General features: G+C 40.3%; 2 protein-coding genes across 5 annotated transcripts in view; one reads left to right on the forward strand and one right to left on the reverse strand.

Annotated features, from left to right (window-relative positions):
* Positions 1–9,756: 9,756 nt before the first annotated feature.
* RCAN2 (regulator of calcineurin 2) lies at positions 9,757–98,228 on the forward strand. Of its 4 annotated transcripts, XM_061990093.1 has the most exons (6): positions 10,053–10,156; positions 12,976–13,072; positions 20,277–20,503; positions 83,571–83,744; positions 85,641–85,812; positions 91,312–98,228. In XM_061990093.1, exons 3-6 carry the CDS (start codon positions 20,279–20,281, stop codon positions 91,470–91,472), a joined length of 732 nt encoding a protein of 243 aa, XP_061846077.1. In that variant the 5' UTR covers positions 10,053–10,156; positions 12,976–13,072; positions 20,277–20,278; the 3' UTR covers positions 91,473–98,228. The 4 variants fall into 4 exon arrangements, with proteins under 4 accessions (XP_061846078.1, XP_061846077.1, XP_061846076.1 ...); XM_061990094.1 differs by lacking the exons at positions 10,053–10,156; positions 12,976–13,072 and adding an exon at positions 9,757–9,884; XM_061990092.1 differs by lacking the exon at positions 12,976–13,072.
* Positions 98,229–108,724: 10,496 nt separating this feature from the next.
* The window catches only part of ENPP4 (ectonucleotide pyrophosphatase/phosphodiesterase 4), a 7,756-nt gene continuing 6,182 nt past the window's right edge, over positions 108,725–110,298 (reverse strand). Inside the window, exon 4 of the mRNA XM_061989943.1 lies at positions 108,725–109,955. Within this exon, the coding sequence (XP_061845927.1) occupies positions 109,591–109,955 (365 nt within the window). The 3' untranslated portion in view covers positions 108,725–109,590. The remainder of the gene's footprint in view (positions 109,956–110,298) is intronic.

Consider the following 110,298-nt stretch of genomic DNA (forward strand, 5'->3'; position numbering starts at 1 on the left):
TCTGTTTGTTCACAGTTGTTAAGATGCTGATGAAACAGCTGTACCCCAGACTCTATAGATATTTCAGTTTTCATGTAAATCTTAGAATTGAAAGATTGTGGACAGGTTTCTCCAGCAAAAACGCAATGACCAACAACTGCAGAGGAACATTATCTAGAAGGCTGCCTAGCAGCTACCTGTGAGATAGGAACTACATCCATACTCTTAAGTTATTTCACTTGTGTACTGCTTTTGCTGCATTAGAAATTTGAGAGATCATCTCTCCCAAGCACAAAGCAGAGCACTGGAGTAACAAACATCGAAGGAGCTTCATGTACAGCTTTATGTACAACAGTGCAACTATTACTGTGAAATCTTTTCAGCTTTGTTAAAGGGAAGTCAGGAAGGGGTCTTAGCAAACAAGCAACCAACCTGAGCTCCAGTGGGATGCTATGCCTGAAGGAGATAACATGGATTTTGGATATGAACGTGAGAATTTCTGTGCTGAAGAGGAGATACTCCATCTCCCGTTGACAGTACTGCAACTGCCCTGGCTGTGATTCCAAAAGGCTGCTGAAAAATTTGAGAGAGATCTGACCTGACGCAGAAAGCTGATGAAAAAGCTGCAAAGCCTGCCAAGCCCTGGAGTCCATCTGGTTAGCTTAGGAAAGGGAATACTCAGAAGTGAGTTGAGCACAGGCTGAGGATACCAAAGTTCAGTAATGGACGGGCCTTTGGAGCTTGTTGCACCTTTCTGCAGTGGACCAGAGTGAAAATGAGCAGAATCCCACCTGAAATGAGGTTAAAAAAATGCAGATCAGGAAATGGAATTGTTTTGCCAGGGACTGAAATTACATTTCTATATTAATAAGTCTGAAAACAAAGTAGCACATTGTTTTCTGAAATAGAAGCTTCTGGATTGTGTGTGTGCATGCCTGGGGAGGAGAGAGGAGGGAAAGGCAACCTGGTTACTTTTCAGGAATCTGAAAAACATGAATGAGAAATGTCCGAAGACCTAAATTCTTTATGTAGGCATTCCATCACTGTAAAGCAACTTTTAGGTAGTCTACTAAGGCAGAAAACATCTTTTCTGAGGGCATAATACCCCACATGAGGCAGACATCAGAGGAGGTATTCACAGCTGGCCAGAGAAACCAAAAGCTAAAAGAAGATCATGTTTTTAATGAAGTGCACTTAAGGAATGGTGACTCTTGGCATTCACTTTTTCCTGGGTCCTTGCTCATGGACAATTACCAGCAATTTCTCTGAACATCTGACCCAAATAAGAGCCAGGTAAGGCTCTACAGATGTAGAGCTCTTCAGCCCTGCATTCCAGACTTCTCCAGCTGTGGGTCTTGCACTGGTGAAGTGGACTCCAAGCTGGAGATAGGGCTCTGCCAGTCTTTCTGAGGTCAGAGGTCTCAATCGTAGCTAGACTTGACTCTCTGGAATGAAACATAAAAGTTTCAGTGGGTTCATAGTGTTGGTCTTTGTTACTACTGACACAACTCCAGAGGCAATTCCAAGGCCTTGACCTTTTTTCTGGCCTTTACTCTGAAAACCATTGTTGCTCAGAAAAGCATTAAGTGTGTCTTTCTGTTTGCTTGATATTAGAAGAAAATCAAGAACTTCCCAGTATTGTGACATGGCTGCCTGAGTGCAATTCCCAGGTTACAATGAACAGATGAGCAGTGCAAGATACAGTTTGCCCTGTAACTGATAGTTTGTTACAGCTCAAGATACTGCTTTGCTTCTGTCCAAATCTTGGTATTATCATTTACTATTTTAAGGTTGTTTATAGAACTGGAATAATACACAGTTTAAAAAGGATGATTACAAGTGTGTTTTGAGGCATTGAATCTGAGGTTTAAAGTTCCTTTTTCTGAAAAAATAAACCAAAGAATGTTTTACTGTCTGAGAACCTGGCCACTGGTCTTTGCTTACCATGAACTGAAATCAAGCACCACTTTTTTAAAGGCCAGTCTCATCACAATGATCTGGTTGTTCCTTAAAATAATAAAAATACTTGAATCGGCAGGAGAGGATTCTATTCTGCTCTTTGGGTATTAATCAACATTTTCAGCCTTGCTATTTTTTTTTCTTACAGACTCTGGCTTTGCAGTCTGGTTCACAGCTTTTGTGGACACTCACAGTTTGCACATGGGTCTGTAGGAACAAATTGGGTAATGAGTTCTCTATGTATACACAAGCCAGGACAAATCCAAGTGACAGAACATGGCAAAAGCTGCAATCACTAAGGCATCTACCCTGAGCTACCACGCCTGCCAGCACTGACCTGCACATGACAAGATCCATTTATCCCTCCAGAGGCAGACAAGCCAGCATTGGCATCTTTGTACAGAGGTGGAGGGTGGAAGCTGGCTGTCTCACTTTCTGGACTCTAAGCATCTCACAGCCTGGCAGCGTACTGTTTCACCACATGTCTGGTTGTCTGAGGTAGACACTTCTAGCACAGGCTCTTTCTACAAACACATTTATGTAATGAATTCACAGACAAGGGGTCTTCTTCTGGAGGTGACACTGGAGCAGCCCAAGGGCAGAATCTAGACCAGAAGCTGTGTTTCTTCCCTTCTCTCCCTTTTAACATCCCCTTACTGTTCCCATCTTCGATAGGAACTTTGCTAGTGCCCCTCTTCCCCATTCCCAGCACAGCCATAAAGCCAGCTTACTCCTTCCTTCGGGATTTCCAGATATCCAGGCTGAAAAGTATCTCAAAAGCTTAAAGTTGGAGGGCAACACTGGCAGATCACTGCCTCAGTGGGACATAATGCCTGGATGGACTGGCTATCTCTTTTGGGGCTCTGTCACACAGCTGGGAAAGCAGGAGGAAGGGGTAGAGACTTCCCTTTGGCTGATGTGGAAGGACAGTCTTCAAAGGTTGCTTTGCCACAATGACTCGTATGGTGGAAGCTGTGACTGCTCAAGAGTTTCTGTGTCACCAAGAGCATTTCCAGTTTGCAGCGCTCACCTTGCACATGGGCTGGCAGGACATAGACAGTGGCACCATCTAGGGGCCAACTGTCAATCACTGGGGTATTTCTAGAAGATTAGCTCCAAAATATAAAAAGAAATAATATATATATGTTAGCATACACTAACATCAGGTGCCTAAACAAAACAGGTGTTAGCAGAAGGGTTGGAAAAGGCCATGTGTGCAAGTTTTTACTTCTGGGTACAGTTCAGGTACAAAAATACAGTCTCAGTTATTCCTTACCTGCTTGAGCTGCTTATTTTCTGTGTATGTTGCATCACGTACTGACTAATCATCATTCACACTCTTTTGCTCCCAATAACACTCCAATTATGCCTTCAACAGCCACCTAAAAGTATCAGAATAATGAATGAAGATTTCAGAAAGAAAAGCACAAAACACCTTAAGACTATGGATCACACACACTTTAAGAGAATGAAGCATATAAATAATTTTTAATGATCTTGCAGTATAAAACATACTTCTTCATCTGACATTTCTGTGTCAATCTCTAATATTATGGTGTCATGGTTTGGCCCAGCTAGCACAGCAGCATGACGACAGTCTCTCGCTCGTTGCCCCCCTTCACCCCCACCCTTGTCAGGATGGTGGAGGCCCCAGCGAAATGGGAGACAAAAGACAAGCAAGGTTGTTAGAAATGAAAATAAATCTCAGCTTCACCAGTCCTTTCCATAGGATGCAGGGGAGTCTCTGCTCCAGCACACCTCCTCCTCTCTTTCATCACTGACCTTGGAGTCCACATGGTTGTTTCTCTCACTGTTCCTACTCCTTGCACCACCACCAGCCAGAAGAAGAAGAGGCAGAAGGAAGAAACAGGAAGAAAGAAGGAGGAAGAAGCCTCCACTTCCAGCTTCTTCTTAAAAAATGATCGTGGAGGCATCTAATTGGCTCAGCCCCAGAAGTGGGTCTGGCTGAGAGCTGAGGAGAGTTGCGAGCAACTTCTTACAGGAGCCATCTTTACAGCCCCTTCCCCCTTACCAGAAAAGGCTGTCATGTCAAACTGTGACATATGGATAAAGATCAGTAAAAGTTAAAGAAATCTAGTACATCTAACCTGTCTACCACTTCTTCAGAACTAGGGCTCCTAAATTCTACTTTTCCACAATGAAGAAACAATAATTACCACACTATTAACTTTACAAGAGTAAATTGTGTTTTGCAGTTGATCACACTCTGTGGACTTCTAATTAGGACATGTAAAACCAGTATTTGCTGTACCTTTGTTTTCTTGGTTGTTTACATTCCGAAGCAGATTAAACATATTCAGAAGCTCAGTCTGTGTTTAGGTACCTAAATAGGTATCTTGATTTTTCAGACCACCAACAATGCTCAGAGTTGCACAGTGCTTCTGAAAATCAGGCCATTTATTTAGGTGTCTATATTTAGGTACATGAGTTTGAAGCATTTGGCTTGAGGTCACATAGCTATGGCTCCTGGCTTTTTTTTTTTTTAATTTCCATTTGGGTCACAATGGACAAGTCAGTTCTAATAATTTTTATCACAAATCTAAGAAATTGTAGGAGAAGTGGCAAGAATTATGTGCTAAATACCATCATGATGCTCAGCACTTCCTCAGAGACATGAATTTTGCTTTCCAGAGGACTTCAGTCTAAAAAAAATGTAGAAATCAGTGCATCAGAAAAGTTAGAAGGTACATTTAGAGACCAACTTATGTTCTGATTAAACTGTGCTCATTTCCTGGATCTTATTTGTCTGGCATCTTTGTCGTTCCCTCTATAAGCTCAAGATCACTTTGACAAACCAGATGTTTTAGCTTCCTGTATTTGGATTGGGTAAATCCTGGAAACAAAGTGCTTCTACTTGTTAACACATGGCAGCAAACCAGAATTTATTCTTGAGGAATTTGAGCTGACACTATCAGTCATGCTGCTGAATTGAGACTATACACCTCCAAAACTGCTTTTGCATTTACACAGCAGCTTGCAGGGGCCTTCACCTTAGTGAACTAGTCATGAACTAAACCATCCTCCACTCTGCACAGAGAAGATCATCACCAGGAAGAGGAAATCAATAAGAAAAGAAATTCTTCTAAAGAAACAAGAAAATCAGCTCCCTCAACATCTCTGCAGTTTGTCAGCCCTCCACAAAGTGAGGTGCTTGTAGCTGTGGTAGCAGGTAGGCACACCATCAGTGGTTCACATGGGCAGCCGTAGGTGAAAACAATCATCTTAATACCTCATATATCTCAAAAAAATGAAAACCTCCTCATCTTTCAGTATCCTCTTTCAAGTGGGGGAATTAAATCTGGCCATAGTATTTCAGATTTGAGAGAACTGTACTTGTGCTTTATGGATGGTATTTGTTACAGAACAAAAAGCTTTATTTTTTTTCTTTCTTGAAAGGGAGATTGTTTTAAAAGTCAATGAAACCCATTGCTCTCCTTGATTTATCATGCATTTAGGCTTAAAAAAACCCTCTATGTCTTGGTTAAAAATATTCCTTAACCAGAAATTGGGACATGGCATTTTTATTGTCTTCAAAACTGAGGGTTAACTGTAAGACAACAAAGCTGTATTTTGTGGGACTCTACATTAGATGTGGAAGTTTTGCAATGGCAAATCAAAAGGCCATTTTTCAGGCAAGTCTGACTCTTAGAAGTGGATGGAAAATGTGAAGACTCTTTGTTCCCGTTCTCATTGCCTTAAAAGACAGGAGTCTCCTGTCTGACCTCTGTCTGACCCTGAAGATGCTCAGAAATGAGGTGGATATACCAGAGAGAAGAGTTAGGGAGCAACAGGGCCAATCATAGGGGCTGTCCCACTGCAAGGCTGTGAGTTCAGGGGTTCCCAGAGCGGTCCCACAGGTTCTCCCCACCTGCTCGAGCCCCAAATGCTAAGCTTGGAGGGAAGCAGCATCCCTATGCACGGCTCAAGCATGTATTTCTCTGCATCTCCAGACCCTCAAAGGAAGAGATGGCCCTGCTCCATGACCAACCTGCTCATGCAGTATCACGTGCAAGGCCCTGAAATTTTACAGCAAGTGAAGGACACTCTTCTACAGCAATTTTTCTGTGGTGCAATAATTAATCTTGCACCTAGAACTGTGCAAAATGCTCTGCAGATAAATAAAAAGAGAGGTGGCCTTTGCTTTGCACATTTGTATTTAAACATCTGCAATCCACTGTGTCTGAGCTGCTTTACAGTTGCTATGCACACACCGGATGGAACTGAAGAGGTGTCAGGCAATGTTGTCTCACTGCACTGAGTGGCTTGGTGATAAAATAGTAGACAAAATTCAGCAGTCATAAGTGCAAAGCAATGTACATGGGGAAAAATAACCCTCTACATAGACAGACACTGATCTGAGCTATCACTTTTGCTGGAGGAGGTCTGGAGGTTGAAGTGGAAAGCTCTCTGAAAATGCTAGTGTGGGGCTAGGAAGCTGTCAAAAGAGGGAACTGAACTTTAAAAATTAGTAGCTGCCTCCTTAGATGACAAGGAGACCCTCATAGGACTATCACTCATGTGCTCAGAGTTCCTTTGAGTCCCTCGGCTATACAGCTCTTGTCTATTCCAGATCCAGTGAAACTCAATGGTTGTTTTAGTGAAATCAAAGTTTGAAAGAGAGTAGTGTTTTCTAGCGAAACTAGAGGGTAGAGTGATGGTGATAAAGTTTCATACTTGGAAACAGAGAAAACCACATGAGCTTGACAGAGGGATAGCTTACAGGAAATCCAATTAAAGTGTGGAAAACAGTGATGGTGAGAAGGTCAGAAAAAGACCTTCATTTGCTGCCTTGATAACAAAGGAACACTTAATAAAACACTCCAGAAGAAATCTTAACATTGTTTTTACACAGTGAAGAATTATCACGACACACAGCACATTGTGGAAAACAAAGCCACAAATGGGCTCAAAAAGAGTTAAGACAAACTCCCAGAGAAGAGGACCACTCGTAGCTACTAAGCATCGTAGCTTGGATACAAACCTCGGTTCCCAAAGTCCCTACCTCACTAGTTGCTGGAAAATTCTAAGGTAAATAGGAGAAGAATACATGGTCTATTTTTAAACTGTTTTATGAAGAACCCCATCTTGGCTGCTGGAGACAAGACACAGAGCTAGATGGATCCAACTGTGTTTTTGTGTTCAAAAAAAGCAACAGAAACAATCAAGGGTATGCTAATGCTGATAGAGTCAACATTAATTTTACTTTGCCCATTCTAAGCTCCAGACTCATCCATTTGCAAGAAATCATAATCCATATCTGGCCAAAGAACCTGGGATTATCCCAGTGAGCAGAAATGTAAAAGCAGCAACGTTCCCTCCTTGAGAACCTACAGATTTTGAGACATTACTTACTCATTTCACCTGAAAAGAGACAATTTTGTCACCAAAGCTCCTCCAAAGGCTGCAGGAGTGCAACAGTGTTTGTATTTTGATGATCAGAAATCAGCATAACCTAAGGGGGCAAAGTCTTTTGATTACAGCACTTTATTTGTGTTCCAATTCACTGTGGTTGCTTCAGTACATCCGAGAGGCAACTTTTGTTTACAGATGAAATCTGTCGAAAAGAAGCAGGTGCAGACCAAAGATAATGAATAGCTCAGGATTTGGATGAGATGGGCTAAGCCGGTGCTCCGAGATATCGGTAACAAAACTCCCACTCGGTTCTGTGGGAGCAGGACTACACAGCACTGCTTGCAAATCTTGCAAGTAGCAGCTGTTTTATCACCTCCTTTGGTATCCTTTCCAGAATTTCAGCTTCCTCCAGATTTTGGCACTCTGCAGCTAGCTGGGTTGTGGGAAGATGCCCACAGAATTTAAGAAGCACAAGGTGCCCACTCGGGCTGCATGGCCTGAATGGTAGTGGCGCCTTAGTGGGCAAACACTGTGACCCCAAGAGAGACTTCTCTCAGTTGCCCCTACTCTCTTATTTTTGCAGTACTGCTTCTCTGTGCTTAAATAATGTGTATTATTTTGTGACCTTTCCTAAAAGAAATCTTTAAACCTTACAACAGGGGATATTAGAAACCTTAAAATTCTTGCCAGTGTCATTATTATCTGATTTAAGGACATTTTTACTGCAAACAGGGGAATCTGGGTTTTTTTCCCCCTTCACCTTAGCAATACTGTCTGGATGCATATTAAAGCTGATTTACAGACTTAGGCATTCCTGATTTTTCCTGAACATTGCTTTCATAACTGTAGATTCCCGTTTTACTACAAAGAAAGCATATGCTTGGGCACCTTTGTCACATTGAAAATATTCATTCCCCACATGAAAATAAGAAAAATAATAATATTTGTGGCTAGCTACTGTGAACAAGACATGGTTATCAGGTATGGGGATAAGAAGACAAAAAGAAATTGGACAACATAAAACGTGGGACAGAAAAAGCACAGTGGGTGCTCTTCCTACACAGAATATTAAAATAAGACATCATGCAAAGGGAACACATGAAAGTGGAGACGAAGGAAGTTATCCTTCCAGGTTTAATTCTTAAAACAAAACAACAATAGTATTTGACTAAAAACTCGATGAGTTCATATTGTGACATCTCTGGTTCCATAGCTTGCTTTCACTTCTTCATGGCACCTAAACCAGTAAGATTGTGGTCAGGGACTCATGTTTCAGGCACAAGGATAAACCAACAAGAGATAATAATTACTACTGTCAATTACCTGTTATATACTGAAAAATAAAAGCAGAACCAAAGAAGAAAGCCTGAAAGGTGTCTAAACCAGATAGGCATCAAGGCATAAGTAAGTCCTTAATTCACAGGACCAGGAAGAAACTCTTCTGTTGCAAGCACAACATTTTAGAATGTATAGCTCTATAATGGTATTTGCAGAGATGAGGTGGGATACACTATTGATCTCATTCATTACTAGAGGTTTTTCCCTGCTGTTATTGGAAAGTCCTGCTACAAATGGCATACATCTTTTCATATATTTTTAACTAATGGAGAATTATTCCTTCCGTGGATTTTTTTTAATAAGGTATTTAACAATTATATGTGAGTCTTGTAGTCCTCCATTATATTCTATAGATTTTCAAAGCCATCTTCACGGAAACCTATTCACATTTCTGTATCAGTCTATTGATTAAATCCCTCTGTATTGCACTGCAAAGCAAATAGACCGCTGAAAATCAGCATTAGCCTCTAATGCGTAGCACTCTTGGATGTACAGCTGGAAGACAGAAAATAGCTCCTCCTTCAATAAGACATGCCTTGGGGTTATCTAAATGCTCTTTTTTTAAAATGACCACCATCAGCCCTTTTCCACTCTAACCTCAATGTTCCTTCAGAGTCCTCTAAATGCACCTTCTGGCCTTGTCTGTAACAGGGAGATATACCTTATTCATTTCTTAGTCTGAAGAAGAGATGAAAGACAACTGGATTCATTCCAGATGGAGCTCACTTCAAGAGCCAGTTTGCTTATCGGTGGTCAGAAGTGGGAATGGCAGCTGGGAGCTCCATCTCCCAGAGACATTTAGGTCTCCTACAAAATCACCACAGGGGACATTAGGAGGTTTGTCACTAAAACTATAGTGAGGTGTGCTGGCTGATACATCTCTCTGCATCCCACCCTCTCTCTCTCCATCTCACTCTCCTGCTACCCTATCCCATAATCGCATTCCACCTCTCCTCACTCTTACTTCATCCCATCTCGCGTCTCCTTACCCTATCCCACCTGACTTCTCCCCGCCTCACCTCTCCTCACCCCACCCACACCATCTCAGAGCAGGGCGGCCGACACCCGGAGGGAGAGAAGCTTTGACACGCACTAGTAACGAGGACACAAGCCACTGTGTTCCTACGGCTCGCTGAGTGCCAGGAGCGGCGTGAGACCCGTCCGCCGCTCGCCCGTCCCCACACGGAGCGGGTGCCGCCACTGCCACCGCCGCCCCGCCGTCGCCGTCCGCGCCGGTAACCCAGACCCGCCGCGCCGCGGTGGGAGACGAGGGGGGTGCCCAGGGAGGAGGAGGCGGGGCCACTGCGATCTTCGCATTCTTATTGGTGGCTTCCTCCCATCCGTTTGGATGGGGGCGTCTGTTGATTGGGTTGTGGCCTCCGCCCCCTCGTCCTCCACCTTCGCTTCGGCGGCGCGGGTGTTGAGAGGTGCGGGGTGTTGCGTCGCTGAGGAGCCGGCGGCAGCCACAGAGGAGGAGGGCGGGGAGGGCAGGACGAGCGAGCCGCAGGTAAGGGCAGAGCCGCCGCTGCTTAAGGGGTTCCCTCTGCGGTGAGGCTGCCTGGCTGCAGCCCTGCCCCGCCGACCTGGCGCCGTGCGCCCGCCGTGCTGGGGTTACGTAACTGCCCCGCCGGCTCTGGCCGCGGCCGTGCTCCCGCTCTGGGACTCTTGTCTTCGGGTCTCCTGTCGCTTGTGGCTGTTGGGGGAGCGGGGAGGGCTGCGAGGCGAGCCCGGGGCTTACCCGCGGGACGCCCGCCGTCTGCCCGGGGGTCGGCTCCCGGCGCGCAGCCCCGCGCGGGCGGCTGGAAGTGGCCGGTGGGCGGCGGTGGAGGCGGGCGGTGCGGGGGAAGGTCGCAGCGGCTCGTCCGTGGGGACAGGTGGCTCGTCCGCGCGGGTGCAGGGGAGCGTGGTGAGATGAGGGAGCGTTCGTCCCCCTTTCTGGAAGTGGGATTGCAACCGTGCGGAAAGCGCCGGGTATCCGCTCAGAGCAGGTGGGCTTTTGTGAGGATGCAGAGCTGCCCCAGCCACTTGTACAACTTAAGGACGGTGTGCAGGAATGTGATGAAGCCCGTATCCCTGAAGGAGAATCTTGTTGGGCTGCTTCAAAGTTAGCTGCAGCATCCCATGCCGATGTTACCTGATGTTTATATAACAGGTCGCTCCCCAAAGTTATTGATTTGTTTTTTCTTCCTTACTGTCCTAGAGTCTTTTATATCTCTTTAAAACACCATGATCCCTTTACTGCTTGAGTTTGAAGTTTAATCTCGTTTCCAAAAAGGAAAATATAAAATAGATTTAGACATCTGAAAAAAAAAATCACATGGATAGGGACTGTAGTTTAATCAGGGCTTATGCTTTACATGGGCTTCTGTGTTAGACTTTCGAGTTCTGAACTTACAGGTTGGTTTGCTCTTTTTTGTTTACCTAGTTAAAATGTTTGCTGTGTAGAAAAGGAAAACTGTTTTCATACAAAAATACATAATTACAGTAAAGGAACTGTTGCATTTATTCGTGCAATACAACTAAATCATAAGGTTGCACATCATTCCTGAACACTGTGAGAATATAAACCATTCAGAAAAACTACAAATGCATCATAGTAAACAAGGACAGAAGATTTCTATAGAATCTCAACGTTGTTAACTAGTAACTGGTACCTTTCTTTAACAGCAGGAACTGTCTTGTTCTCCTTAAACTTCTGAGAATGAATTGTCATTTATGTTATCGAGTTTGTCTGTCCTCTTCCAAGTACTGTGACATGTATTTAGTGGCTTGATTTGTCATAGTTTGTATTGGAAATGTTTGTCATTGCACTGGTGTCCTTACTGTTATTTTAAGTTATACATTACTTGTGTGTATCAGCAGAAAATCCTTTCCAAGGAAACTGAAATTTTGCACAAGGTGCTGTGGTAGCTTGGAGTGTCTTCAAGGAGTTAAACAACTTCAGCTGCATGTAGCTCTGATATACATAGTTTCGTCTCTTTTTTTTTCTTCCTACAGGGAAGGCAAATGTAGATTTTGATAAGATTTAGGGTATACTAATCAATTCTATGTTACAAGCTAGAGGGCTAGTAACCAAGTTTACCACTGACCCTTGTGAGGGGACAGATCTGGCTGAAGGCGAGTGATGTGATATGTGTGTCCTTTATAAGACTGTCTCATTTTAAATGGATGCCAAGGGAAGGCAATCAGAAAGCTTGTTCTGGTTTCTTTGGGTTTGGGGAGGGTTTTTTTTTTGTTCTTCGAATACTTTAATGTTACCATGGGAACTTTAGTGGTTGAGTAATCATAGCCCAACTTCTTGACCGTAAGAACAGTGCATAAAATCTTCATGATTGGCATTGGTTGCTCTAAGTCTCCTCTTCCTATTGTGTACTGGGGCTGGAGTCTTGCCTCAGTAGGATTGAGCACTGGCGTCTGCTGCCTTGTTTTCTCCACGGCTGGAGATACAGATTGTTTGGCAAGCCAGTGCCAAACACCTTTACAAAGCACCTTTACTGGTCACAGAATACCTCTTGGCATGGGAGGCACAGCCCAGCCTTCTCAGCAACATGCAGGTCTGTCATGGTTTTGCCCAGCCAGCAATGAAGCACCACAACAGTGTCTTGCTTGCTGCCCCCACTCCCACCCTCTTTAGGATGGCAGAGGCCGCAGTGAGATGGAAGGAAAAAAGATAACCAAGGATGTGGATTGGAACAAGGGCAGGGAGGGCTCGCTGCCAATTACAGGTTCCAGGCAAAACAGACTCCAGTACTTGACTTAGAGAGGAAAGTAGGAAAGGTTATTGTACTACCTACAAGAAACCGAACAGAATAAAAAGAAAAAAAGAGCAGGATGATGACAAAAATACAAATAGTACTTTAAGGTCTCCCTCCCCCATCCCTCCTTTCTTCCCGGGCCCGGCTCACTGCTCCCGATATCTCTACCTCCTTCCCCTCAATGGCTCAAGGGGGCAGGGAATGGGGGATGTGGTCAGTCTCTCACAGATGGGCTCTGCCGCTTCTGTCTTCTCAGAGAAGGGTGACTCCTGGCATTCTTCCCCTGCTCCGATATGGGGTCCCTCCCAAGGGACCCAGTCCTTAATGAACTTCTCTGGTGTGGGTTCTTCCCAGCAGCTGTGGCTTCTGTTGATACAGGGTCCCTCCCATGGACACAACCTCCTCTGGGCATAGTCACTGCCTCTGGTGTGGGGTCTTTAATGAAGTGCAAACAAATCTCAGCTTCACTAGTCCCCTCTGCAGGATGCAGGGAGGGTCTCTGCTCCAGAACACCTCCTTTCTTCCCTCACTGACTTTGAGGTCTACATGACCTCTTCTCTTTCTCTCCCAGCTCCTTGCACCATCACCAGCTGGAAAAGAAGAACAGAACAAGAAGGAACAGGAAGGACCCTCTTCTTCTGTCTTCTTCTTAAGAAGTGATTGTGGAGGTACTGAATTGTGTAGCCCCGGAAGTGGGTCTGACTCAGAGCTGGGGAGAGTTTTGAGCAATTTCTTACGGGAGTCATCTTTACAGCCCCTCTCCCATTACCAGAAATGCCTCCATGTCAAACCTTGACAAAGCTTCAAACTGCTTGGACTGACCAGACTTACTTTAGCTAAATAAGAGTGAGTGGGTCCTTTGTAACTATTTTGGGGAGCTTTTAATGTCCAAAGTCTCAGGTAAATTGAATGTGGCTAGAATGTCAATGGAAAGGATTAGAATATTTGGGATTTGCGCTGCTGAGCATTTAAAAAGAATTAAAATCCGCTTCTTCATACCTGCCACTTCTGTAAAACGAATAGTGGAGGCTAACAGTATTTCTGTGTGGTGCTAGCCACATTGGAACTAAAATGTTAGTGGACTTCACTGTGCTGGTAACTCTTCTTACTATAGTAGTCATCGCCCAGATGGACAATGCAGAGGTGTGGTCTGAGAGAAGGGATGACCATAATCTATATTGCTTTTGAGACTGCAACATTTTCTAATCCTCACACATGAAGTCCTGTTCTCCTCTTTTTAATTAAGTGAAATGTCTCCATTTAAGTCCATGGGAGCTTTCCACTGTGAAGAATTAGTACCATCTAAAAAATATTGATGTCATAGAATCACAGAATGGTAGGGGTTAGAAGGGACCTTTAGAGATCATCTAGTCTAACCCCCCTGCAGAAGCAGGTTCACCTAGATCAGGTCACACAGGAACGTGTCTCGGGGGGTTTTGAAAACCTCTGGAGAAGGAGACTGGACACCCTCCCTGGGCAGCCTGTGCCAGGGCTCCATCACTCTCACGGTGAAATAGTTTTTTCTCATGTTTAAATGAAACTTTGTGTCCCATTACCCCTTGTCCTGTCCAGGGTTTGTTTTGCAGAGTGGACTGAAATTTCAGTAGGTTGCTACTATCATGAACTTCCCTATTGTGCCTTCTGCGCAAGTATTCAGTATGGGTCCAGCGGACTTCAGCTGCAATTGCATCCTTAGGCTGATACTGCAGAAACTGGTGTCTCTGCTTTCATTAAGTCAGTGGCTATTTTAAATAAAAAATGATTGTTTCAGTAAAGACTTACTCACTGAGTTTCATTCCTCCCTCTACTTGCTGTTTGGGGTTGGTTGGTGTGTTTTTTAAGTAGGAGCTGAGGTGGGATTCTTACTTCTTTTCTAAACCTTCTAGAAAAACAACTGCAACTTTTCTTGCCTTTTTTTTTTTTACCAAATTTTCTCAATTCCTGTAGATTATGGTTTCCAGGTTTGCACTTAGGACTCAATAATACTTTTAGTTTATAGTGATTTTATTTTAAGCTCTATTTGTAACATTTTGTTTGCTTTATTCTATTTTTAGTCATGTTGTTTGTCATGGCAAGCAGTGTTTAATAAAAAAAAGTAAAGTTTCCTAGCAATTTCAAGAGATATGTGCCTGTTTCTTGATGTCCCTCGGGGACTCTCTTTAAAAACTCTAAGACAGGAAAATGGTCACCAAGGAAATGCCTTACTAGTTTCCATAAAAACAGTGGATAAATCTATATGTGCTTGATGATGTATAAGTCATTGGCCCACTCAAACACTTGATGTGCTCAAGTTATCTTTGTTCAGCAAAATCTCAGATGAAGTTCTTTGCTCTGTTGGGGTCTAACTTCATAACAGTAGATGTGTCTTTGCCCTTTCCATTTTGCACTAAAAAAAGCAATACCTTCTGATAACATTTTTGCAAATTGAAACCTCAGTAACCCATTTGTCAATTAGTATAATTTTCTGCTGGTTTCTGTTAATTTCAATTAAAAGTGTGCCATATTTAAAAATAGTGAGATATCAGAATGAATACTTAGCTCCCACTTGACATCTCTACAGAGCTTTCAGTTACAGGATTTACAGGACTGAATGTTGATGCCACCTGATGTGATGCAATGGGAAGGGTGTTTGCTTCATGTTTTGAACTGTCACAGATTATAAGCTTTTTCTACTGCTTGACCATAGGAGAAGAAATTTAGAAGTGTAGTGAGGAAAATAGTGCAAAAGAGCTGCCCAGAAATGGCGAGGAGTTTCTGCACAGGGTCTGGAAGGGTAGCGGCTGCTGTGGCTTTCCAAGGGTTGATAATACAGCACTCCTGTGGGGCTCCTCTCTCTGTGTAAGGTATGCTTGATTTGAAAGTTTAGGGTCAAAACCCTGCACCAAATTCAGAACGTAGGAACAGAAATCACATATGAGTGAACTTTATTTAAAGGGAATAGGAGGATGTGACAGGCAATTGACATCAGCTGGAGGTCACATGAGCTTGGGCTCAGGTTGGTTAGTCTTGGTGTTTCTACCTTCTACAGAGAACAGTCCTGCTTCAGAGTTTACTAGTATAGTCCCAATTGACATGTTGCGTAACAAATTTAGCATCAGTATTGGTGCTGGATGAGGCCTTAGTTTTACTGTATCTTTTTTATAGCATTGTCCTATGTTTTGAAATTCTAAATGTGAACTTCTTTTATCTTTCCTGCCTTGGAAAGGGAGAAGCAAATGCACAACCCAGTTTGAAATCATATTTTAAAATATGAGTAAGGCTTACTCTCATGTGGATGCCTTTATTTTTTGATAACATAAAAAGGACTGTAAGAGAAGGGAAGTTAACTTTTTGTCTGAAGCAATGGAAAGGCACTTCAATGTAAATGGCAATGAGATCCAGTCGATTGTATTATAGTTATATAGAAGATAACCTTTATTTGGGTTCATTTTATGTAGCAGTTCAGTTCATGGATTATACGTGACTCAGAATTATTTTAAGAGATTTGAAGTGTGAACTCATTTGTTTACTAGTGGAACCACTAGAAAAAACATTTTTTTGACAGGACTGCCTGAAGTGTCCAAGTAAATTCCAAAAAGCCACAGAACATTACCAACAAAAAAACACCTGAGCCTTAAGGTGTTTGACAGACACAATGAAGGATACGTAGTTACAATTTGGTTTATGTGCAACATTATTTATAAAGCAGAAAAAGGCAAGATTTCCAGATCGTGGCTGGCTGAAGATAACTTCTGGTATAGAGACCTGTTCTGAAGTTCATGCTGAGCTCTGAAGACTGAGATTACAATTTCATTAATACTTTAAGTAGATAGGATTGTGCTTCCCAGCAACCAAGCCTTAGCTGTTGCCTGTCCATTCACAGACTTGACCCTCTGTTTTCTGGCTGCTACAAGTACTGATGCAGCCATGAAGGAAATCAATTCAGTTACCTGTTGGAGTTAAACACAAACTTTTTATCTTCAGGCCTGGTCTTTTAATGGAATTGGTTTGTGCAGTTGTGCTATGAATCAGGTCAGAAGGTGCTTTCTCCACTACAGAAGGTGGTGTGGGGCCTGTCTGTGTAGGGAAGTGACTGGCATTGCAAATGAGAAGCCTGAGGTGCATGACAGATTGTCATGTCGTTTGGGAGAGGTGCTAGTTTGTCTGGAGTCTGAACTTAGAGCCCAGGGGTTTGAAGTGTGCTAACAAACTGCAAGGATGTTTGTCCTCTCTGACTACCAATGAGCTCAGGCTCAGAGACAATTAATTTTTCTTGGGCAACCTTTAGGTCTTCTGTTAATGAGATTTCTATTTTAGCTGTGGTGCTCTGTGTAATATTGTGGAGTGTATGTCCCTCTTATAGCCAAGCAAATTTTGTGAAACAAAATTTATTCCATATTCCATCTGTTATTCCATACAGATGTGCTTGACTTTTCAGGCCTCATCTTAAATTGGGCGGAGAATTTACTAATCAGGGTATTGTAAGTCATGTGTTAGCAGACGGAACACTGATCAGAGTTCTGGGTGCATCTTAAATGTAGTGCAGGCACGTACATGTGTACACTCCTACCAACAACTCTTGAACAAGGGATGGTTGAAAGGCATCTGAGACTGTGACATTATTAAGAGACTTGGCTAGTACCTAAGTCCCACTGAGCAAACCTGCCTCAAGAACTGACTGAAAACAGGGGCTTCTCGTTAAAGAGCTCTGGCAGAGCAAAACCACTGCCACATCATATAAGAGTATCTATTAATTTCTCATTTCAAATGGAGCTTTGAAGTCTGTGCATTGTAGGATCACCTGCTGTGCTGTATGTTCGTTTCCTTACTGCCAACTAAAATTATTAGAAACCCACATTTCATGATTCTAACTTAAAACTTTGCTGTTGCTTATCATATGGTGGTTCTGATAAATTCTTAACCTGAAAGCTTCCTTTTCTATCTAGTATCTTATAATACGATGTCCTCAGAGGGGAGGAAAAAACCCCAAAACAAACCGACCCCCCACAAAACCTCAAAGCAAACAACAGTTTAGTGAAGAAACCTGTAGACTTTCTGACTTTTTCAATATAATTGACATCTGTGCACACCCTAGTAGCTTTGTAATGTGCTGGGAAACAGGATGTATGAAGTTTATTAGCTGCCATGAAGTTATCTTAAACACTACTGTCATAGTTTTACAGTGAAAGTGAAGCTTATTTATTAGATTAAAAAGTACATCTTAAAAAGCAAGCTAATACAGAAATGTGTAAGGAAAACACGTACTGGATTGCCCCTTGTTCTCCTTAGACTTCAAGTTCCATTCAGACAGCAGATTCCTGTTTCTTGATTTTTTTTTTTTTTTTTATTCTAGGATATTCTTGTAGATCTTAAACTTCACTACTTCCAGTTTCATTTACTTTCTCCTCACTAGAATGTTTACTGAGTATCAATTAATAATCCGAATTCCTGCAGCTTTTAAATACCAACTTGTGCCATCTTTATCCTCTTGTTTCTATGTCAAGTTGGCTTTGAAACGTGCCTCTCTGCTGAGTGGACACTGCCAGCTTAATGCTGTTGGGGAACGAAAGGTTTTACCCAGTGTGACTATGAAATAACCTCTTCACTGAATGCAAGTAATTTGCTTGTTATGAGTGAAATACTCTTCGGCAAAAGTGTGCTCTGCCATGTAAGTTATATTTTTGAAATGCATGTAAAAGCAATGGTTCTTATCTTGACACAGGCTGGACAGCAAACGCATCATGGAAAACACATTAGAAGTCGCTTGTGTTGGGAGTAGGTGGTCTATTAATATTTTTTGCTAGAGTAGTGATACATTCAGAATGTAACTTTCTTCCCCATTAGTGGCTGCTGTGAGAATTTCTCACTGGGTCTGTTTATACTGGAACATACGCTAGGCTTAGGCTGAAGTGAATTGGTTCAAATACCAGAGGCAGTATTGCTGTGATACTGGGTTTCTGCTATGCAAGTATGTGTGTTGATGTTGTGACCATCTCCTCTGCCATTTGTTAAGGCTTTGTTTTTGTTTTTTTTTTTCCAATTAGAATTTAATTCTTCAACTGAAATTGGTTGGAGATAGTTCTGTTAATACCATACCGAGTTGGCAAAAACACTAGTGTGTATTTGGTAGTTTAAAAACCTGTCATCAAGTTGACACAGTAAAAAGTGGTTCTTGGCCTGAGGCTTTCATGCCATACCTGCTGTCTTACAGCACTGCATCCTCTTCTGTTATAAACCCTTCCTTCATAAAATACGTACATAGGATGATACAGGGCTAGGAAGCTATTATTGTTTTAGCTGTGTATCATTTTTTTTTTAGTACCTGGAAAAGGAGAACAGCCACGATCCTGTGACCTGCCAGCTCTCTGCAGATCACTCTATGCACTGAGTATTGCTGCTGTACAATATCTACCACTGGAGAAAGTCCTAAATTATCTTGTTCTGACCTTATGGTCTGGCCTAGCTGACCTGCAGGCCGCTTCCAGTCTTAGTTGTTCTGACTAATATTGGGCAATAAATCTGTCTTGATGTGTTTTGAGAGTGTAGTAAGCAGGGACTCAGTGCATGACTTCAGCTTGTTTTCATGAGTATTTTTATCATTAGCCCTGGGACTTCAGCAATAACAATTACTGACACTTTCATAATATGAAGTTACTGAAGAGTGTGCTCTGCCATCGGCCAAATATCTTTTCAGAGCAGCAGCAGGATTGGGGTTCTATGAAAGGCATGGCAAATTAGTTCCATAATTTAGCTTTGCTTTACTGAGATTAGGTGTAATAAGCCCATAAGGTTTAATTTTGGACATCAGTCCTAAACAGTGTGTTTTAACTAATATTTAAAACTATATATAGAGAATAGCAAATGCGCAATAGAGCAAGGACAAATCTGAAACAGATGAACACACTGTTTATGTAACTCTCTAACTCCTTATGTTATGAGGAGAAAAAAACAGCCAGTGATTGCATATTGTTATTAAAAGAAACAAAAATATAAGGGAATTAATTATTCTTCTGCATAACTTCTCGTCAGCTTACTGGAGCTCTGTAGAGGTTATAGGTTGGTGTCTAATATACTTGTGCTAAGGACTGATAAATACCTGCACTTATACTAATTAACACACCCATCATTAGTTGGGCCTTTACTTCCTCCCCTTGGCTGCTATGAGGTTTACTCCTGTATCAGCAGCAGGCATGCTGTTTGGTGTATGGGCTTGTTACTTCTGTGTCTTAAACTTATCTTTCTGCTCTGATGGGTAAAGGCTCCAAAGTCAGCAGAATTTTTCTAAAAGGTGAAGAGAATCATCTTGAGTCCTCTCTTGTCTTAGCTTTTTTTATTTGCTTCCTAATGTGATTAATGTGCATGGAAAAACAGGATATGTTCTGACTTGTAACTGTTGAAAAAATTGGCTTTCTTCTTTGTAATAAAGATGTTTTAGTTGTACTGCTTTTTGACGATTCTTTGTTCATGCTGCTTTGAAACAGAATCTTTTTTTTTTCTTTTTTTTTCCCTTTGAATTTTTGCCTGGTACATTTTTGCAAGTTATTTTCATTTTCTTCTTACCTAGTGCATTATACTTTCTCTCTAAGCAAGCTCAGAAGGGCCTGCCTACCTTCCCAGTAACAAACCATAACTCTCTTAAATTCAAATACAACAGAGTATTCTCTTTAAGGGCAAAGGGCACTCAAGTAATGCCTTGCTTCTGGTGGTACTTACGTGATTAGGTCTTTCTCATGCTAATAAATAAAACTAAACCCAAGTCCCTACTTAAACCTTGGTGGAAGTAGTCTTAGTGACCCCGTTTTGGAGGTTGGTTGTTGCCTTAAGAGTATGAAATACTTTCTACAAATATTTAAGAGTGTGATGTGACTGTGTCTTTCTTCTCCATGCTGCCAGGGATGAGGGGAGACTCTTACCTCTTTGGAATGCGAGGCCTGGGTCACTACGGCTGCATCCCGGAGGACAGAGGACAGTTCTTGCTCTACTCCATAAATGGAGAGAACGACCTAAAGAGGTGTTTTGCAGAGGAAGATTTTCATGAAATAATTGACTTCAACGATCTCCCGAATTCTCTCTTTGCTTGTAATGTTCACCAGTCTGTGTTTGAAGACGAGGACAGTAAGGTATGGTGTGACTTACCATATTTTCAGTCTAAGAGAAACGTACATCTTAGGTTTGCATTCATTGCAGTTTCAGTTAAACAGATAAATAGTTTAATCTGTCTTGTACAAAGAAACTGGATCACAAATATGACTTGCAAGGTGACAATACCACTCTGCCATGATGTGTTGCAAAAGCTTAAAAGCCTGTTTTTTTTTTTTGTCAGCCACAGTGAACAAAACTATTTTCCTTCTGTTCAGATTTGCAGAATACTGAAATGTGGGTCCATGTCTTCGTAGCGACCATAGTTGCAGTCATGATGGAATTGGCAACATTAAATCTGTTAAAGGATCTCCCACTTGCTCCTGCTGTGGTCAGAGGCTGCCTTTCTTATATTTTCTCAGTATCATTTAGGATGGAAAAAACCTTGAAGATGGAGTCCAGTCATTAATGCAGCACCACTATCTCCACCAGTAAACCATGTCAGTCAGTGTCTTAGCTATATGTCTTTGAAATACCTTCCCTGAGCAGTATTTTTTTTTCAGGGCTTGACCTCCCTTTCAGTGAAGAAATATTTCCTTGTATTCAGTCTAAACCTCTCTTCACACAACTTATGACCAATGGGAGAAGACTTCCAGGTAGTTGTAGAGTGCAATGAGGTGTCAAATGTTTCCAGTTATCTGAAATACTATTTTATCTGGAAAATCTAAAATGAATGATGGTGAGAACAAAGACAAGGGGAACCACGTGAAAATGTTTTTAACTCTGATTAGTCTAAACCAGAATGTTGATAACAGTGTACTCTTAAAAATTTACCAGAAATGTTCAGTTCCTATTTTTAAGCCTAGTATTCTTCCTGACGAAGACATCAAGAATATTAAACTGATAGCTTGGGGCTTTGTTGTCTGATGAAATTAGTCTGGGATAATTGTTGTAGGCACATCTGAGTCTACTTGAGTGTCTTGTTCAGAATTTTCAGTTCTGAAACAAGCTGGCAGTGGTAAAGTAGGTTTTGGCTGGAACAGGCTTCTGAGGTATCCAGATAAAACTGAGACCAAAGCTGGTGGGGATGGACTAGGATCTTTAGTAGGGGAAATTACCAAATGAAAGAAAAAAAACCCAGGGTGTCCTTAAGAATACATACTTCCTCTTGAAGGTACTGAAGGTGGTATCTGTTGAGGTTGCATAAATGCAATTGTTTGTGTTTAATTTTTAGACATCTTCGTCTTCCATAATGATGCCTTTCATATGTTTGAGTAATACAGACTAAAGCAAAACAAAAGTTCGTACCACAGCACTGAATAAAATGGTCATACTTGTATTTGAACAAATTACAGTCTTGGCAAACAGTGCACCATTTTGTTGTATTTAAGTCCTTTTGCTAATAAGCATCTTGCCTTTGTTGTGCTATTTCGTGGAATTTTATAGTCACCTTACAATGAAGTGGAAGGGATCGGAAAGTCCGGTTTTAAAAGAAGAAAACAGAAGCCTGCGTAGAATTTGAGAATCTCATCCTGCAGGGATAAAATCTCCACTTGCTCCTGAGCTTTCCCTTTTGAGACCTCTATTCTAGGATTTAGGTGGTGGCTTAGTTAGGAAATAGGATGGATGATTGTGTAAGTCTGTGGGGTTGAAGTACCCAAAGACTTGCGGGACTTAAGGATATGTTTTAAGAACAACAGCTGCGTTCTAGGGGATGGGTACTCTGTTCTGAGAGTGAGTACTCTGTTCCATGTGCCAGTCTGTACATCTGACAACGACATGGATTGAACAGCTCTGTTTGCAGGTAAGTAGTTACTCCAGTAAGTCTATATTTAACTAGATAGGATTACCTTTAGATTTCTCATCAAATCCAAGGACATGGAGAGCAGATTATGTTTTTTTTATTATTCCTGTCGAACACTTACACTGGCTCCTGGTTGATTCATGTGAATAATCCCTCCTATTCTTAACTGTTGCTGCAGGATAAGAGCACACATGGATTCAACATAAAATATTGCCAAATTGCTAAGCTAAAGTTAGTATCAAATATATCAGTGGTGGCACACTAAACTTCCTGAAGAATGTACTACACTAATGATTTTATCTACAATGGTGTCATTGTGCTGTATGTTCTACAGAAAGTTTTTACAGTGTATTTTTGAGTTTTCCTCCTGAGCTACACTTTTAGTATGAAAATGGATGTGTGATCTGGTTTAAACTTTACAAGTTAGCTAGAAAAGAAAGAGAGAAATCTGATGTTTATTGTAAATAGTTGCTTTGATTTGATTTGATGTGTGAACTTGTGACTTAAGTAATATTTAAATATGTAAACTTCTGAGTGGCTCTGGCATGCAGTGGTATTGACATAAAGAATTTGCACTGACAGCTTTAAAGGTACATTATCGGAGGTGGCTAAGGTTGAATCGTCAATGTTCAAACTTCTGACACAATTATCTATGCAAGATATTCGGAAAAGGTTCTAGAAAAAGCAAATGCCTTAAATATATATTTTTTTTTTTTTTTTAAATTTGAAGATACCTAAGTACTTTGTATCAGCCTACGGCATCCTTGTTTGTATCAGAAATAGTGTGACCAATAGGACCAAGGAAGTGGTTGTCCTGCCGTACTGGGCACTTCTGAGGCTGCACCTCCTGTGCTGTCTCCAGTCTTGGGCCCCTCACTGCAAGAAGGACATTGAGGTGCTGGAGCCTGCCCAGAGATGGGCAGTGGAGCTTGGGGAGGATCTGGAGCACAAATCTGAGGAGTGACTGAGGGAACTGGAGATGTTTTCCTGGAGGAGGCTGAAGGGAGGCATGATCACTCCTGAAAGGCGGTTGTAGTGAGGTGAGGGTTAGTCTCTTCTGCAAAGTAACAAGTAAGAGGACAAGAAGAAATGGCCTCAAGTTACACCAGTAATATGGTAATAGAGCATTTGGTAAATGCTTACAGTAATAGAACACTTGGTAAAAAGATATTTCCCTACACTGTAGTCCTGTGTTCTTGGAAAGAAGTCTCTACTTGGATCAGGAGAATGCCTGAGATAGCTGGATTGATAATTGTTGTTTAAAGATTTGTACAGGATCATAGAATCACAGCAGCTTGCATATACTAATGGCTTATTACAGCTGAAGCAAGGTGGCTTTGCTTATCTCTGCTCCTATCATAGACAGCCTGTTCCTTTGTACAGAAAATGAAATTGTACCTTCTTTGCAATGTGACTAGAAAATACTGAACTTTTTAGTTTTTCAGGAAGAAAAAAGATGTGAAATAGATTATCCAACAGACCTATTGGGATCATGTTCAGCTGTGCCCCCATCTCTATCCTGTGTTCTGATCATTTGTTTTGGCAAATAACCTGTTAATGGCAAGGAGGGATTTTTTTTTTTGAGTGTACAGCACTGACTTAGGTCGGGGGGGTTCTTATTGTAATGAAGCTAAAGATAAAATTAATCTTAAACCTTGGTATTTGCAACAGGTCTCCTGGAAAAAGTGATGGAACTACTTACATGAGCAAGATATAGAAAAATTGAGACTTATTTTTGGCTGAGAGTGTGACTGAATGGGAGCTGCTGCTCACTTTATCATTCCTGATAAAGCAATTGTGATGGCGAGCCAAAGAGGATGCCTCTGATTACTCCTGAGGGTAGATACATCAGTGTTTTAGCAGTTAGTTGCTGCACGGAGCCTTTGGACTTTCCAGATAGTAACCCTTTTGTTGTGCTTTTGTTGTACATATATCACTGTTTTGTAAAATCATCTGTAATGTGACTGTAATTTCCTTCAGGCTGAAACCAGTGAGGATTCTGTTGAAGTGAAGCATCTTTGCCTCTTAAGATGGTTTCTTCAGATACTGTAAAGCCTCAGGAGTTGCTTACACCAAACTGTCACTGTTAGAAAATGCTTACATGAAGGAAGGATGTGTTTCCTCAAGCTGTTTAGAGACTGTATGCTCTTTTTTTTCCACTGCTGGCTCAAATTGGAAGGAGTGCTGCTTGAACTTGATAGTTTCGTTTCAAATATAGAACAATTAATCAGTTTCTGAATGTTTTAGTTATAGTGGAGCTGCCTAGGAAATAATAGTCAAAGTTCATGAAGTACTTTTTCTTGCTAATGTATTTCAAACCAATAGGAGACACTCTTGCTCTTCTGCATGAGAAAATACAGTGATCAAACACGTGTCTGATTCTGGATTTCCTAGTACAAGGAAGTACTGGGAAAGTACTCTTCAGCCTCAAAAAAGAGAAGGATTCTTAGCAGTGTGGGGGGGAAAGAACCCAACCCCCCAGAACCCTCCCCAAACAAACAAAAACCAACCAAACAAAAAAACCCCCACATAAATGGAGGATGCAAGGAAGACAGAACCAGGCTCTCTTCAGTGGTGCCCATTGACAGGACCAGAGGCAGGGAGCACAAACTGAAGTGCAGGGGGTTTCCTTTAAACATGGGAAACACTTTTTTACTGCAAAGGTGACAGACACTGGCACAGTTTGCTTTGGGAGGTGGTGTAATTGCCCTCCATGGAGCTTTTTAGGAGCTGTCTGGATGTGGTCCTGGGCAGCTGGCTCCAGGTGGCCTTGCCTGAGCAGTGAGGGTTGGCCCAGATGACTGTCACAGTTCCTTTCCAGCCTCCACCAGTCTGTGGCTCTGGGAGCGTACGTTGAAGCGTGTCCTCATTCCTCTGATGAGGAGAGTTAGTGTGTGAGTGCAAGACTGGGGAATGAAGGTGGTTAAAAAGACACTTCCTGAACTGTGAGCTTAATGGAGGTAGGGTGGAGAAGGGAGGGGAAAGTTGAACTAACAAGCCAATGGAAAAGATAATCGTACTTTAATGGAAGGACTTTATTATGAAAACAGTTCCTGTTTGTTTTCATGAGGGATTCTTTCTCCTTACAACTTTATTTTCATACATTGGATGACTACTTGTTTTTACTAAGGAAGTCTACGTTAGTCTTCTTTTGACTTAATTTTTTTTTAAGGTGTATTGTTGAGTTTGGGCCTTGACAGAGATTTAATGCTACCTCACATGAATGCTGGAATATTTGTCCAAGGATGATGCTTTAAGAGAACTCTCTGACCTTACTCAGAAAGCCTTTTTTCCTTTGTACTTGAATTGAGCTTTCTCAAAAAAAGTACATCATGCTGCTATTTATTTTTAAGCTGCAGTAAAAGACACCAGATTGTTCAGTGGTCTACTGTGTTGTCTTTAACTTTTATATGTTAATTATGGAACTGAAACTTTCTAGTGATACTTTGACTCTGTCTGTTGACTTCTGCTTTTAAGCAAAGTGGAGCCAGTGTGTCTGCTGCCGTGTGTGAAATGTTTTTGGTTTCTGTTTTCCTACGGGCTAATTCAAGAAGATGCTCTAGGAGACAGGCTTTTTTTCTGCCGGGGATGGTCTGCATCTTTTGACTTCATTTTAGAAAATCTACGTGGTGAAGTCAGAACCTCTTTAGTCATATTACATCACTGAAGCCTCTAGGTGTTGAGTCATCATTATATTTAGAGGGTGGCACACTTCTTTTTAGTCTAATATTAGTATTCAAGCCTGGACTCAGTGGAAGGTCACCCTAGCAAAGATGAAGTCACCGCTCCAAGGCTGGAATGGAATGCAGGCTCCATTCTCCCTTCCTGGTACACTTGCTGTTGCTTTGTTTTACTTTCAGGTTTTCTACCTTTTAAGGTTGTTATCTGTTGATATGATAATGTTATCAGAAGCTGCCACTTGAAGCAGACAGTGCCTCGTGCTGAGGAATCTGGTTTGTTCTGCTTTATAAATGGGAGGAATGTTATTCTCTGTAATTCTGTAAAAAAAAATGAAGCGTTTCCTGATGTGCTGTATATATGTTTCTATTTTACTAGATGCAGAGAGCTTGCAAAGGCTGCAGAAGCTGTGTTCTTCAGTGCTTCTGCTCTCTGGGAATCCCATCTTGCACTCTTCCCAGGGTGGTGGTTTACAGACATCCAAGAACTGCATATTTGTATGATCGTGGAGGCACTAGATACATCTGTAGGAGGCTGTTCTTGCTCTGAGAACTGTACAGTCTAAAGCAACTTAATTTTTCATGTCATCTTTCTGTGTAAGTCATTTCAAATACTGTCCCTGTGAACTATATCTGTGCAATACACTATTTAATCAGAAAACACCTATCAACTTTCATCTTCTGCATCCTACATGCCATCTGACTGCTGGAGTGGTAATTCCAACTTTTTTATCCCTGTTGTGCAAGTCCCCACTGCAACCTTAACAGAGCTGTTGATACTTGTCCCTTATAAATCTCCCTCAGTTCACTTTCCATCGTTAAACTTGTCAGTCAGCTGTGTATTGGCACATGGAATGGATGCTGGTGTAACAGCTCCTCTGTATAGTTGTTGTTTCTCTGCTTTACTCACAGTTGTGAGCTGTGTTGAGTTCAGATAATGAAAACTGTCACTTCACAAAGTCAAATGTACTATATCATATGAACTATTTAAACGTGATTAGCTCTAAGATCCCCACAGCATGTGAGTGTCTGGAACTCATTAGGGCTGTAGAAGCACAGTCACAGTACAGTGCTGAGGTTTCACCTGGAGAAAAGGCAGTAGGGAAGTTAACCTTTGACATTTGGGACCTACTGAATGTTCCTTCTGGTTCAGGAAGAAGATGAATTGCTTTTTGGTGTGGTATGTGTGTTCATATTTTTAATGCATATATATATATATCTAAGGTTGCTTTTGTTGCTGTTAAGACAACTTGTTGAAGGAACTAAAGGCAGCTCACATATTTATGTATCCAGGATCTGACACTAGTTTTCACTGAGGTGATCTAATGGAACTGTAAGGAATTGTTAACCTAGTTTAGGTCTTCCTTTTGTCTTCGCTCTTAGGTGGTTGTGACTGTTAATGAAAGGCTTTGGCATTTGTACTGTTTTCCTGGAAAAATGCATAAGCTTTATGATTTGATAGCCTTTGAAGAAACATAAAGGATATACTGAAGTTGTGCAGCTGTACCAGTGTGGTCAGGATGAATCTGTGTTTATGTGCTCTTCATGCCCTGCAAGTAGAACGTATATTTGATAGCAATTGTTCTGTTGTCATACAGGAATTACCTAGCTCCAAATATTCATAAATTCAATCAATGTTTAATTCTTGTCCTGAAAGTGTGTTGTGTGGGGGGTTTTTTTAACAAAAAACTTCAACTGACTGAAAAAAATCACAGGCTTCATTATCTTGTAAGGTGGATGCTGTCTAATAATTTATACAGTACTTGGGGTTATTTTCCCATCTGTGCACAGGGTGCTTGGTAGCACAAATGCCCTTGTTTTGATGGGAGGACGTGCCTGGCAAAAGACCAACTGGGTTAAAGGTGGACCTGTATTCGTTGCAGCTGAAATTTGGTGGAGTGCTTCAAAGCATCTAACTATATTAGCTGTTTGTAAATTACAAAAATAAACTGATTAATGTTCTTTCCAGAACACACAGGACAGCAGTTGCTGTCTGCTTTTTAAATTTGGAAGCGTACTTTTTTTCCTTAAGAGCAACTATGGAAAAATTCTTCTAGTGTTGGCTTTCTGTAGTCATGCTCTACTCTGCAGTCTAGAAGGAACATGTTATCTCAAGAAAGCAGGGTGGGTAGGAAATCTTTCCTGGGAAAGGATTGTTTAGGATAAGTATTTTTTTTTTTGTACAGGAATATAGTTTTCTTATCAGTTCTGATAAAATAACACAGAATTTTTGAATAATGAGACATTTTGAATAATGAGACATATTAACAAAGGTGTTAGTAAATCCCTGCCAAGGTTTGAGGATCTTCTGTTGTGATATGAGAAAACATGGGCTCTGGGAGTCAGAGGGAATTACAAGGTCTTATCTGTAAGTTGGTAAAGCATCATTCTGTTAATTACTTGTCTCTAGGATAATGGACATGGTATAATAAACTGTGGGTAGATCTAATTTGTATATCTCTAAACACTGTACAAATTTAGATTAAGATTCCATTTCGCAGTTGTCTGTCTCCTGTAATAGGTTGGACTAAATTCCTGGACTCAAATGCCTTTTGATCTTTGAGGAAGTTGAGGTCTGGCCTGGAACACTGAGGACAGTGTGCCTTTCCTCTGAGCTTGCTACCAGTACAAGTTGGGATGTGGAGTTCAACCAAGGACTTCTGCTGGCAAAGAAGTTTTGGTGGCAGTCTCATTTTTCCTTTTGATTATCCTGCTTAAAAATATTTGAGAGTTTGGCTGTTTGTGGAATACTAAGGTTTGGTTATTTTTTTCCCAGGATGACGGCAGGAACTGTTGCTTTCTGTGATAAGCAAGAGAACCTATTTTTTTGGAACCAATTTTATGCTATTTCACATTTATCAAGTTTGAGAGTGTTGGGTTTATTGTAACTGGTGATACTTACTCTTGACCCTTGTTACTCCCGTTTTATTGGGTTTTGCTTTTTTTCTTGCCTGGCAGTCTTAAGATGTAGTATATTTTTGTAAAGCAATGTAAAGACAAGGAGATAGACATCAGGTCATGCTTGGAATAAACCACAGCAATGACTTCTACAAGAACTTACTTGAGCAGAGTTGAAACTTAATGTTGTCACAGTACATGTTAAAGAAGTCAGCCCTTCTGAGATCTGCTGACAGGAGCAGGAGCTACGCCTTTCAAGGGGAAAAGCTGCTTGTATGTAGTTTATAGAAAAGTCCTTGGTTTGTTTCACTAAGTATCATCAGCTAATACCTGCTACTAATCAAACACAGTTTTGCCCTTCCCCCTCCAGTAAACTGTCATTCTGACGTTAACAAAAATACTGTTTTTCTAGCTGAGAGTAATAAAGTGCAGTAAAGCCACTCTAATGTGGTTAGGGCAGCAGCTGTTATTTATTTTAATACCATCAGAGGTTCTAATCCATCCACAAGTTCTGATATCAAGTTTTCTGGCCCAAGGAAAAGGCTTCTAAATGAAGGTCAGCCTTTATTAGTGATACATAAAGACACTGTGTTTACAGAAGCTACATTCCGGCTTAATCACACTCAAACCAGTAAATGTAGAACTCTAATGACCAGTTAGTTATTTAAGGGAATTTCTCAAATGTTTCATATAGGATACATGTTAAGAACTCTGCACTAGGTTTCAATATAATTAACAAATGAAATGATACTTGATAGAGGTAGGAAAACTGTAATGCTTGAAAAAATGTAGTCTTACAAGCCAAAGGGTACTGGAAGGTGATTCAAGGTAATAGTGGAAAAGAGAGCGAGCAGCTTTAAGATTTTTGGCATTGATAAGTCAAATTCCACAGCAGACAACTTGAGCACAACTCTGAGTTGAATCAAGGTGAATGAATTATCAATTATTTCTTCTGTGCATTTGATAACATGTTCTGTTCTGTGCCAGATAGTCAGGTGGCTCTGTGGTTGAGGGAAGTCTTAGTGTTGGCTGCAAAAGCACAAGGATTTCTCTACAGCTGTGTTCTTGAATCCAATCCTCAAGCAACAGATCTGCTGATAAACTGCACCACCTTGTCAGCTGAGGAATTTGTTAAAATTCTTCACTTCCTATATATTACAAGTATGTGAATGGCTTTAAAAAATTTATCTGGTACTTATTGTCTTCCTTTAATATGACTGTTTTAACTGTAGGTTCTTTCACTCTAATTTAATTGCATTTTATGGATACTTACCCTGCTTTCAGTTACATGACTTGTACACTGGACTTTGAAACTTAATACAGAAGCAGGGGCATTGCAAATATGGTAGATGTAATATTTCTGTCTCGGAGGGATGAAGTAAACCTTTTCCATGTGATAGAGGCTAATGAGATGGAGGGGAAGATGACAGTAGGATGGGGAAAAAGAAATTGCAGTATCCCAGGCAAGAAAGTAATGAAGGCATTTACTGCACTGCAGCAGGGTGGATTCAGATCAGTACACCTTGTCCTCAGTTGGTTTTGTGGTTAGTCTAAAAAGCATTAAGATATTAGAGAATCACTGAATGGTAGGGGTTGGAAGGGACCTCTAAAGATCATGTAGTCCAATCCCCCTGCTCAAACAGGTCTGCCTAGATCAGGTCACTCAGGGACGCATCACTTTGTAAGGCTGCTGCATGCAATCATTTAGAAATGTTGCATTTAGTGGGACGGGAACTAATATTGAGGAGAAACTTGGTAACTTATCCCCATGTTTTAGTGTGTGGCTGGCTAACGTGGGACGAGCAAAACTGACAACTTCAGAACATGCTGAGGAAATAAGGTGCCAGCCCCTAAGAGGGAGTTGGCCCCTCTTTGAAAGTCTCAGTAACACTGAGGTGCACCATGGGGCTGATTTTTTAAAGGCCACGATAAAAGTCTCTCCTGAATAGTGATTATATATATTTTTATATATATATATATATAAAATATATTTTATTCATTACTGATTGTAAAGTTGATAGATTAAGACAGTTTGGAAACTGAAGTTCTTCTATCTCCCTACTGTTGTATGACCTACATATAGCAGATGCAGTGTCCTATGCATGCATTTAAAGTTTGAAATTTTTGTGGAGCTGTCTTTTACTGAAGCATAGCTCAGACTATCTATTTAAAACTGTACTTCACTATAATCTTTTTGTTTCTCTGAAGCATAATGATCACGATTGACATTGTGTAGTGAGAGGGAAGGCAGCCATTTAAAGTAGCTTATCCAAACTGTACGTGCATTGCATGCTTTTAGTTCAGGTCTAAGAAATAAATACTTATCTGATATTTGCAATAGTCTTAAGCCAGAAAGAGATGTAGTTATTCCTTATCAATGCAATAACTTTTAATACATTATAAACGAGGCAATTTAAGATGAGCTTTTTCTGAAACTCATATCTTCCATTCCCAGTACAGTCTTGTAATTATCCACTCCATTTGTTCTTTTTTTTCCCTGTTTGTTAGTAAGTCTTACACGGATCTGTACTTTGAGAACTATTCCAGTGTAAAAAAACAGGCCACCAACTACTTTTTCTGGTAGTATATATGAATGGAGTGTGGTGGTGTTGAAGTCTGAACACAAATATTGACAGACACTGTTTTCAGGAAATTCTTCATAAGCTGAAAATCATGTGAAGACAGAGAGTGTTTTAGGGGTTTGTGTGTTTTGGATTTTTTTAACTGCAAATATATAATCATAGAATCATAGAATGGTGGGGGTTGGAATTCTAAAGATTATCAAGTCCAATCCCTCCACTAAAGCAGCTCTGTCTAGATCAGGTCACTCAAGAATGTGTTCGGGTGAGTTTTGAAAACCTCCAGTGGAGACTCCACACCCTTTTTGGCCACGAGGGCACATTGCTGGCTCATGGTTAGTTTATTATCAACCAAGACTCCCAGGTCTCTCTCTGCAGAGCTGCTCTCCAGCAGGTCAATCCCCAGCCTGTCCTGGTGCATGAGGTTGTTCCTCCCCAGGTGCAAGACTCTGCTCTTGTCCTTATCGAACCTCATGAGTTTCTGGCCAACTCTCAAGCTGGTTGAGATCCCACTGAATGGCTGCACAGCCTTCTGGGGAATCAGCCAGTCCTCCCAGTCTGGTGTCATCAGGGAACTTGCTGAGGGTACACTCTGTCCCCTCATCCAGGTCGTTGATGAAGATGTTGAACAAGACTGGCCGCAGAACCGATCCCTGTGGAACTCCACTGGCCACAGTTCTGGCCATAGTTGCCCCATCCTCTGACATACACCTTTTAAACACTTGTGAGTGTTAATGAAGTCCTTCCTCAGTCTCCTCTTCTCTAGACTGAACAGCCCCAGTTCCTGCAGCCTTTCCTCATAAGGAAGATGCTTCAGTCCCCTGATCATCTTGGTGGCCCTGCGCTGGACTCTCCAGAAGTTCCCTGTCTGTCTTGAGCTGAGGAGCTCAGAAGTGGATACAGGACTGCAGATGAGGCCTCACCAGAGTATAGTAGAGGAGAACCTCCCTCAACCTACTGGACATCCAGTAGAGCAGAACCTCCCTCACAGTAGAGCAGAACATCCCTCAACCTGCTGGACATCCCAGAATGCCATTGGTCTACTTGGCCATGAGGGCACATTGCTGGATCATGGTTAGTTTATTGTCAACCAGGACTCCCAGGTCTCTCTCTGCAGTCCTCGAATTTGGTGTCATCAGGGAACTTGCTGAGGGTACACTCTGTCCCCTCATCCAGGTTGTTGATGAAGGTGTTGAACAAGACTGGCCCCAGAATTGATCCCTGTGGAACCTTGTGAATACCCACAAATATGCAGTATACAGTTTCTGAGTTGACTGACGTCCTTGAAATATTTGGTACACACCTTTCTTCCACTTCTGCATGAATAGTTAATAATGCCTTGCCTGCCTTCCCTTGCTTTTGAGGGAACTTAAGTCATCCGTTGTCCATGTTCTTGTAGCATATGGACTGCTACAGGTGTATAAACCCCAGACATATAAAACAACTTGTGTCAGTGTTCTGCGATATTGACTTTTAGGAAAACTTTAGTTTCTTGTTACTATCTTCTGTGTTTTGAGCTTTTATGGTACACCTGAATCACCATCTGTGTGTGGGTGTTTGTTTTTTCTTTTTTTCTTAAGGTCATATCTTAGATGCATGTAGAAGGGTAAAGGAGAATATTTGAAACTGGATTTCACACATGCATCACTTCGAAAACTGGGTAAAACCATCAATATAGTTGAATTTGAATTAAAAATTATGAAAGTGAGAAGCACTGTTCTGCTTTGTTGTGGTCTCTCATTGTACATAATAGTCATGCAGGAAGTCATCTTGATAGTGAAGACAACCTTAATTTATAGCTGCTCTGGACGATTTTTTCTGCATAAAGGAAAATCCTGGTTGGTACAGAACTCCACCACACACTCCATGTGATCAATCCACTGTGCAGTAACTAAAGGACATTAGAATGTGTGTTGTGTCAAGTGCCATGGCTGCCATCTGCTGTCTCTTTCAGGTACCGCATAGCTCTTCAGCTATGGGAAGGAGGAAGGATAACGTATGTTAAGGAATGGCGTTTTAAACACCTTGCCACTCGAATATTAAGTACAAAATAGGTTTGGGTTTTTTTTTTTAATCTTGGCTGGTTCTGTGCAATATGCACAGAAGTCTTCACACTAAATGTTTCACTTCATCCCTGCAAAATAGTTTTACAGAGTAATCATTATTACTGTCAGTGTTCTTTTGCAGTGGTTTTGCTTACATTGAACCTAGATCTTAATTTTCACAGTGTATTGTGGCTCATTGATGAACTTAACTTCTAGCCATGTACTTTTTAACCTTTTCAACTTTTTTTACATTTCTGAACTTAGTTATATTCTGTCTATAGCATCCTGTATGTAGCTAGGAAGTGAGACTAAAATAATTTCTTTATTGTGCTTGCTTGCAGACCTGGTAAAAGAGATTCTGTTGGCCTCAGCAAATATACCAGTGGTGCCACCAATTAAGGTAGCATAAGTAGTTTGCTATACCTGATTTAGTAACAAAGCTGAGAGAAGGGGCAAACTGGAGCAGTGCAGTTTATTTAGCTAGACCCTAGAGTAGTTGGTAGCCTATCCATTAAATTGGTTTCAAAGGGAAACTTGTGGGTTTGCCTTTCTAGTCATAGTTCTATTGAAAGCCTAAATTGATGTATTGGTTTGGTTCACTTGACAGAAAGTCAGGGAGTATCTACTCAGAAGCAATTCAATTCTAATAAGCATGAAAGTGTAATACCTAATGCTATGTCATGGGCTGTGTTGCTGCTGAAAATTAAGGTTCTGATGAGGGTTCCAGTACTATGATGTGAGATAATGTTTTCAACTATCTATGGCATGCTTTTGACTGAGGACAAACTGCACTTTCCCTAACAACTTCCAGGCATAGTCTAGGAGTCTGTGTGGTTCCAGTGATTGTCCCCAACAGCCATTTCAGAAGCTAAGAGTGAACAGTTTCCTTGAAATAATTGAATTATCACTTAATAGCATAGCTGTGACCAGCACATGGTGGCTTGTGTCAGGCCCCCAAGTGTACCAGCCATCTTCACTTACTGTCTCAACTTCAGTTTATTAGTATAGGAGCTCTGTTAAAGCTCATGATGGGGCCTACATTCCTGACCTGAACAGTTGCATATGTCTTACCTGTCCAAAGTCCTGTCCTTGGACACACATTGTAGTCTTGGACTTGTGTTATATAGCCTTTTTAGTTTTGACTCTGGTCCCATCTCTTTCTCTTCCTGATTCCCTGGGTAGACCTGGAGCTGTTTCCATTGCTTTCTGTGACCGGGATTGTCTGATTCTTGTCACCAGAACCCTGGTCAACCCACCTTGCTTAGATACTGAAGAACAGTCCTGCACTGTGGCCACAGTAGCTTTGCTCTTGCTAATCCCTCATGGTTGGCCTCAGGGCTTGGGACTGGACTTTAGTTACGTAGAAGTGGCTCTAGTGTCCTGATACCAGTTGAAGCCTGCTGGAGATTTCTGATGTGATAATATCTTGATATTGGGGATTGCGTAAGTGAACATATGGTTAGGACTAAGGCTGATTACTCACCAAAGTATTGCATGTGAAATAGAGATGATAATTCTAGAAGCATCTAGTGCAGGACAAAACGCATTTTAGAGAGTTATGCAAAATTAAAGGTTGGGTCCACCTTAGAGACCTTAAAGTAAATCAAAGGGAACTCCAGAGACACTCTGCTGAAAGCAGATTTATGCAAAGGCAGATCCTGATGGAAAGCAGTGCAACTTCAAGTGCCAGCAATGATATCCTAAAGATGTTTTACTAGTGTCTGAATCCACCTGTGTCTGGCATTAAAGTGTTGAACTTTACAGTGCAAGTAAATCAGGAAAGAGTGTAGAGAGAAGTTTATAAACACTCTTTCTTCCAGTTACCTGATCTTCCAAACCACAGTGGAAGATATCGTGTCTACAGAGGAGACTAATAGTTGAAAGCCAGTTGATACCATCAAAATTCCTTTATTTCCTACATAGCTTTATTTGCATCTAGCAAAATGTTTAAAATTCTGGATTTTTTTTTCCATGTAAGGACGAAACCAGAACATTTGTAAGCCTTTAACCCAAAATGAGGTCACTGAAACACTAATACAGAAGTGCTGTGAAGGTATGTGCTTGAGATACAAGAACAAAGATTAATTTTCCAGCTTTTGTTTTTATTCTTTCTAAGAACTTGAGTCTGTTTTTCCTTTAAAGTTCTATTTGAATATTGTAGGGTTGGATGATAATTAAACTAGCATTTTGTTCTACAAAGTTTTTGGTTCTTGATTACCTGAGGTTTTCTACTGAAATCCATTTTGACTGGACAAAAAAATCCTATGGAGTTCTCATCATTATTGCCTTCTAAATACTTGAGATAGATGCCTGCCCCCTTTGTCAGACAGATATGCAAAACCACCTGAAATGGGAGTTCATACAGTTCCTTTACATTTGCTTTTTAACTCCTTCCGTTTGCTTTCCTCCGGACCTGTCTTGCTTCTTGCCAATTGTAAAACTGCTGCCATGTGCATATTCTGTGTTGTCATTTCATGATATAGGTTCTAATTTTCAAATTACTTTAATTGGAACATATTTCTAAGGGAGAATCTGTTTTATAAAAGCTTGTTTGTGTTGTTGGTGTGCCTTACCACTGTACGTTTGTATCCATGAAACTTGAGTTATTCAAAATTTCAGACATTTTATACAGTCACTCTGACTTAAAACACTGCCAACTTGTACATTGCAGTTGAACTGAAGCTGAGTAGGAATTATCTCCAAGGTTTCAACAGAACTTGATGCAGCTGAAATTTAAGTGTTCTGCAATGCTGAAGACAGTCTTCCAAAAAGCAAGTATTGATATAAGCACTATAGGAAACCAATTGCTTCTCAATGCTTTACATTAATAAATTGCTTTTAATACTTTCTAATGCTGAGCTCAGAGCCCTAATGTGTTTTTAAATCTCCATTGTGTTATGTGTGTGTTTATATATGTCTTTCAGTCTCATATTTGTTTAAGACTTTATGGGTGTCCTACTGTGCTAACTAACTTCTGATGAAATAGCTTCACTGCTGTAGTGATGACAGTAACCTGAATCTAGAAATGTGAGAGATTTTAGACAAGCACTTAATATGGAGTTACACAGTTGAACTTTATGAACTTTTTTTTCAATGTTTAGAAAAATCTTGTTCTAACGAGATGAATTGCTGTATTTTGTGGCTGATTCCTTTTAAACACATGGGACAATCATAGAGTGGTGCCTGGGAAAAGAGGTCTAGAATGTGTTGGAAGGGTTTACAAGCTAACCCATAGGGAATTACGGTGGAAATCGGTGCACAAGAACTTGAATTACAGAAAAATAGAAGCCTATGGCACAAATGAGGCACTTGGAACAAATGCAAGTCCTGTTTATGAAGATTTAGTTTTGTCGTCTTTCTGTACTCTACCAATGTTGCTGATGGGCATGTTATTTATGATGAAGGTCAACCCTCTGCCCTGCCTTGAAACGGGAAGCTTAAATTTCTTTTGTTTTCTTCTCCTAAGAACCACGTCTGCACTGAAACTAATGTAACCACAGTAGTCTTCTCCTTCCGTTGGGTACTTTGACTGCACAGAACATACTGCTTGCCTAAGAAAAAGACAGTATCTTATTTTTGTGAGGGAAGCTCTCTGCTTCTCAACCTACATTTTGTATATGTCAAGTTTTATCTAACTTTTAGGATGTTTTCTTTTTCACAATTGGAATCTCTCACCCATCTAAATAGACTTTCCACAAAGTGACAGTAAGGACCTTTTAGAAAGCTTGGAAAGGACATATGAGGGCTTCTTCTTTACACTTCTGCTTCTTAATGATTCCTTAAATTCTCCACTTGTTATATGCCTGTAATTCAAATAATTTTGTATTTGGATGTGATGCCACATACTCTCTCAACTACTGTCACCATACTTTGGAAAAAAACCCCCTCCAAGACTACATAGGTAAAATAGCCTTCAAATATCTTTGATTCTTGCTTGGTTTTTAACCCTCATCTATTCCTGGTCAGTGTTTGCTTCCAGTATGTTTAGTTCTGGATTGTATAAGCTCTGTTCTTCTTGCCAGCTGACACAATGATATTTGTACCTCTCTCTATAAAGGAAATGATCCAAGACACATAATAAGTAGAAAATCCTTTGTGGATAATTTGGAATCCATGCTGTGGATAGTTGCTTTTGCAACTCTCTACTGGGAGCTGAATTTGATGCCCATATTCATATGGAATGCCATTTTTCCTGCAGTAGTCTGCTGCATGAAGCCTTTAAAAGTTTATACTCTGAGAATATTAAATAGAAGTTTTGCCAACAGAAAACCTTTCCTAGAATTTATTAACTAGAAAGTTACAAATGCTAAGCTAATGTCTTCTTTACTGATAATTTCATTGTTTTACTTCATTTACTTTCCTTAACTGTAACTTAGACTGTATCTTAAGCAAGTTAGAACTGTGGTGCTTGTTAGTGCAGCACCTAATTCAGTGTACTCGACCCCAGAGGAATAAACAGAAACAAAATGAATAATAAAGCCCTAGTGATGCCAGGAACATTTTATTGGTAGATATGACTCATGTCCCTCTGTAATACCTTAAGTGATCTAGGTGATATTTCATATTTATACAGCTTTGACTTTTCAATGAATCCCGAGCCAGACCACTTAATTACAAAAGTCTTGCTCTTAGGTAGTATTAAAAAATAGCTTTACTGGGTATAGAAGGAATTCTCTTAAATATATTAACATAAACTGAGTGCAGTGATTACTCTTTTCTGTTTTCTTAGTATGTAAAGGCAGATAATAAATCTTCCTGCTAGTTTGGCTTTTTCATTTTGCTTTTGTTATTACTTGTACATATGCATGTAATGTGTGTACATACTTCAGAAAAATAGTTATCTTCCATTTCAGAATTATTTTTTTGGGGGCTAGCAGAAAAGTTAGGTAACTTTAAGAAAGCCAGTAGAAAGTCTTAACAGACTTCAAAGAACTATGTTACAGGAGCAGTGTAGACAATAAAATTGGGTACAAGAAACTTGGTCAAGTATAGAACAGTGTACAGGAGATGTCATTGAATGTTTTCTTTGCAAAATTACTACTTCTGACTGGAATCCTGTATATGTCTTGGCAATGCTGGAGGAGCCTATAGGCCTACGAGGTTAAAAAATGTCTCTGTATACTCAAAAGCCACTGTCATGAACTACATGGTAATTCACAGCTTGGTGAATGTAGTGATGGATTACAGTATCTTTGTAAGGACATTTAACTGATAGTTCAGGAGTTGGCTTGACAGAATTGTCAGACAAAAGCAAGGGAGTGTTTTATAAGCTCTTGTCAATGCAAAGTATGTTGTATTATTACTGTATTACTGTATTCTTTGATTTCTCTGTGTGAGAGGTTTTTTGGAGTTGACAAACAAACATGCCTGTGTTTCCTCATGCAAGTAGTAATTAAGAATCAAATTCCTTCTAAAGTTTGAGGGTAGTAACAGTTATCCATTTACCTAAGCAGAATAGCAAGCATTTTATTTGGTGCATCCATTTAGTGGACCAATATATGCCTTGTTTCCCTAGGACTGTTCCCTGAATTATCATTGCTGTCCTGGGCAGTGAGCATATTGCCCAGCCTCTTGCCTAAAGTTAGGACTGTTGTCAGCACTAGATAAGGTCTGCACTGACTTTATCATGTCTTGAATACCAAGAAACTGTACAACTACTTTGGGTAGATGGCATCTGTGCTGCATTGCCCTTCAAGTGAAAGAATTTTTACCCAAGCAACACCTCCCAAGCTGGAACTTAGGTCTACCTGTTATTTTACTATACCCCTTAATTTACTCTCTTTTTTACTGTCATTTGCACTTTCATCAGGTTTACAATTTGTCATGTCCAGAGTACTTAGGAAGGTGCTGAGCGGTATCTACCCTGAATCTGACCCTTACGATATTCTGGTTGTTACTTGTTGCCAAATGGATGTTGAGCACTTAATTACTAGCATTTCTACCCATCTGTTCAGCAAGCTTTGAACCTATTTTAAGTCCATGCCTCCTGTACATCCTCAGCTTATGAATGAGATCGAGTAAGAATTTGGACAAGTCAGTCTTACTCAAAGCTCTTTGAAGTGCTTCTGAAACAGGTGGTATTTGCATTGTATTTGAATATTTATTAGTAGTATGTTATTTGTTGGAGGTGTTAGTTTTTTAATGGATGGAATTTGCCTACAGATAAACCTCGGTTTGCCTTCAGTGAGCTGGTGGACCCTGAAACCTGAACTGATGGACAGTCAAAGAGATGTTATTTCTACCTTGGAGGCAACTGAGCACTAGGAAGGGCAGACTTCCAGAATGCGAAGTAGGATGGGAGAGACCTGCAGTGCAACAGAGTCTTGCAAAGAGCTGGGAGTAGAAACAGACTGTGGACGTGTAGGAAAGACTTCTCAGGGAATCAGAGGGCAAGTAGCTTTATTGCTGGATGGAGGATGCAGTAGATGGGTAAATTTGCTTCCAACTGTGTTTCATTTCCATTTTCTCACCGTCAGACTTCTGTATTTTAAAATATTCAAATTCTAGTCTTCAGTCACAGCTAACTGCATGATAGGCTTATGCTAAGTCAGCAGAGCCAGCAGACTAAAGAAGGAGATTTATTTACTTGTGAAGCAACATCTGGAATAGTGTCCTCTTTTTGGGTCTCCTATAAAAAAAAAATGTAGACTACCTCAAGAGGGATGCTGAAGGAGCACGTAACACAGGGAGAGGCTGTCTGTTGGGTCTGGGTTTGCTCAGTCAGGGGAGGAGAAGGTTAAGACTCGGGAGGAATCTAGCTGTCCTCTGTGATAGCCTGATACTTAGAATAGAATCATTACAGTTGGAAAAGACCTTTAAGATCATAGAGTCCAACCACTAACCTCACACTGCCAAGCCCACCACTAAATGATTCTATGTCCCCCAGCACCTTATCATACCTAGCTTTTAAATATTTCTACCACCTTCCTAGGCAGCCTGTTCCAATGTTTAACAGCTATTTGTGACACTGGCCAGGATGCCACTGGCCTTCTTGGCCACACTGCTGACTCACATTCAGACACTATTGATTAACACTCCCAGGTCCTTTCCTGCTAGGCAATTTTCCACCCACATATCCCCAGCCTGTGGCATTGCATGGGGCTGTTGTGGCCCAAGTGCAGGACCCAGCACTAGGCCTTCTTGAACCTCATACAGCTGGGTTTGGTTCATCAATCCAACCTGTGCGCAGTGAAAGGACAGAAGGCAGCATATTAGTTGCGATATGGGAAATTCTAGCTGGATATCAGAAAAAGCAGTTTTCACAGGGGGTTAAACAGTGAGTCAGACTTTTGAAGGAAGCTGAGAAATCTCCATCCTTGAAGAATTGAAACTGGAATGAACAAGACTGAGCAATCTAATTTAACTTTGAAGCTCTTGCTGCCTTGAGTAGGAGGCTACACTTACATGATCCTTTCCAATCTAAATTATTCTATTGTTCTATGACATGCTGTGTAAGTGGTATTATTGGTATTTCCAAGAAAGTAGTTTTGATTTATGCATGTGAATATTCTACTTTTTGGCATTTTAAGATCATTCAGCAAAGTCAGTAATTTCTTTGTGCCATGAAATCCAGTTTGCAGCCACAGCCTGATCACTGGTATAAACCAAAGTGTGATAGGTGGGATTTGTCAGGAGGCTTACTTCAAAAAGCTGAGTCCTTACCTGAACTAAATGCAAATATAGACAAATCCTTAAAATACTGTTGTGTACATGAAACATTGAAGTTTAGTGTTTTTTCTCATCTGCTTGGAGATATTTAGAATAATGAAGAATGGCTGAGGCCATGTTAGCATGATTCTTAATCATGTAAATTCAAATGTTGTAAAAGAAGAATATATTTTTGGCACACAAGTGAATATCCTATTACTTTATCTTCTGATCTGTGCATGTCTATTGTGGAGCTACTGAACAGCTATCTGCATATAAGTTAGGCTATGCTTAGTTGAACTCAGACATGGAGAGACAGGAAAAAAAAGCAGAGGGTACAGAAAGGCAACTAGTAGGAAGGGGAAACAAAAGTTTAAAATGGGGTTTGTTTCATTCCTTAAATATGTGGGAAGTTGTGCTTGACCAGTCTGATGGTGGCTTGTGATGAAGTGACTAGCTCAATGGATAAGGGGAGAGAGGTAGATGTTTATTTAAGGCTTTTGATATTGTCTCCTGTGACATCGTCATACACAAATTAATGAAATATTTACTAGATGAGTAGACAATGAAGTAGAATGAAAAGTGGCTTAAAGTGCTGGGCTAAAAGGGTTATGACCAGCAGCACAAAGTCCAGCCAGGGATCCAGAACTGGTGGTACATCCCAGGGGTTTCCACAAGGGCCAGTACTGTGTAGCATCTTTGTTAATGGCTTGGATGATGGGAGCAAGTACACCCTCAGCAAGTTCTCAAGACAATACAGTCAGGAGGGATGACTGATTGACCAGGCAGCTGTGCTGCCATTAAGAGGAACATTGGCAGGCTGGAGAAATGGACTACCACGGCCTTCAAGTTCAGCAAAGGGAAATATGAAGTTCTCTCCCTGGTGAGAAACAGCCTGATGCTCCAGGTTATGGTGGGGATTGACTGTCTGGAAAGCAGCCTAATAGAAGTAGCCATCAAATCCTGGTGAACACCAAATTGAACACGAGCTAGCAGTGCATGTCAGTGGTGAAGAAGTTTGAAGACATTCTGGGGTGTACTCAGAAGAGCGGTGGCAGCAGGTTGAGGGAGGTGATCCCTTTCCTCTGCTCAGTGCTGGTGAGACCCATCAGAGTGCTGTGTTCTAGATCTAGAGTTCTAGGCACTCCAATACCAGAGACACAGACACACTGGAGAAAGTCCAGCATAGGGCTATGAAGGTGATTTAGAGACTTTGAACAACATATAAGGAGAGGCTGAGAGAGCTGGGGTAGTTCAGCCTGGAGAAGAGAAGGCTCAGGGGGCTTTATCAGGGTGGGTAAATAAAATACCTCATGAGAGACGTGTGAAGATGAAGAAAGAATTCTTAGTGGTTTTTCTGTGAAAAGCAGCAGTGGGCACAAATGGGGAAAAAAAATCATTTAAATATTAAAAACAATGTTTAATTTTTTTTTTAAACTAAGATGTTTTAAGCTAAGATGTTCAAGTGCTAGCACAGCTTGCTTTGAGCAATGATGGACTCTCCCAGTCTTTGAAAAAATGGTCAAAACCTGACCATGACACTGACCAACCTGCTTTAGTTTGACCCTGCACAGAGCAGGCGGTTGGATTAAATGATCTCCAGACTTGCCTCGCAGCTTCAACTATTCCCTGATTCTAACTTGCATTTCTTCTCTTAAATAAAAAGACTGTTCTTATAACTTAAGGCTGTTCTTATAAAGCATTCCTATAAAAGCTGCGTATGAAGTACAATTTTCTTGGTAGAATCAGCACGGTGTGCTAGTATTAGACTTCTGATTCTTCTTTGCCCACGTTTAAGTTAATTACTGTAGACCATTCAATTTTAAATGATCAATTGTTTGTACTGATTTAAGTCATTGAAATAATTTTATTGCACAAATTTGGGCACTTCTTGAAGTTTTACCCAAATTAAAATCAGACTCTGTGAAAGTAAATTAGCTTCTGTGTTCTTAGTTTAGGTTATTAATGACGTCCTGTAAGACTTGGATTTGATATTGTATTTCCAATTTACTGATGGGATATAACCTATTGTTGCTCCATGGCTCATTGTCCCTTTTGGTAGGAACACTCTTTAAGTTGCCTTTTGATCATTACCTTTTTTCACCTGACTTCAGTCACAAAAGTTGGAGTGGATTCAGCTTCCCAATTCTTATCTGGCTCCTTCAGTGCAGCTGGCCTGTTTTCATGGACACTTATGTGTTCTTTGCTGACAGTGTAAAAGCTTGAATGACTGAAACCAAACTCCTGTTCACTTTCCTTTTCTGACGTCTTTTTTGTTCTTTTGTGCTGAGTGTGCCACAGTATCTTTGCCCTGATTCCAGGTGACAGACGCATCCAATCCATCTAATTTTATCTACTCTCAGCAAACTTCAACTTTTAGAACTATTCTTTCCATCTGCTTCTATGGGCCATAGTAATCTTTTAGCTGAGCTGAGCATGTTCTTGCTTTTCCCGACTCCCATGCTATTTGATTTTTCAGTGTTGCTGTTCAGCTTCTTCCTTACTCATCATGGTGACCATGATTCTAATCTATCAGGTGACACAAAATGGTATGAAATAGGAATGTGCTCAGTTTCTTTTTCCCTCTCTCCAGCACCGACACACTCATGTATTCATGCCACTATTTTACAGTTCCATTTCAAGTTTATCACATTTTTTCTTTGCATTTCTTCCCTCCCATACTTCACCAAAAAATCTTTCAAATTATTCTTGTCCTTTTCTTTCCAACAACAATGCTAATCATGCTATCCTCTTAGCAGTCACACAGACATCTCAGAGCTTATTACTTCATGACAAATGTGTATTTGTTTGCCATGCCACCATCATCTTTTGCCTATCTCTTCTTAAACTGTACTGAGTATTGAGCTGAGGCATTGTCAAGTGATGTAATTTGTCTTTCTTTACCTAAAAATATTCTGCTGCTGAAACTTGAGATTTGGTTGGCTTTTTTCAAATGCTAGTTAGTTACCTCACCTATGCTGCTGATCTGCGAAGTCGTCTTCCAGTGCTGTGAAGACTTTATGCCATTGGCAGTTTTGTGAGAGCTTGTTTGTTGTGTGGGTTTTCATGAGTCATGTGTGGGCTGCTATTAATATGCCAGATAAAATTACTTCTAATAATCCACTTCAATGGGAGTGGTATTAATAGCCTCCCCCTGGTCTGGTACTTCCTCTGTTCGCACTGAAGGTAGTGCTGTCATCTTCTACATACACCAGTCCTGTCTCCTGTGCATTAACAAACAATTTGCTGTCCAGTACTGTATCAGATGATTTATTGTATGTGACCCCTATTTATTTGAAATAAACCATGCTAGACAAAATCTATAAAGGTTTTCTTCAAAAAGAGATAAACTTCAAACTTTTGTTGCCTTTCTAGTGTTGAAATCGCAATGACCCTTCTCAAAATTTCTTCCAAAAAAATCTCTTCAAGTTGTGTAGGATTGTACTTGCCTACAGCTGTTCTTACTTGTATTGAAGAAATCTGTGTTTATTATTCTTGTCCAGTTGTGTGGTTGTATGACAAAACCCCAAATTGATCATGTTTGAGGTTGCCCTAACACACTGCCTCTGACTTGAGGTGAAAGTTTTGGATGTTTTTTTATTAGAATTTGTAAATAATGCATTCAACAAGAATTGGCTTCCTGGATCGTGGCAGATTCTATACGGTCATAAGTGGAGAAGGCCTGAGGTGGCAGAAAGAAAGGAACTTGGGTGTAGTTCTGTCATCTGGAGTTTTGAAAACTGAAGTCATGGTTGGAGATCAGTTTCTGTTCCTGGAATTTAAAACTACATGGACTTCAGCTTGGTTTTATTTATATAAGCTCTTCTGTGGTCTGTTAGTTAACAAATTCAAGTAGAAAATAACAGCGCCTCTAGCTTCCTTTTCACCAAAGGAAATAATACTTCTATTCCACACAAAAGGAATTCTGTGCAACTAAATTCTATGTCAGGAGTACATATTAAAAGTATATTCATACATATAAATGAAAAATATTATTCTGTGTTAGTTGCAGCATGCAAAAATCCCGTGGATTCCAAAATCAGTGTTAAGAGGACACAGATTTTTTTTTTTATAAACAGAGGAAAAGATCTCTCCTCATTATTTTCCTGACTTTTTAAAAAAATCTTACTTTAAAATCTTATTTCTTCACTCAGCTTTTTTTAGTATTACTTCTAGAGCAATACTTCTTAACCTGTAATCCCTTTTACGATATTTAATAGCTTTTGAAGATTTAGCTTATAGTTTTGTAGCTAACACCACATGGAAGTGGATCTTAATATAGAAACTTTTCTGTCTGTCATCTACCTTCTCTCTTGTATCTTTACAGAAACAAGGGAGCCAATTGGGACTATCTCTATGGATTCCAGAATATGTATCTTTAGCAACTAATGTTTAGTCCCTGTTGGTTAATGTTGCTGCAAAAGTGGGATCAGTATGAGACTGTGTGACTGTACCTTGCCCCTGCTTCATGACCACTGCACTACCTGACTCCTAACTAGATGGTAGACTGATGAGTGCCTTTCAGTGACTGGCAAGATGCTCTTTTAAACCTCTGTGTGCAATTTGTGTACAACTATGGCCATCACTACATTGAATGTGATGGCTTGAAGACTTCAATGGCTTTCTCTTAGGACAACCGAATATGAGCCAGTCTGACCTGCAACAATCTGCAACTTGATGTAGGAATTGTTTTGCTGGGGAAATTTTGTTATTAAAGTCTGCTTACTGTATGTGGTCTGGTACATGTCCCTTTAGAAATTTGGCTACATTTTTTGATATATGAACAATATTTTGTAAATAGCAACCAGACATTAAAATAATATTCTAAGATGGTAAAAAAACATTGACAGAACAGGAAATAAAAAAGTCTTTCGGTTGTTCTGTCCAAAATATAAGAAATTATTTCTTGTTCAAGTTCCAATTCATTTATCTTCAAGGAATGTTTCTTGGCTTCTAACTGTCTTCAGTTGCTTCCTTGTGTCATAGAAACATAAACATACTCAAGATACAGGCTTAGTGATTTAGAATGGGAATAAGTCTGTATTAGCTGCAGGATGTATCTTTTCCATGAGAAGTGGTTGCTATCATTTGATACCCTCCAATATTAGAGTACTTTTTAGCAGTCCTTTAAGAGCTGATTTAGAGAGTTGTGACCTTCCTCTGTTAGCTCCATTCTGGAGCATGAATTTCGTCCTGTTCAAGTTGATGAAACCTGTGTATTTCCAAGTGATCCTTTGAAGCAGGTGATACAACCAAGATGCCTCATGCTATGTGTTGTAATATTTAAGTCTAACTGGATCTCTGTGGTGTGAGGAAATTGGAAAATAATTAGTGATTACGTCAAGTGAACTGAAGTAGAATTTGTCTTGTCCATCTTAAATTAGAAGATTGAGTATGAAAATTTGATGGTAAAAGCTCAAGACTAAAATTTATAGATACTATTTTAAAGTTGCATATTAAATTACAAATTAATACTTGCTTTTTTCCCCCAACAACGAGTAAACAACCACCTTTCTACAGTAAAGCTTACTTGCTTTATGCTGAACAGAAAAAAGTTTCCTTTATAGAGGAAAGCTGTGAAACAAATGGTAATCTCCAAAATATGATGTCAAATCGTGTTTTATGGTAAACATTGGCACAGAGCACCTTGCATCAAAGAGCACAGAGTGGACAAGAGTGGGTCTTTTTAGTGAGACTTTTTTTCCCCTAAACTGGGATCTTGTGCGTTATATGCAAACAGAGGCTATTGGATTAACTCTTGATGGTGTGAATGCTTTAGTGCTGCCATTCTCTCTCTTCATATCTTATTTGCATAGTTATAATTTAACTGGATAAAGAGAAAATTAAATGATCTATAGCTATGTGACAAACTTTAGTTCCCTGTATAAGAAAAAGCTGTAGATTCTGTATTAGAGCTGTATCCATTTTTTTCATGAATTGATTAATATAACTAGAACAGAATATTACCTTGAATTCTTGCTAAGAGATTGTAAAAATAATTAGCAGATTAAAGTTGAATCATCACCAAGTTTTCTCAAGTAACTTGAAGATCATATTTGTGAAGAAATATAAAAATATCTAAACATACATTGTTTCACGAGTTGTGATAAAGTTGCGAGCAGAATTCAGAGTAGAAAATGACTGGGACACAAGTAGTCACAGTTAGAAATGCAGAACTCAGTAGAAGGTAAATGTATATTGTCCTACTATGCCTGGAGGTATTTAAAAGCCATGTAGATCAGGTGCTGAGGAACATGGTTTAGTGGTGGGCTTGGCAGTGAGGTGAATGGTTGGACTTAATGATCTTTCAAGGTCTTTTCCAACCAAAATGATTCTGTATTTCTTTGATTCTAACATAATTTCAGCTACTCACTTGGATGTTTAAATCTATCTTGGACAGCATTACAGACTGCACTATCGAGAACAACTTCACCAGATTAACAGGCCTGCATCTCTATATCTTGGCATGCAGAAGTCAAAGGTAGTTGCTTTGAGATTGAAGTTACAACTTTGTGGAGTTTTCTGACATCTAGCATTTTTGGTTTGTGGAGTCATCACCTTTGCAGTTTGAATGTTTTAGCACAGTTTAAGAATAAAACAGATAACCTTCTTATGAGGAGTGAATGAGGGAATTGAAGTTGTTCAGCCTGGAGAAAAGGAGGCTGAGGGGAGACCCTTTTGTGCTCTGCAACTAGGAGGATGTGGCCAGGTGGATGTCAGTTTCTTCTCCCAAGCTACAAGTAACAGGACAAGAGGAAACAGCCTCAAGTTGCAGCAGGGGAGGTTTAGATTGGCCGTTAGGAACAACTTCTTCACCAAAAGGGTTGTCAAGCTTTGGAACAGACTGCCCAGGCTCAGAGATGTGTTGGAGTCACCATCCCTGGAGGTATTTCAGAGATATGTAGATGAGGTGCTGAGTGTAGCTGTGGATGTGGCAGTGCTGGGTTAATAGTTGGACTTGGTGGTCTTTTCCATCTGAATGATTCTGTGATAGTATAAACATGTCCATTAGACTCTATAAATTATCTTTGACTGTTAAAGTGTGTGTGGAAGTGGAAGAAACAAAAATTTAAAAATTGACATCTACATCAGTAAGATCAAGAATCCTTGTCTAAGGGTGTGGACATAGCTCCAGAGCAGTTGAGATTAGTCCCTGTAGGCAGGCTGGAGACTGCTGGTACCACTGGCCTACAAAACAATCACAGATGCAGACTGTTGTGTGCTAGTTGATCTCAAAACTAAGCTTAGAGTATTCCTGGCATATTTAGTTTACTGATACAACTGCAGGTACAGTTTAGGAATTAGTCTTAGGATGAAATGTATGTAACCACTATTAAACTAATCAGCACATTCCCAAAGTCTGGCAAGCTCACATGCTGGGATTGTGTACATGTGAAACAACCAGAAGACTGTAAGATGCAATAAAATAAATGAAAATCTGAGGATGAGAAAGTGTTTTAAAACAAGAAACTCCACAGAAAAAGTAGTGCCTTGTTTTTCAAGTTTAAAACTGATAAAATTTAAAGGTTCCTTTTTTAAACCTGATTTTCAAGATTAAAACTAAGTTAAAGTTAAATGAAAAAAGCCAAACAAAACAAAATCCAAAAGCTGAAATGGCACTAGTTTAGTTGGAGCCAATACTTGGGCTCTCCCCTTCCTGTCTTTGAAGAAAGCTCTTCAAGGTCTAAGTAACAGTGGCATTCTGGGATGCATCAAGAAGAGTGTGGCCAGCAGGTCAAGGGAGGTTCTGCTCACCCTGTACACTGCCCTGGTGAGGCCTCATCTGGAGTCCTATGTCCAGTTCTGGGGTCCCCAGCTCAAGAGAGACAGGGAACTTCTGGAGAGAGTCCAGCACAGGGCGACCAAGATGATCAGGGGATTGGAACATCTTTCATATGAGGAAAGGCTCTGGGACCTGGGACTGTTAAACCTGGAGAAGAGGAGACTGAGGGAGGACCTCATTAATACTAAGAAGTATTTTAAAGGTGTGTGTCAAGAGGAGGGGGCATTTTTTTTTTTTCTGTAGTGTCCAGTGATGGGACTTGCAGTGACAGGAAAAGAGCTGGAACACAGAAGTTCCACTTCAGAAAAACTTCTTTACTGTTCAGGTGAGGGAGCCCTTGCACCAGTTGTCCAGGGAGGGTGTGGAAATCTTTTATGAAAGTTTTCAAAACTCACCTGGATTAATTCCTGAGTGACTTGATCTAGGTGGTCCTGCTTTAGCAGGGGAGGTGCACTAGATGATCTCTAAAGGTCCCTTCCAACCCCTACCATTCTGTGATTCTTCTACTAGATTGTTTGTGCTAGATAACAGCATACATACGGAGCTGTAAACAACGAATCCAAATTCGTTGGAAGCTGATTATTTGAATGTTGGAAGGAAATTCGAAGGAAGCTGATTATTTAAATGTAGATAAATTGCTTTGAAAGAAGATCAACTTTCTATCGCTTGTATTTTCTAATGTATCTGTGACTTCATTACTGTTAATTTAATATTGACAATTCATTGTAAGGCCCTTTTATTAGAGAATAAACCAACATATATACTAACTAAATGGTTTAGAGCTTTAACTACACACCTTTATTGATGCAGTGTGACATGACTAAGTGGGAACTAGCTCTGTTTTAGTTCTTTTTAAAAAATTTTGTCAATATTAATTGAGAGATATATTATGCTTTATAAAAACTACTGAAATATTGAGTAAATTAAGCGCAAATATCTGCTCCGTTACCGGGCTGAGTCAGTGGAAGACTGTTCTCAAGTTCTAGCAGGGAAGTTATTTTTAGGAAAAAGGGGAAAACTAAATCTGATATTTCCTATTATCACAGTAAGATACAGGCTCTTGAACGAGCCAGTGGGGTCTGTCTTTTGTTTGTGAAATCATGAAATCAGTTTTGTGGAGAGGGACTTGGATAAATGCATTTTATAAATACACTGTAAGTTCACTAGTACTTTAGAATTATTGAGAAGTTGGGGTTTTTTTTATTTTCTGATTATAACTTTTCTATGTTCTAGAGGGGGAAAAAAAAAAAAACCCACAACTTCTGTAACGGATTTCACATTTCACTTTAGACTCACTGGAGGAGCTTTCTGTATAACTTTTGAGTCTCATACTATCATCTGATCATTATCTGTCCTTTGAATATAAACTAAAAAAAATAGCAGTGAAGTCTTCAAAACTGAAGATAGTGTTTTCTCTCTGTAATGAAGACAAGAATTGATATTTGTATAAGACAAATTTGAAGTATCAACACTTGTTTTTTTTTTCTGTCTGGATAGGAGACTATCTGCGTTAAAAAAATGTTGCAGCAAAAATAAATACCGACCCTATAATATCAGGCTAAAATAGCAGTTAAGTAAGAAATCTGTTATTCATTGCTTCATTATTTGATGTCTAACTGCATACTGTTTGACATTTTTGGTTTGTTTTTTTTTTCCTTTGTACTGGACTGCATTTTCCAGCTTGGCAGTAAGCACTGTCTTCTCTCAGCACAAACGTTAAATCTCTCACCTGCGTGTCCTGTGCAGAGCTGCAGTTGAGAGATAAGGTTGGTCTTTCTCACAGCAATGAGCATTGGTATTCCAGGCTCTTCTTTCAAGGACATTTTGCTGTGATGAAGCGTCTCAAATGACAAGGAAAACATACAGGCATGTTAAATACCCTTGCTAGTCTGAAACAAGGGTAAATGGAAATGACGTAAAAATACATTTTGAAACTGTTAACAGGATAACTGTAAATCATATTTTTAGACAGGAGTATTACAGACCCATTCCAGCCTGCATCATCCATTATTTAATGTCCAGTAATGATAAGTACCTGTCCTGCCCAGCTCACTCTTAAACGGGCTGAGAGCCCTTGTGTTTTATTTTGAATGTGTGTTCCTGCATGCTTTTTATCCAAGGTCACACAGGTAGCTCTGTGAAGAGCTGAATCCTATCTCTAGCATCTTGCTCTTGTGTCAGCCTCTGAGTGCCTCCATCTTCCCAACGTGAACTGAGAAGGTGCCCAAGACCTCTGAGTTTCTTGCAGCTCTTGGAGCATTGACCAAGGTGTGGCAGTCTCATAGAATTCATGTATGACCTGGTTTTAATTCTGTTTTCAAGTACTGCAAGAGAAAATACGTGTAAGCCCTTCACCTGTTTTGCAGTCTTTGGTCATTCTGTAATTTTATGAAATTAAAGATGACATAATCTATTGATAAGAAATTTGCCTGGGATATATTTAACGTGTGCTCATTAACACTGCCATACATCTGCGTGAGAGGTAACTATCACTATTCCTGTCTTTTCATTGAAGAAATTGAGGCATGGTGGTAACATCATGTGGAGGATTCAGTTAAAAATCAATGCTTAATTTTAATGTCAGTTTATACATATGTACATGTGCACTGTTTAAGTTTGTTGTGGTTGCTGGAAATCTGGTTAGCTATCAGTGGATGTTAGAGAGCAATTCAGCGCACCCTAAACTACACATCCAGTAACTGGTAAGCAAAATCCAACTCATGTCTGTTGAATGTATTGAACAAGAAGCATCTAGTTGACTAAATACAGGTGCTGAGTGCGAATTTGCATATCCTAAAGAATCTCTGGGACCCTTTGGTTGATGGTTCAGATGAGAGGTTTTCTAGAACTCCTTTATCATTGGATACCCTAAGGTATCTCACATTGCATTAGTAATCCTTGCTGAATCATTGAAATTAGGTCCCAAATCTGTCACCTATGATGGTAAGATATATAAATATATATATACACCAGGAGATAGAGATCTATGTTTAGTGCTCTTAATTTAAAACTGAAACCTCTGCAAATTATCCATGATACTATGTAGATAGACTGCAAATAAAATTAGCTTTCACTGCAAGGTTGTGACCCTCTTCTGTTATCAGGGATTCATGTGCATATTATGTATTCTGTGGGTGGGCATCTGTGCACCAGCTGAATCAAGGACATTCTGAATTCTGAACTGCAGCATCTCCTTTTATCATAGAATTGTTGAGGTTAGAAAAGACCTTTAACATTGAGTCAAACTATAAATCCAGCACTTCCACAGCCCCCACTAATTGTAACATCTACATCTTTTAAATACGTCTGGGAATAAGGACTTCCACTTCACTGGGCAACCTCTTCCACTGCTTGACAATCCTTTTGGTAAAGAAGTTGTTCTAAATATTCAATCTACATCTTCCCTGGTGCAACCTGAGGCTGTTTATTCTTGTCCTGTAACTTGGGGGAAAAGACCGACCCTCAGCTTACCAGAGCCTCGTTTTAGGGAGCTGTAGTGAGTGATCATGTCTCCTCTCAGCCACCTGTTCTCTAAGATGAACAGTTTCTTCAGCTGCTCCTCATCAGACTTCTTGTTCTCCAGACCCTTCACCAGCTTTGTTGCCTGTCTCTGGCCATGCTCCAGTACCTCAGTGTCCTTCTTGCAGTGAGTGCCCCAAAACTGAACACAGCACTTGACGTGTGGCCTCATCAGTGCTGAGTACATGGAGACAATCACTTCCTGGTGCTGCTAACCACACTACTTTTAATACAAGCCAGGATGCCATTGGTCTTTGTTGCCACTTGGGCACACTGCTGGCTCATGTTCAGCTGCTATTGACCAACACCCCCAGGTCCTATTACTTTGCACAGCTTTCCACCTGCTCTTCTCTAAGCTTTATGAGAGAGCGCGTTCTGTAATCTGGAGCTGTAGCAGTTCTTATTCTGTGTGAATCTGGCACAGAGACCCATTTGTAACCATTTCCAGTAGACAGAAGACACATGCATCGATTTCCACCCACTCACACCTCCCTGCATATACCTGGAAGCTAAGGACTGTGAATGATACTGCCACGTTAAAATTAATTGAACAATTCTGATTCAGGGTTACAACTTGTATGTAGCTAAATGAGCCAACTAAATGATGTTGACTAAATGACATAGACACTGAAATATTCTCATGTTATTGTAGGTGGGTCTTTGAGTTGTTTGATACTGCCTTTACTAAAGGAAGGAGAATTCCTTCATAGTGTTTATGATTTGTTTTATTTTCTGACTTTTGGACCCTCTGATTCTGAGAGCTTTAAGTGTGACTAATGGAAAGTTGTTACCTCTGGAACAGCAAAATGTCACTTAAAATACAGAAAACTTACCTTTCCAAAAATCAACGCCAGCTAAGGCAGGGCTCAGTTAGAGAGTTTTGAAACTCTAGAGTTTTGCATGTGTGAGGAACTTACTGATTTAGGGTTATTCTAAGTTTAATTAAATTTCTGATTTCTTTTTTCCTCTGGACAAAATTCTGTGTGTTTAAAAATCTTCACACCACAGGAGTTACTATTTCTTAAGAGATTAATTTGAGTTCTCTTTTTTTGGTCACAATTGTTGACAGTTTAGAATTTGTAGAGACTTTGGCTTAGGGGTCAAACTTATCTGGGAAAAGTCAGTGGGTTTGTGTCTGTTGGCTAGTTCATTGTTCCTTATTATAAATCCAGTTAAATTTTCTCTCTATACTTTATTTGATGTATAATTAATCTATTTATTATCTTTGGGCGGCTCAAATATGCTCTAGGTGCCTTATTTTATATTTTTGCTTACACATGCAGAATCACAGAATCTTCCTTAGCCTCTGAAAATTCATGAAGTTTAGAGAATAATCTAGAACTTAGGAAGGGAGTAAGTTGTTGTAGATAGGCTTCTCCTGGCTTACACACTCATTTCAGCTGTTGATTTCATTCTTGGAGAAGTTTGCTAATTGACATAAATGGAATCTTAGACTTTTTCATCAAGAGTTAAATAATTATGCATGTCCTTTTTCCTTCTATGGCTGAGTTGAACCCTACTCAGTCTTCAGTACTCCACTGTCATTTTATGTCTTTATGAAAGACTTCTTTGAATAAGCTAACTTTGCTTCTAAAGAATATATCTGGTGGCCCTTCTTATCTTCTGCTGCAGACATGGGAACTGGAAGAACTGTCTTTTTTATGTGCTTTTTCCAGGACTGTCTCTTACGTTCCTAATTTTTGATGGGCTTTTGAAAGTATTTTATAATTCTGTTAAAAAACAGGATGGTATTTGTAAAAGTATGTTTCTAACAGGTACATAAGGGAGTTTGGTTTAAATACTTTTGACTTGTGTAGTAGGCTGAATGAGATCGATAAAGATGCATTTAATTAAAAGCTTTTGAGTTGAACACAATGTGAATCTATTTACAGTGTTCCATTCAAGCATCAAAGGGTCATTGATGTAGGCTTTCTTTTTATTGTTCTGGATTTGTACAGCACCTTCACATGATTTGCACCTGCAAACAAAGCTGCTACAGAAAGAAGCCCTTTATTCCTAGTAGTAATGCTTCAAACTTCATCCAGTGAGCAAAAAAATTTCAGTTGCTGCTGAATTTAGCTGGTATTTTTGGTTACAAAGTGAACGATATTACTGTGAAGTGCAGGTACAGCACAGCAAAGTTATCCTAAGACTAACTCAGTAGTAGGTTGCTTGCTAAAGGAGGGTTGAGATTTGGCACAAGTTGTTTTAATGGCTTAACAGTTGAGCTTGAAAGGTCTTAAATCTGTGGTGCTATTTATACGTATCAAGCTGAGACAGAGCTATAACTGTGGTAACGCTGTAGAAAACCAAAAACTTCACTCATAGGAGTAAAGGTTGTAGACTAGGGCTGCGTTATCCCAGGCACTGTACAAATCCAGAATGCAAGATTATCCCTGGCTGCAACGTGACTTAGCTCCTTTCTGATTTTAGAAACTTTTTGAAGGGCATTGCTGATTCAAAGATAAGACCTGATTGCCAAGTTTTTTTCTGCAAAAAGCTCACTAAAATACCTTAGAGAGCTACAGTGGTTTTTGAGGGGAAAAAAGGTAGTTTGTGCTTAGAAATAGGCAAGAAGAGATGAGAAATCATTGAATCATAGAACCATTTTGTTTGTAAATACTTTTACGATCATCAAGTCTAACCACTAACACTGCCAATCCCACCATTACCTCATGTCCCTCAGCACCTCAGCTACATGGCTTTGCAGTAGTTCCAGGGATGGGGAGTCCATCCCTACACTTGGAAGTAATCATGATCTCAGTAATAAAAGTTATTGTGATCTCAATAAGCTTTCCTTACTCAAATGATTTTGTTTTGAAAGGAGGTAAACAGTAGAAGTGCAAGAAGAATCATGAAGTGGAACAGGTCAGTTTGTATACCACATAACCAGTTTTCACAAGAAGATGAAGGTAATGGGCTATTGATAGGTGACAGTCCTAAAAAAAAAAAAGAAAAAAAAAAGATTATGGAACATCCAAGGTAGCCCTGGATTGTGGGATCTTTTCTTCTGTTGCTTCTATGAAACCACACTCAGGCCAAGCACATCACTGTCACTTTGGTTACCTTTCTTAGACCTTAGCGGTCAACACCATCTGATTCTTGATCTCTTCTTTTCTCAAATGTTTGTTACGGTCTTGTTGTCCTGTAGGTCTGTTGCTGATAAAACTTTCATTAGGCTCAGATATACGTGACTCGTCTTTGCTTTCAGTATTTCCTTCCAGCTCTTTGATATAACCACTTAGTAACTTCGTTGTTTTCTGATGTTTTTTCCATTGCTGATACTTAAATATATGAATAAAAATTCCTCTAGATATGCATTAAAATGTTAACTGCACATTCTTTCTAAAGTGTTTTTTTTCTGTGGTTTATGAAAAAACCCAACAGTGTTCAAGTGGCTAACATACAAAACAATTGATAAACCATGTTTATTCATTTGCTGCTGTCTATGAGTGCATTCATTTCTGTTATCAGTATAGTCTTGGTCTGTAAACTTTTATTGCTGGGTTGTAGTTGGTGAGTACTGCTGAGGGGGCCACTATAAATGCAAGTTAAAAAGTGGACAAATCATTTGATAGAATTTGGAAAAGAATATTCTAATAAGAGATCCCAGCTTTTCTGTGTAAGTATCTGACGTTGCTGCCAGCTTGCAGTAGTTAAATATTTTAATTCTGCCTGTTAAGCTGATTTACCCATAAATGTCATCTCTCGGCCCGCAACAATTAAAAGTAATTTATGGATCACGAGAATGGAAAGTTAGAGGAAAAACAATGCTCAGAGTCTGGGATAAAGATAAACTTTAGAAGCCCTTAATTTATAGATATTTTATTTCTATCATGAAAGAATAAACAGACCACAGAGTCAGCAAGTGCAAAATGTTTTGTCTTTGTTTCTTTCAGTTGAGTACATTTGTGAAAGAGCCCTAAAGACAGGTGGTATAAAAGTTGCCTAGTGTACAGCCCTAATTTCGAGGGAAATCTTCATGTTCTGTTTTTTGAAAGGGTATTGTTTTCCAAATCACACTGAGACATGCCTCTGATCTTTCTGAAGGTGAATCATAGTGCAACTTGTATGTTTAAATACTGGGACCAAATTAGCGGTATGCTCATCACTCCCGATGACAGGACTAGATGTTTTTAATCTCATGTGCAGGGCTGCATAGTGTGCTTTATTAAAAAAAGACCACTTAGAACTAGTGACAGCAGAATGCTGAGGGGTTCATTGTTTTGTTTTGATTTGTTTTGTTTAATCTTCAGTGCTCTGCTGTAGATTTTAAAGCATAATAAAGTAATCAACATAACCTTGAGCTTAGTGGCTTTAAATGCTGGGTTGATTTAGACGTTAGAGTGGAGCTTTCAGTGTCAGGCGATCTTTTTTGCCAACATAAACACTCAGCTGAAACAACAGCTATGACTCAGTTGCCAGTGAACGCTGCTTGAATTGATTTAGTCCGAGTTCAGATTTAGCACATAATCATGTTCAATTTGATCCACTGTGCTGCCTAGAGATAAAAGGGTTGAAAAAATAGATTTAGCTTATGTCAGTCTTTGTGGTGATGTCATTGCTGTGAGAGATGGAATAGCGCTGTTACTATGCTGTGCCTGCTCAGTTGGTGGGTGTACGAGGGGAAGGCAAGGAGCAACTCAGTTAAGTGCAAAGAGCTGATGTCGGAAGCTTGCAGTTATTGTCAGCATTGAAACAGAATTTTGGACTGTTGACTTGCAGTACAGAATTGAAGACTGATTTTTTTTTTTCCCCCCTTTCATTTTTTTCCAATCATTTTTTTACTCTGAGGTTTCCTAACTCTGTGTACAAAAAGGGGGGATGCCAGCCTGTAGCATGGACTGTGATGTCTCCACTCTGGTTGCCTGTGGGGTTGATGTGGAAATTTTTGCCAACCAAGAGGTTAAGGTATGCTCCTACAATTCTTTTGTTACAAATGCTTCTTAGAAAAGCCTTTGGGAGCAATAAGCACTTGTATGTAGCAGTTCAGAATAAGGAGGCAGATGAGATTCTGCTGAGGTAGTAAAAGGCACGCAGTTAAAAAATCTGTTAATTAGGGGAGAGAAATATGCCTGCTTTTTACTCTGTTTTGATAAGCTGAAAGAATAGGCTGGTGTTTACTCTTTAATGATATAAGAAAAGGGTTATGTAACTGACATCTGTGCATTTGCAGGTTTCATATTCATAACAAATCATTCATTGTTAATATTGCTGAAATACTTTTTAGATCAGCCTTGCTGGAATTGTTATTTATCGGTGTTGAGAATCTTCAGATGTTTTTGTGCAGTTGAACAGTGGCTGTTTCTTCATACATACAGGTATAATTTTTCTACAAGGGGTTAAAAGTTTGTAGCAAGTATTTCAGTGCATCTGCAATATAAAAGAATCCAAAAAGTTGTGCATTTTACGTATCATGTGAATACCTCAAAAACAATGCTTAAATGTAAGGCTCAGTATGCTGGGCTCATAGTCTCTTAATTAGACAACTGCTGTAGAAAAATCATTATGCGTAATTGCTTACTGTTGAAATCAATTATCTTTTTCATTTATTCTCATATTACTAAAAAAAAAAATCACTGCAAATTAAGTTTGTAAGAGGAATTTCAAGGATGCTTTTCACAGATCATCTGAAAGAGCTCACAGGCGCAATACAATGGTATTCAGCAGTTTATTTAAAGGACAAAGATATGGACAACATCAGTTTCTGATCCGATTGTTCTTAGTATTGAAAGAAAGGAACAGGGGAATAAGGATTTACAAAGCAGAGGTCAAATTTTGGTCCCCTGCTCTGTTTAATTCTCAGTCAAACACTGAAACCAATGGAAATATCTCGAAATAAACCCATTTTCATTTGCCAGAGGATATTATGATTTTTATTTCCTTATTACTTTGTTACCAGGTGATATCATGTATACTTTGCACAGATGCTTTTGTGTTGCCAGTAAGAGATTCTTCTTAAGAAGCTTTTTCTTAGCAGTTTAATACTGGATTTAGAAATGAAACAGTGAATAATTCAGAGGAATGTTTCACATGAGCAGTCTCCTCTGCATTGGGACATGTTTCCTGTAGTGTTTCGAAGTAGTAAAATGTCCATCTGCTTTTTTTTTTTCCCCTCTCTTCTTTTTTACTGAAGAACATAGGGTGTGGGGTTTTTTATATTTAGGAATTTTTAAATTTAGGAATATTTGCCTTGATGTGAGCTTTGTACCTGGAGTAACTGTCATTTTTGAGTGTCTGGTCCATGTTCAACATAGGACTGTGCCAGAAATTAAAGTTTTAGTGATCTTCGTGCGTCCTTAGTTGTATGACAGTAGCAATGAAAAACTCGAAATTTTGGCTTCTATAAGATCAGCAGAAAGCTTTCTGCTGACTTTGGTGAGACTGTAGCCTGATGTAAGCTGCTGCATCTGAAAAGCATGGCCAGGAACATAGGATGAAAGAGAACAAAAAGGTTACAGAAGCATTACGGGAACTGTTATGCCTATCATGTTACTTGAACTTTCTGCACTTTGTTTGCTTCGGTGTCAACTGCCCTTTTCCCCCCTTTTTTTTCTTTACTGATGTCTGAATTAAAATGTTGAGTGCAAAGACTTTGGTTACAGTTACAATGGAGACTGCACTGCAGACTGCACTGCAGCTTGGAAACGGTAAGCCTACTTTGAAGTTGTTTGGCTTAGATGCTGGAAACAGTCTGTCCTCAGTAACCCACAAGCTCACTGCAGACTGATTTTCACACAGTTGTCAAGAAACTGTGCGGCGGGAGCCTCCATGCAGTGGTGCCGCAGCTGGGCTGCTGCCAGGGCTCCGGCCTCACTGCTGAGCACTGATCCCCAGCCCTTGCGTGCAGCACGCTGCAGCCTAGGCAGCCTCTTAGAGGAAAGTTTCAACACTGCTGATACATTAAAGGTAGAGAGATCTACTACTCTTTGCTCAGACCTAGGAGAATTGCAGGGGGAGGAGGAAGGGGAAAAAAAGTTGTTTTGTTTGCAAAAGCAGTTCACATGTCCCAACACAGGCAAGTGCAGAGTCCCGCACCTTTGAAAGAACAGCCCCCTGCACCAGGACAGGCTGAGGGTGACCTGCTGGAGAGCAGCTCTCTGGAGAGGGACCTGGAAATGCTGGTGGGCAGCAAAGTAAACATGTCCCAGCAATGTGACCTTGTGGCTAAGAAGACAAATGGCATCCTGGGGGGCATCAAAAAGAGTGTGGCCAGCAGGTCGAGGGAGGTTCTGCTCCTCCTCTCCTCTGCCCTGTTAAAGCCACATCTGGAGTCCTGTGTCCAGTTCCGGGCTCCCCAGTGCAAGAAAAACAGGGAACTGCTGGAGAGTCCAGCACAGTGCCACCAAGATCATTAGGGAACTGGAACATGTCTGAGGAGGAAAGACTGTGAGAACCTGGGCTGTTTAGCCTGGAAAAGAGAAGGCTGAGAGGGGATTCTATCAACACTTAAAAATACTTAAAGAACAGGTGTCAAGATAATGGGCCCAGTCTTTTTTATGGTAGTGCCCAGTGACAAAGCAAGGGGTAATGAGCATAAGCTGGAACACAGTAAGTTCCACTTGAGCATGAGGAGAAACTTGTGTGGTGCTGAGGTGAGGGAGCCCTAGCCCAGGCTGCCCAGGGAGGGTGTGGATTTGCCTTCTCGAGAGGTTTCCAAACCTGCCAGGACACGTTCCTGTGCCTCCTGATCAAGGGGAAACTTGCTTTAGCAGGGGGTTGGACTGGATGGTTGCTAGAGGTGCTGTCCAACCTGTACCATTCTGTGATTTTTGTATGTCATTTATGTCAAGGTGAGGGTCTTTTGTTGACAGTATTGTCACTGTCTTGATGTTCTCATCATCCTATGAAAGTCTCCCTTCATGTTATTAAAGTCAACCTGATGATGGGAACATCAAGATTTAAGGTTCAAAAAGAAGGAGTCTATTTCTGAGAAGAGATGAGTGTGGAAGTTGAAGTAAAAGAGAAAAGTAAGCACAGAAATGCTGCTTTCTCCCCGCTCTGCTGTTCTCCTGCATGCACTCTTCCACCCAGCTTGAGCCCTTCTGCACAAAAAAACTGGAAGGCACAAGTGGTATTGAAGCCTGAAGTCTAGGCCATTATCCTTTCAGTTTTTGTCTGCTATAGTACTCTTCACATAGGGCAAAGTTGTTTTTTGTAGGGAACCTTCTAGCTGAATGAAAGTAATGTTCCTTCTGTGGTAGAACAGATATATTAAAGATTTCACGATATGTGTGGTGCTTGATGAGATTTGTTAAAACAAGCTATTAGTCCTGTAGAAGTAAGTAGTTCTCCAATGTCAGCAAGGATTGTGGTTTAGATTTTAAGATATGCTTGCAGCATAGCTTACTTTATTGTGATTTAGGGTGAGAACTGAAGAGTGGCTTTGGAGAAGGATGTTGTCTGTGCTGACCCATCATTGTCCTACTTGCAGCACGTGGGTTGAATGCACCTGGGAGACTGAGAAGGGGGGTGGACAGGAGTTGCCCTGTTTGCCAGGCCTGCAGTGAAAGAACTTGGTATGTATTTGGGACGTAGAGCAGGAGCTCTCACAGCAGACAGCAATGGTGACTCCTAAAGTTATCAGTCCTCCAGAGCAATGGCCCTTCAGTGCTGGGATGTTACTATGGAGAGGCCAAGGCTGCTACGGGGCACAGGGCTTGGACTGGGGTGAGCTGCTTAGCTTGTTGCGGCTCTTCCACCTATAGAAGTGACCTTATTCTGTAGGCATTATACTCTTAGCATCTTGCAGATAGGCTTGGAAGTACTTGTGTTTTTTCCATTTGGCCTCTGGAACAGGAAAATGATTACTTACTGCTGAAGACAAAGCTTTTTTAGTTTCAACGTTTGGGGTGGCTCATCCTTTCAACAACCAGAGGCTTGTATGGGTGCCCTGAAACTGGCAGTGGGACAGCACTGACACTGTTGTTTGACCATTCATGAGCCTATCCAACAGGCCTTTTGATTTTGATCAGCTGCTGCCTTGAATTGTCTTTTATATTAAAAAAAAACTGGGTCAGGCTAATCAAGATGCTGCTAACTGTACAGTGCTTGTATGTTGGGAATTGGAAAACTTTGAGAAGATAAACATAGAAGTCACAAAGTGCAGTTCTACTTTGAAGTTCACCTGGATAATTAAAATTCTTCTTCCGGTGCCTCTAGATGGTAATTTTGTGTAATGATATTTGTTACATAAGCAATGGCTTAATGAATACATTGTTTATTTCTAACAGAGGAATTCCAGACATCACTGAAACACTGGAAGAGAATTTCATCTCATACTTCTTACTCTAAGCAGGATATTATCTTATTATTAATAATTCTTTATATTGTCTCTTCAGTTACATTCACACACACAATTCTTGTAGGCAGCAAGGTGTGATTGGGACCACAAGGTATTAATATAGCAGAGAAGAAATACCAATGATCTTAATTACCTTAATGCATGGGGGGGGAAAAATGGATGTGAACCAGTCAGCAAACTGTGGAAATAGCTTCACTGTTTTGACCATGTTACTTTGTGAGATTAATCCCCACTGGAGCAGGATCTCTGGCAATCTGAAAACTCCTCATTATTCAGTCCAAATGCTCCAGTGAACACACTGCTAATACTAGTTGATTGGGATGGATGGTTTGGAGATCAGGCATTGCCCTGCAGTTGCCTTTGAGAGGTTTGGCAATCTAACATCATGTCTAAACTTCTGGTGTCTAGAGAGTGAAAGCATACTGGATTCTTGTTTTTGCTCTCTGCTTCAGTCCTCTGTAAAAGCAGTTCATGCATAGATATGTTCTGAAGTTAAAAGTTTAGAGTCAAGCAAAGAAAGCTGTAGAAAAAAGAGGACTACTGCTGCTCCTTTGGATACTAACAGCTGCCTGGTGACAGGAATTATGACTTGTTTGGGAGAGTTTCAGGAATTCTTTTTTTCCAGTTCTTCTCCTTAGCTGTGTGAGCTTGATTTGTGGGAAGAGACTGTTGCATAGGTATAAGAGTCCACAGAACAGGGATATAAAGAGGAAACCAAACAACAGCATGACTGCCTAAAATATCCTGTTGACTTGAAATGAATCTAACTTCTTCTGCTAGTATTTTTTGTACCTGCTAGTGCTTTCTGTTTGAAAATAATGTTGCATCTGTGAAATCTTCAAGATCCAGTAGTTCTCCTTGAGAAATAGATACACATGTCTTTTGATCTGTGCTTACCTTCTGCCTTCATCTATTGCAAGTAAGAAAGAAGAAGATTGAAAACACTTAACTTTCTTGCTCATTTACTCTATCTGTATTAACACTTTAAACATAGGGCTGTTTGGTTTGGAGAGCAAAGTGCAACCTCTTCTACAGTGTTCAAAAAGCTGTGATATTAATATAACAGATAAGGTAGATTGAAGGATAAAAGATGTCACCTTTCTTTTAAGAGGTTTGTAATTTATCTGTTTTTTAATGTTTTAATGTTTTTTTAATATTGTAAATACAAATTGCAAAAGCAGTGGAAATATTCAGTACCTAAATAAGCACGTATATGTCCAGAGACACTTTCCACTTCTAATGTAACGGAAGCCCTGTTCTCTCTGTTCTTCAAAACTTCCCAGAAGCTGTAGTGCTGCTTCCAACACATTGACCCCGCTGCAAGGCTTCAGTGTCAGCGCTTAGAGACTCTTCCAGCAAACTTGGGGCTTTTGAACCCAGTGCTGCTGCGTGCTAAGGCGCTACCTGTAACCTGTGTCAGAAATAGCTGAGGCATTGCCTTTGTCCTAACATCCCTTCTGTGAGGGCAATTGAACACTTTAAGAAGTATGCAAAGAAGGAGTGAGACAACATAAGGCTTCTAAGGGCTATGATGTGTGCTTCAAGCTTATCTTCCATTATTTGTATTTGCTTTTTTCTCGATTCAGAGGGAATGCTGCTGCTTCACTGGAGGTCGTCAGCCCCTGCAGGTGCTTATGCATCTCTGAATATGGAATGCTTTCTGTGTCTCATTCTTCACCCTTTTAACAGTGAGCAGCAGAACAAGTCAGAGGCTTCTTTTTGTATTAATTTTGATCCTCTTTTCTGTTGGAAGTCACAAGAAGGTATTTCCTTTTCGTAGGGATAATCAGACAATGAGAAATTTCTGGTCAAGTGAAAATAAGTAACAGCTAGAATGTGTTGCTAGAAGGGGCAGCATTAATCCAAGGCAGTTAATAAGGTGAGGTGGACCTTGCAATTATACTGATAAGTAGCCAAGCCTGTGTAAGGAGCAATGGAGAGATGATTATTTTCTTCAAAAGATTTGAAGGATTAATCACTACAGCTACAGACTGAGGTACTTTTAATACAGATGCAAGTACAATACTGATTTCTTAGTAGAACTTTACTTTGGTTAGAATTCTCAGAACCACCTAGAGAGACAAAGTACTCAAATACTTTCTGCTTTTCTCAAGGAATTTTTTCAAGGTCACATTAATTTTAGGCCTAGAGTGATCTAGTCTTCTCTGAAGGTACTGTATGTGTGTAGTTTTGTCTCAGGTTTTACTGATACTGTTTGCTGCTTCTTAGAATTATCTAAGCTTTGATATTGAGCAGAGTTGCACGTTTTAAGACAGAGGTCTACATCAACCTTTTGTATATCTCTTTAATAAATTCTTTTGCATGTAGACTAATGGATATACTTCATGGTTGGACAATTCCTTTAATGTTTTCTAGGGGTGATTCTACCAAAGGCATTAAATCTAGTTTTGCTTGTTCATGTGTTAAACAGCATATTTGCTTTTGAAGATACTGTCTAATCATATGCTAGAATGCAAACATCCATGACAGTGTAATCTCAAGAGTGAATTCTTCCTTGAGGAAGAGACGCTGACAAGAAGTGTACCAAAGTTTATCAAACACTTGGCTAACACATATGCTACCCAGGTTCAGATGCTGTCCAACTGCTCAGTTGCTGCAGGATTTTGTGTTTTCTATACACATATTTATAGTGGTGCCAGGACTGTGTACATGGGCTTTTCCTGAAAGTTTTCTTTCTTAATAATGATTGTCAATAAGCACCTTCTCCTTCTAAATGCCAACAGAACTACAGTTTCCCCCATGGGAGACTTCTGAGACTATCCTGTTCAACCCTTCTATGGGTAACTATTTTATTGACTCCCATGTGTTTAGTCTTCACTCTTTTTTTGGCGCAGGTCATACAGCTAAGCCTCAATCGCTGCTAGCTTGAGGCATGAGTAGTGCTTAGCTGTCCTCTGCATTAATTGCAGTGTAGGATATTATACGTTTCTTTTTTTCTGGCCAAATAATAAACGTCTTCCCTTTTAATTCTCATTGACATTCTGTATAAAATGTACATGCAGCCAACAAGTTTGGCTCCAGCCTGTGTTTCCATCTAGAATTCAGACTGATTTCTGCTTTGTTCATGTTAATTCCTGAAAGCATGGGTCACTTTCTCACATCATCAGTGTTCTTTACATCAGTGATGCTTTTAACTGCCCTCATTTGGAATTTCAGTTAGTGCTAATCAAGGAGAAGCTTTTGGGTGTAGCAGCTCTGATGGAGTAAGCAGCCTTACTGCCCTTGCAGGATCTCTGCACAGGAAACGCTGCAATAGAACACCAGCTGGATGGGTTCACACAGAGCTGGCAGTATGTCTGTTCTGTACCACTAAAATTGGTAGAAAACTTAAAAGTGATGTAGAGTTCCAAGTACTTTCATTGGCAGATGGAGAACTAAGGAACCAGGAAATCAGTTTCTGGATTGGATTGGAATGTGTCAGATCTGGTGTAATTAATAATCCTAGTTTCTAAGAATTAGGTTCTGTAGCTGTTAAATCTCAAAGGCTGTTTGAGCTCTAGATGGTTTCCACAGAGCAAAGAGCTTTGCTTAGTTACTGACTATTTTTTGTTTGTTTTTTTTTTTTTAAATTAGGCCAAATTTGTGACCTTTCAGAACCTGCCTGAGATTCTGTCAGCATCTGAACAGAGAGATGGACTTTATCTTGCAGGATGGCTTCATAGTTAGCAGGAGAAATATACTACAGCATGGAAGAGGCTCCAGCTTTGCAGCACGAGATAGTCCTAACTGTTGAAATAATAGTCACTGAGCTGAAGAACACAATAACCCATTGTGCTCAGAGTAGTATCAGCAGGCAACTGTACACTGTAATTTCTTCACCTCAGTTTGTCACTTGCAGAAGTACCTGTCTGTTTCACATATCCACTGAGTAATCTTGGTACGTTGGCCGTAAAAGGTTGAGGCATTCAGGCAGATGAATCATACCACATGAGTTCTGCCGGGTTATACCTGTGTCATGGCCAGAGAAGCAGTAACCTTGATAAAATCTCATTTATTCTTTTATTTGTGTAGGTCAGATGTGCTGGTGTATATATAGGTAGATGAACAAATCATGGTAAAAGAACTGCAAATCCTCTCAAGAAATGAAATTGCATTTATGGAGGAGATAAGATTATTTCACTTGCTGTATAAGTCTTACTCCAAGTTTGCCAGCCTCAAGTTTCGTCAACCTTTGCTGTGTATTCTTTTACCTGATGACAAGGTTAATTCAGTTTTTCTTACCTTTCTGTGTTTCTCAGAGAAAACCAATAACTAAACCAAGAAGAATACACATTGTTGCGTTGTCTAAATACTTAGAACTATACTGGGATTTTTTTTAGTCACCAGTGCTCTGTAGCTGTTATTTTAGCTGGTTTTTCGGAGAGTTTTTGTTTTGGATTTGTTTGGGGTTTTTTTTGGGGGGGACGGATGAGGCAGTTGGTTTTGTTTGGGAAATTTTTATTTTATTTGCTAGTACTGATTAAAAAAACCCCAACCACTCCAAAACCAACTCAACAGCAGAAATAGTCTACCTCAAAGAGGAACATTTATTTAGGAGAAGCAAGTATCTTTAAGGAGCAGGTCATAGGAGGAAGTCCTCTGGTTTAATGTCAGGGTTATTAACAAAGACGACTGAAATGAGGAAGGGGGCATGGGTTTTCAGAGGACTGAAGTCGGTGCGATGATAGGACACTTGGTTTTTTTGGTTTTTTTTTTTTTTACCCAGTGCCTCTGTGGTACAAGAATGGAGAAAACTCCTGTGGAGGCTGGGGCAGGAAGGTAGGATGTAGCAGGCCTTCTGATTAAGTGGATGACAGCAACAGAGAAATCAGGATGGAGGGAGTATTGGTGAAAACAAGATTAATCAATGGAAGACCAAAGTGAGAACAGACATCTTTGACTTCTCATGGTGTGATGAAATGATTTAAGGATTTTGAGAGCAAAAGCTGACACAAGATTCTGGAAAAACATGGCAATGGTCAGAAAAAGGACTTTGTGACAAAACTTTCACCAGGCAGTTGTTAGCACCACTGAAACCTTAGATAGATTAGTCTTGACAGCTCTCTGTTTCCTGAAAGCATCTTCCAGTCTTCCATTCTAGATAAAAAAGTCCATTTGTGAACTCTTACTCTGGGCTGCTGCCGCTCTCCTTTCAACTCCCTCCTCAAAACCTTTTCTTGTTAAGTGTCTTATAAGGCATTAAAAGATTGAATGTGACTTGACTAAGATACATATGACTGCATGGGATGGAAAATATTTTGTAAACCCTACCAAAATAAACCCCCCTATTCTCTTTAATGTATCTTTTTTCCTAACTTCCCAGACTTCCTTTTTGCTTCATCCTTGTGGAATGCAAGAGGAATTTTCCAATGTGGTAGATGATACTAGAAATAAATCATAATTTCTAAAATATTGAAAGTATCCCAACAGTAAGTGATGCTGTAAGACATGACATATCAAATTATAATAATGTTTCTCTCAGCAAGTTGCTGTAGATAATTTGTATTTGACTTTCAATTTTGATCTTAACAATTAAGTAAGAAATTAACAATGACGGGTACTCTTGGAGAAAGCTGTTGAAATCAAAAAAGTCTGAGGTCAGGTGAACAAGGAAAATTATTGGTTTGTTGGGTTTTTTTATTAAAAAAATATCATTTCCAGCAACCTTATGGAGCTGGTAAGTATTGTCTCCTAAGGAGATAATGTGAGAGACCAAGAAGTGTATGAGAATTGACAGTTAAGGAGGCACTTTTGGATGCATAATGGAGATTTTCTGGCCTTATGCAAAGGGCAGATGGGACCTACTTTAAGAGACTCTTATAGCTTGGTCAGATACTCTTTTGGCACTACAGCATTTTAAAGATTTGTGTATAAAGTGAAAACCAAGTGTGCAAAATCACAAAACAAATTTCAATTAGCAGAGGATTTAAATGACAACAGAAAAAAATCTTGTGATGCATAGAAAAAAGGAAAGAAGAGAGTAAGAGGAAAACAATTTGCAAATCCATTAACAGCAAGGTTCACACATAGCAAACAATGTGGGGAGGGTTATGATACGACTGATTTCATGTATGTTATATAAAGTGCTTGACAGATAATCAGCTAAATTAATAGGAAAAAAAATAAAACAAACCCAACCCTGGAAGTGACCAGAGCAGGGGAAAACTGCTAGAAATACAGAGGTAGGGCAGTTCTTCAAGCGTAGAGGACCGGATTAAAGCTATCAAAGAATGTTTTAGGATGTGGTTGAAGTAATACTTCTACTATTTGAAGTTACCTTTGAGAATTCATAGGTTACAGAGATGCTGGTAAGCATGGGAGATGGGAGTAACATTTGTGTTTAAAAGAAAGAGGGGCAGAAAGGCCTGAATAATTCCAGATCTTTTTATCTAACTTGAATTTTTGAAATACGTTTGGAATAATTAGGCCTGGATTGTCTAGAGCAAATCATGTCAGAACAATGTCTTCCTTGTTTGTCAGAGCAAATGGATAAGGGGAACAAAGGAGACATGGAAGTTAGATATTTTGATTAAAGCTTTCATGCTGTTTAAGTCATCTTCAGAAGTAATCTACAGTCTAAATATAATTTCCATAAGGTGGGTGCACAGTTGTTTGAAAAATTTCTAAATGAGGAATGGTTCATCCTCAAATGATGAAGACATTTAAGTAGATTAACGCACAGGTTTCTTCCTGAAACTGGGTTGAGATTAATGACACTAGTCAACAGAGGAAAAAGTGTAAAAAAAACAAAAGTAGATGACACGGTGCTGATGGGGCAGGGTCAAAATTTTGACCAAACTTAAATTAAACAGCAGAATGAAATTCATTGCAAAGGAGTACATCTGAAAAGAAATGAAAAACACAGCTATATGAAGAAATTTTTGTGTCCAAACAGTTGTATGATGCAAATCTCCTGTTCTAGTGAATTGCAGTAATGGTCAGCAGTATCAAAACAAATGTACAATCATAGAATGGTTTGGGTTGGAAGGGACCTTCCAATATCATCTAGTTCCAGTCCTCCTATCCCCCTGTTGTGGGCAGGGACACCTTCCATTAGACCAGGTTGCATAAAGACCCATGCAACCTGACCTTGAACATTTCCAGGGATGGGGCAGCCACAGCCTCTCTGAACAATCAGTGCTAGGGCCTCACCACTCGTTAAAAAATTTCTTCCTTGCCTCTTATCTAGATCACCCCTCTTTTAGTTTAAAAACATTGTCCTTTGTCATGTTGCTACAGGCCCTGCTAAAAAGTCCATCTCCATCTTTCAACCTATCTCCATAGCAGAGGTGCTCCAGCCTTATGATCATTTTTGGCCTCCTCTGGACTTGCTCCAACAGCTCCAGGTCCTTATGCTGGTGCCCCAGAACTGGAGGGAGCACTGCAGTGGGTGTCTCACCAGAGAGGAGCAGAGAGGCAGAATCCCCTCCCTTGACCTACTGCCCACACTTATTTAGATGCACCCCAGGATGGGATTCCCTGCATGTAATTTCTGGATGTTCAGAGGCAAATGCATACTGCTTATTTTCTCTCTGGTACATTTTTCTGGGCTACCATGGCTAATTTTCAATGTTCTCTACAGCAAATGCAGACAACCGGAGAGAAGGTAGCAGACCTGCAAGAACTTTAGAAGCTTAGAAGAGAGGTCAGGATGACAGCCTGTGATTCTGTGAGAATACCCTTTCAGTGTTTACACTCTGCTGTTAGAGTTAGTTTTTGAAGAAGTGGGTTGGTGGGGGTGGTATATTCTGCTCAGAGCCTGCATTTGTATAATAAAAATCTAATCCCAGTTGGTGCTTGGGTAGTGGTTTGCAAGAGGTGGATACTTTTATGTATCTATTGTTGAGCCGACTGAAAGCCCTCTAGCTATGGATATTGCTGTGGTATTCCCAAGCACGTTAATTCTGTGGAGTGGCAGTTTGTTAGTTTTGGTTCTATGTTCATGTGGCCACTGGCCAATTTTTGTAGTCTTGCTATTGGAGGTTTGTCTCTCGAGCAATTTTGTCTCTCCTTCATTTGTCTATTCAGGCTCGTTAGACTTTTTGGGTGCACATATTTTTTTGTCTTAAAATGAGATTCTACGTTGCCATCTTGTTTGCAGATCCTGGGAATAAAACTACCGAAGTGTGAAAGGTCATACCTTTATCTTCAGAAACAGCTGATTATGTTACAGGAATTCCAGGACTTGCACAACCAGACAGTTTTCTGCAGGCAACTGCTAGTCCTTGAACCATAATCTCAGAATCATTGAACTAAAAAAATTCTTATTAATGACGACAGCCGGGAGCAAAGCCAAATGCTGGGCCATAACAAGTATGCTGCTTATGTTAGACAGAAGTAATTTATTGGCATACTTAAAGCTTTAGAGGTTTGGGAAGCTGATGCATTTTTGTCTGAATTTTTAAAATAAATGAATAAAGAGTAAAGATGTTTAGATATCTATTTCTAGGTTTTGGAGCAGATACTAAGACTGAAGATGTTAAAAAACTACTGATTTAAGCTACCTGTCCACAATTTTAACTCCCAAAGTAGTGATGTTTCTTGGGGTGGGGAGAGAGCTTGGTGTCACCAAATATTGCTAAAAATCACATTTGTTTTACATATAATAGCATTCTCAAAATAGGACGTTGCTCAATGCATCCCACATCCTAGAAAACAAAGCAGATTATTTTATAAAGTCAGTGGCTTGGTGTTTGCTAAAATTTCTGCTTCAGCTTTAATTATATTATAGTTTTATAGTTTATATGGTTTTGTAGTGAAGCACAAGCAGGGCAAATGAATATTAAGAGTTTTATCAATAAAAGGTCTTGGATAAGGAGAAATTACTTTGGGAATAAGTAATTGGTATAAGCATGGTAAAATGATAATTAAAAAGAGTGTGCGCTGGTGTAAAATGAAATGTGTGGCTGATTATATATTGACCTAATCTATTTTGAGACCACTCATCTGTAGAAAGGTACCCTTGCTTTTAACCTCTTTTGATTTATTATCTCCTAGATGTTTTCCATCAAATTCAAGGTTTCTGTATAGGAAGACCAAATCTCTTGTGTTTCTGATTTGAGTACCCCTTACTGAGAATTTGTGGGCTCTCCTGAGGGATTGGTAGGATGAACTTGTTCCACTGTAGTTTGGTAGTAGGTAATTTGTCCTTAATTAGATACTAGTACCCCATACTGATTAAATCCTACATTTTTTTCAGTTGAAATTGAAATGGAAAAGTGTAACTTCTGTTGTTAAGGCTACAGCTGCCACTGCTTCTGCAGTGTAGTGATTTGAAGTCAAATGTGGGTATAGTCTGTGCATCAGGCTGAGTGTTCTGAGAGACCCTCTGCCATTTGAAGATGTAACCTCAGTAGTGAAGACCTTACCTCCCTTTCTTGTGGCCAACTAGTCCCCCCAAAATTGGTGGTCCCATGTCTTCCAATGTCACTTAGAATCTATTTGCACCAAACTTTAGTGCTTTGAAAATCCCACTGACCTCAAAGCCTACCTCCTCGAGCTTGTCTCCAACTGTAGATACATGCATTATAGAGTCCATAATGGCATTTGCAAGGCATGTACCTTTCTTGGACACAGAGATTATGTGAAACAGTGCCACAGGGCAAGAGACTGGACTCTATGGGATGCTAATTATTTTTTGTATGTCCTACTTATTCTTCCTGTGGACAAGTTGTTTTAAAAATAAAAGCTACATTTGGTTACCACTCTGCTTGCCAGTCCCTGGGCTTGTTGCCTTCTTACTGATTGCTCTGGATACAAGCTTCTCTCAAGAACAGCTTCAGTTTCATAATGCCAGTCCAGTATATTTTTAATACCATGCTGTTACTGATACATTTTTCACATCAGGAAATGAAAATTATTTTGATAAGAGCAGTGCTGTTTTTAGCTGTAAGATAGGATTAGTCTGCTTTCTAATTCTTGTTTCTAAACAAAACCTGTGCCAACTGGAAATTGTCCAGTTGGTTGAAAAATGACATGGGAGCAGTTTGGTCAGGAATATTTGCTTTTCACCCTGGGGTTTCTTCCATCTGCCTAATAAAACAATTATATCACGGTACGATTGAAATTCTTTTGTCCATATCCTGTCTGGTAGTGGACAGTACTAGCAGCTGTGGAGGCAAAAAGAAACCATTCCTTATCTTTCTGCTGTTATGGACCTGAGGAGATTAAGGGGGAGTCTTATTAATATTTACAAATATCTAAATGGTGGGATGCCAAGAGGTTGGGGCATCCATTTTTTTCTATTGTATCTAGCAACAGGACAAGGGGTAATGGGATGAAGCTGGAACACAAAAAGTTCTACTTAAACATAAGAAAAAACCTATTTCACTGTTCAGGTGAGGGAGCAGTGGCACAGGCTGCCCAGGGAGGGTGTGGAGTCTCCTTCCTTGGAGGTCTTCAAGACCTGCCTGGACACACTCCTATGTGACCTTATCTAGGTGGACCTGCTTTTGCAAGGGAGTTGGACCAGATGATTTCTAAAGGTCCCTTCCAACGCCTACCAAGCTCTGTGGTACAGAGCTTGGGTCTGGCATCTTAGTAAGTCCTTCATGGGTGCTGGGCACTGGCTTACCAAGTCCACCCAAAACCTCTCTTCTGCCTTGCACAAGCCCATTTTCCTGACATGTGCTAAAGTATCGATTTCATTAATACTGTAACACTGTAGAGTTCTAGAGACTAATTAAGCATCATGGTTTATACTACAAATGAAAAAAAAAAAGCTGTTGCAGTTTTTTTAATTAGGCAAGTAGATTACTGTATGGCATTTCTTTGCTGTTTCCATATTTTTGCAGCTAAGGGTCCTGGAGTCTTCCTAAGACTCTGACCTCTGATGAGGGGGAAAACAGCCTCTCTAAGGATAGAAATATTTCAAACACCTTTTTTTTTTTCACTGAAGTTTATTTAAACTGGAAATAGATCCTAGAAAGAGTTTCCTATATGCCTATATTTGTTATGTATGTAAGCAGAAAGTTTCCTCAGTGTACACCTTTACTCCTTTCCAGCCCAAGGGTGATTTTTTTCTTAGCTTTTTTTCTCTCTCTTCCTTATATATTTATTTCTGTTACTTGTTTTTTTTTGTCTACCGTCATGCTTGAAGCACTGTTCACATGCAGTTAATGTGGGTTTGCTGCAGACTTCATTCAGTCTCCCAGTTGGAGATAGCATATTTTTGTCCTTGATGTATCTTTATCATACAGCGAGACTCCAGTCTCAGAGGCTGTCACTTCTCAGAGCTGTTCACATGTGCACAGACAACAGACCTGCTTGAGTAATCGCAAATGAAGCATTCGACGGCAGATGACAGATGGTCGAGCCAGACTGGCAAGAATAAGAAACAGTCAAAGAGTGCAACCAGAGCGTTAGACAATGGTCACAGCACTGCAGATTCTGTCTCTTACTATGGGCTGCAATGGAAGGGAGAGAGGCAAAGGGAGGATAGGACAAAACTCTTTGGGTTTTGTTTTGGTGCAAAGGAAGACTAATGCCTTAAGTGAAAACTGACTTCTACATTTTTGTCTCTGGGTAGATTTTCTTTGTATGTGAAGCTTCACTTCAGTAGAGATCTTTTTACTAATCTTCTGAGTATAGATGTTGATGGGTCAATACTTTTCCGTCATACCTTTTTTCAGCAGTTAAATAGCATTTAAGGAGGAACATGACATTAGATTGTCTTCTGTTTCTCTTAATTGTCCTTTTCTAATAGTAATTTTCAAAGCTGTCTGTGTCCTTTCTACATCCAGACAAGGCAAAGCTGTATGTTTAGTCATGTTAGTGCAGTTTTCAGTTGTTGGGGGAGAGGGAAAGGAAAGGCAAAAGCATTCCCTGTGACCATGATGAGAAACAGCTGAACTACTATAAATGTTGATCACTGTAGGCCAAATACTAAATCAGGAATGGGCAAAGCAAGCATTTTATTTGTTTAAACTGTCCCATGGCTTTTTCTTGTTTATTTTTCTAGTTTAACAGAGTTGACAGAGACAGGGAATGAACAGTATGTGTTTTATGGTTGTTTTACAACATTGCATTTCCAAGAGTATAAATAAAACAAATTTCCTCAGCTCTTCATGTTCTCTTTATTATATTTCCTTCTTGCATTTAGCATTCTGTACAGTGAGTTCCTGATTCTGCATGACTGACCACAACAGAGCTGCACCATAACACTTCACCAGGCTCCCTAACAGATTTTTAAGAGATTGAGCTTTCTAGATGCTCTGACCAGGTTTTTGTATGCTTGTAGATGTAAGATGCTCTTGAACAAGTTACGGAAACACTGATTCTACTCCCATGGTTGGCTGTGAGTGGCCACTGTGACTAGAAGCAAGTCTGTCCTTGCCTCAGTGCCACCACAGAGAAGAGGAGGGTGGTACAACTCCAGAGGGCTGAGGAGGATGAAACTCAAGTTGTCAAAGATTAGTGAAGAAACAGCGAAGATGGATATTTATATAGCTATTCTTAAAGTCCTTGAGTTTATACAGTTAGTATGAACTAGCAGCTTCTCATAATGCGTAATTTAGATCCTAGCTTCCTGCACAAGTTTGACTACCAGTCCCTTATTTACTTTTGTCCCTAGGTATTTAATTTATTTTAAATTTTTCAGGGTTTTTCCAGGAGTGTCATCTAACTATTCTTATGAGAGACACTGGCCTGTGTCTAGGTTAGCATTTCCAGTCTGACCTGGGGATTCTCATGGGGTGACTTTTCTCTTGAGCTTCATTAGCTGTGCTTTTTGTTCACATTACAGAGTAGTTCATGAACTGGATACTTTTCAGATGAAATTAATATAGAAGATACACTCCAGTAGTGTGCCTAATATGCTCCAACTGCTGATAGGCATTCAGTCCATGGCATCTGATCAGAAAGTCCTCAGCACCAACTGTTTTGCTGTAGAGATCTGCTCCTTATTGGTATAAACACAGCAGCTATTGGTAAAAAACTAATTAAGGATGCTTTTCTTTATTTATTTTGTTTGCTAAATTAAAATAATAGGAACTTTAGGAATTATTGAAACAGGCTAAACATAGACAGAGTAATTTGTTCCAAATTGATTGTTGGGCTTAAATGTTTGCAGCAACAAGACAAAATTGATTGCCAGTATTATACTGTGTATATTCTTAAATCCAATGCAGATATGCTCCTTGGAGTTGACTACACACATTTACTCAGTTATTGTTTTAATTCTTAAAAGAAGCAAAAGCCTTTTTTTTGGGACAGTCTGAATCTTTTCTCATGTCTTTAATAATAGTATTATTTTTATCATTCTCAAGCCAAAATATAAGGCTGCTATTTGGAAAGCAGAAATTGCATTAAATCCTTCACAAACTTGTTCTTGCTGATCTTTTTTTTTCAATGGCAAATATGACTGAAAAGGGGAGGGGGGAGGCAAAAAAAATATATACTCTCGAGTGATGTTGCATAAAATGGTAGCTAGCACAGGAATAAAAATTAGTTTCTCATGGAACAAAGAATGAAGTCTCTGCAGAACAGCCTCTATTACTGAGGCTGAAGTGAGCAGATCTTGTCATACAGTGTGCACTTGGCCACCAAGTTTGAAAGAGTACTTCCAGCATTTCAGGGAGCTAGAATGGCATCTGGAATTGGAGTACTTCAATATGGAGTGCTTAGAAAAGCTATTGCTGGTGATACAGTAAAATAGCAGTGTTTGTATAAAGAGGAAATGTAAAGTGAGGATTTTTCTTTTAGCTCAATCTTTGGGTGTGAAATTGAATTGAGAAGTCTCCAAACTATATTAAATCAGCCCCTTGGCATTGCCACAGGAACAATTTATTTCATCTTGAAGGAGCCTTTGGTTTCCAGATCAGTGGAGCTAAGCAGGAGGAATGTGCGTCACATTGAGGTAAACAGGGATGTGAGCTGGTTAAAAACAGAAAAGGCAATGCAGCAAAATTCTGTGCCCCTGACATTTGTCAGCCTCTTCTGAAATGTGATTGCCATTTCCATTAAGCTTTGGGGCAGATAGTATCTCTGTACCTTTTGTTGTGCTGATGAGTTGGAGGCTGAACATAAATTTATTTAGTTGAGCTGATTCTTCAAGAGGCAGGGGGTCTGTCTTGTTTTGTTCACCAGCAGCTTTGCAGTGCTCTCTGCAGTGCTATCATGCTTTGGTGGACTGTCCTCGTGCAGGACGACTGGTAATGAGGGATGGCTCTTACTGCCTCAGGCTTGGTGTGAGATGGAGCTGTCAAGCTTGTTTCAATTTTGTACTTACGTTTTGTCATCACAAGTTTTTATGAGGTGATGAATTACAACTCTCTTATACCTCATTGTGTAATGTCTGTTACACTTTCTGAAAGCCTCTCTCTGGAGCAAGGCTCTGGATCTGTAAGCTGGAAGCATTATATCAAAATATTTCTGCTGTCAGAATGATTCTGGCACAAAATGAAAGCGAAAACGTGGACACAGCCTGTGAGATCTAGAAGTTGCCTCCAAAGCAGCCTGAGTGGGTGCACAGATGTGCTTTGTGGGCAGCACGTGTTCTGGTTAGGGTTGGTTCGCTGCAAAGAGCGGAGCAACATGGTCACGCAGTGTCATGAGTGGAATACCAAATGTATGTTCTTTACATAGTGAAGCTTGAAGGTATTAGGATCTCCTTTAGCAGGATTGCAATAGTGCAAGCAAGTCAGGCTTGATTTAACCACGGAGAGCAAGATTGAATGCATTTTTTAACCTGCTGCTCTCAGAGTCCAACCTTGAAATTTATTTTGGCTTATATATGGTTTCCTCTTTGGCTCGTAATTTACCTGACCTTCACTCCTTAAAAACCACGGAAGGCCCAGCACGGAACAGCAAACTGTATGAACTGGGGTAGTAAACCTGGGTGCATGATTTTAGAAGAGGCTAGTCAGTGCTTTGTTTTATACAAGTAAACGAACCCAGGCTCTTTTCACCCCCATCTCAATGCTCTCATCTAACCTCAGGAAGAGATGGGCAGGACTTTGCACTGAGTTCCATGGTGAGATATTTTTAGACAGGGCGGTAACTAGCAGTCATTGCAGAGTACGTGGCAATTCTGGTTACCTGACAAAATACCCAGTGTCCCCTGGTTTTTACCCCCTTCAAAATATGTCACATGTAGAAATGTTACCATCTTAAAATGTACCCTGATGAATGACAGGTGGAAGGACACATATTTTCTACTGCATTTTTTTGTTGCTGTTTCCACCTGTGGGATGGTATGAGGGATTTCCTTTGCTAACAGAAGAAACTTTCTGCAAACCAACATTCAGACTGTAGTACTCAGTCTGAATATTTTATTCAAATAATGGCTTAGTAAGGAGGTATTAGGAAGCTTCCACACTCCTGACTACGGTTACCCTCAGTGAAAAGTAAAATAATAAGCTAGGGCCTGAAGACCTGTGCCTTGAAGTGATGTTTGAGTGATAAACCTGTATTTTAATACTCCTAGCATAAGGATAAGAACACGGGAGGTATTTATTGATCATCATCATAATTAGTTTCAAATATTTTGTCCCTTTCCAGCACTCCCAGAATTTTAATTGAAAATTCATAGAGCTTTTTCAGATGCACTTCCAAAGTTTCCTGGGCCATTTTACCTTCTAGAAGCAGGTAATCTGAGCATTGATCAGGCTGCTGTTTACACTGGATGCTTGCAGAAGTTCTTGCCATTTAAGGAATTTTCACCTGCTAGTTTTATCAAGCTGCTTGCTTGTTTTCTGTGGCTCATGAGATAATTGTTAAAAGCAGTTGAGGTGAACCCAAATCTGCAAAGTTCTGATAAGACATATCAGAACCCCTTTTTCTTTTTTTTTCTTTTTTTTTCCAGACCACAGAAATGCATAGTGCTGTCCTGTCATCTTTCCTTCCTATCCTTTTCATGACAGTCATTAGCCTTTTTGCTACTTCCTGGACAATGACATTTTGAAATTGTATGGGTCTAATGGTAAATAACCTCCTCAATTTGAGTCCAAATCTTTTAATACACAGTCTTTAATACTGATGCTATTTCATTTGAATGTTCCCATTCCTTTCACATCATTTACTGACTTCCGTATTCTTAGATGAAGCAGGAAACACATTGTCACATCATACCTTAGTTTCTGTTTCCCAAGGGAAGATCATCTACCTTTACTTCCAGAGACAGGCTCACCTCTGATCATCCTTGCAGGCTTCTTCTATTGTTCTTGAAGTTTGCTTCCATCTTCCTTAATCCTGCATGAGAAGAGCCATACACAAAATCCAGACTAGGTCGTTGCAGTACCCTTCATGTGGCATGAACTGTGCCAATCCTGACATTACAGCTGATATTTTCTAGGTTTCTATATTACTGTTTTTTAAATGTGTAGCAGATTAATGATTTCTTTATTCCCTTTAGAATTAAACTGTGTGCCCATCCTCTTTGTTATAAATGAGGATTTATTCTGTCGGTAGAATTTTTTATCATAGAATCATTTAGGTTGGAAAAGACCTTTAAGATCATTCAGGTCAACATTTAACCTGACTCTTCCAAGTCCACCACTAAACCATGTCTCTCAGCACCTCATCTACATGTCTTTTAAATACCTCCAGGAATGGTGATGCCACCACTTCCCTGGGCAGCCTCTTTCAAAACTGGACAGCGCTTTGGGGGAAGAAATTCTTTCCACTCTCCAATCTAAACCTCCCCTGGTGCAACTGGAGGCTGTTTGTTCTTGTCTTATGCCTTGTTACCTCAGAGAAGAGACCAATCCCAACCTCACCACAAACTATTTTCAGGTATTTTCAGAAGAGACAGCTCTGGCACAAGCTGCCCAGCGAGACTGTGGAGTCTCATTCTTGGGAGGTTTTCAAAACCACTGGGACAGATTCCTTTGTGCATCCTGATTGAGGGGAACCTGCTTGAGCAGATGGTTGGACTGGATGATCTCTAGAGGTCTCTTCCAACCCCCACCATTCTATAATTCTGTGATTCTTTATTTTATAGGTAGTTCCTTAGATTATCTTTTATCTAAATGACCAGGAAAGATTAAAGTGGGAAAAATACTTGCTTTATGTGCAAAACTATGAAAAAGGATTAGTCTAAAGTTTTAAATCACAGCCATCTCCTAAACCAAGTGTGTAACAAGGGTGATAATGTGTGTAAACACACTGAATAATAGAATGTAATTTGTGTTCTGAGTTCTAGGGCTCTAATCCAGAGCTCACTGATGTCTGTGAAAAGATTTCCATGGATTTGAATTAGGCCTTGGCTTTTGTCCTGAATGAACACAATACCAGTAGTGCTCTTTATGAAAGAAATGTTTTCAAATAAATCACAGGAACTTGCTGTGTTGGAATGCAATTCACTTGCTAATTCAGGCAGTCATGTTTTACAACACAGCTAGTGTGGATACTTTGTCATAGTCTCTCACATGAACTAACCACATTCAATCTTAAAAAAAAATCATTTACTGCTGCTGTTGTAATTGGAAGGTTGTTTCTGCATCATTACTCTGATGTTTGAAACCTTCTTTAAGTTCTAGCTTAAACCTATTTATGCCTATAGTCTCCACTTGTTTTATACCAGCACAGTCTTCTAATCTTCATCTTTATACAGTTCTGGTAAACTACTGATGGCTGTCCCATCTCTTCTCATTCTTTGCTTTGCTAAAGAAGCCATTATTTTCATTTCTTACTCAGTAAATTATTCATTCGCTGTAACCCTTATCTGAATCAACTCAAGTTTGGCTTAATCCATCTGAGATACAGGCAACAATCTCCACATCTTTAATGAGGTATAATAATGGTCTGTAAAATGTTGTTAATACTTTCCTTGCTTTCCTGGAAATACTTTTCCAGATATGCCCAGTATTTTGTTTGCCTCCTTGTGACTGCATTTCAGTGATTACTTTTAGCGTGTAATTTACCAGGATCTTGGCTTCCATGTGAGCTCCTGTTTAGAAGCAGAAGTAGATTTTAGCCCAGGAGTGTATAGCTTTGCCCTTCTACTCTGTGGCTTTTAACTTGTGTCTGTTACTCCAGTTCTCATTTTTTCCTTGACTGGTGCTCTGTTTGTCCTCTGCATTGGCTGTCATAAATGATAACAATCAAGTGTGAGTAATCAGCAGCTGTAATTAGTATGTTCCTATTTTGTGCTAATTTTGTTCATTAAAAAGAAAAGAACTTTAGAAACTGACAGAGGTGGTGGATGGTGGATGATGGGAACTAACAGGAAAGAACTGGGGAAAGGTGCCCCATGTTAGGCAAAGGAGCAGTGAGATAAAGAGAGCGTGCGGAGCCCACGATGGAAAACTGAGAGCTTCTGCGGTGTCGGTCAAGTGAAAGCTGTTTACAAGTGCCAGAACATTAATTAGGTCTCACAGAGACATACTTGGGATGGATGGAGACATGCTAAAATCCCAGAAACAAATGCATCGCTCATGACTTTTCTGCATTTTGACTTACAATTTAAGAGTACACTGCTGCTTAACTTGAGGTGTTCCTGTTTTGTTTTTTTCAGAAGTTTTCAAAGTTTGAAGATTTATTTTCTAAAAGCAATTTAAAATACTGAATCCTAAAAGCGCTTTAAAACTCCTGAATTGGAAGGATTATGAGTCTTGAATAATTTATCCACAAAACTTGAAAGGAATGGGAGTTGCTTAGGTCTTTAAAATGTATATGATATGCTTTTTTAGAGTGGAAGGACTCTGAAAAACTTTTATCCGGACAAGTACATTCAGCAGATATTAGAAGTCACGGGCAACAGCAATTAAAGCATAAGGCATTAATATCAAGCTGGGAGGAGTTAGGATGGCTCAAGATGCAGCTGAGGGCCATTAACTGCAATTGATGATTAATGACCTCTGCTGAGGTCATTGTTATTATCAGCTGAAAATGTAGAAAAATTAAGCTGTATGCATCTGTTTAACAGGAGATGCAGTTTCAGTCGGTGCAGTGGATGTGTCCCCACGGTGCACAGACTATCCTGTACTAATATCAAATTGAGGACTTCATTTCCCTCCTACCCCCAGCATTTTTAGGAGTGTTAATCAAAGCTGGATTTCTAAAGCTGCACCAGTATCAAATTGAAAAGTAAGCAGAATGAAGTCCATAGCACTTCAGTGTTCTCCTGGTATTATATTTGGCATCCAGTACTTAATCAGCTTTATTTAGAGATACTCCCATCTGTCCCACTCGGTGTGTCTCAGTATTGTCCAGAAATGTACCCAGAACATCCCCTGTGCTCGCTGTTCTTGGACCTGCATTTGAATCTTGCCCTTCCCCTCTTCTTTTGCATTATGCCCCTAACCAAGATCTAGGTTCCATATTGTCACACACAGTGCAGAAGGACAGGCATGCAGGAGGCAAGAAAACAGTGCTATGTCATTGCAGGGAGAATCTTTTTCCTAATAAGCAGTCAGTTGTAATAGATATTCACTTCCCAGATAAGTGTCCAGACAAGTCAATGCCTGGTTTCTTCCACAGCTGGTGAAATGGTATTTTTTAATACTATGAATAGTTTCATTGTTGACTTGTATGGAAACTGAGAGCTACCTCAAGGGACTAGGAAATGTTCAACTTACTGCCTATTTCTGTGTATGTGACTTCTGTTATAATACCTTGATCACCTCATAAATATGTATGTATAGACATAAAAATATAAATGTCATGGTATCTCTCATACATGTATTTAAATTTGTTTACTTCAAGGTGCTTTTTTAAACAAACTGAAGAAATCTAAAATGGGTGATATAGGTAACATAAAGAAATAAAAATCAGTCACTATTAGCTTTTATTTAGATTATATACAGTACTGCACATTTCACAGAATCACAGAATCTCAAGGGCTGGAAGGGACCTCGAAAGATCATCTGGTCCAACCCCCCTGCCAGAGCAGGACCACCTAGAGTAGGTCACACAGGAGCTCGTCCAGGTGGATTTTGAGTGCGAAGTAAGTCCTTCTTGACACTGGTCCCCTGCCCCTCTCTCTCCTGTTCCCCAGCCTTCTTCCCCTGCTCATTGTGAAGGCTGTAGCATCAAAATTCCAAGCAGGACGGGACTGAGATGACTGCTGCATTTGGCTGACCTTTATACAAATGTCACTGGAGGCAGACTTCTGTGCAGGGAAATGGAGTTTTGTAAAACTATGAGCAAAGCAGTTAAAAACCAGAACTCAGGTGTGAAATGTTGACAATTTGAATGTTAGCTGGTATGACTAGACCTGCTTGTGCAAACCCTTTCGCATCAGACTGTTTTGTGGGAATGCTGCTTGCATGTATTCACCCTCAGCCAAACCAATGAACTCTCATTTTGGTTTGGTTTTTTTTTTTTTTTCCCTCCTCCAAAGTATCTCTTGTGGTGAGAAGAGGGAGGTGACTGAGGTCAGGCGAAGTGAAATGAAAATCATGAAAGCTTAATAGACCATGGGGAAGTTCCTTTGAATGGATGCTAGAGATGGAATATCAGTTCTGGGGAAGAAGACCACAGAGTTGGCAAGGAATGAAAGGAGCTCTGGTACATGCGTGTTAGTGTTCCATATGCCTTGCCATGAAGCTAGTCTGTTTTCCTGTTTATCTCTTTGACAAATGCCTCCTGCTGAGTGGGCACTCCCACAGTGCTGTTAGTGTTCCCTGATCCAGCTTTACTCTGCTTCAGGATATGTTTTTTTTCTAGGAAGTTCTGGATTCTTTGTCTTGCATGTAAGATCAACAGATGAGAACTGAAATACTGATGAGATGTCATAAATTGCATTTTCTGTTTCACGTTCTACAGCTTCTACCAGCAGGAATGAGAAATTGTTTTCCTGGATTAGAAGAAATTGTATTTTAAAGCATGTAAAAACATGAGAGAAAATGTCACTTTAATGTAATTTTACAAACCTCTCCACCTGACATAATAGCCCTCAGCACATGAAATGGTGTGACAGATCATCTCAAACACTTGTTTTTCTCAGGATAAAGAACTTTTAAAAGAAGGGGCTCTGCTCTGTTTGGTTCTTCATCTTCTAAGACTTCACATCTTGGTTGCAGTAGTTAAAATGCTAGGGCTAAACTATGTGACACTCTCTGGATGGCAGTCTGAAGCCTGAGTGAACACAAAGGTTAGGCTAAATGCTAGCTGCTCCCTCTCAGTCTTACTTTTTATGCATCCGTGCTTGTGTGAAGCAAAAGACCTATGCAAATGTGTCAGAATTTATTGAAGGACTTGGGTTTTATTTGATGATGTGAAACTAGTCCTCCGTGTGTGCATAGTTTACAGAGAGTGTTGTACACTTCAGACCCTTCTTTTACAGTGTTAAAATATCCATATTTGTGTCGTGTGCTTTTGAACGTGGAGTTCTATAGCCAAACATCTTGAAGCCTGAAATTTGCCTTTGGGACAGGTCACTGTTTGCAGTTATTTCATGTTTTTGTCTGCTGCTACAGGAACTCTCAAGGAATGATTGTCCGTCTGTGTTTAAATGACAAAGCAACCAGAAAAAACATATCATGCAATACAAAACAACCCTGCAGTCATTTGGAGTCAGTTTTGTCTGCTAACTCCCTTGTAATGCAGCACCATGTTTGCTTGTGCAGATGAGACCACAGCTGTCTGGTATTTTCAGTCATATGACTTTTCAGCTGCATTTCATATGTCACTGTCGAAGTTTTGCTCAGCTTTTATGAGAAGTTCAATAGCTGCTGGGTTCTCTGTTGGAAGACTCCTTCCCCCAAACATTTTGCAGAGTTCAGTACTTCCAGACCAGTGCTTTCCTTAAGTTTCTTTTCACAGAGCCCTTGTTAGTTTGTGGACATCCACACTCAAAGGCCACAGGCTGAAACCTCTTGGTTAAAGAGTTGTCATCAAGTTTCAGATTATCCTTTGACATAGACTGATGAGACAGAACACAAAGTTAACCTTCAGCTTTTTCATTTGCAGGAAAAATTTGAAGGCTTGTTCCGTGCCTATGACGACTGTGTGACATTCCAGCTGTTCAAAAGCTTCAGACGCGTGCGAATAAATTTCAGTAGTCCCAAATCAGCTGCTCGTGCTAGAATAGAGCTACACGAAACACAATTTAGAGGGAAGAAGTTAAAGCTGTATTTTGCACAGGTAATGAAATCTGTTATCTGCTTTTATGTTAGTGCGTAGCTTTTATAGAAATGCTGCACAGTAACATTGAATAAAAACCATAAAAGTTTCTTTCATGCCCTGTCTTACTTCTAAAAGGTTACTTGAACATCATGTTGCCTGAGCTGTATGTGTCCAGCAGGTCTGCAGTAAATTTAAAGGATTGCTTAGGACCCAAGTTGCTAATTGACCACACAGAGGTTACACAGCTTAGAACTGATTTATGCCATTGAGCATTGTCTGTGGGTAACTCTATAAACTAACAGCAGGAAAAATGATAAAGTATCATAAGTTCATAAAGAACGCAGGGGAAAAGAATAGCCCCAGCCTGGGAGCATAAGGGATTATATCCATCTGTTGGAAGTGTCAGGTGGGGATTTAAATTCTTCTTCTTCAAGGGTGAGAGAACCCCGATGTCCTGTACCCTGGGTGACTCCTAGGCCCCAGCCAGGATTCAGAATGGTGAGGGAGGTTGAGAACCCAACCACCACCTCTTCCAAATATATTTTAATAAGCTGCTGTGATTTTTGGGATACACACGAGTGCTTACAAGCAATGTGAATGTGCTTTCAGCTGCCAGATTGGTCCTTCAGAGGCCTTAGGTTAAAGGGCAGGCTCATTTAAAGGTATCAGTCAACCTTTAGAGGCAGTTAAATTTTGAGCCATTTGAGCCCATGCAGAAGAACCAACTCAGGAAGACGGGAAACTACAGTTGTGAAAAAAAACCCACTATACTTACTGGTTAGATGAGTATAGAAGATCTTACAGTTGGATTTAGGTGTTGACAGTCTACCTCAATCCCATTTTATATCCCTTAATCTCCTGGATCTGACTCTGGATTTTTTTTCTGAAAGGTTTCAAAGCTTGCTGTTAAGCAGATCTGAGAATCATTACACTCTAAGTGCAGAATCAAGAAGTTAATAGGAATTTTGGGATTACACAAGAAAAAGGAAAAAATGTGCAGAATAGTGATTAGCCACTATATCTAAGCTGATTTCCTGCAAAGCCATTTAGGGATCTGCACTATACTCTCCAGTACATGCAGTCTTAAAAGAGCTTATTAGTTGTGTCCAGTGAATGAATATGTGGAAGCAGCACCATGCCCCGCGCAGTGTATGTTTACATGGGCCTGAGCCACATTGAATAAGCACGTCCAGAAGTAGAAGTTCTGGGGAACGTGGCATTTAGAGGCCTAAACTGGCTCTTTGCAAAACCCATTCCAGATGTAGCAGATTCTGTCTCAGACTTGCTGGCATGCACTTTCTGTTTATTGCTTCTGAGCTGTTTGTACACTTGCTCAGGTATGGCTGTAGCATAATTCATCTATGTTGAGACTTCTTTATTATATCAGATTAAAAAGCAGAAATTAAAACTGAGTGATTTAGGATGGAAATAAAATGAGAACAGTTAGTTGCAAATGACTAAGGAACATGAAAGATTATCTCTTCAACTAAAGAAATAAAATCTTTAGAAACTTTTCCAAAGTTACTGATAAGGCCTTGGTGCAGGAGTTACTGGTTTCTTGTCTAATGTTGTTTTTTACTTAGGAGTTTAGGGCAATGAATCACAGTAATATCTTTTCAGCCTCAAAAATCTTTGAATTAGCAGCAGTGGATACCAAAGCTTTGCATTTATCCTCAGAGGACATCTACAGCAGGCACAAACATTGCAGCTTTGCTCATGTAACAGTCCCCCACAATGTATTTACTGTAGGGGAACCGTCTATAAGGTTGAGATGAAATCCATCTCCAGTTCTTCTCTGATGAGACTGATGCTGAATCCCCACCTGGGTGTCACTTGGTATTAGAAGGGTATGATTTGAGTAATCATTCCATTTACCCATCATAAACTCGACAATGTATTTGTTGTGCTTTAAAGATTCAGACCTCTGAGACAGACGGAGACAAGCTTCATTTGGCACCACCACAGCCTGCAAAACAGTTTCTCATCTCGCCTCCAGCCTCCCCACCTGTAGGGTGGCAACCAATAGATGATGCAACACCTGTCATCAACTATGACCTCCTTTACGCAGTGTCTAAGCTAGGACCAGGTGAGTTTGTGGTCCTTGTGTGAAAATGTTTCAGAAAAAATAGATAAGAAATATCACCATAGAGAATAACTGCAGAGGAACTGGGGTAAAGCCTGTGAGTTACATTAAAGCTTTGGATTTAAGTTGATGCTTGTTAACTGGTTCTTTGCTCAAGAACGTACCATATGTACATACAGGATTATATCTTATCGGCAGCTTGTGAGTGCTCTTTGATTGAACAGCAGGTCAAAGCTTGTTTGCACAATTCATTATGCTTGGATTTGTGCCTCGGTGAGATCACTGCATCTCCCCATAATGGAGAATTTCAGGTTAACAAGTTTGTTGAGAGAGAACTACCATCCTGGCAGAATGTTTCTGTTGGGACTGCACATTTTCTGTTGAAAACTGTAGACAGAAGAAATGGCATAGAGTTGTAGCCTCCATCAAAAATAGAGTATGTGTCAGTGACTGATGCATGTCTTCCCATCTTTAGCCAGGAACTGAAGCTTGGGGGCATTTTCAGAACAATGCTTTCCCTAACAAAATGCTCTTCTCATGAAACCAAAACTTTTCATGGGAAGAGTTTACTTTTGATTTAAGTCATCTTTACAAGTAGTTTTCTTTCAATGCTGTTAAAGCATCCTCTCTTAAAATTTTCAAAATGAGAAAGATTCCAGTTAAGCCTTAATTTACATTTGTAAGCCGTAAGCAAAATAGCTGGCGAAATTATTTTCATATTGGAATACAACACTTCAGATCCAATCTAATAACAATTGGGGGTGTGAGCTCATGAAAATTTATCAGAGTTTATTTTTGAAATTCTTGTGAGATGAGAGATTTTTTTTTCTCCCCAGCTATATTGAAGATGCTGCTTTCTTGTTCTGAGACTAGCTTCCACTTGCAGATATCTTATCACTGGGGCTTTTGTGTAACTACACCAAAGTAACCCAGAGCTGACGTGCGTGGGGTGCAGGAAGAGATGCTTCATGATTCACAAGGTTTTGGGGATTATCTTATATCTTTTTCACATAGGGTCTCTCACAGCAGGAAAATATATATCAGCCAAACACTACTGTGACCTCATCTAGGTGGTCCTGCTTTAGCAGGGGGGTTGGACTAGATGATCTCTATAAAGGTCCTTTTCAACTCTACCATTCTGTGATTCTATGATTCTAACAGCAGAGATGCTCGTGTTTTATTCCCCTTCAGCAGGAATGCCCATCCAGGAGGGCTGTCAGGTGTAATGCTTGGTACTGTATTGCATATTATGGTTTTTAGAATTGATGCTTTGCTTCTAAACTGCTGAATAAAAGAAAAACAAAAACCTTCCTTTTTTTTTTTTTCCCTTTGATGCAGCAGAGTTATAAATGGAAACATGTAAACGAATTCCCTAGCTAGCTGGGTAATAAATCAATTCCTGTTCTAGAGCAGTGGAATGTGAAATATCACTCATTGTCCCCCGCTCTGGGACAGCTTTGCGTGAAGGTCATATTCACCCGTGTTTAAGGAGCCTGCAGGGAGCAATATGAAAAGTCATTCTGTGCTCTCTTTTTTCTATTTTTAGCACTTGTTAGAGAAATCAATTTTAGTTAACTGCAGTGGTGATTTTAAAATAGTGTTGCAGTTCTCAGTTGTGCTTTTATTATGTTCAGAATTTCATTGAAGAAAAACAAATCCCACCAAATTCCTTTCTCAGTATCACTCAGCAGAACATCCTGCTGTCCATCAAACAACACTGTCAGCCTCAGCAAAATTTGCACAATTGAAAATAGAACTCTGGCTTATCAGCTGTAGAAAAATACTCACTGGCACTGTTGTTTGCTCTGAATGTTAAAGCCTCATTTCTGTGTCTTCAGCCTGTGAGGAGTCTTTGCTACATTAAATACACTAATTTGGCAAGATTAATATCCAAGGACCAAGAAAACTCATGTGAGTGTGTAAGTAGTGAACCATTTCTTTGTATGTCTTTGGTACCAAAATGAGTCTTACTGACCTGCTTCGCTTTGGAATGTAAGACACACCATTTGGGCACAGGCCCATGCTACTTTCCCATTCCATGAGTACAGGTCCTCTCCTTTCTCAGTACACTGCCATAATCCTCATAGCCACAAAGTCAGAGACTGAAACTGTCCCTGGGCACAAGGGCTGGGAGATTTGCTCCAGAGCAAGGCACATAGGCAGGAAGGCAGTTAACAGAGCTGCCGTGTGTGTGTGGTTTAAGCTCTGATCATGAGCAAGAATCAAGGATGAGATAGCTGCACAGTAGCATTACCATTTCTTCATGAGTAATTAAGTGTATGAACATACTCCTAGCTGGACAAAAGTGCCTCATTAAACAAGAGATGCACCACTTAGTACTGATTCACAAAGGGACAGAAAATCATGTGCCATTATTTTTAATCCTGAAGTATTGTTGAGAATTGCCTCTGTGCTGCTCTTGTGGTCATCTTTGTGACCTCACCTGAGGCTGTGAATTTGTGTTTGCTTGTGGTTCCTGTGGTTGCAAAAGGTGGTGCCAAGTGGCATAAAAACAGCCAGGGCCTTGGTGGAGCAGTCAAACTTCCAATCCCAATTTTTTTCCTATGTGAAGCAAATTAATAGAGGAGTGTCACTGCTGTTCTCAGAGGATTGTTAGGAGCATTTTCTGACAAATCTCAATGGCAGAGGTGCCACAGCTTAATTCTTCTCTGCATTATATCCTGAAGGCAGAGTTTAGGTGTTTGAGCACATTTGATGAATTCTGTGATATCTTTCTGAGTAAATTTATGTGATTTTCCATTGTTTTAGTGGCTTATGTGAATATTTAAACACATTATTAATGGATAGAGGATAGCCCAAAGACTGCTGGAGGAGAAAATCACCTGTCCCCAAGAATCCTTTGGCTTAGCCTGTAAGATTTCTCCAGGCAAGACAGAGAAGCCAGAGCAGTTCAGTAAAGTAGGGCTGAGAATGCAAAGGAGGCAGCATCAGAGATATGTGTATGAGATAACTGGATAAACACTCGCATGATATTAACTACAGAGTTGGTGAGTCTTTACTACATATGACTGGACTGGCTACTCTCAGCTTGGGACACCCTATGTCCCAAACATTTTTTTTTGTGCTGGATGTGTTGTTTAAGAGGAAGAGAAAAAAAAAAAAACCCATAGAAAAACAGTATCTATATCTATCTGTATCTATTGGCTTTTTATTTTGTACTTATTACCTTAGTATTTTTCCACAAACAACATTAATATTTAGGAACAAGATACAGCGTTATAAAAGCCCCATAGTTGCTGTTGTCCTGTTCCTGGCTCAGCCAGAAAAGGGTTTTCTGAGCCACAGTTCTGTGGGCATGAATAATCATGAGTACAGAACTGATTCTGCAGCTCATCTATGCTCAGAAATAACTGTATGCCTTAAACTAATTTATGAGTGCATCGCATTTTGATTTGCCAAGTGACATTAATTGCTGTTGCAGTTAGTTGTGCCAGAGGCATCTGCATATTTTTTCCTCACATCCACTGTTCTTTTTCAGCAGAGGAGAGTCTTTCTGGGAAGGATTTGAACAGTAAAAGAACGTGGCATTTGAACTGGGCTTATTACCTTTTAAGAAGGCAGTGGATGTGATTTGCTTGGTGGTGCTGGTGTACAAGGAGAGGGCCCGGCGGTTTGTGTGCAGCTCTGCAGAGCTGCTGGGAGCTGACAGTGACCAACGGAGCCTTCAGTGCTGGTTGGCAGCATTGACGTCAGCCTAGAGCTGAGAAATTAGCTGAAGCCCGCAGGGAAAACAGGCACAGAAAAACCATATAATTTCTCAATGCAGCACAACCAAGCTATTTCCTTATATATATATATATTTTTAGCCTATCAGTGAGACCTGTAGTGCTTTGCTCAATTTGGATTCAGAGCAAAGGTTGCCAAAAATAGAGCAGCTAAATGTCAACATTAATGGTATCACAGCAGTAAAATATTTTTCACAGCAAGGTGCCTGACTTATAACTATTATTCACTAGCTGCCTCCTGTTTTTTAGGCAAAAATGCGGCATGTCCTCTAGTCTCAAGCTACCTGGTCTCATCTGGGCCAGGAATTTGTCAGCAGAAATGCCACACGAGCACAGTCCCAGAACTGCCTGTGCTAATGCAGGCCCAAGCTTAGGACCCCCTTCCTCACCTGAATTACTTTGACACAATAAATAAATAAATATTACTAATGAATAAATATCCAAATTAGAAACAGGAGCAAACAGAAGTGCTTTGGTGTAGGGGACTACCACTTCATTGCACAGTGCCCAGCACTGCTGGTTTCTGCCTGCAATGCAGGCCCTTGGGAGCAGCTGCACCACAAACACAGATCAGCTAGACATGGTGGCACCTCACCACCCGCAGCTCAGGATATTTTGCAAGCAATATGCAGTGGTTCTGGAATAGTCTTCCAAAAAAAAGTATCCAAGCTATCAGGTGTGTGTGTGGTGACTGTAAGCCTCTTTTAACTGCAGCTTGTGCGTTTTGTAGGTGAGGGTGATGCTGAATAGCCCAAAGTTGGGCAGCGCATTGTCTGGAGTGGCTTCTAGATCTGCTGAGAGTAGGTGCTTGTCACTTCTGAAAGACCAAGCCATCCTGTCAGCAATGTCACTGTTGGGACCTTTCTTTTTTCTTTACAGTCTTAATTCCTTGCAATTTAATATCCAATACCTACTTACATCTTGTGTGGAATCCAAAACACACTTGGTGCCAACAGTCCAAATGCAGGACTGCAAGTCCTTTACTTGATCCTGATGTTCCTTTGTTGGCTTGGGGACTCTGGCATGTAACCACCTAAGCTATGTTCACCTTCCTCACAGGAGTGCTAGGGAGACACTTAAATAAGGAATGATACAGTTAGAAAATCAAATGTACTGTTTAAGCATTTAGCCTGCTAGTGAGCATTTATAGACAAAATTTGTTACAGCCCCAGCTGAAGAGCTCAAAATCTGTCTGGAGCAGAGAGATGTATTTTTCAATTTGTGGAGCAGTTGGACCAAATGTTGTCTGTCTGGAGGCAACAAGTTGTAGAAGCAAATGGACTTTAATGTGACTGGAGCCATACTGGACTGAAAGAAACCAACTAAAAGGAATAGCTCCAAGCCAAAGTGTGAGGTGACTTCAGACCAAACTTGAGATGGGTTGGATTTCAATCCTTCTTCCTAACCATAGTAATGTGTCTTCTGCCTCTTCTTCGTACTTTTTTTTTTTTTTAACCAGTGTTGTTGGCCACCAATATTGGTGCAAAACACTATTACAGACACCAGGGTATTTTATTATGCCTTACGGAGCAGTGATCACTGCCTCTGGGGGCAAGATTCCCAGAATCTCTTGTGTCAGCTGGTGCAATCCTTGCCCAGATACAGCTGTGCTTGCCCTTGACTGTATTTAGGAGCAGCAGACAGTCATCTGCCCTCTCTAGGTGCAGGGGCATTATTCGCAGTCCAAGGATGTCATGGTCTGTGCTGCTCCTGAGACCGTTATCTTTTGATCTAATTATTTTTTCACTTCTTCCAGGAGAGAAATACGAGCTGCATGCAGGAACAGAGTCCACTCCCAGTGTGGTAGTGCACGTCTGCGACAGCGACATGGAAGAAGATGAGGACCCAAAGAATTCTCCAAAGCCAAAAATCATTCAAACTCGACGCCCTGGTCTGCCACCTCCTGTTTCTAACTGAGCCTCTCGCAGAAGCAGTGCTTCTCTCCTCCAGCACAGCTCTTGGGTTTTGTTTGCTTTGTTTTGTTGAAAGGCAGCCATTGCCTTTTGAGAGCCGGGACATTAAACTCATTGAAATCCCTTCACAGTAATCAAGCCTATGTAATAAAGGGCTAGGAAAAAGATCTTTGTATATATAACCATATCACACACCAAGTAATAGGTTTGTCTGGAAAGGACAAAACAATGCTGAAGAAACAAAGGAGGGTTTCCATCTGAGGATTTTTTTCACAGCTGTAATTTGCATGCTGAAACACCACTACCAGAGAGATCATTGGAGTGGGCAGTTAGGCCAATATCAAGTTTGATGTTCAGACTCCCACAATACTTGCTACTGCCTTTCATCAAACGGCCTGCTCCTCTGTCCGCCTCAGTTCCCCAGCAGACCTCAGGCTTTATTTTTTTTTAAGGTGGGGTATGTGTGTTGTTTTTAACTCTACTAGCAGCTTAGTGGCCTTTTCACCCCCCTGGAATTTCCTGGAAGGAATACTGCCTTTGCCACGTTTTTAAAACGGCAGAAAAACACCCTTTTCCACCAACAGCTGTAGAGGACGCTGGTCCTTCATGGCAGCAGGGATACGAGACAGAGCTCTGTGGGCTGAGGGGAGAGGCGGCAGTTTGCTGGAGGGCCTAGTGTCTTTCAGTCATTCCCTCTGAGGAGGAGGGAGCCAGAATATCAATAGAGATTGTCATTTTATCTTCCATAAAGGCATGAGTGGTGCTTCTTTCTGAGTTTGAGGAAGAAGGAGAGGCTGTGTGCTCATTTAAGATGGGATTCCTTGCTCTGCCATAGTTGTTAGTTCTAGTAATGATACATACTGGATGCTTTCCTAGTGGTGTGTTGAATAGCCCTGAAACTGTTAGTGATTACTCATTTACTTGTACATCTCTACTATTCAGACCTTTTCCTTCCCCACTTCCTATGCTTTAAGCCCTTTTTGAGCTGTGTGCAGTTTGGGTTTGTGGAGGTGAGGAGACCTTAGTTGGTGGGTTTTTTGTTGTTGTTTTTCTCTTTTTTTGGTTTTTTTTTTTTTTTTTTTAGGCCAAAGAAAACAGGACCATAATTACACACTTGAAATTAGACTGCATGCAACTGATTCCCCCTTTTCACTCTGTCTTGCATGTTTCTTTCACTTGCAATGTACGCTGAGTTACAAAAACCATTCTGTGTTTTCATCATGGCTGAGAGCAGACAGATACTGGAGACCTTCCATGACAATTTCTGGTTTTTATGCATACTTGTCATTTTGAGAACATATTTTCTAGTCATTTGAGCTCAGATTTTGCATATATTTAAGCATGCGCTTAATTTATGCACATGAGTAGTTCCACTGAAATGAATACTGCAGAAAACTGAGCATATGTGTAAGATACAGTGGGATTTTTAAGCTAATTAGCTGCAGCTGTACTCCCCAAAGTGACTATAAAATAAATGGCACCAGGAGATTCCACGGTTTAAATTCCTTGATGAGTTAAAATAAGTAAATACATCTGGGAAGCTCATTCTAGGATGGAAAAAGTCAGCTTAGGTTCTGTAATCAAGATTTTTTTCATAAAACCTAATGATCTGGCTTCTGGAGGGAGGATTTCATTCCGTCCTTAATTAGCAGTGAGGCTAAGAGCTTCAGCAGAGTCAGATCCCCCTTTCTTTCCGGGAAGAAAAACGTGTTGCTCCATCAGGGAGGACAGGAGATGCCATTCTCAACACATGTAGTGAGGACCTTCTGAGAATAAGGACTTGACATTCCCATGTAGTTCATGCTCTGCCCACCACAGCCCCCTGATATTCCTGCAGAGATGTAGTGCCTTACTTAGCATAGATCTATAAAGTGATACTTGTAACTGCATTATGGACGTCATCTTGTGTGCATTACGCTAATAGAGGCACGTAAAATACAGCAGAGACTAAACAGGAAAAGGGGCTTTTTAGTATCCCCATGATATCTGTGTAAAGTTGTCTTAAAGTAACTCCTCAGAGGTTTCATTTCAGTTATTTTTTCAGTGACACATTTAGAATTTATTGACATAAACATATTGCCTCACTACCCTGGGACTATAACCTAATGTTCCTGTTGAAAACCCCATCCCAGGCCACCTACAACATTTCAGGGATAACAGCACTGTCTTTCTTAAGAACATACAGAACACAAAGGTCTGTGGGGTTCACACCAGTATGAACAGGGACAGTAAGATTTAAACACCTAAGATTATTTTGTTGATATATGCTGTATGGAAGAAATTGCTGACCCCATCCTCTGATGGTGTAAGTGATCAGAGATCATCTCCAGTCACAGTTGATGCTCTACAGTTTTTTTACATGCAGAAGTGTTGGACGCCCAATCTAGTCCTTGTGTCCAGGTTCTCAAACTTTGGGGAGACTCAGTTCTGAATTAGAGACTTTGGCCTCAAATGATGTAAGACTTTACTGCAAATTAAAGGATCGGATCCCAAATGTTCTTTCATCAAAGTGCATTTTCAGGCAGATACAACCAGGCCCCATTCAAGGACTACTATTTGTCTTGATAAAATGATGTAGTACTACCCAGGAGGGCCTGGAATGGGGCTCATTTTAAAGCACAGAAACACAGCTGCAGACCTGAAAACTGAAAGAAACCTGTCATAACTGAGGTCAAAGCTTCTCTATCACCTTTATATGATAAAATGATTGTCATCATAGAAAAACATTTCAGGTATTACGAAATAATGTCCATGTCATAAAAGTGACTCTTGAGAGAAGCTGGTATTTTGCTAAAGGATGGTCCTTGCTGGGCACATGGGAAAGGCTTCTTTCCAAAAAGACCAGCTGACCAGGAGAGTAATGGTCCAGTTCAATTCAGTCATTCCCCAGCAGAGCACAGACTTACTTCAGAGGGAGCTCTCTTTGGTGGAGCATCTGTGAGTGCAGGCCCTTTGACTGGCACTTTTCACAAGGCGTCCACAGTCCAACAGCAGATTAATAATCTAGTTGTGTCATATTACTAGAAACAAGGGTGAAATCTCCATGTTAGGTTATGGCTTCTGATGCACAGAAACAAAGCCGATGTCCTTTAGATTTCCTTTGCTAAGCAGGAGCCTGTGGGAGCAGCTGGCAGAGATGCCTGCGGGCACTCTGTGGAGTGCATGTTGCTTCTGCTTGGAAATTCAAGGAGGAAATCATGGGAATGCGGTTGCTGTTTCTGTTGCCTGCTGTCTCCTCATCCTTTCTGACCTCTTCAGATAGAAAATCAAAATTGTAATGACTTCCTAAGTACAGTTACAAAGGATAAAACCGTTTGCAATGCAGGGAGAAAGGTTATTTTGGAACCCATTACTGTAAAGTGCTTTAGGTTATAAAAATGTGCCCCATGGATAAATTATTTATTTGAGCCTAAATTGAGTGGGAGGAGCGGGTTAGGTTTATTTTGGTCTTTTTTCACCCCGCTTCCCATTCAGCAAAAAAGCTTTCCACCAAAGAAAGACTGTGCAGAGGAGCGGACTGAACCATCCGTGAGGTGTGATTACAGGGGTACAGGGGTCTGAGTACTCGCTGCGACATCATGGTGAACATTTCCATGTTGTACATACTTTTGAAATATTCTGTTTAGTCATTTTGTAGGAGTATTGAAAAGCTACTGGCTAATGGATCACTTTTACACTTGTACAATTCAGAGCTTAGTTTAAAAGAAAGACAAAATAAATATGGCAAACAGTATTATTGTGTTCTGCTTGCGTTGCCATTTCGGAAAGCAACATTTGAAGAGTTAAACTGTGTTAGTAAGCTGACTGGAGGGATACACACAGCTGCTCTACAGACTGGCAGAACTGAAAATGCTGTGACGTAGGCTGAATTCTGTTTCAGTAGAAATAAGTATGGGGGGGTAATAGGCCTCTTGTTGGCACAGCGTGCCACTTTGCTGCGGTTTTAGGGAGTCATATGGACCTTCAGTGGTTTGAGGTGGATTTGGGTGAGTGGACCCAGAAAAAGAAGGCAGCAGACAGCTCCTCAGTGAGCAAACACCCACCCCTGAGAGCTGGTGTGGTTCTCACTGTGTGTTTATAGTAGTGGGTGAATCCAGTGGACATGAGTGCCCAAGTAAGGAACATGGCATCCAGTTACCATCCTGACTGGGAAAAACGTTCTATTCAGTATTACAAACATTGAAATTACTTGTCTGTAGTCATGAGTGTCAGTTTGTACCAGGTCTTGCAAAGGACTGGAAACCAGGAGATGAGTTTGGTGGTTAACTGTTTTGTGAAATTCTTGTATTTGATTGCTCAGACCTGCAGTTGGAAAGACTGCAGGTTCATTTTTTTTCTGGGTGCCTGGCATGAAAGACTTAGTTTCTCAAAGAATGATAGTTCATGGTTCTGAAGATTAGATCCATTTAAGAAGTGTGGTTGGAAGTGTAAGCTCTGGGCTTACTGATCGCTTTTAAACAGACAAGACTTAACCTATGTGATTCTGTGATTAGAAAAAGTAGTCACAGTCATCTTCTTGAGGAGCATGTTCGAGGTGAAAGGCACTATAGGAGGCCTCATTTATTCTTCAGTGTTGAGCAACAGGTGAGCTTTTCCCAGCTCTGGTGAGGTCGTCCATCTGAGTTGCCTGCCTGCCAACTGTGGCTCTCCCATCCTGCTTGGCACTGGACACCAAGAAGTACACTTGAAGGCCTGAGCTGCAGGAAGCAGAGAGCTGTGTGTCCCAGAGCACCTCCAGCCACTCCGCAGGTGAGGAGATGGCTGCTCACGGGGAGCTTCAGTACACAGTCTGTGTGTGCAAATAGACAAGACTGATGCATCCTTGGGCATTTGTGCATGCAAGTGATGATATGTCACTTAATCCTGCATGATACTGAGTAAGAGGAGCTAAAATAAGTACTTGTCCCAGCCGCAGCAGGAGCCTGAGGCTTCCACAGCTCCTCAGGCTCTGTACTTCATTCTGACAGCCCAGCCAATGCTGTTCCTTGCACAGCATGAGGGTGTTTGTCCTAAAGAGTTACAGCAAAGCCGTGATTTACCAAGGACGTGTTGGAAAGTGCAGAGTGGGCTCCAGCTCTGCAGCTGGGTCTGTAGTTACCAATTTATTCCCTGATGATGGGCCAACACTTTAAAATGGAATTATCAACTTGCAGGGATCGGGTCCTTTGGCATCTAACTGCTGTTCATCTGTAGTCACTTCGGTGGTGCCACAGACGAGAAAACTGGAACATTGTGCTTGAAGTGAGGGCAGTACCCATCATGGATCTGGGGAGCTGGAACAAGCTTTCTATGGAAGAGGGGATTTAAGTAGGTTATTGTGGATATCTTGATTAATGTTACAGTGCTTTCAGATCACATCCCGCAAAGAACCTTCACTGCATTCATTTTGGTTCCTTCTTTAATGGTAGACATTTTACCACTAATCTTTTAGCCACTGAAGACTTTCTCTGACCTATTAGTATGGATTGAAGACCTTTGTCTTTCCTTGATCACACTCTGCCTAAGAAACAATATTTAGTTCTGTTTTACCAAAAAAGCAAAACCAGGTGTGGATTAAAGTCCCAGACAGACCTTCGCTTATACTCATCCTCATACAATGCTCTCAAATAACTATGCTAGCAGAAAACCCCAAACAAAAAACTCCCCAACCACTACTTTCCCTGTTTTAGCACATCTTCTAGGGGTAGTACAGCAGTTTTCAAATATTCCTCTTAAAAGGAGATGTTTTTCTAACGTGAGCTGTGCTCTTTTCTAAAATACACGTAGACTGCGGCATTCAGGGGTAAGTTACGAGGGAGGAAGTGTTGTAAAAGCTCTTTCCCGTATGTCTGTTTGAAGCCTCGAGCATTTGCTTGGGCTTGAAGGGAGGAAAGCTCACACTGGTAGAGGCAGAAGAGCAGCTGCACTTCCAACAGAAGGGCAAAGGCCCTGACTGCCCCCACTGCAGAGAAGTGCTCAGAAAGCACTAAAAAAAAATAGCCTTAATTTGTCTCTTAATTTGTTCAGTTGTTACACAGAGATTCTGGGGCTACAGTAAGAGTCAAACAGGGATCCTTTTCAAGGAGAGTTGTGTATCTGTGCAGTTAGTGAGGTTCTTGCTGGAGCGAGGCTGTGAAGTGTGAGCAGCCTCCGAGTTCATGAAAAATGAAGATATTCAGAACCTTAAGAGACTTTGGGGTTTAAATCCATGTAATGGAGAGCTGTGTTGTGATGGTTTCATTCCCTGTCCTGGAGCCAGGGGCTTCTTCACTCACCTGTGTAAGAGTATCCAGCAAGAAGGATTAAACTTCTCTTATTTTCTACAGCAGAAAAATCAGCCTTGTTTTAACAAATTATTGTAACTGATCATTTATCTAGTATGAGAAAGTTGTGTCTGCAGTAGTGTCACACCAGATGTGTTCTCTTCACTCTTTGGTTAATGAAGATAAATGTTTTGAATCCATTTTAGAGCAGAGTTCCTGTTCAGAAACTTCTGAAAGAAATGCCATCTGTAAAGACTGACAGATCTTTCTGTGTCAGTTTGGTGAGTTGTCCTACTGTGGGTAGCTGCAGAAATATTTCCTGTACGTTGTTGTAGATTTAAAAACATTTACTCATGTTTCCATTCAAGTGTCTGCATTTCTGACACAGATGTGACATATCTGTATATATTATAGATCAATACTATTTTTAACCACATATTTTGTACAAATATTCACATTAGCTCTGTACTTCGGTGAAAATCTATTATGGTATTAAACATTTTGGTGGAATTAGCAAACTCCTTGTCCATGTTTTCATTTTCTAACAGTTTTGAGCTGCCGAGCCCCCCCTTAAATCCGAGACAATCGCTTCCAGCTATTTACATTAGTGCCTTAAATCCATATGCACCTATACCCTCTAGTGACAAGCCCCGGCCACTGCAGGACCATGCAGGTCACCGCTTGCTTCCCCAGACCTCTGGATATGAGTGAAGAGAAGACAAAATTTAGCTTGAACCAACGATAAATGTGAGTACTATTTTTCCTAGTAACTATGAGCTTGAGACAGCACATGGCGTTGAAGGGCACCCAGCTAGAGATTTCAATACACACGGGCTATTTTTCTAATAGCTTTTTCTTCTTTTTACTCCTTTTTAAAAGCTTCTGGTGGGGGTCACAGTCAGCAGTCTGATGAACTTGATGCTACAGGTGTGGTCTAGTTCAGTTTCCTGTGTACAAAAGCCACATCCACTCAGCTTCTACCAATCACAGCAATACACACTTCCAGTTCTTGCTCTAGTCTCTGTCTGATAACAACAGCAGTGAAGGGGGGGAAAAATATATTAAGAGAACAGTTAAAAGAGTCTTGTCCCCTACTACGATTCTTAGAGCTGGGGTAAGGAGGAGGATGGTATCACCTTTGCTTAAAACCTTTGGATGTGATGACCAGGCTTTGCCACAGCCTGAGGCTTGAGTGAGTCCCTTACTGCATGAGCCTGGGTGGCTCAATGACCTTGAGCTCATGAAGCGAAGCTGTAACTTCACACCAAACGGAGGGGAGGGAGGCAGAACTTTACCTGGATTACAGCCTGTACACAAGTTTTATGAAACCTTTTTCTATCTACTTACCAATAACATTCTATGCAGGAGAGGTGAAGCCTCCAGTGGGTTGCCATCAACAAGAAGGTAGGTTCATCCTACATGGATTAGGAACAAAACAAGCAAACTCAAATCCAAAGCCCACAGGTTTCGTTTTCTTTGTGTTGTAAGGTTTGTTTGCACCAGAAGGGTGCATAAATTAGACAGTGACAGCTATAAAGCAATTATTTAATACATAGCAAGTTCCTATGCCCCAGTAAAAGTGTAATGGATTCCTACACTGACACAAAAGAGGGCAAGGTTTGTGATACACACATGGTTCATGGTCTTTGCACCTCTATGCAGCATTGGTCCTCAGTTAGTAAAGGTGGAAAACTGAGCTTGCGCTTTTGTCTTTTTAGGAAGATGAGAGATAAACTGATTTTCCTCTTTGTTCAAGGGCATGGCCTTGGGTCTTAAATGTCATGACATGGGGAAAAGTGTCTGTCTGGAAAAAAATTGGAAAATTTAGAGCCTTACACAATCACCAAATGTCAGGGGTTCAAAGGGCCCTCCAGAAATTGTCCAGCTCAACCTCCTGCTAAAGCAGGTTTGCCTTGATCAGGGGGCACATGAACGTATCCAGGCACGTTTCTAAACCTCCCGAGAGGGAGACTCCACACCCTCCCTGGGCAGCCTCATGCCCACCAAGTCCCCTTCCTAAACTGGACAGGGGAGAGAGAAATATAACAACAGGTTTGTGAGTTGAGATAAGGACAGAGAGATCACCCAGCAATTAGCATCACAGCCAAAACAACTTGATGAGAAAAAGGTTTGATTTATTAATAAACCATCAGAACAGGGAGATGTAGCCCCCCTACTCTGCTACCAAAAACCTGGCCTGGGCAAGACCACTACAATATTTAAGACTGAGCGGGAAAACTCTGAAGCTAAGTGTGTGGAATTGATATTTTTTTCCTGTTAAGGGAGGGAGAACTTGGCTTACCACTTTTAAAAATTGAAATTACTGAGATAGGATCATTCACATGTTTTAGTGGCCACATACTTGAGGTCTTCATTGCAAGATCTAGCAAACTGACAAGCACTTCCTGAGAGCATAAAAAAAGAAATTGCAACTGAACTTGTTGAGTGGAGGATGAATAATGGTGTTTTGTGATGTACTGTTTATTTACTGTGGAAGGATTGAGTTGAAAGTACAAAAATGCTTTCTGAAAGTCCTCAACTTCTGTGGGTGTCTACACTTACAGAAACCTTGTTCTGTTGTGTTACTGTACACCAAGGATTTTTGTGTGCCATTGGGTAACATGTATGCTAGGTTTTTTGGAGGAAACCCCCCCCCCCCACTTTTAAGTTCCTCACCGTGAGATTTTGAATTTCATTATAGGTAGAATAGAGGTGGTGAAGTTACTTAATTAAAAACTATTTAAAGTTTGCTGCTGGTTCTGAAGCTGAAGAGCAATATGTGCAACACTTAACAAGTTTTTCAGTTGCTGATAGCTGATGAGGGCAGCTTTTTATGTCTGCATTTTTATTTACCTGTTCAGAGTTTTCAGTAAACTGGTTCCTAGTTGTTGAGTGCACAACACTGGACAAAGTATCAAAGAAGCCAGAGCTTAAGTTCTGTCTGCTACTAGGAGTCTAACAGTCTGTCTCTACATGGATATTTTTTCTTTTCTTTTCTAAGAGATCTACTCCATTTGCAAATGTGGGAGTTTTTCCTTCAGGAAAATCAAGGAAACCTGGCTGTAGCATAGTATGCCATTGACAAGTTGTCCCTGCCATCTCAGCTTACCTTTTTTTTGTTGTTCTTTTTTTTCCCCCCATAGTGCTCTCCATTCTTTTAATTTTTTTTTTAAAGCATCTTCTCTTTGTAGTTCTGAGACTTAGTGTTTGCTAGGAGACAGTTGTACCATTGATCAAAATGATTGTTTTAAACTTCAGCAAGAATCAATGATGGCTGTTCCTTGTCTGCATTATGCTAGTTCTAGAAAAAGGTTCAATGCTTGTTTCGCAACTTCAGAATATTGACTTTTAATTTCTAGTTGGTAATCATGGATGTGACAACATCTTACCAGAAATGAATCCATTTTTTGTGGCAGTTGGGCCTGCTTTCAGAAAGAATGCCATCAAAGAAGTCATGGATGCTACAGACTTGCACTCTTTATTGTGCCATGTGCTTGGCAGTAACCCACTACCAAACAATGGCTCATTAAATGCTATGAAAGTTTTACTTGCCAAAGAAGTTTGTGTAATCTTTGAAGCAGATGCCTATGCTCCTTTTGTAGTCAGAGTCTTTCTGGCAACTTCCTTGTTATGGTTTTTATTGCAGTGTTTGTTAAGCATTTTATCCTCACTCAAGCAAAATACCATGTGAATGCAAGATACTGAAGCTGCCTAGATGCTGTTGCAAGATTACTAGCGCTTGGTACTATTTCCTGTCCAATGTTTAAAATAAGCTTATACAAAACCCCCCAAAATTACTAAAGGTGGATCAGCACAAATATGTGGAGTAAAAGGAAACTTATGCAGATCCATTGGTACACTGGAGTACACAAGTAGTAGGTATGCAAAGAGCATGTTCCTGTTTCACCCTACAACCACTTCATTGTTCAGGGGTTGAAAATGTGCTAGGCAAACCTGGAAAGGTGTATATATATACAGACATATAGTGACAATAGACCTTGAACACCTCATCCTGAGCTACTTTCAGGGAAAGAACATCAACTGAGGGGCACTTCACAGACTACTACATGGTGATTTGATTCCTCCCTCCCCCCGTTTTTTTTTTCTTAGAGATTCCTTTTAAAGTCTCTTAGATTCTGACAAGTCATTGAATGTGACTGGACTTCATTGGATTTTTTTCTTCCCTGCCCAAGGAAGCTTTTGCATCAAGCACCATTACAAATAGTTTGGTGGAATAAATCCTGCAGAAACCAGCATTATTATTAATCTAGGTGATGCAGTGCTGTGTGTAAGTTTAGAGTTAGATGTATTTCATTTAAACTTGTGTTGATTGTAGCTCTAAAATAAGAGTCTAGGGAGTATTGCCTTCAGTAATTGGCATTAACTGACTTTTTTTTTTTTTGTTCGTTTTTTAGGTAAATATAGATCATATTTATGAGATATAGATCCTAAATATAGGACAAAATTTCCTAGGAGTTCCATGCAGCTGTTAAAGGCATGTACAAGCACAACACCTGTTTATCCAAATGGAATCTTTTCTATTTCTGTGATAAGAGGATTCTTTCAGAACAATAAAACTATATATTACTCCAATTCTTTTGTGTGAGGCAATAAATCTTCTTGCTATTGCAGTTGTTTTTTTGATGAGCTCACTTGAATGGTAGGTGAGAAGCTGCTGACTAAGGTTTGCTTGCAATATACAGTATGAAGTCAGAAAAGGGGTCTAGTTGTCAGTCTTGTTTAAGAGCTGAATTTCTTTTCCCCTCCCTGTTTGAATTAGTATTTATCTGTACTTTGCTTCTGAGTACAATGCCTGAAGGAGAAATCAACTCTTTCAGAATCCACACAAATACTTAGACTGGTATTTCTGCAAGTGCAGTATATTACTTTATCCACAGCACCCAGCAGAAGCCAAGATGGGAATGTCTTGGCTGTGAAAGTATTCGGTCAAACTACTGGTGTGACTGATACCCACCTCGGTGGGCACAGGTGAGGTTCACTTTTTAATTCTCTATGTGGTAGCCGGGAGCATCAGCCATTACTTGAGAGGCTCAAAAAAATTATGGATTTACTCAAAACTCATCAGAATCACAAAAGATGATGACTTGACAAAACTTGTAACAAGATTAATTTCTTCATGAGCTCAATGGAATTTACAAAAAATAGTGGTTTGGCAAAACTGATAACGATATTGCCCCTATGTATCAAAAGTGAAGTCTCAGAGAGAAGAGGAAAAAGAGAGGGAAAAATAGGTGAGAGGTAGGAAAAATAAGAGATATCACCAGCAATGGTCTCTGCTCTGGAGATGTCCCCTAATGGCAGGAATGCCAATATACACACACAGAGCAGAGGTATTGTAGCACATATTTGTGCAAAGATGGGTTCCAGGAGGTGATCCACAAAGCCAGCAGTACACAAACAGTACCTCTGGTGATATATTTATACACAAAACATTTGCACATTCTGTATTCTAATATATTTGTGGTGTTGTTCTCTGAAGTGATTAGTTAGCAGTCCTTCACCCGGCATGTAAATAGATACTCTGCTCAGTTCCCTTCCTCCACCCTCTTCTTTTAGTCTGGGGTGCAAGCTGGGCAGGTGGGCTCTGAGTCAGGGGTTGTGATCTCCCCCTGACACCTTTGCTTTTCCCCCAGTTACTGCAGATATCTGATGATTTCTTGCTACTTCAGCATCATCCACTCTTCGGGTGTCTGAGGCAGGAGGTTCCCTCCTCATCAGTCCATGGTCCTTCCCAGAGGATACAGAGTAGTCAGGTTCACACAAGGAAGCCATTGATTTATGGTCATCCCAGCCTAAACAGTGTTACTATAGGCTCAGCATTAACCCCTTCTTCTCACCGCCAGAGCCTGTTTCCCAAGATACATGGCTCCTTGTAAAGTACATCAGTCTCAAAACTCCCTCCAGGGGGCCCAGAAGGGTTCAAAGTTTCTGTCTGCTGCCTTTGTCCATTTTGTTTAACTGATGGTACTGGGAGTTCTACACAGTCTAATGCTGCCATTGGGAAGGCTGCAAAGTACAAAACTCATTTTGCTGATCTTAATTCTAGACATAATGAATGCCATTTAGGCTCATTCAGAAGTGAGCTTACCTCAGTGACTGCTCTACAGTGCCATGTTAGGGAGCAACTGGTGCTCACTGGGTCAGACGTGATCTGTTGGATCACTCCTTGGTGGCAGGGAAGCTTGCTTAGCATTCAGCTGTCTTGCAAACAGATGTGGAAGATTTGCAGAGACCACAACTAAGTGCAGGGAATACTTGAGAGGGAAGGCAATGAAATACTTCAAGTTTAGGTATCTATCTGCAGTAGCACTTTAGGGAGGCAGCAAATTAGCAGAGCTGTTAGAGAAGAGCCCCTTAGTTTGAAGGATATGTATGAAGTCTTCTGTAACTTAATCTGCCTCATCACTGTGATTCTGCTGTCACTGTTCTGTCTACTGCCTTGTTTTCCTGCATTGCCATTTCCTTAAGACAGTGCTGAAGGAAAACGTCTGGGTTAGGTGTGCTTGATATTGTGAAGCTGATGCTTTGTGGAGCTGACCATTAGGTATGTCTCAAGTTTAATTTGCTGTTGCCAGCTGAAACTGAAATCTGCAGGGGCATGTCAAGCTAACAGATGAAAGCAGTAATTGTGTTCCCAGTACTTTCTAGAGAGGTTGGGAAATCCCGGTAGAAAATCTATACCTCTAAATTGTTACCAATCCTAGCTGTCAAAAAGTAGGTAGCAGACAGCAAATTGCTGCATGGAGTCCACCTTTTCTTGCTTATTTGCACTTTAAAAAATGAATTGTAGCACAAACTTTGTGTGTTTTAAAAGAAAGACTTACAGGTTTGGTTAAGGGAATAGCAGTGAAACTGGAGATGTTGTAATCCGCACCTGTGGCAACTTCGGTTGCACACCTTCTCACTTTGGAACATGCTGCTTTCATAGAAATGCTTCGTATTGCAGTAACTTCATAGCAATGCTTATGGCAGATGTAAAAATAGGTGGATTGTCATCTCAGAGGTGCCCTTTAAACTGCCATTTTTTAAATTGTGACAGCCATTGGCCAAAGTGACCTTTGATTTTAAGGAAGGAGCTAAGTTGGTCAGTCTTGTTCAGTCACTGGGACTTAGGCTCACCTGCCCAAATATGCACCAAGGGAAAAGCAGTAGGTTTGCCCTAACAAAGGGTTTAGGAACAATGATATTCAAAACAGATTGGGAACATAAACATGAGTATTCTTCTCAATGTCATTGTTCTGTATTGCACTTCTTTGAGGAGGGTAAAGTGAAACTTTATAGAAAACTGAAGGCAATCTTTCAGTATTTGGCGTTTCACAGGTTTTCTGTGTTGCATAGGTGAAATTTGCAGGTACCACTTGGGTAGTTACCCTGTTAGAATACTTACTAGCCAGTGTTCAGCACTTTTAAGTTGTGGGTGTATGCTTAATGAAATCGAAACAAGGAGTGGAGTATCTCCCTTATGATGAAAGGCTGAGGGAGCTGGGGCTCTTCAGCTTGAAGGAGACTGAGGGGTGACCTCATTAATGTTTACAAATATGTAAAGGGTGGGTGTCAGGAGGATGGAGCCAGGCTCTTCTCAGTGATGTCCAATGATAAGACAAGGGACAATGAGTCCAAGCTGGAACATAAGAGGTTCCAAAGAAATACAAGGAAGAATTCCTTTACTGTGAGGATGATGAAGCACTGGAATGGGCTGCCCAGATGGGTTGTGGAGTCTCCTTCTCTGGGGACATTCAAAACCTGCCTGGATGAGTTCCTGTGTGGTCATGCTCTGACAGGGAGGTTGGACCAGATGACCTTTTGAGGTCCCTTTGAACCCTTAAGATTCTGTGATATGATGCCACTGGAGAAAAATACCAACTTCTCTCACATGAGATTTTTTTCAGACTCCTGTTTTTGTTTGGGGAGGATGTGGGATTTGGTTTTTATGTGTATGATACTTTTTATGATGTACAAACAAGTTTATTGGAAAGTGGACTGGAGTATGCTGTGTACTGCTTGGTTTTATCTTTCATTATTGATTCATGAAGCATCCTTTGAAATGTCAAAACATATTGTTTTTTTCTGCTTGGAAATGTTGAAGTTGAAATACATCTTTGCAATAGTGGTATCAAGCATTGGGTGCTTGCTCCATTCAGGTCAAAGTTCTTTCATATAAGACCTCATTCCCCACTTTTCTGCTGTTTATGGAAATAACAGCTATCTGCTCTCAACAATGGTAACACAGTTTATCTTCCAGACTTTACCAATAAAAAGCTGCAATAATGCTGTTTGCAATAAATGCAGTCTCAACAACCAACCAACCAAACAGCTGCAACAATGCCTAAAATGCCTATTATCAGACAAAGGGTTGTGCAGTGGGATTTTTCAGAAGTGTGGAACAACACAGTCTTGAGCTGTGTGTGAGAAGAATGACAAACACGCAGTTGTTGAGTCCTGCTGTTTTGTAAAATGCACATCTAAGGGGCTTACTTCTACATCTTTCTTCCTGCTTAAATAAGGGCTGTGGATGCTGTCTTGACCATATCTGTGCTGCTGTACATACTTTTCAAGAAATGGCATCTTTGTATCTCAGCAAGGTTAAAGTAAGCGTTAATGCTTATAGAAATGCTTGTAAACACATGAGAATGGTACCTTTAACAGTGGTATCTACAGCATTCCATAATATGATCCAGATTAAGATTTTGTTAAGTTCCATCTCTCTCGTCGTTTTGTTTTTTGGGTTGTTTCTTTTTTTCAGTATTAAAGCAAATGTCTGCTCCATGGTCTGATCCTTGCAGGTACATGGTGGTGGTGGTTTATTTTCTTTTCAATTTATGGCAGGTTCAGCTTCCCCCAGAAACATGGCTTGGACATCCCCTAAATTAATATGCAAACAAACATTGCAGACTTGTGTGTATTTAACAAGTCATTAAATGTTGCCACAAGCTATTGAAGAGGTACCTCCTTATCACAGCTCAGAGGAAACGGAAAGCCACAGGCTCTCATGTTCTGGAGTTAGCTGTTCAAAAGGAAATCGGCCGCTGACTTTCACAAGCAATACTTCACACAAACCATAATTAGGCAGTGGAAACATTTCATCATGTTTAAAGCACTAACACTTGTACAAATAATCATCTTTATTGTATCAACTTTAAGGAGAGAGGTGTTCATCTAGATTCTCTTCATTTGTACAAGATCTGTATAAAATCCTGGATGTACAAGAACTCTGAAACTCTTACCTGCCAGCAGCAAAGAACTGTTCCAGGAGGAGTAACTCGTCACTCTTCCAGGCCATACCAAATCTCTGGAATCAAAAATAATCAGCAATTCAACTGGAATACGGTTCATTCTCTTTCTTGATTGATATTTAATCTTTCTCCTTAAATGCTTCCTCCAGTAGCAGTGTTCAGTTTCAAAACCAAAGGGAGGCGGAGCAGAGCGTAGTAAGGATTTCTGCTACATACCACCACTCAACTTCTGGTTTCAGAGAGGAGCTCAGTTGCCTATAGCAATTCTTACCAGAAGAGGCTACCTCAGAGCCAGGAGGAGAAATGCATTTAAGACCTCTATTTCCCCATCCAATCTGAACTATGAGTATTGTCAAAGAAGACTGTAACAATATAAAGGACTGCAATGGCAGCAAACATATTTCTGGTAATTACAGTCTTGGTGGTAACCTTGAAAGCTGGCCTGTGATGGCGATGCACAGGGGAATTCTAAGCACATCAGTCACACACTGAGTGACTTTTGGGGGAAGAAGAGGAAGGGAAGAATAGAGTGAAGCATATACTCTGCTCATCAGTTTCAGCATCTAGGAAAAAAAAATCCACAGGAAAAGGACAGTACAGTTTGGTCTTACCAAGTCTGCCAGATGGACAAAGATAACTCTGCTAGGTCAAGCTTTTCCATACATGGATGATGAAAAGCACCTCCCACACATCTGCTCCCCTCTGAGGATGCTGCCTTTCTTACCAAAAATCACCAACTAACAAATTTATCCAATGTAGGAATTCAAGCATCCTCCCTTTTACAGCACTTCTAAGCCTGGGTTCTACCCTGTGAAACATTCACTCCATAGTTACTCATTAACCCAATCTCTTATTGTATGTAATTAATTACTGTCAATCTTCCAGCAGGATGAGAAATTGACTTCTGGGTTCAGTCCAGTTACCGCCCTGTTATATCAACAGTCTGAAATCCAGCCCACTGTCAGTAACAGTATGGATTTTTGTCAAGGGGTCTGAGTCTCTTTTGAGTTCAGATTAATCCAGACTAAAGCATTAGTCTGTAAGTAGAAATCAACAGTTTAAGAAGGGGGGAAAAAAAAGCAGAACAGGTTAGGTTTTGTATTGTGTTTTTAATCAGTACAACAGAATCCTCAGAGAGGAAGACACAATTTAGTAAAACTTCCACATGTCATTTTAAAAACTTAAATGTATATTTTTCAGTTGGCAGTTAAACGTAACCCTTCCCTCCAAAGTCCACACTCCCAGCTGGATCACTGAAAGGCAGTCAGTGGCTAATAGCAAATTGCACTGAATTTGAGCTTCTGGACAAGAAACACCGTTACATGCTACCAGGTACCTCAGGTTTCACTTCAAATTATTGGTTCATAAAACCATCAGACTTGTAGGAAAAGGACTATATTTCTCTTTTTGGGTTAGCATTAACAATTTATTCTTACTAAAAAGATAAGGTACTACCATGGCTTTCTAAACCGAATTACTGTTTTTTAAATGGCAAGTTACTAGACTTGACCATTAACAAGAAATCAAGACGGGATCCAGTGACGGGAACAGTTAGCACTGATCTGCACCAGAACTTTACACCTGTACAACTTAGAGACTACAGATAACAGATTTTAAACCCCACGGTTTGGGGGTTTTTTTCCTCTTTGAATTTTCAGGGTTTACAATAAAGAGTTTGGAATCCTTGCTTGATAATTACATGTCAAACTTTCAGTTGTTACCTTTTAGCACATAGCAGCCTTCAAAAAAGAACTCTCAGCTGGAACACAGGGCAGAACCGCCTTTATTATAAATACAACTTCAGCAAAGTTTACACCTGAAAAAGCTTTTCACAGAGTTTAGAAGCAGTAATTTTACTACTATAGCCCATTAAACTGAGCAATCCAAAGATTCTTAGATTAAATTGATATCCTTGAGATAAGCAAGCAGTACCATTCCAACTCTCTGAGTGAAGGAATGGTGGCACTAAGTCGTCCACAGCCACATCTAGAAATGTCAGAGCCGTCTGCCCAGTGTTGTAACTGCTGAACTGCAGCTTTATTGCTCGAATAGAAGTTATATGCACCAATTCTGTCCTCACCAGCTTCCATTTTCCTTCTCACCAGTTACTTGTCATATTGCTGACTTAGGGTGGAAATAAAAGTAGGATCCTCTCTGCACCTTTTATCCCCAAATTTTGGAACAAATCAGAATATACTGTCCAAACAGAACTAACTTTTATCTCTCATACAAAAAATAGAATCTTCTTTCCAATCCAGGTAGAATACCAAAGAAGTCAACGTTAATTTAATTAATAATAATAAAAGAATTACAAATTATGACATTCACTTAAGTCTATCCTGGCTAGGTTCATTTTGAAAGTGCTGAAAGGCTTGAAGGAAAAACTAAGTGTCCTTATTTTGTTAACCATCTCTTCCAGCAGAAAGCCACCCATTGACCATTTTTTTCTGAAATGTATTTTTATGGGACTACTAGTCAGGTAGCACACACAAACAAGTTAGCGAGATCTGGCTGTACAGTATGTTATACAGATAACTTAAAGTGCATCAAAGAATGCCATCCAGTGCAAGTTCATCCTCTCTTCCTGCAATCCCTCCTTGGCAAGAGAGGCTCAGCTCCTCGCGTGCTATCCAATTAAAGGATCGTCATCGTCGTATTCTAACTGAAGGCGGGAAAATGGCTGTGGGGGAGCCACTCTATTCTTTGAGAAGACTATAACGCAGGTGAAAGCAGTCAGTACTATAAAAGCCCCAATAACTATCCCAATAGCTTCTGGAAGATTTATGCACCACTGGTCAGCAAGCAAGCACTTGGTGTTACTGAAAGTGCCATTGTGGGGCCGTGGTGTCAGGCCCAGGATGTGGCACATCATCGGGTAAATATCGACATTGTTGAGCGTGCTCTGCTTGTAGCCCCGATGAAAGGCAGGTCCACGAGCAGCCAGGAAGGGATGCATGCTTGGCAGAGCGTTGTCATAGCCATGGTCACCCACTGCAGAAATAAAGAGTTAACATCAGAGTTTCTGTTTGCATGGAGAGTATTCACCTCCCTATCTCTCCCCTACTCCCAGAAGGCACACATTTTAACCAGGGACTAAAGCAGGACATAAAAGCGGCTGTGGGATCAAACACTGAAGGAACCCAGAGTTCTTTCCCTCTTCCCCAACCCCTGGAAACCTTTTCCCATAAAGGTCTTCAACCACAGTCCCCCCACCATTATCTCTTTTCTTTTCAATCATCAACGTGTTCAGTTTTCCCCTTCCCACTCCTCATGCCAGAGATGAAAAGGATGATGACACTCCACAGTGAGCCAGGGGCTGGAATTGCAAATTTGT

Source organism: Colius striatus, chromosome 2, assembly GCF_028858725.1.
Source record: "Colius striatus isolate bColStr4 chromosome 2, bColStr4.1.hap1, whole genome shotgun sequence".
Taxonomy (NCBI): domain Eukaryota; kingdom Metazoa; phylum Chordata; class Aves; order Coliiformes; family Coliidae; genus Colius; species Colius striatus.

Bases quoted from the DNA above. Each gene is read 5' to 3' on its own strand.
- RCAN2 (XM_061990094.1), top strand. From the start codon at position 20,279: ATGAGGGGAGACTCTTACCTCTTTGGAATGCGAGGCCTGGGTCACTAC. The intron at 83,745-85,640 runs GTAATGAAATCT...TGTGCTTTAAAG, and splicing joins TAAAGCTGTATTTTGCACAG to ATTCAGACCTCTGAGACAGA. The intron at 85,813-91,311 runs GTGAGTTTGTGG...CACTTCTTCCAG, and splicing joins AGTGTCTAAGCTAGGACCAG to GAGAGAAATACGAGCTGCAT.